This window comes from Watersipora subatra, chromosome 11 (assembly GCF_963576615.1).
Source record: "Watersipora subatra chromosome 11, tzWatSuba1.1, whole genome shotgun sequence".
In the NCBI taxonomy this organism is placed as follows: Eukaryota; Metazoa; Bryozoa; class Gymnolaemata; order Cheilostomatida; family Watersiporidae; genus Watersipora; species Watersipora subatra.
Window position 1 is genome coordinate 37,595,300 of NC_088718.1, and position 122,871 is coordinate 37,718,170.

At 35.7% G+C, this 122,871-nt stretch overlaps 5 protein-coding genes across 11 annotated transcripts; 2 read left to right on the forward strand and 3 right to left on the reverse strand.

Annotated features, from left to right (window-relative positions):
* Window positions 1-3,048: 3,048 nt before the first annotated feature.
* LOC137408502 (uncharacterized) lies at window positions 3,049-32,498 on the reverse strand. The gene is made up of 5 exons (XM_068095049.1): window positions 32,201-32,498; window positions 27,589-27,639; window positions 24,873-24,986; window positions 16,780-16,941; window positions 3,049-3,612 (listed from the first exon to the last, which is right to left on the reverse strand). The coding sequence occupies exons 1-5, from the start codon at window positions 32,390-32,392 to the stop codon at window positions 3,583-3,585; spliced, it is 549 nt and encodes a 182-aa protein (XP_067951150.1). The 5' UTR covers window positions 32,393-32,498; the 3' UTR covers window positions 3,049-3,582.
* On the forward strand, window positions 12,834-15,035 carry LOC137408642 (uncharacterized). The gene has a single exon (XM_068095230.1). The coding sequence runs from the start codon at window positions 12,834-12,836 to the stop codon at window positions 15,033-15,035; it is 2,202 nt and encodes a 733-aa protein (XP_067951331.1).
* A 5,270-nt stretch (window positions 32,499-37,768) lies between the features above and the next one.
* Window positions 37,769-79,100, reverse strand: LOC137408192 (protein O-mannosyl-transferase Tmtc3-like). The gene is made up of 15 exons (XM_068094596.1): window positions 79,073-79,100; window positions 78,100-78,236; window positions 77,103-77,290; window positions 72,247-72,362; window positions 69,976-70,133; window positions 68,477-68,729; window positions 67,010-67,176; window positions 65,532-65,642; window positions 64,155-64,256; window positions 62,809-62,933; window positions 55,846-55,991; window positions 54,516-54,716; window positions 48,675-48,869; window positions 42,939-43,127; window positions 37,769-38,587 (listed from the first exon to the last, which is right to left on the reverse strand). Exons 1-15 carry the CDS (start codon window positions 79,079-79,081, stop codon window positions 38,381-38,383), a joined length of 2,304 nt encoding a protein of 767 aa, XP_067950697.1. The 5' UTR covers window positions 79,082-79,100; the 3' UTR covers window positions 37,769-38,380.
* Window positions 79,101-81,820: 2,720 nt separating this feature from the next.
* Window positions 81,821-89,652, reverse strand: LOC137408591 (triple QxxK/R motif-containing protein-like). The gene is made up of 4 exons (XM_068095172.1): window positions 89,571-89,652; window positions 86,480-86,583; window positions 85,771-85,856; window positions 81,821-81,925 (listed from the first exon to the last, which is right to left on the reverse strand). Exons 2-4 carry the CDS (start codon window positions 86,541-86,543, stop codon window positions 81,848-81,850), a joined length of 228 nt encoding a protein of 75 aa, XP_067951273.1. The 5' UTR covers window positions 86,544-86,583; window positions 89,571-89,652; the 3' UTR covers window positions 81,821-81,847.
* Window positions 89,653-89,779: 127 nt separating this feature from the next.
* Window positions 89,780-118,045, forward strand: LOC137408225 (vesicle-associated membrane protein 3-like). 7 transcript variants are annotated; one of them, XM_068094647.1, is made up of 10 exons: window positions 89,780-89,900; window positions 99,118-99,150; window positions 100,730-100,823; window positions 103,116-103,194; window positions 103,844-103,923; window positions 106,100-106,151; window positions 107,299-107,314; window positions 110,850-110,928; window positions 114,246-114,260; window positions 117,468-118,045. In XM_068094647.1, coding segments are annotated over exons 1-10 (522 nt in total). In that variant the 5' UTR covers window positions 89,780-89,898; the 3' UTR covers window positions 117,540-118,045. The 7 variants fall into 7 exon arrangements, with proteins under 7 accessions (XP_067950748.1, XP_067950749.1, XP_067950752.1 ...); XM_068094648.1 differs by lacking the exon at window positions 114,246-114,260; XM_068094651.1 differs by lacking the exon at window positions 107,299-107,314.
* The last annotated feature ends 4,826 nt before the right edge of the window (window positions 118,046-122,871 follow it).

Here is a 122,871-nt window from a genome sequence, read left to right on the forward strand (position 1 = left end):
GTTTTCCATGTCCACCTTGAGAACCTAAAGCTTGCTCATCTGTAACACGAGAGAGTAGTTTCGTTCAAATAATTTTTTTAATTTGCATTTTTTGCATAGACACGCAGCCATGAATGCAACATTGAGCTTTTAAGTCGATCCAGAAAATACGAAACACTCCAAAATACGAAAGCTGATTATGCAAGTTTTCAGACATAACATGGTTTTCTTACAAAGGCAAGTCTTATTAGCATATTGTAATAAGAATTGGTCAGTTTTCGAATGACCAAACAAGACTGGCTGGCAATATATGTACGCCTCTGCATTGACCTAGATTTGGCGATTTCATGGAAAAGCCAATTCACTAAAAATGTAAATTGATGGAAACAAGTTTGAAAACTGTTAACAGAACGAGATCTCGTAATTTTGTAGCAAACCTCTGAAGGAAAAGTAATCTTTACTATAATTAGAGCCATTTGTCCCCGTCTGTCTGTCTGTCTGTCTGTCTGAAGACATGCTGAATGATGAAAAAAATATTAAACTACGATAATCAAACTTATATAATCAGATTCTCAGCTGAGCACCCTACCATCTGCATATACTCAACCACTTTTTCACATCTATGAATAAGTGTACACATAGTTATTACACATGACGATCTGTCACTAGGAACTAGTAAACAATAATAATATGTAAGCGCAATAACAATGTGTTTTCTACAAAAAAACAAACAACAAAAAACCATCTTTTAGAGCAAACGTGACCATTTTTAGTATAATGTAATCATATATGTCAACTTTTCCTGATAACAAGAATCACTTGCTGGGCATGTAACGCTTGTGTCATAACTCAACGTGGTGCAACTATGGCATTCTAATCCTGTTAGTGAAGTGCTACTTGGAATGAGCGCAGATCCTGTTTGCAAACAACTAATTGTCAAACTAAAACACAACAATGTCCGCTGTTTAAAATTAGCAAACACTGACAACAAATTTAACAAAAGTTCGATGAATCAGATAGAGTTAAACTAGGTGAAGACAGAGGTTTCTCCCCATCGGGAATGTTTTCCTTTTTGCTAGTTATACTAGTAATAGTAAAGGGGAACAGTTTTCTGTCTCTTAATTTTATTAGTACCCTGACATTTTGGTGCAACATGACATATTGTCACATGTAATTACAATATATATGTACAATTGGTGCAGGTGTCAGTGAGTTGAGCTACCAAAGTCAGTGTCATGAGTTCATGAGTTCAAATCCTATACGATGCAATATTTTTTCTCTGCCTCTAACCGCAGCTTCAGATAGATGGACACGAATCTTATTATAGTAAAGGCCAATTATTCAGCTTATTATATTATTTAACCGATTATATAACTTATATGGACCAACCAAAATTATTTAATCGCTTGACCGAAACTTTGTCGCTCTCATAGAGTGCGCAACTCCTGAGCAAGTCACATAGCTGAACTACCAGTGGACCTGCTTAAGTAGAACAGTTTTTAGTCAAATATTTTTATTTAAAACTGAGAGTACAGAAAAAATAAGGAAAGAGAGTGCTGCTGTTTTATTGAACTATACTGCAAGTGAAAGCCGCAGCAACCCACATTTCCCAACATTAGTAGTAACAATAACTGTCATCCTTTGATGAACCCTTAAAATTTACTTGTGGTACTTGCTGTAAAACTCCATCAATTAACTGTGTAACCTACTATTATAGTAAATATTGTTAGATCATTTTTTAAAAACCTCTTTCTGTTTTGCGTTACCAGACAAAGAGACAAAGCTATTTGTAATCAGGTTCCTAGGCTTATTTACTTACACTTGATGTTTCCTGTTTCAAGTACAGTCCTTCCTCATATGGCTATTCCTCAGTAGTGTAAGTTTCTTCATCTCACTGTTGCATCATCTAATCTGTTTCTTTTCTATTTCTAGATTTTATGAATGCCATAATGTAACACCTTGTTCCAATTTATAACTTCACGTATTGCAACATTTTGCAAGGCATTAGCTGCCTCAGAGCGTCACAAAAGACCGGACAGCTAAAAGGGCCAACAGTTTATTCCAATATTTCATGAAATTTCAATTTTCTCAACTGAAAATTGTCTCGACTATCCAGGTCTATTTCATATTATCAATAATGGGACATAAATAAAAAGAATTATGTTGTACTGTAAATCCTACTATTGAAGACTTCATATCTTTCATCAATTATCTTAATTAGGTTTGTATGCTACTAAATAACTCACCATTCTACTGCACATTTTTGTAATCAAACTTCATAATAGTATTTTTGTGCACAATCGCAATGACACGTTAAAAATTTTCAAGTTTAATCAATGCTAGGCAATTTTTTGGAGTATTCTGTGTGAATTCAGTGAGATTTTTAGTGAGATTTATCATCAAAATATGTGACCCTTTTTGGGTGTTTTGTGCTTTTCTCCTATCACTCACTTTATTTGATTCAACAAAGAACTTGGGCTAAGTTTATAAATACATTTTAAAATTTCAATCTGCTTTATGCTTTGTGTTTAAAAAAAGAATTATGGCAAATTATATGATGTAGCTGTGCTACTCTGCATATAGAGGCATAATTGGCTTTCAATAAAATTTTTCTGAAGATAAAAATGGCTAGAAAGTTGCGAGTAGAATTCAAAGCAACAATGGCTTTAAACAGAAATTAATGCTTGCACAGAAGGAGTGAAACTGTCTATTGAAGGCCGATGAGCTGAAAATCATCTTTTCTTCACTCTACTTCTGGGACTCTTTTACAAACTTCATGTTGGAAAGTATGTGACTAATGCTTAAAATGATATTGGAGTTATGATATCCTGGATCCACACTAAAAACTGTGCACAAATGGATAGAACATAAATCTATCTCCTATATTTACTAATGGCTCACAAAAATGAAGCATAGTTTTAAAAATGTAATTTTAGTGACATTCCATGATCATCTTAAAAGAGTTGTCAGCTCGCGATAATGTACACCTAAGGCTAGACAACTCTTAAATTAACATTACTAGACAAGTGAGTCAATGCATATAGTTCAGTAGTGAATCAGTGTGGCAAATATCAACAAATGACTTTTATATTAAAATAATACTCATATGCATATAATATAATTATAATAACATACATAAATTGAAACTAGACAGGTCTACGTGAAGGATGAAGACAACCCAAAATGTCACGAACATTTTATGTTGCCACATTTACATGTAAGACAATGATGTAATTTGTTTTAGCCATCTTTACAAAACCGAAACAATAAATTATTATCTCTGTATGTAGCTGATGGTGTTCAAATTTTATGAGTTCTGAAATATAATGTGATTGTATGCAGCATAGTGCTTGGTTGTAAAATAACCAGGCAGCGTAAAGTTGTTGAAGAAAAAAAAGAATTATAAATGCTAACAAGAAAAATTGACACTAACTTCGACACATTTTTAGACTTCAGCAGAATGCTGCGTGTCAAACCTTTCTGCTGCCAGGAGAAGACATCGCGTTGTTTACTGTCACAAAAGATTCTTAGAGCTGGAATGCTGCCGGCAGTGTTTGCTATCTAAGGAATTAGTGTCCAAATGTTGGAGCTCATCGTTCCTGATTATTTCATCTCGTATTGGTACTCATAGCCCTAAAAAATTGTGTACAAGCAATTTTAGTTTAGCCTGAGCTCTTCCAACAAAAAAGTGTCTATTTGTGCAAGCATGTTCAAAGCGCAAATAGCCTTAAACCAAATGTTTATGTAAACTACCTTGTAGTTAACAAAATATATTAAAAATACATGTAAGTATGAATATACAGTATATGTATATAATATAGCATAAGAATTACAAGAAAGTATAAAAATGTACGTATATATAAATACAGGTATACATTTGTAAATACATGTAAAAAGAATATATAAACATATATATACATAAACATACATATACATAAACATATATATGTTATATACATATATTATATGTAAATATATACATATATATACATAAATATATACAAACATGTATACGAATATATACAGACATATGCATATACACCGTATATATGAAAATACATGTATACAAATAGATATAGACGTTTACATACTGTATATATATAAACATTCACTACTAGATGAATGTCCAGCGTTGCACAGGTAATAAAAAGGTCTTTACGCAGTAAACTTATTTTTGTTTTACATATACAACAATGACCATTTCAACTTTTAAACTTCCTGTCATGAAAAACGAGTATTTTGTAGTTCAAATAAATTAAGAGAAAAAACAAACAATTAGTACATGGAAGTGTGTGTATAAAAAGTTTATTGTTGCAGCTGAAGCTCGTTGTAATCAAAGTTTTGATAAACAAGAGGTACTGGTACCTCTTGATACTGGCACAAATGTAAAAATGAGACATCAGACTGCCTTTGTCTGATACTTTGTCTGACCGAATGGGGAGAGAATGTACAGGCATTTCCTGCTCCAGATAATACAATTGTCCACGTGAAAAGTATTTAGCTTTTCACAGTTTCATCGAAGCCAGAAATAGGAGTGTATAACAGGTAATGGTGAAAAGAATAAGCTTTCGAAAAATTTCTAAAAAATAACAATAGTAAAGGGTAATATTAACTAATAATAAAAAGTGCATATTTAGCATGTCCAATCGCGATAAGGGTATACAAGTACCTACATGTATATGTAAGAGCATTGCAAATGGAAAGAATTACTTAGCCTAGTGATTAGGTGCATAAGTTTGTAGACTTGCGCTTTGAATATTTGAATATGATGAGTTGAAATGAGCTGCAAAGCAGATTTTTTATTGCTAGATTTTAATTGCTATAACTGGACACATGGATACAAACACTGAGATGTATATAGATCCATGTATATACGTCATGTATAAATAAATCAGGCATGTATAAATAAATCACTTTGAACCAGCTAGTAATACAAATATTAATTCAACTTTGATACAAGTGGAAGTTGAGCAGGAGGATAGCAAGACCAAGCATTAGCTCTTTAGACTCCAAATTAGCGTTTTATTGGATTGCATTATAAACCATTTTATTTGCATATCCTCAAATTTAGAGTTGTGTCTCCTTGACTGATGGGAATCTAAAAACACTGGTATGGTTGTATTACTGTATAGCTAGGTGAAGAAGCGAATATTTTACACTGATATGCTTTCAATGGTGTTGAAAATGGGTAGCGGGTGCTGGATTTCGGTATTTCTCCGAATGCTTATGCATTGCTCTGCATTTTTGAATAATTTTGTTAATGAAGGGTCTACATTGCATTTTGGGACACTAACAAGAAATGATAGGCTTATTATGACAATGCTTATTATGTCTAGTGTGCCATGAGGTGAGAGATTGTCAAGAGTGCTCATAAAGCGCAGAGAATAAATATATGTACTATTATTTTAAAATAGCGAAAGGCGGGCAATTAGCGCTGGTTGTAAATTGTCTGACCACGCTGAATGCCATGAGTTCGAATCTCGCACAATGCAATCTTTTTCCTTAACTTCCAACTGTGGCTTAAGACAGACGGTCACGGTTCTTATTACAGTAAAGAGTATTTTGTGACTAACAAAAATGAAAATAATTAGTCAAAATGGCCTCGACTTCGTAACACCATTAACTAAGTAGTCAGGGGATCTTATTAAAATCCTAGTGAGTATGAAACATCGTACAAAATTGGCAAGCCTACACTAATATTTGTTCCTTTTTGTAGCTTTGGTAATCCAACACCCACTACAGACCTCTTCTCAATCGAGAGCTAATTACAACTTGTGCGCTGTGAGTCAGCTCAACGACGCTGCTAGACATACAAAGAAACACAAAACAAAAGAATCATCTCAATACTGTAAACCAAACGAGTCTAGTTACAGATATTATATTTACACTTACTTATATGACGTATTGTTATCTTGCGGATATGACGCGCTAGCGTTGTAACGTTACATGACCATGATAGATTTGTATCAAAAAATAAGCTTCTCGAAATGCGACAAAGCATAATTAAATTCTTCTAAATATCTGAGCAGACGCTACGGGATACCTTGTCGATGCACAAATCTAAGAATGTCCGTTACGAGTTGATTGACTAGCTGAAATAGCCTGCACGGCGTTTTCTTGCGTGTCATTTGCAAAGCCGTTTTCGCCATTCGCAAGCATGAAACATTGGATAAAGGTTTGAGAATAACTAAACTCGCTTGGTTTGCATTTTTTGGTGTTTTCATTTTGCGAATTGATGTAAACACGCGCATCATAGAAACATAGTGAATGATGTCTTAAAACGCCAACACAGTCAGTTGGAGCTCCGTGGTCATACCTGACGAACTTAGAGCTTTGAGCACTTTAAAAATTCTTTTAAAGACTAAACCAAATGGATTAACTTCTAATTATTGAAGGCAATAAGTAAAAGGTTGTGATAGACAAACAACAAAAGCTGCAAAAACATTGTGAAATGTAAATTTTTATTAGGAAACCAGTGATTCTGTTGCTCTAATCTTATTAGTGTTAGGGTTTTTTATTTCCAACTGCTGACTAGTTTTCTTGAAGTTGTCTCATTTAGGCCATATGATCATTACTGCATTTGACAAGCGACTTTTCTCTTTTAAACAATGTTAACCATAAACCACAGCATAAGTAGCTCTGTGGATACGGGTGTGACCTACAAATTTATTAGCCTTGCTATTGGTTGCAGGCATGCGTAAGAGGAAATATAATATTTTGGTTCTACTGGCTTAGTACTTTTCAACTAAACTTCGCCTTCTAACAAAAAGTGCTGACTTCTTAAGGCCTAAAGCATTTTTAACTCTGTCAAGTTTACTGAAAAGCTAAAAAGACCTTTCTATTTTTTCCTTAAAATATTCCTTCCTTATTTAAGCTGCATCAAAAATGAGCGTTCAAGTTGTATTATTAAATACTTTGAAGCCTACGTGTCATATAGTTTGGGAGAATAACAACTCAATCATGAGTCCACTGGGAGTCTTATCAGCTGTGAAGAAAATTATATCTTTACAGTTTGTGCAATTGCATTTAGGTGAATTCAGGTGCATTTAGGTGCATTTAGGTGCAGCAAATCTACACTTAATGACGCAGTTTACTTTTTGCATGCTTATACTAGAGCAGAGAGTCGTCATTCCACTTCTACATTTCAAGCTTTGGTAATTGGACTTTCACGGCAGCCTGTGATTATGAATCAAACAAAAAACTTCATCTATGAAAATTTTTTTTCTGAAATATGGATTTATCAAAGAACCAGCCGTGGGAAAATTTGGTCAATAATTTTTAAAGATTTAAACTGTCAGCTCATTTAAATGTTAACTTTAACAGTTCATTTAAATTAACTGACAGCATCTTAAAATTACATCTATTTATACCAACATACTCATGATATTCCATCTTTTCAATGATGATTTAAATGTTGAAAGGATAATGAAGCCTTTTGAGAAAAAAAATTGTGATTTAAGCTCCAAACTGTAACATAAGGTCCTTTTTTCAGCAAACAGACTTAAAATGACAGCACTGATGATTACGTGCATGCAAAACAAAAGCTCTTTAATCTGTTGGCTGCCATTTTTAACCATTTTTCCCCAACCAGTCTCAACTCTACTTTGTTACGGTTACCTAACATGGCAGATAGTCCTAAAATAAGGACGAGGGATGTTTTTTAAAAATTGAAAAAGTCCATGCCATATTTATACACCCCGCAATATCTCTTGAACGTTGGTTATGGAATGATACAAATTGGTTTGTGCGTACATATTGTAGAGTGAGATAGAAAGAAGTTCTTCCTTCCCATGAAAGGAAATTTGAAAATAAAAATAATCTAATTTCAAAAGTCATCTGTTTAAAACCTATTAATGCTTTTATGAATAAGGATTTTTGAACAAACAACTTTTGTATCATCACGTTAAAAAACGTGTAATCTAATCTAATTATATAGCATCACAGCCATTTTCAGTCGACATTTTATTAGAGATCATAAATGCTTCTGTCAATTTTTGTGACTTGAAAATGTTAGCGAAACCTGTTATTTAATTGAGATTACACTAAAATATCATCGAAGCCTCAATCTGTAATGTTATCTGCTTTGATTATTGCTATAAAAATTGGTGCTGTCAGTTAACCGTTAACATTAAGCAGTATTTACTATGGGTCAAAGTGCATATTAAAATTGAAGGAATTTTTTGCTGCGTTAGGCTAACGCAACATGATTAGCATAATATCAATATATAGCTAACAGTATTAAGTGCTAAAAAGCAATAAAATAGATAAATGTGAAAAGCAAAAAAAGGTCGATTTTTTACCGCTACTAACTCATGACATTGTTATTTATGTTACGAGGTAGTTTCTGCAGACATAAGTGAAAATTATTTGTTTAAAAAACATGGTCTTCTGTTGGTAAAAAAAGGTATAAAAAAAACAAACGTTTCTTTATGTAATAGAAAACCGCGACTCAATGCTCAACTGTTATGTTAACCTCTGTCATCTAGCCAGCTTACTTTAAATTTAGGAGTTGCACTCTCTTACAAGAACTAATTGGTAGTTAGGGCAGAAATTTTTCAATTTGATGTATTCTGTTTAATGATGTTTATATAACAATAGTGTACTTAGCAGTTCGTGTAACTCATAAAAAACACGTAAGTGTGCCAAGCGCTAGGGGACTTAGTTTACAAAATGGAACCAGTATGTCCAATAGAATGTTAAACAAGCGAATCATGTTGGCCCAATGAGAACCAACTTTGCGATTATATTTGCTCACTGTCCTAAGAACTGGATCAATTAAAAGATATAAACTGCATCAGTAAATATGAGCATCCTCTAGGGATTTTCAAGCTGTTTGTAGAAAGATTTGGGTCGTTTACAATTTATCTAGGGACGTATTGTAGGTATTGTAAAGCAAGTACATTTGAAATATAAATACAGGTGCATATTCCCTTGGATTTCATGGTCAACTAAGGTAACTAACAATAAAACAGGTAAAACTTACATGAATAAAAAAATAAAACAATACTTGCTACAATAAAACTAATAATAAAAATACTTAAATAAAAAGTAGTTATTTAATAAATAAGTTTACGATAGCTTCCGATAGAATAGTAAAAAATTCATCAAAAAATGTTTGCATACACAAGCGTGTCTCCTTATTCGTGTTAGCAACTTTCCATTGACTGTACAAGCACTTAAAATATCACAGTTCTTTTTGAACTTAATTTCATATTGAAGCTTTAAGCTTGCAGAACTCAATAAAAAACCAAAATCAAATACAGTGAAAAGTTTTTTCAGACTCTTTCAAAAAGTGATGTTTGTATATATATAGTCAGACATTCCATCAGTTCATTGTGATTGTAATCATTGAACTCAAGGCGTAACCTTAAACAATCGAGTTTCTTGTCTGTATGCTGGGCTCTATTGTGTCAGATATGGAAATTTAATTAAAGATGTTTATCACGCTAATTGTAAAGTTCTGCTATCTGTTAAATTTCCTAATTTGATAGTGCACTGCAATGTCTAGTCACCCTGTGTGATTCACTGCTCCTGCCCAGAGTGAATGCCAGTTGACCTGTTGATCTTGGGTGGTCTAATGGTCTTGTGTGGTCTGTCTGACTTGCCACAGTGCCATATGTTTGATTAGGTGTCATTGTTTTGTCAGCCTTTGAGCCAACAACATGTAGTTTTTAAGCCTCATTTTTGATGCTGATACTTTCTTTTATCTGTATTAAGTTTCATCATTACACCAATATCTATCGCATACACATATAATCAAGAATTAAACAGAAGGAAAATCACATACTATTTAGCAATCTCCTGGATGTGTTATTAAGGTAAATATTATATCTTTCATTTTATGTGTTTTATTTTATATGTTTCTAAATGGCTTTGCAGATGACTCCCTGTATAATTAGCATACTTTCAATAACCTTTATCGACAATCGAGTTATTGTTTTATTGTAGTTTCACGGTGTTGACAAGCATACATAATAAACTTTTAATGGAATATACACTATGCCTCATCACCCGTATGTGACAATATAACTACGAACCAGGGGATTCGCTACAGTGAAACTTACACACACTAACGGAAGTGAAATCGGACTGCCAGACGTATATAGGATATACATATATATATATCAATGGACATTAATTTTGCCTCTAGCAGCCCAAGTGAAACTCCGTTGATTTACAAAGGTAAAGTGGAACCAAGGAGCCAGAGTCGAGCAGCTAGAGCCACGCAGCCAGAGACATCTTGACTTCCAACTTGATAAGTCGCATCACTTTTTCTTTTTTCTTTAAACAACAGCAGTTGACTTGTTTTGTGTTTTTTTTTAATGATTTATAAATCTTTTTACGCAGCTAGTCGAATTGTTCACTGAATAGTGTGCGTTAACAATTAAGCAATTCTACTAGTGCAAATTCTGGTCACTGGGCAGTGAGTCATACAAGGGTGATAGTCTCAATTGATTCCGCTCAGAGAAAATTTGTGGCATGAATTTCAAAACTAATCCTTTATTGATTGCCGTCAGTAAAAACTACTGTAATTAAACCTAAGGCATCGCCTTAAAAATTTTGGCATTTTTAGTAAAATAGCTATAAACAAGTGAAAAAATTGAACAATTTTAAGCTGAAAATTATTGTTAGGCTTGGCCATAGTGCAGATCAAGTCGCCACTTTTATGGAGTTGTGTTTTCGAATTCATTGGATTAAATCAATACAAGTAAAGTTCAAAGCTTTTTCTTTTAGGCTAAATCATGTCTGATAGCGAAGAACTCGCTTCTGTTCACAGTGAAAATTCTACCAGTAGGAGGTTTTCACCAAGACTAAAAATACAGTCAATTAAGTCTGAGTTACAAGCAACTATGGAAAATCTCTGTGTAAGTCACAAGGCTACATTAAATAACTTGCGAGATAACTCTATTGAATTTTCCTATCAACAGCTTAACAGCATGCATGGAGAAATCACACTAGGTGCAGTTAATATCACAAAACTGCATAGTGCATACAAAGAAGCTCATGAAAGCGACTTACAACCTGACAAGGAAGACATTGTAGAAATAGATCGCGTGCTTGCTGATAACAGGAAGGTTATCGACCAGTTAGAAATTCGTATGAATAAGTTGGTAACAAGAACCAAGTACACTGAGCCCGACACAGAAAGTGTAAAGTCCAAAAATTCATCCTTTCTTTCCTCTAGACAATCCAGGTCTAGCAAATCAGGCTCGAGCAGACTTTCTCAGTCACTTAAAATCATGCAAGCCGAAGCAAAAGCTGCTGCTGCAACTAAACAAGCCCAGCTTCAAGCCGAGATAGAATCTCAACAACTTGAAGAGGAAAGCCTCCAACTTCAGACACAAGTTCAAAGGAATAAAAGTTTGATAGCACAAGCTAAATTAAAAGCAGGGTTAGAAGCTGAGCGCCAACGTGAGCAGATTTACGCACAAGCAATAGCAGAAGAGTTGGAAGATAACAATGAGTCATTGTTGCGCCCTCCTGTCACCAATAAGTTATATTCAGGACAAACACAGCTAAGAGACTCAAATGAGTTATTCCGACAAGCATCACAACGGCCTGCTAATGAGATGATCACACCACTGCGCCTTCCAAGAACTTCCCCAGATAGTTCTCCTGTCACGATTTCTAGTACCCCTACTACAGTCTTTGATCCTGTTGCTCTTGCTGAAGCAATCAACACAGTTCGTCAGCGTCCTGATGAACCACCTATATTTAAGGGTGAGACACTTAAGTACCAGCAGTGGAAGGCCTCCTTTTTCGAAACCTTTGATTTCAGTTCATGCACACCAGGCAAAAAATGGCTCAAACTGCAGCAATATGTTACGGGCAAGGCCTGGCAAAAAATAGAGGGCCTCAGCTTTAGAAAAACAGAAAGTGCATGGATGCTTGCCTGGAAGAAACTGGACGCCAAATATGGCAAACCAGAAATAGTGGCGGAAGCCATGGAGGAAAAGTTACTCGGCTGGCAAAAAATTGAAGCAAATGATGGCGAACAGTTAGAAGACTTCATTGACTTTCTTGAAGTTTGTTCAGAATGTGATAGTGATCTGAACCTTGGTTCCAAATCTGTAAACAAGCGGCTGATACAAAAACTTCCATTACATATTGCTCACAGATGGACAGCAAAGGCCACAAAACTGGAGAAGAAATTGAGCAAGTTCCCACCACTCCAAGAATTCATTGACTTCCTAGTTCATGAATCTGATACATTAAACAACACATTGACTAAAGCGTATCAAGACTTTGGAAAAACAGATAAGTCAGTAAAAGGTAAAAGCGACAAAAGCAACAAAGTCATGTCTTTTTCGACAGCAACCACAGCTGATGGTAAGTCTCACAATAGTTACAATGCCAATGGTCTGAAACAAAACAAATACCCATGCTTGAACTGCAACATGAACAATCATACGACGGGTACTTGTTTCAAGCTTGGTAAGCAAATACATCCCGAGAACAAAAGGTTTTTCATGAGCCATAACTTATGTTTTGCATGTTCTAAGCCTGGACACAGAATGACTGATTGTCGGTCTCCAGAGAAATGCACAAAGAAAAATTGCGACCAACAGCACCTCACAGTATTTCATGAATACTACGTAAAAGATAAAGACAACAAAAGTAACACTTCTATGGAAGTAATACAAACAGACAGTGAGAAATCAGCAACAGCCCTAAACTGTTCTGACACTACACCAGCTAATATCATGTCATGGACAATACCAGTGTATATTTCAACCAAAGATAATCCCGAAAAAGAAGTTCTGGTGTTTGCCCTGCTAGACTCAGGTTCAAATCGAACCTTCATTACTCAAACTGCCCTTGACAAGCTCAATGTACAGACCTGTGATACAACTATGAAAATTAGTACACTTACTGATACTGAGGGCACTGATTCAATGCGCCAGACGGCCTCAGGACTGCTGGTTCGTGGCTTCCATCAGAGCAGAGCAAGTAGACTTCCACCGTGCATAAGCACAAGCAAAATACCTTTCAACTCAGAAGAGATACCCAATGCCACATCAGTGCAAAACTGGCCTCACTTACAACATCTTGCCTCTCAGTTCATCTCTGATCAAAAAGCAGCCAGCCTCGAGCTCGGATTGTTGATTGGAAACAATCTTCCACATGTGTTTATATCTAGACAGGAAATCAGTAGAGAAGACCATGAGCCCTTTGCTCGGCTCACTGACTTGGGTTGGATCTTGATGGGAAACGCCATAAACCCTGCACACAGCTACAACAGTTGCGCTCATACCATTCGATCTGAGACAATAGTAAACTTGTCAGTACAACAACCAACGACTAGAAGATGTATCTCTTTTAAAATCAAAACAGAAACTTTTGAATTCCCCAACACAGATAAATTCGAACAACAAATACTAAAAGAACCAAGTCCTGAAAATTGGCGCTATGTCCCTACAGATCAAAACCCTGCCGATCACGCTTCAAGAGGCCTGACTATCACTCAGCTGTTAAAATCTAACTGGCTTACAGGTCCGGATTTTCTCTGGAAGGAACCTATGCAATTTCCTGATCAGTTGACACCCGAAGTAAAACCTGATAACCCTGAAGTCAAATCCCTTTGTGTCCAAACGATTTCTAGTCCCAGTCAAACTCTCTATCAGCGACTACAGCGATTCTCTAGTTGGAATAAAGCTATCAAAGTCACTAAATTCTTTCTCAATAGAGTAGCCAAGTTAAAGGGCACTCAACTGCCAATTAACGCACCACTCCTGTACATAGTTAAATGCATACAAGCTGAGCATTTTCCAGAAGTGCAATCTCTGACAAAAGAGCAGCCTCTAAATCCAAAGAGTACAGTTTTCAACCTGAACCCTTTCCTGGATAAAAATGGAGTAATGAGAATAGGAGGCCGCCTCAATCGCAGCACAGCTCTCAGTTTTTCTGAGAAACATCCAATTCTGCTGCCCAAAAGTGGGCATTTTACTCGCCTTCTTCTTCAGCATCTTCATGAGCAAGTGGCCCATCAAGGAAGATGCTTCACATTAGCCAAGATGAGATCTTCTGGGTACTGGATAATAGGTGCCAGAAGTATAATAGCCTCTTTGATACACCAGTGTATTACTTGTCGATCCCACCGAGCTAAACCTCCAACACCCCAAATGGCCTCACTTCCTCATGAAAGATGTAGCCAATCGCCTCCCTTCAGCTATTGTGGGATCGATTGTTTTGGACCATCCATGGTCAAAGATAGAAGGACAGAGCTAAAACGATATGGACTCATGGTAACATGCCTCGCAAGCAGAGCAGTGCACCTTGAAGTTTTGGACGATTTGAGCACAACAGCCTTTGTGAACGAAATTCGAAACGTTATAGCCATTCGCGGGCCTATTAAAAAAATCTGGTGTGACCAGGGCACCAACTTTGTTGGAGCTGTTCAAGATTTAACAGAAAAAGGCGTGCTTGAGTTTAAACTCAAACCTCCCAGCACCAGTCATATGGGTGGCGTTTGGGAACGTATGATCCAAACTGCTAGAAATATCCTTCAGTCTCTTTTGAAGTCTCATAGTGATAGGCTTGACACAAGCCACCTTCGCACCTTGATGTACGAAGTCATGGCCATCATAAACTCCAGACCACTATCTGTGGTTACTGAAGAAGACATGCCTCTAAGTCCTAACATGCTTCTGACTATGAAATCTGATGTTACCCTACCGCCCCCTAGAAGCTTTGATGAGTCCGATATGTACAGTCGCAAGCGCTGGGATGCGGTTCAACACATTGCTAATGTATTCTGGAAAAGATGGAAGACAGAATACTTATCCCAACTGCAGTCTCGTCAAAAGTGGGTTCACAAGACAACAAATAATACAGCAGTAGGTGACATCGTATTAATCAAAGATGACCAAACAACAAGAAATGTCTGGTTGAAAGGCCGAGTTTCTGATTGTTACACATCTGAAGATGGACAAATACACTCAGCTAAAGTACTGTTAGGCAACCGTGTACAGGCAAAAAACTCTGGAAAATTTCTAATCAGACCAGTTGTGAAATTGATTAAACTTTTACCAGTCAAATCAAATGATATGTGCTAGCGCCAATCATGTTGAAAATTATGATAATTTAAGGTGGGAGTGTAAAGTTCTGCTATCTGTTAAATTTCCTAATTTGATAGTGCACTGCAATGTCTAGTCACCCTGTGTGATTCACTGCTCCTGCCCAGAGTGAATGCCAGTTGACCTGTTGATCTTGGGTGGTCTAATGGTCTTGTGTGGTCTGTCTGACTTGCCACAGTGCCATATGTTTGATTAGGTGTCATTGTTTTGTCAGCCTTTGAGCCAACAACATGTAGTTTTTAAGCCTCATTTTTGATGCTGATACTTTCTTTTATCTGTATTAAGTTTCATCATTACACCAATATCTATCGCATACACATATAATCAAGAATTAAACAGAAGGAAAATCACATACTATTTAGCAATCTCCTGGATGTGTTATTAAGGTAAATATTATATCTTTCATTTTATGTGTTTTATTTTATATGTTTCTAAATGGCTTTGCAGATGACTCCCTGTATAATTAGCATACTTTCAATAACCTTTATCGACAATCGAGTTATTGTTTTATTGTAGTTTCACGGTGTTGACAAGCATACATAATAAACTTTTAATGGAATATACACTATGCCTCATCACCCGTATGTGACAATATAACTACGAACCAGGGGATTCGCTACACTAATCATATTCTTAAATAGAACAAACTAATAGCAGCCAACTAGAAATTTTAGCACGCCGAGTCAAATCTGCTACCTTCGTAATGAAAACTAGCAGAGAGATTCAGTAACGATTGCTTTTGCATTTGTTAGCGATTTGAAAGAAGAAATATCAAAAGCTATCCCAAAAAACTTATTTGAAAATTTGCTAGATTTACGATATGAGAAAACGAGTCCGCAATAGAATACTACTAACGCCATTACTTAGCTAGTTTTTAAGTTTTTCAATCAGTCTTTTGGAAGAGACCAAGTAACACTATAAAAATTGACAAATAATTTTGCTTCATGATGGAGTTCTTGTTAGTGTTTAACTAAACAATTACGTCATCACCAAAGTTAATGTATTTCTATGAATATTATCTAAAAGCATGAATCCTGCTACCACAGCTACCATTACAAGAACTCCAAACAGCCAATCATATTCGCTTTATGTTAAACCAACCAACAGACTGAAAGTAAAGGAAGTTCTGCCACTGACAAGCCTTCAAAGTAGGAAATTATCAGCATCTATAGAGAATCAGTTTGTATTTATTTTAAAATAAACTTACACAGAATTTTCGTTGACTTTATCGAAAAGTATCAGTACTTTTCTACCATTTGTGATTGTTTTTGATGTGCAAGGTGTTTCGATTGTTAGGATGTTTCAAAATTAATGTTGATAAAACTTGATCCCGGTAAAAATGCCTACATCAAGCGAAAGTGCAATTATGGCATTTATAGTTGCAAAGAGACAGACAGAATAGAGACAGGTAATGCTGCAACTTCGACACAATAGCCGATCATAAATATCGCAATGACAACAACTAGTGACGTCATTTCACACAAATTTTTCTTGTGAACGTTTTGATCACGATAAAATTTTGTTGGTTTTAATCTTAAAACATCCTGGCAGTCAGATCACTTCAAAAATCAAAAACAATCACAAATGATAAAAAAACTGATACTTGTTGAACGAACTACTAAAATGTTGTGTAAGCTCATCTAAGTATGGCCAGATAATCAATCTGTAAGCTATTAATGGCACATCTCCTTACTCGCCGACTAGTAATTCCAAAAATACTCACCTCACGTAACTGGGCTGGTCGGCAGCAACAGACCATTGAGTAGCTGACTAAGGAGAGAAAAAACTCGACTACCCCAACCAAAACTCCAATCCCAGGGAAAGTCCACAGCCAAGTGTTGGCGAAGAATTCATTCTGAAGGTCTGACAAGTCCACATCTTGTGACTATAAAAAAGTTTTTGTAATAGTAAATGAACAATAGTAAATAATACATTTTGTGGCTCTGCAAATAGAGTTATCTGTACGCGGCGCGATACTCATAATTTTTATATGTTATATTAGTGCTCTGGCAGTCTAGTAAACTGTGAGAGATGGTCAGATGTATCATTGAAGCATAGGAGAATACGCATATGCAGAATAGTTCTCCATGGTTAGAATGTGAACGATTGGTGCAGGTGGTAGTGAACAGGGTCATGAGCCTAAACTTTGTGAGTTCAAATCCCATCTAATGCAATCTTTTTTCCAACCTCAAACCATGGCGTCAGAGAGACGTACATGACGCTTGTTATAGGGAAGAATACCTTGGAAATATTTAATAGGTTTAAGATGCATCCTGAAAGAGCCCATACAAACCTGGAAGAGCCCGTTTAATGCTTGTTAAAATTAAAATGAGTTAATCCCGACAAGTAGCAAGTAATTGACATCATGCAGACAGCCTGGTTGCCTAAAAGTCTATCAGATAGTCATTTTAGTAGGTTTTAAAATTGTTGAGAGTCGAGTTTCAATAACGAAGTGTTTTGAATTACTATGTTTCCATGAAGACGTTAACCGCAAGTTTAGGTCATCCGCGGAATCAAAACAAAAACCCCACAAGTCAGTCGAACTACATTACTCGCAAATTTTTACCGAAAATTTCAAGCTTGCAAAAGATGGAAATCGCATTTGCAAATGATGCTCAAGGGAATGCCGCGCAATCTATTCCATTAAAAACATTTTCCACACTTCCGCACGAAAGCAGGCTGTTAAGTAAGAAGGGAGTGCGCCGCTATGAACTCTGGCGTAAAACACCTCATCCATTTTACCAATGTCCCAGCGTTAACCCACAACATACGAATGTCGATTGAAACACTTATTGCGCCGTAACTCAATGTGTGCACAACTCCAACTCCGCTTCATACGCAAAATGGAAACAGTGAATGGCTAAATATACCTAGCCGCGTTTTCAATGACAGTTTTGTTTGCAAATGTTCGCTCTTGTATTGAAATTATTGTCAAGCTGAGCTTGACAATATTTCAAGCTCAGCTTGACATATATAGCAACTAATATTTCAAGTCAATATCGGTTGCTATAGCAGTCTATATAGCAGCTGCGGTCATTTGAGAAATCCGATGCGCATTGGTTGTGTATATCTATTTGATAGGTGTCATATATTTCTCAGTTTACAAACATTCACAAGTAAATTGAGAAGGCGAAACAGGTACCGTAAGTCCTTATGCTCAAGCCGCGCAGCTTGTCGTTGGGCACGGCTTCTGGTTCAAGGTCATAGGCCGCGGCTAAAGCCAAGTTTTTAAAACTTACGTGAGGCTTAGGGCAGCTTCTCGATAAATGCGGTCTCTGCTCAGTTCCGCGCTATAACCATAGAATCGCAGTCATGATACACTTTCATGTACGGGATTTTGGGGACCTACTCGTTTATTTTCAAGGTCATGTTTATGGAATACTTTAGACTAAAGAAGAATTTATCGCTGATGTTTAACTCACCACAATCATAGGTTATTAAAACCGTTTCATTCTTGACCAGCATCTTTCCATAAACATGAAGCCCCAAAACAGAGCAATAAAAATCTAGCTGAGATATGGCAAGTAAGTTCTTGATGCAATGGTTTAAGAATTTTAATTCGAACTTGGAAGTAAAAGAAAATTCTTTTGACATGTACTGATATAGCCTGTTTTCTTATTCAAGAGGACGGGGGTATAGCGAAACCCTTCTCAACACTCTCGCTCCTGAAGGGGTCAAGGACGACAAAACCTCAGTCATTAGCCACGGCCTGTGGGCATACGCGGCTTGTTGGAGGATTATTTTTTCTTTCATGAGTCATCTGGTTTTGAGCACAAGCCGTGCGGCTTGAGCATGAGGACTTACGGTAGAGGCCATTATACTAGTAGTAGTAGCAACGATCTTGTAGTCGGCCATTCTCCATGGGTGACTGGCATTAAAGATCGACAGGAATAATAAGTGCCATTTTCTGGGATTTCCTTCTCATTGTCTTGTGCTTTATCGTAGAAATGACTAGCAATATTTTTTCTTGAATATTCACTGCATCTTTTGTGTGAATTTATGAAAAATCCAGTTTTGGAATAACGTTTATTTCATGACAATTGGAACTTGTAAATCCGATTTTCGAAGGAGCGCTATCCAATGTAGTGGAAAGATGACTATGTTGCCATGGTTGTCCATATCAACAGTTCTACCATAGTTTTTTTACTGTAGTTCTGTAAAAATAAATTTAAAAATGCATCCGTAAAAACTTTTTGGAAATAAAGTCTCAACTAAAATTGATATGATAGAAGCTAAAAACTCGATATAATACACTCAACTTATTAGCCTTTGAACCCGTTTTAATTTCAACATGACTACTGTTCAAGGCTGGTTTACACGATATCGCCGTTGGTCAGCGTTTCCTTTTCGGCGTTCATCGTCAATTATGTGAACCTAAAACCGATGGCATCGATGAAGCGGTGCAGGCACGTCGGGAAAGTTTGCAGCTGTCAAACATTCTTGATATTTCGCCGAGCATCGACGACCGCCTTTCAAATGTGAACAATTTTGGCGATGGTAATTCACGGTGACGGATAGCGTGATTTATTTATATCCGTTTTTGATAGCCGCTGCGAGACTAGTTTTTTATTTTTCACGAAAATTTAAAAAGAGAAATGAGAACAGTACGTCACAGAGTATTTCCTGTTGCAAACGTGGATAGATTTGTGATAGTGTGAACATTGTTATCATAGTCGATCACCAAAGTATTGTGGCATCAATGCCCAGATACAGCGATATAGTGTGAACCAGTTTTAAGATTTATTAATTTTGGCTAGCTATGTTCCTCCGTCTGCATTTAATCTCGACGACAATATTTCTTTAAAGACGTAGTGTAGGTCAACCACAACTGAAATCTTTGAAAAATGCCCACTCTGCATGTTTAGTCAACAGAATATAGCAAAAATTCAAGTTGGAGCATAGCAACATGCAGCCCGTTTGTAATTTTACACGGTCAAACCATAGCAATGACTTGATTTAAACTGAATTCCTTAGTAAATAGACGCTGCTATGAAACTGGTAGTAATTTGTGTCAGTTAAAATTGATTTCCAATGCCTATCTTAGCGTGATACCGTGCTGGAGAATTAAGCCTCAAGTCCAAATCAATAACCAAGTATTAGAGACACGCATATACTGATGGCTTGGAGTAAAATTGTCTCGCTGCTCTTGGCTATTTTTGTAATTGCAAGCAACACTTTCAATTGTCTACAGCTAGGATGCCGACAATCCAACGATATTGACAAGTTGTGTCAATGCAGCCAAGCCTATTGCTTTTCAAAACTTCTAGTGCCAAAGTATAAAAACTGTTAGTGGCATCAATCACTGTTTTCAGGGCGCGATCAATCCACAAGTTTGCATCCTCTGCAAGATGAAAACGGCCAAAACCTGCGAGTTTTGTTACTCGTAAATTTTAGTCAAATGCCTCATTTTCGCGAAAGATGGAAACAGCACTCTGCAATGATGCACTAGAAAAAAACGTGCAAGCTATTCCATTTTAAACATTTTTATATTGTGTTGAGCATGCATGCTGCTAAATGTGACAGGAGTGCGACGCTGTGATCTCTGACATAGTATTCCTTTTTTAGCAAAGCACCTGTGTTAATCTACTACTTGAGCATGTTCATTAAAACACTTAGCGCAAGGTGACTCAATGTGTACACGACTCCAAATTCACATCATACACACATTGGAAACAGTGATTGCGCAGCTGAAAAGCTTCTCTCACTAATAGGCTAATTTATTCAGCTTTATTTGCAACATTTTAAAAAAATATTGGCAATGAAACAAACATATCTTCGGCAAAAAACTCTTAAATAGCGAATAAAATGGACATATGTATTCAATGTAGAGTAGGTCAAAAAACTGCCTAATTTCATGCAAACTCAAGCGTAAGTATAGAATAATATAAGTCATTTTGAAAACAATTAACTGTAAATTAAACATTAATTTTTGATTACAGTTAATAAGCATTTGAAAACTTTTTTACTGTTAAACTATGTACAAAACATTAAAAATCCTCATCGATCCGAGAGCTGAGTAAAAAAATTAGTGTTTGACACAGCAGAAAAAAATTAATTGGTATATAAATAAAATTTGAAACCTTTGCATAAATTTGTTCGTAGAATGATCAATAGATGTATATGTCTTTTTATAATACTTCAGTAATCCAGACGTAAATTTTGCTATTGAATTGAATACAATATATAATATAATATATAATACAATATATTAGCATTTTAAATCAATTTTAGAATCGAGTCTAAAGATTAACGGTTAGGTCTAAAAATTTAACAACTCGTCAAACTATAAATTTATGACTTCAGGTTGCGGCGTTATTATTTTTCACCAAGGAGCACTTGAAAAAAATGAAAAAATTCAACCTAATGTGTTAGAATCAATTATTAATCAATCAATTATTAGAATTTTATGATCCCAGGCTATCACAAGCGAGTTGTGCTTATATCTATATTTTATCTTATATCTATATATATAAACCTCAGTGTTTGTCTTTTGTTTTTTTTTGGGTCTGTTTATCCGTGTGTCCAGTTACAGTGACAAAGTTTTAAGGTCCCGTTTTAAGGTATGTATCAGGTCACATCGTGCTGATACTTTTATTGTGTGTCGTCATACGTGTCTTGGACTATACCAATTGTCAAGGCTGCTAGAATCGTGCTCACTAAAGAAAATTGGTTAGCCAATTAAAAGCGTTTCATTGACGAATTCGGTGTGCATGCACAGCTCAGACAATTCTGTGATATTCGGCCGAATAAATCTGTGAATTCTGTGAAATTCGTGAATGCGGTCAGATTGAACGAATAATTCGCTATTTGTGGCTGGACCTTTAGGAATGAAAAGTCTGCTGTGCGCTGGATTTTAACCTGGAACCTCCAGCTTTGCAGACAGGCATTCGTCCAATACACTACATCGTTCAACTAGCTATATTATGGAGTAAATTGTGCACATACTTATTACACAAGCTAATCTATCATGGCTTCATCCTAAACATTTGAGCTAGCTATATGCTAGCACTAGCTGTGCTACCCGGCGTTGCTCGGGTAATAAAAAATTCTTTGGACAGAAAATTGATTTGTATTTAACATATAACAACATTTGCCATTCTAACTTTCAAACTACATATCATGAGAGAAGTGTTTTGTGTAGTTGAAATAACTTAAAAGAGAAAATAAAAACAATTGTAAAGATTTTCCAACTTTGTCAAACAACTGTAACTTTCAAACTTCATATCATGAGAAAAAGTATTGTGAGGGACAACTAATTTAAAAATAAATAAAACAATTGTAAATGTTTTCAAACCACTGTAAATTTAAAATTTCATAACTTTTAGCGACGTATATCTTTGAATAACTTACAGTGGAACCTCAAGTTCAAAAACTGAGTTGTTCGAGATCCGAAACAATTTTTCCCATTAGAATGAATGTAAGTAAATTTTAATCCATTACAGGGCGAGAAACCAACTTTGGTTAAGTATTTTACATTTTATACCATAAACTGTACTGTATGCTGCATACTATAAATAAAAACGGGAAGATATAGATGTGTTTAATTTTAATAAAAGGTTTTCTATTTATGATGATGGAAAAAGAAAACAAAAGTAAACATTCCGTATGTTTTGCTCTTAAAACATCAAAAACATTAAAGGTTAAGATACAATGACAAAAATTGCAGAAATTAATAATGAAACAGCAAAAAAATTCAACAGATCAGTTATATCAAAAATCGTAGGGAAAGGAAAATGGCACGTGTACTTCACATCTTTGAAGGAGAATCCTCCTCCAAAACAATTTAGGGTAACTCGACTGGAGGGGTTATCTCTCTAGCAAATCTATTCGGTAAATCTCTTCCTCCCAGATGGTTTCTCCCTTTTTGTAAAGAATTTATGAAGCATAAATTGCTTCTCCATTTGTTAACGAAAGTTTGCATGCTGTTTCAGAAGCTGTTTCAATTTCAATGCGCATACTCTCGAATTTATGTTCGAGATCTGAAACGAAAGTCTCAAAATCTTTGGTTGATAACCGAGTTGGTCGAGAACCGAAGCGTCCAAGAGCCGAAGTTCCACTGTATATAATCAGTACACAAATCATCAAATTTTAAGTTCGAGATAAATTATTGTCGATACCGTGGGAATAAATTAGCCCTAACGAAAAAAGACGAATAAACATCGCCTTGCATATACTTACAATGTAGGTCCTAAAATATTTCTGAACAGAAACATTACTCGTGGACGCAAGGCTAAAATAATTAGCACACGCATGGTTTGTACGTTATATGAAAACGTATCTGATCACTATGGCGTTCTAGATCAGTGGTAGAGCGTCTGGATTAGAAACTTGTCGATGCATTCCATTATTATTTCCATTCCATTTGCAGTCTTTTTTCCGTCATCCACCAGAACAAGGGATTACAATATCAAGACTTTAAGATCTATAGCCAGAATGCAGACAGACGACAGAAGACAGACGACATACTTTGAGAAGTATATATATAGATTGCGCTGAAATTGTTAGCTAGATGAAAAATATTTAAACTGACATGGGCAGCATACTATTGCAATCAGTATAGAGCTGTAGTAGGCACTGCAGTCGGTACAGTATGAATTACAAAGAAATAAACACAGTGCACAGAAATATACGCAATACACAGAAATAAACAAACACCTTCATTTAAAAGTTAGAATAGTGAATGTTGCATATGTTTATTAAAAGTAAATTTTTTGTGCGAAAACCTTTTTGTTACCTGCGCAACGCTGGGCATTCGGTTAGTATTTTAATATAGTTGAAGCCAATCAACTCTTGGGTTGTCTACGAAATGATTCTGCACTTCCCACACTTACGGTTCAGATACCAGGAAGTAGCAAAGGTTGTTCACAGTATCCACAAGTACCAAGTCTACCATTGTGCCAGCAGATATTTGCTGATAGGCAATCAATCATCCAATAGCAAACCGAAAAGGTCAATTAGGCAGCTTTGATAAATGGCAGAATTATGTCCAGGGTAGCAGCTAGGAAATGTTGGTTTCACGCCCAGAGCGCTGGCAATGGGGCGGAACAAAACGGCTTTCCAAAGAGCATGTGATCACCCGATGCAATTCATGTTTGCAGTTGATTGGCTCACGATTTTGAATGAAAGAGCATTTTCAGAAAATAACCATTGATAAACAAAATGAAGTATCGAAGAATTAAAATTGATATTGAAGCAACATTCACCGATTATACTCGTAAACCTGGACCTTTCGTAAAAGATACCTGCCAAAAAATATGTTTGACAACGAAATATGCCCACCAGCAAAAAGTCAACACAAATGCTGTGATTGCACATCTCAATCTGTGAGTTGGCCGGTTGTTGAGTCATGCACATATGCTGTGATTATATAGTTTTTGTTTATGACACGCTGGACAGTTTAAATCAAGCCGTCATAGCAAATTTCTTTAACCAATCAAAATAAAGGACTACTTTTATTGGTGGTCACATTTTTAATGTGTGGATATTTTGCGCTAGTGGTGAGTCTCCGAAAATAAATCAGCGTAAATTTTTTAATCAAAGTCGTTGAAAACTTCAGAAAAATAATTATTGCTTGCGACTTGCCGCTTTAATATTTCCCGATTTGGGGTTCAGCAAATATATGGCAGAGGTAGGGTAATATCTAAACAAAGAAGTGTTGGCTAAGCCGTATGTAGCCAAATTTATGTTCAATAATCACTACTCGGTTTCAAACTATTTGACACCAGTTGCAACAATTCCTTTCTAGAGAGACCAGTAGTTCAGAAAGCATTCATATGCATTAGTATTGCAGTAGAGGGCTGCTTGAAATCTACTTACCGCCAAAAGTGACGCATTGAAGAGGATGAGGAAGCCGAGGCCAACCATCAACGCCAGTAGAACCGGCACCCAAATTATTACATTTAATACATTTAAAGCCACGAAGACTCCTTCCTGTAACATTGTGTAAAAATTTATCGACTCCGCATGCGTTGCTGTAGTGTATAAGAAATTATCATGGATAAATTAGCAGCCCCATAGTAGCTGTGAAAGTATGTTTCATAGAGTGAACCATAGACTTGTAACTGCACCAAATCAACTCTGGCATTACAATTGAACCCTTAAGGCTGGTTCACACTATACCACCGTATCTCAACATTGATGCCACAATTCTCTGTGATCACCGATGATGAACCGATGATAACAGTGTTCACACTATCATGAACCAATCGATAGTTGCTGCCGATAGGTTTGTGATAGAGGAACGGATTAATTTATATTTTTTTAATTTTATATAGGAAAAATGAATTTGAGATATGATAGAGTTGACATACGAGCTCGGCCCCGGAAGACGTTTAGCTCACATGTCAAGGTATGACTGTAGACATAGCCGCGGAACATAAACCAAGTTAACAGCACTATCAATAGAGTTACTAGAGTTAATAGAGTTATCATAACTAATATCAGTTTTAGAACCTCTCCGAAAATTGCTAAACTGCTAGAATAGGATTGCGCGTGTTAGCAACATCTAAACTAAGCTTTAGGTAGTTTAATCAGGGTAAGACATCAAAGGTATTTAGTGGAGATTGCTATGTCAGCCATTTTGTTATCCGCTTAGATGATTGAGCATGTTAAAGCATGTGGCATGTGAAATAATACAATTTAATCAGAAAAAATAGGCAGCAGATTTTTTAGGATTGAGAGCAAAACAGAAAAATTTTCTCACCCAAGCGCGTAGCTATAGCCATACATACGCTGTTGCCATGACACGCATCATGCGAATTTGGAGTTGTGCGCACGTTGCGTTATCGTGCGAATTAAGTGTTTCTATGGACATTTGCATGATGCGGATTGACTCCGGCGCCTTGTTGAAAAAAGGTTAAGGACTTGTACGCTATAAGTTAGCAATTAGTGACGCATGTGTTAACGATGCAAGCGCGTGAAAATCTATTGAGAAAAAACGACGAAAGTATTGAAAATGTTTAAAATTGAATAGCTGGCGCGGTATTTTAATGCGCATCATTTGCAAGTTCTGTTTCCATTATTTGCAAGCATGGTGGATTCGATAAGGATACGGACTTATGTCGGATTTATGTGTTTTCATGATGCGGTTAACTTGCGAATTGGCTCAAATTTGCAAATCATGCACGTCATGAAAACATACCCATTCACTGTTAATAGTTTACAGATTATCTGGCAATGATTATAATAATTGCAAACTAATTCCACCAAGATGTCAATAATTTGCTACTTAGAAAGTTACATGATTTGACTGATTCTTGTTGCATGAGTAACTTGGAGTTGTCATATGCTTTCACTGAAATCTTGCGAAGAAGCATGTTGCTTGGTGACAGCAGATCAGTCTCTCGTAAGTTTGGGTTTAAAAGAAAAAAAGAAGTGACAGTAACCATAGCTACTACAAATACTCTACGCTTTGCCAAAAATCTGCTCTCATAGCGCCGTACCAAATTCTTTTTAGCTTTTAACCAAATCTTAGAGTCAACCGTGAAGGCCAGAGAAGTATTTAGCTAATAGTTTTTCATTTAATGCTGAAATCACACAAAATGTCAGTAAAGTCTAGTCGAAAAGTATCAGTATTTTTTATCATTTGTGGTTGTTTTTGATGTTTAAGGTGATCTGACTGTCAGGATGTTTCAAGATAAAAATAGATATAACTTGATCGTGGTTATCACGCTCAGATCAATTGAAAGTGCGTTTATGACTTCTATGGTTGTAAAGAAACTGACAGAATAGAGGTGTGTATCGCTGCAATTTCAACGCAATAGCCCATATCAATAACGAGATAGACAAACAGCCGCCCAACTAGTGATGTCATTTCGGCGTGTACTGTTCTTCTGGGCATTTTAGTTGCGATCAAGTTAGTCGATTTTAATCTTGAAACAACCTGACTGTCAGATCATCTCAAACGTCAAACACAATCACAAACCATAGAACAAGACCGATATTTTCTGATAAAATCTTTTAAATATTTGTGGAAGTTTATTTTAAAGAAACACTAAGCTTGAACGGTTCTTGTTGTCAATTGTTTTTCGTGCATTTATGGATTCGATAATTTTGTTGTTGAAAATTAAGCTCCGACACTCGCAAACATTCTATTCAAGTATACTCAGGAGACTGCAACCTCAGCATGACGAGCATTATTCAGATTTTGCGTTGCGTTAACGTGCGAATTAAGTGTTTTTATGGATATTCGCATGATATGAAATGACTCCGGCGCTTTGTTAAAAAAGGATAAGGAATTGTACGCTATGAGTTATTAATTAGCGACGCAGTTAGCGACGCATGTGTTGAGAAAGAGCGACGAAAGTGTTAAAAATTTTTAAATTGAATAGCTGGCGTGGTATTTTAATGTGCATAATTCCCAAGTACTGTTTCCATTATTCGCAAGCGTGATGGATTCGATAAAGGTTTGCAAATCGCAAAGCTCGCTTAGTTTGCGAATTTATGCTGTTTCAATGATGCGGTTAACTTGCAGATTGACTCAAATTTTCGCAGCATGCGCGTCATGGAAAGGCGAATACCTTGAGATACCTACCAGGCAGCCTCTGCTTTTGATGCAGCAACCTATCGCTCCAGTGAGAAAGAACTACAAAGAAAGACAAAGAGCGGTGTTGTAGAAATCACTGGTGCATTTACTAGTTGTAGCTCCCATGCTGGCACACTCTACGTCAGCAAGCTATATAGTTACACATGTTGTGAGCAACCCCTCAAGGATGATGTCTACTTAGGAGAGGCTGTGTGTGTTTTTTAGAGCCGTGTTGCGCAAATAATGGCTCTAGCATTTTGGTTGGACGCGTCTCGGGTCCAGTGGTAAGGGAACCATGGCGACTGGAGACATGCAGTTGTATAGAGCAATTTAAGTTTGGATGTTATTCTTGTTACCACCAGTGGCTTTTTTGGGGATTGAACCCAAACCGGTTGTTTGTAAGTCACGAGTTCTAAACCACATGGCCACGGCTGCTCCCGATTATATCCCGCGAAACAACTGAAATGTGATAAAAAATCTTGACTAAAATCTTGGCCTTTAGGTTCTTGACTGGTAGTGATGGAATAGAAGCCTTATAACAAAGAGAGAAACCCTCGAAGATGTTTGGGAAGGAAAATGAGCCAAATATTCTTCAAAACTTCCTTGATGTACGTATCTAGCAGTGTTACAAATACTGCCAAAATTTTACACAGGACTCTTATCTCTCAACCTAGTAACTCAGCCAAAGGACGTTTGACCTCTTCACCTCTGAGCACTCGATGAATTGCTCAAACTCCAAACAACTCCACTTTACTAGGATTGCCACGAAGCCAAGGAACTGTATCGCTCCAACTAATGACAGCCAGCAAGTGTATTGATTATGTCAGAGGCTTTCAGCTAGAGATGTCTATAAGAGCGATGAACCTTTAAGATGTGTGCGGTACTCCCACGCAAGTGTCTGCATATTTCAAGAGGGAACTATTTTACTGCAATGAGCCTTGTTAGGATTACGCATTTTGGTATGACCGACTTGAGTGGTTTGCGTGATGGGGAGATAATCATGGCAGTTTATGAATTATTTTCTGTAGCAAAAGAACAAACAAATTAGCGCGGACTTCATACTTGTTTCTCTAATGCCTGCATACATATATTTTGGTTAGATTTTAAGCTTTATCAAAAACTATGTTATACACTATTTACTAAAGCTCCTCTCCCTTTAAAATGGTACGAAGTGTTGTGCGCGAATGTGGAGGAATTAATTTTCATCTCTTTTATATATAAAAAAGTAAATATCGTAATGCCATCAATCCTTAAAATGATCTGCCCATTTCACTCACCCACTTGGAATCACGTTTAAATCAGATAATAGCAGAGAAGAGGCAAAAAAAGTCAAAAATCATAAATTGAATTCTTTTTTTATGTTAATGCTTTGTAACATGTATTTTAAAAATCATAACATAATTTTTATATATTCTGACGTGTATTTCGTTATGTTTTGGGCCTTTTTTGTTTCATTCAACAGAAGAGGGTGGGAGGTTGCCCTCATCAGTCGTAGGAGGTTTGACATTGAGAATGAACAGGGAAGCGCTGTCATATCCTAAACACTTTGTCAAATATTATACTTGTTGCGACGGAAACATATTCGTTTTTTAATTTTTGTTAAGTAAAAAGCGTAGGTAAGCTGTAACAAAGTAAATTGATAATAAACCAGTATTAAGCTAAGACAAACATAATTTATGTCTTGAATTTTGTTTATGCTAGATAATTTGTGCGTATGCTTTTAAAATCGTTTCAGACAACAATCGCAATGTCATCTATAACTGGCAGAAAGTGTAATCTGCGATTATCATGAAAAACCGAACTCTGCAAATTACAATCCTTTCTTCATGCAAATAACCACCAAGAGTCAGCCATAGTGACTCCACTTTTTCTTATATTGAAGTGAAATTTGAGCGTTTTCTGCGTTATTAGTTTTGTCTCAATGGCAGCCTATTATTATCATGAAATAGATATGACATCTACTTGACTAACATTATAGCAAGCCAATTTTGCTTGCCTCGCTGGTTAGAACAGACCATCTATATATATATTTCTCAAAGTCCGTGTGTTCGTCGGAAATCCGGCTATAGATTTTAAAATCTTGAAAGAATTATTGCGTACCCGAAGAGGATTCGTTCTCAAGTCTTACGCCTAGCCCACTGGACTATGGAAATCGAATTGCTAAGCCACCAATATAAGGCATTATATCAGAGCAATACTGCTTTACGTTTGACCGGGTCATAGCATAACGTCACGAGAAGCTGTTTGCTCACATTATTAAACTGCCTAATAGCAAAACTCTCACTGCTTCTCATTATTTATAAGACAAAAAACTTTTCTCATGATATGTAGTTTGAAAGTTAGAATGGCAAATGTTGTTATATGTTAAATACAAATCAATTTTCTGTCCAAAGACTCTTCTATTACACGGGCAACGCCGGTTGGCACAGCTAGTAGATATATAAACCTTTATATATCTATGGAACAGACGAATAATGCTCCGACATACATAGTGATTTTCTCAAGAGATTCAACAGCTAGTGATGGGACGCATCCAACTTGTGTGAATTGCTTTAAATAAAAAGACAAACAATAGGACAATAGCTACGTCTTCACTCGTACAGCCTACATGTGCAGCGTTTGTAACCTCCGAGTTATAAAAGATTCTGTGATTCAAAGACTCTCCTTCCATTTTAGCAGTATAGTTATTTGTTCTTATAGTCAGGCGGATGTTCAATGATTGGCCTGTGTACAAGATAACAAAAGATTGATTGTCAATTAAACAAAACGTCCTGTTGGTCATCTGTGAATCAGTTTGATTCAGCTATCAAATGCACGCAAGATCGGTAGATCCTATGACCCACCCGAACTAGGAGCCCAGCTTCTTATGAATTGAAGCTATTTATTATTCATGCATAAATACGTTTGTTGAAGAGGGAGGGGCTCATTGAATAAAAATCACCAGTATTCCGTTGCGCTTTTTTTCTAACAAGACTGTTTCCAGCAGCAAGTTATTTGTTGATATGGGCTTGATAAAAGTCCAAAAAGCTACTGATCCAAATTATAAGTCTTCAAAGCTGGAGGAGCACCAGTTATTACAGCAGGCGTCCAATGCGTAGTAACCAATGGTTTAGTAGAAACATCTAAAGAATGCTGAATTGTGTACAGTATTTGACAGCAAGATATTTTGATGACTAAATGGTATATGATCGACAGCCACTGATGGTAGCTGAAAAAGATCACCCTGCTGCTGATAGCTTGCTTATAGTCAGCACTTCAATGAGGCTGCTAAAGTTTCTGGGTAAATTTGAGTCAATGGGGCATAACTTCTCATATAAGGAAATCTGAGCAGCCAACCGAATTCTAGAAGGAACAGGAGTATGCATGCAGAGGAGGAAGTATGTCGAACAACGGATAGTCGGATAGTCGGTAAGACCACGCCACATTGGTTGCAAGTCAGCATGAAAGAAGTGACCAAAATAAACCACAAGAAAGTGGTTTTTAACCATCGTGTAGTTAACCAACTGTTACTGGTTTGGAACAAAGCCTGCATAACCACAGCTGTCTGCTGGAGCCAATGACATTCTCTCTAACATGGTTGATGAATGGCTGGTCACGAGTCAAATTATCAGAGGAAACTTCAATTATTTCAACCATATTTTGAGCTGAAAATGAGTCATAAGGAAATTCTAAGAGTTGGTTTCATATCGACACTCTGAGTCAGATTTCTAGAGTAATCTCAATATCTCAAACCATTCGTTGTTTTCATATAGGTCAGGGCTACCAATTAAATGAAGATAACAGGAAGTCCATGTGTAATAATGGCAAACAGCATTCTTTTGACCAATAGTTGAAAACTTACTAGCATGTTGGGCCATTGAGATACTAACATTACTGGAGTTATGGAAAAAAATTATTTATAATTGTTACTTATTAATCTTATTTATTCGCATTAGTAGTTGTCAACAAAATGATGTTTTTCGTCACGTGCCAAAACAAAAATGAAAAATAGCAATAAGGAATTATTGTGTGAGTTGAACAACAGTGTTTTAAATGTTAATATAATAGTATTGCGGAGGAGCCAGGAATTGAACGTTGTAGCAGCAAAAAGTTCATGAACTGAAACAACAGATGGTCGATGTAGTATATTGGTGGCACAGAATAGAAAACGATGTTATGAATGATTATATTGCAATATTATATTATATTGCGCAATTTCATATGTTGGAAAGCACCAGAAAACTGGGATCAAATTATAATACAAATTAAAATGAACAATTGTTAGTGAATTTTTAAGCAATTCAACAACATTTAATGGCCATTATGCAATGTTAAATTTTGAAGTTTAAAAAAGGCTGTTATACCTATATATGAACATTTATTTACATAACCAAAGTTCATATTTGCCTTCTTTAGTGCTTTTAACTGGCAGTTGTCATTCAGTCCAATGCTCTGCATGTTCAACACAACTTATTTCTGCAATTCGTGGCTACAAGTATTTTTGTCAAATAATAAGATTGTTCAAAGGCTGGTTGGCTTATAGAAACACATTCGAAGAGTACGTCTTTTAAGAAACACTCGTCCAGACAAATAGCGGAAACTTTTATATAGGAAGCTATCGGTACAGCATAGTGATACTTACCCAGAATCCACAGTATATTTTGGCTGATGCCAGAACTACTACCCAGCTTGGGACTTTATTGAGGATCGAGGAACCATCGACGAAGAGTGGCTCATAGAAGTACATAAGGCATATCCACGCCACTCCTGCAGCAATACAGAGAGTTCCAAAGAAGAGATGGGTGCCGGCAGCACCAGCGTACGCTCTCGCCATTCTTAGCTGTTACAAGTACGTTGGTAAAATCTATTTACAGCCTTCTCAATTTGTAGCTATTATACAGTAAGCCTACCAGAGCGCCAGCACGATTCAACCAGCTAACAACTTATAATCAACTGAAAGCTATTGTTCGCCTACACTGGCTACAGTTACAGCCAATCAGATTGAGCCCTCGTCTTATTGGCTTAGTTCAAATGGATTGAGTTTATAGCTTGATCTGTTAGTTATTACTAAGCTGGGCTTTCTAAACTGATAATTCAGAAGATGGAAAAAGCCTCAAGCAATAAATGAGATGATTATGAGATGCACTCCCTTACAGCTGGCGATTGACCAACAATTTTTGTGTCAGCGCTGTGTTATGTTCCCTCAATTGGTAAACACATGATGTCTGAGAGAATATCTTCTGAAACTGAACATAGAACTGATATATGGTTTAAGATGCAAAAGAAAACCTGTAACACCTTTGCTTTCTTTTATTTGTGATAACAAACAGTGATTGTATGATAGTTCAACACATATTTCAAAAAAACCTCAGCTCCATTCGTATTTGAATTAATCACTAGCGAAATGGTTGTACTTAAATAGTGTATCAAGCTGAAAATACCAAATCGTATAAAAGCAGTTAGTCTGGTGGGGTTATGCATTTGCCTTGTAGTCCAGTCTTTTTGACAAACAGAACCCAAAATGGTCGACAACAAACAGGCGGATGAACTGCACTTCATTTCAAAATTTGAAATTTGTTTCAAAGCTATGTCTGCTGATGCAATTGTTGGCAAGACATTATTGATCTGCAAACAGAGAACTGTTTATACTGTTTGGGTGCTTATACGAAAGTTACCAAATTAGCACGCCGGTTATGCGTTACTCTACCCCAGGGCTTCCCCGATTAAGGGTGCCGGCAAACCTAAGCTGTTGTTCACAGTGGTGCAATAATCAATCGTGACAACGAAGAAGGTGTATTTGTCGCCGTAACATGTTGCTTGTGTGATATAGAATTTTCATTTCTACTATACATCAAAAATATATCATGTAACTCTATCAATTCTAAAAACCATCTGAGCATTTCACTAACTCATAAGGAACCACGTTTCGATCAGCTATTCTTAGAGAAGAGGCAGGAAATAGTCAAAGACCATAAAGTGCATTGCTTGTTATACGTTGCTCCTGAGTAAAATCGCTCAACTCTTTTTAGAATGTCCTTCTAATAACATACTGTTTTCATATATTCTGAGTATGTTTGTTTTTCATTATGTTTTGAGCCTTTTGTGTTTCATTCAAAACAAGGTGTGAGATTGCCCTTGTTAGCCGTAGGGGGTTTGGCGATAAAACGAATAGGGAATCACAGCTTTACTGGCAATTGCCTTTTAGAAACTAGCTACCTCTCAAACAGCACCATAACCCGTTATGAAAACCATACTATTACAAGCAGACAGAGCGGTATGTTCGTTAGGCTATTTAGCTGAAGTGTAACTTCTATCAAAAACACGCTAGAGAAGGCATTTGTGAAAGATATTCGCCAAGTAAGCCCAGATGTTATTGGTTAGTCGAGTACAGATTACTGCCTTGAAACACAGTAGCAAAGACTTCCTAAGCTGATGCCCAAGCATGGCTCAGTTTTGTTCAATTACTGGCAAATATCGATTTAGCAAACCGCTTTACATAGTTAAAACCAAACCACAAGAGATCATAAGGTTAAACCATTTACCAGTCCTCGGGCAAGCAATTCTACAATCAGCACTGTTTACTGAACCTTTGACCCGCCACCCGGTGTGACTACGAAGTTACTGTACTGGAATGCAAAAATGAAACAAAACAATGAAATTTAAAATTGTACTAGCTTTTACAAAAGAATGACTAGTGTTCATACAAAACGGTGAAGGTCACTCGTGCCAGATTTTTTTTTTGCTTTCCTTTGCAAACGGTTTACGCTGTTGGCTGCCTACAAAAGCATGTGCTACTAACCTCATCTGCTAGTAGTCTACTAGTCGCAAAATGATACATAGTGGACTGGTCAAGGCAGGCATACTAGTAAACAGTCTAGCGGATGAGGCTGTTGACCACACACACAGAGCAATTTTAACTTCATAACCGCTTATTGATTGTATACAGCATTGTTCATTCTAGTGAGATTTAAAGAGACATTATAAAATATGGCCACTCAGACAGTAATGAGTTGTGTATTGGATACGCCGTAAACAAGCGCTTGGGAACTGAGACTCTGTTTTTACTGTTGGTTAAGTTTGGTGAGACTGGTTGCAATGATGTATTGTAACTGATCACTCACTGTAGGTAGACCTACCGGTAACTCAACTTTCTTAAACCAACCTTTTTGAAACTTTGATCCCTAGTTTTGTATATACAAGCAAATCCCATGATCCTAAACCACATTTCCATCGATTGTGAATGCACTTAGAATAGCACAAATCCTTCTAAGCTGTGTATCATATTGAAGCTTTAAAGTTTAAACCATAACTGTCACATACAACTTTTATCGTAATTTCCAGGTAAATCAGACACGCTGATTCCGATTTTGTACTCAAAATAAAAATTGGTTCACTAACCTTCAAAGTCATGAAGGCTTTTTTAAAGCATGTCAATATCCGTCTTGAAAACAACACAATCGGCACAACAAGCTCCGCCCATAAATATGTGACGTAGCCTAACGTTTTAGGAGCGAAAGTTGGGGATGTTTAGCCCGATTTAAAATAATACAAATGGGTGTCTGAAAATCCATTATTATTTAAATTCAGCCTGTAAAATAATCTCAGTCTTTTATGAAAGGTAGATAAACTATTTAAAATTGCTCGTAGCTTGTTACATGATGTTTAATAGGCTGAACACCGAGAAAAATGAGCTCAAAAAAGCGCGATTTTATCACAAGCTAGCGTTGTTATCAAACTTTTTTGAGCTCATTTTTAAATATGCTATGTTAAATAGCTTATCTACCTTTCAAATAATGGTTTTTAAAACACCCATCTCTATCATTCTAAATCGGACTAAACATCCCCAACTTCCGTTCCTAAAAAGCTAGGTTACGCCACATATTTATGGGCGGAGTTTGTTGTGCCGATCGTGTTGTTTCCGAGACCGATATTAAAACGCTGTAAAAAAGCCTTCATTACTCTGAAAGTTAGTGGACCAATCTTTGTTTGGAGTACAAAATCGGAATCAGCGTGTCTGATTTACCTAGAAAATATGATATAAGTTGTACGTGACAGTTATCGTTTAAGCTTGTGGAAATCAATGAAAAAAACAGAAATCAAGTAGAGTAAATTGTTTTTTATACCCGTTCAACCCTTTTACACCTTTTTCATGTTTTAGATGTAATTGAAGAAACACCTGATAAAGTGTGTATATTTGTTTATGAATACAAAAAACAAACAGTTGTAGGGAAAAGCTCTTGTTTCGGAGGAGACGAGGTTTTTCACCTTTGTCGATTTTAGATCCTTCATTACTAAGAACTTTGTCATTAGATACAAATGTCTTGTCAACAGCCATTTTACATTTCGAAGTTAGAAGGTTAGCCGTGCTCTCAGTATTTTGAGGACACCTCAAGAAATAATTGTTTAATCAACTTAAAACTTACCAATTACACTAGAAACCTATTCTGCACAAAGTGACCATAGTTTTATAATCTAAATAAATCTCAGTTTGTCATCTGCCCAGTTATATCGATAAAGTTTTTGTAATGAAAAGACCAGTTCGCAAAGGATTTGAGCTTGCAACGAATGCAAGCACAAGTCCACAAACACGCATACCCAAACCAAGGCAAAACCGTTATTATAATTCCACCCATCTTGTTTACGATATCATAATCACGATAGCAGGTTACAAACCAAAATGAGTATCTACTTTTTATTATTAATTAATATTGCCTTTGCATCTGTTGTTTTCAATTTTTTTAAGTTTTTTTCAAAATCTACTACCTATTTTTTGAATTCGTAATTTTCGAATGTGGCATTTCAATTTTAAATGTCCTGTTACACTCCTATTTTCAGTTTCTCCTAAGGCAATCGCTAAACCTACAACGTACTCTCATGCGCTTCACTGCTATGTTTGCACCAATATCAAGAGGTACCAGTAACGATAGGTATCAGTATCAAGAGATACCAGTAACGAGAGGTATCCGTAACGATAGGTATCAGTATCGAGAAGTACCAGTATCAAGAGGTATCAGTAGGGAGAGGTATCAGTAGCGAGAGGTATCATTATCGAGAGGTATCAGTATCAAGAGGTACCAGTATTGAGAGGTATCAGTAGCGAGAGGTATCAGTATCGAGAGGTATCAGTATCGAGAGGTATCAGTAGCGAGAGGTTCCAGTATCAAGAGGTACCAGTAGCGGGAGGTATCAGTAGCGAAAGGTACCAGTAGCGAGAAGCATCAGTATTGAGAGGTACCAGTATCGAGAGGTATCAGTAGCGAGAAGTATCAGTATCGAGATTGAGTATCAGTATTGAGAGGTATTAGTATTGAGAGGTATCAGTAGCGAGAAGTATCAGTATCGAGATTGAGTATCAGTATTGAGAGGTGCTGGTAACGTCGTATTCAAAGTTTTGATAGATAGCTTCTGTTGCAATAGTACCTTTTTATATGCACGCTTCTATTCATTGATTGTTATTGTTAATTCAACATATTCACAATTTTTGTTTTGTTTTCTCACTTTGTAGTAATTGTATCAGTATCAAATCATTTTTCATTGTAATCATTGTAGCAAAACAGACTATCTAGCCTTTACTTGCTAATTGTGTCACTTATAAACCTCTTTACAGTTGTTTCATTTTCTCATATCTATTTGAACTGTATTTGAGCTGCACAAAACACTTTTCCCATGATACGAAGTTTAAAAGTTAGAATGGTAAATGTTGTATATGTTAAATAAAAATCAATTTTCTGTCTAACGACTCTTTTATCGCCTGGGCAACGCCGGGTATTCAGCGAGTCCTACATAAACCGAAAGTGCAGGAAAACAAAGTGAAACTATGAAAGATTTGGTGGGAAAACATTTCCTCGAATTATCTTGGCCCCAGGCTTTAAAGTGCTACATTGTAACAAACCAATTCAATGTTGGAAATGGTCTGCCCAAGCTCCATAACTCTGAGGCTAATTGCGATAGAATTGTTTCTCGTATGAAACGTGAGCAACCATTTTCTTCAAAAATGATGCAATCATTGGCTAAACATGTACCAGGGCTAAAACAGTGATTCAGTAATTTAGATTTTTAGACTTGATCATATTCATAACACTTCGTTATTAGCGCGCAACATCTCTTGTACTATTTTTCTTAAAATCGTGTAAAGTTGATAACTATGCGAACAAGTTAACAAAATGGAGTTGTCTGACCATACTCATGCAAAATGTGAAACTATGAACTATGTCTTGATTCAAACTCTTTTATTCGCTATAAAAAATAACTGAAGACCAGTTAGTCATACATTCAGTCATACATTCATATCGCGTGTATACATCTATGAGATCATGGCTCCTTTTCCTTCTTGCTTCGGAGATGGCCGCAATGAGGAAGGTTGTAGCACTGTCATCACGTGTCATTGGCTTTTAGACACGATCTGTCATATTGATTTATCGATGAGCTATGGAGCGCAATTTTGGCAATGAAATCAATACGTAAGCAAATAAGCATCTATTTCTTCAGGCAAACCTTCCCTTATGCTTAGATCTGGCACTGTGCCAATAACCTCTGCCAACTTGGAAAGGGTGCCCATATTCAGACCAATTCAGATAGGCACATTGATAATGGTGCATGAAAAGTTACACTGGTGAGATTACACTAACATGTCTTGACTTTGAACTATCTTCTTCGGAAATATAAAAACCTTTTAGAAAAACTCCATCTCAGTCTCTCTGTCTAGGACTTTGTACAATTATATATCGGCCACATTTGGCCTGCTCTCCGCTGATATTCTCTAAGGAAATCAAACTGTCACAGTTGCTCCTGTTAACCGCAGCGATCCCTGGCAACTCTCCTCTCATGCCTGTCCTTTTCTCGTAGTCGCTAACTTTTTCTGAACAATTCGCAGATGTTCAGTGACATAGGTTTCATCTGGCGCGAGGTTTTGGACAGCGAGGAGGCAGCGTTCAGCCTGCAACAGGTCTCCCCTTTCCACATGCACTACACAAAGGTTGTGTCGACCTTGAACGTTGTCTGGCTCTAAGCTAACAATCCTCTTGAAGCACTACAACAGGTAGGAGGATGACATGAGCCATCTAGGTGATGATGGAAACTGAACCAGATGGACTCGTTGCGATGGAAAGCCACAGTTTTGTAATATTAATAAGCAGGAATTCCCACCATCTAATGAGACAGACAACTCCTTACGATTTCAAGGACTGACCAATAACAAGATGTACGAGAGGATTGTAGCGCAATGTTTCTGTTGTTTTTCAGAGTTGAGCACGCAAAACGGATAAAAACCTATTTTTAGTACCAGTATAAAAATCTGAGCAGAGATCGACTGTATTCTTTGGCGTCTGTCCAGCAGCTGACTGATGTAACAACAAGGTTGTGGTTAGTAGGCAGCGGAAAATACAAGGTCATAAGGTCAAATACTCCATAATCATTGACAAGATTATTCTAAGCTAGCGTAGTACACTAACGCGAGCAACATGGACTAAAATGAGTGAGCAATGTACTGTAAGCAATTCTCCAACTACTGTGTCAAGATATTGCAGTTTGGAGGTTTCTTAACAGTAGATATAAAAACATGGTAAAAACCTATATGAAAATCCTTTTTTAGGGGGGAGCAAAAGGCGAAAAACCATTTACACTCGTGACCAACGAAACTGGGCTTAACAGAAGTGTAGTAAAAAAGCATGCCTATGATTTTGAGACTAACAGATTCAGGCCGGGTCTTAGGGCTAGTCAGCAGTTTTCAAACAGACTATAATAGTGCAAGGGTGCTTTTAAATTCCAATCGTGCACCCCTCACAATTGTAGGGAAATTACAGTAGTTTTGGGCTTGCTAGATCCGCTTATGGATGACAGATGATAGCATACACTTATCAATGTATCATTATAAAAACCATAGCCTGAATCTCTATAAGTATTTTAATGTTTGTAGGCTATGATAGCTGAACACTTGCTTTATAACAAATGTTTGTATTTGACTCGTTCATGATCCATAGAGTATTAACAGTATTGGCAATGCTGTCTGAAAGCGACAGGTCAAGGACAACTATAGGTATTATAAAAACACATGTGACTAGTTGAATACTCATCACACACCCAATTAAAGATAGATCTTTTTCGACAATTTGTCTTGCAAACCTCTCTGAGATTATATAACTTTTTTGTGTTTCAATATTTTTTAAATTTTCAAGTCCAAAATGGCAGACAAAAGAGGCGGCTGAACTGCAAAGGATACTTTCATTCAAATGCTAGAAATGATATACCTCTTTTTGTTTCAAAGCTCTGGCTGCATAGGCCTTCGTAAGCAAAACACTTTTGAGCTGAAAACAAAAATCTTATTGAACTGTTTTGGGTACTTCTATGAAAGTCACCAAAAATCGGCGCGTCATAATGTAGTAACTTTAGTACAACATAAAAATATGTCAGCTGCTTATGTGTCATCCCACCATCAATCACCTCCTCAAACAACATCACAATGAAGAATCTAGTACCATAGAGAGTAGAATCACAAAAGTACCACAAGTTCAACCAACATGTATTGATGACCCCATGATGTATAGTCTAATATAATGTCATCGAATAGCCAAATCCAAACAATAGCCAAACCCAAACAATACCGCTGTTAGATGATTGTTATGACATAGGAGCTGCGAAGGCATACCTTATCAACTACCAGTATTAATAGGTAGTAATAATCAACACCAAATACGAACGGGCAATGAATAAGGTCAGCAAAGACTTAGTATCTCCAGCGGTAGGTCTGATGCCAATGTTTAAAGGTTTCAGATTTTTTATTCCTAAAACTTAATCGGTAGAACTGGACAGGCGAATGACAAACACTGAGATTCATAAATCAAGCAAGATCGGTAAGAGAGGTAAGAGAGGGGACCCTCTCTTTAGACATGAAGACTGTCTTAAATCAGTAAATTCCCCAGCTTTATCGGTCATTCCATATTTGAACAATATATATATATACTATATATATAATATATAATTATATATATTATATATAATATTATATAATATATATATATTGTATAATATATATTATATATAATATCTAATTATATATATAATATTATATACAATATTACATAATATATATATTATATAATATATATATACTATATATAATATATATAATTATATATAATATTATATAATATATACTATATAATATATACTATATATATAATATCTAATTATATATAATATTATATACAATATTATATAATATATATTATATAATATATATATATATTCTAGCAATATTGATGAGTCATAGAGGGGTGTTTTATATAGTGGATGAAACAGCATTACGATATTCCAAGTCAACAGAGAAGATTAGGGATGGACTTCTCTCTGTTGAACTCACTACTTCTTCCCAAACATAGCTAATGAACCCATCAGAAAATAATAAATAAAATAAATAATCAATAAAATAATAGAACGGCTCTTTTAATACAATATCTTTTGTGAGTAAAGCGTATCACAAGAGAGTAGAAATGGACAAGTTTTGCTGTGAAGAGGAAATAGCTCCTCATTTGCTGCTTGGCCAACCTACAGAGGAATCTTTCAACGAATGAAAATTTTAAGCTTTGAATAATTCAACTGCTGCCGATATCAGGATTATTATTAATTGCTATAGGTTTGCATAAATAAACAACTAATTTGGAATAGTTTTATTGAAGATAAAAACTATAAAAAATTCATTGGTAGACAATTTTTCAACACAAATTGGCTCAAAAGACCCTTAGCAATAAATATCTATAACATGTTAACAACCATAATATGTTAACAGCCATAATATGTTAGCAACCATGGTATGTTTACAGCCATAAGTTAACAACCATAATATGTTAACAATCATAATATGTTAACAATCATAATATGTTAACAACCATAATATGTTAGCAATCGTGTTATGTTAACAACCATAATATGATAACAACTATAATATATTAACAAACATAACATGTTAGCATCCATAATATGTTAGCAATCATGATATGTTAACAACCATAACATGTTAACAATCACGAAAAACCTACTCAGCTTGTTATTAGCTTATGTTCCTACTACGATTTCAACAAGTCAATCAGCTAGAAATAATAAATTTGGCTATCTATAATCTCCTCTGACTCGGTAAATAACTACACTCATTTGTTACATGGGCTACTAGCATACATAGACATGCTTCTATACATCGTGTTTTCTCCCAGATGCGGCAAGAGAGAAAGTAATACATTTATGGAACCTTTAGTGAAACCTCTATGAAACTCTAGTTATTTAAATTGAATTGGAGAACTTGCAGACTTTATGTTTTACGTAATATAGAATTTATTACATAATACAAAACAAAAACTTTACATTAAATTCCCTATGCTAAGTGAAATTTACATAAAAGGAGGCTTATGTTATATTAGCATCTAGTGTATACTACGGTAATTACTTCTTTGCAGCAAATGACAGTTTTCTAGAATATTTTTATGTATTGATAAAATTTTTAGATATTGTTAAAAAACGCATTGATTTTTTTAACAATACCAGAAACATTTACTTTACTTTTGTTTTCAGAAAACGGCTGGCTTTTGAGCCAATTATCTTTGTTCTCAAATAGGTTGACCGCTCACTTGTTCCTTATGTTTCAATAGCAAGTCTGACCTGCCCTTCATTCACCCCTTCCTTTTCTTGTTAAATCTAACGGGACTCAAGTTAGGGCTTCCCGATTAGGGGGTGGGAGCTGTTGTTGGCGGAAGTGTAAGAGTCACTCATAAAGATGAAGATTGTCTAACTGTCGTCGCAAAAAACCTGGATTAAGATTTTTTTCAAAGCTGCTCACAACCAATCAGCAAGTCGGAATAATGAAAAATCCTGACGTTCTGTATATAGTTACTCACCTACAAGGAACTACGTTTATATCAGATAATCGCAGAGAAAAGACAGGAAAAAAGTCTAAGACCATAAAATGAGTTGTTTTTATATGTTGCTGCTGTGTGAAAACATTAGACTCTTTTTAGAATGACCTTTCCAATAACATATTATTTTCAAATATTCTGAGTATGTCTGTTTTTCATTATGTTTTAAGCTTTCGGTTTCATTCAAAACGAGGAGGCTTAGATTGCTCTCATCAGTTGTATGGAATTTGGCGATGACAGAAATTGGGATTTGCTGAGTTGGAAGATATTTAGTAATACACATGAAGAAATTCAGTTACAACGAATATACACAAAGCAACCCATTCACACCTCAAAGACGTTAGTTCCGTACACAAGCTGTTTATTATGTTTTGTTTATGACTCATTTTATAAATGGTCAAAGTGAACATTTCTGCTAAGTTATAAAAGCAGAACTTTTAGCAAAAAATAAAAAGTGATCTGGGGTGGAAACCTGTATACCTGCTCAGCGAGATCAATATTCTTCAAGTGATTCAAGGCAACATCACCAAGGAGGAGGTAGCTCTTTACGTGGCTAGGGTTCAACTGGAGAACTTTTTGCAAGTAGGGAACACTCTCCTTGGGCCTCTGTAGCTCGTTGGCCAGCAGTAAGGCTAGGTTGAAAAGGGCGCCTCTGAAGCTTGGATCAATCTACAACCAAAGCCGTAACTGCAGATGCAATCGTAAAGCATGAAATAGCAAACCTCTAAAGACACCTTCGATCAGGGATCGCTAAACATATTATGGAAATGTTTACTTTTCCATATCCATTTCCATAAACATAAATATTTCCATAATTTTATGGAAATGGATATGGAAATTTTATTTTAGAAATATGGAAATGTTATGGAAATGGAAATAATATGGAAATGAATTATGGAAATGTTATGGAAATGGAAAAAATATGGAAATGAATTATGGAAATGTTATGGAAATGGAAATAATATGGAAATAAATTATGGAAATGTTATGGAAATGGAAAAAAATATGGAAATGAATTATGGAAATGGAAATAATATGGAAATGAATTATGGAAATATTATGGAAATGGAAATAATATGGAAATAAATTATGGAAAGGGTATGGAAATGGAAATAATATGGAAATTATGGAAATGAATTATGGAAATTTTATGGAAATGGAAATAACATAGAATTGAATTATGGAAATTGTAACATACACGTAATCCAAGATATAAACAGAGGGGAGTTATATTGTATAGACTAGGCTACATGAATAGACAATGGTAATACACAAACAGCTAACATCAGTGGTATTACAGAAACTATTAAAAGGGTCTGGAAGAAACTAACTCAAATTGTCTCTTGCTCGGCTACATGTATAGACAATGGTAACACACAAACCCAGCTAACATCCGTGGTATTACAGAAACTATTAAGGGAGTCTGAAAGAAACTCTCAAAACATCTCAAATCGTCTCTGGCTTAGTTATAGGCAATGGTAGCATACAGTTTTGATGTTGCCTGGACCCTAAATAAAGTATATTAGCAAGCAAATATCATATTCATATTATGTATAAATTAATCACATATTCGGGAAGAGTTGACGATTGCACACACACACACACGCTCATTTGACACGCAAGCGCGCACACATACGTACACACCAGGGATCGCTAAACATATTATGGAAATGTTTACTTTTCCATTTCCATAAACATAAATATTTCCATAATTTTTATGGAAATCGATATGGAAATTTTATTTTAGAAATATGGAAATGTTATGGAAATGGAAAAAATATGGAAATGAATTATGGAAATGTTATGGAAATGGAAAAAATATGGAAATGATTTATGGAAATGTTATGGAAATAGAAATAATATGGAAAGGAATTATGGAAATATTATGGAAATAGAAATAATATGGAAATGAATTATGGAAATGTTATGGAAATGGAAATAATATGGAAATGAATTATGGAAATGTTATGGAAATGGAAATAATATGGAAATGAATTATGGAAATGTTATGGAAATGGAAATAATATGGAAATAAATTATGGAAATGTTATGGAAATGGAAATAATATGGAAATAAATTATGGAAATGTTATGGAAATGGAAATCATATGGAAATGAATTATGGAAATGTTATGGAAATGGAAATAATATGGAAATAGATTATGGAAATGTTATGGAAATGGAAATAATATGAAAATGAATTATGGAAATGTTATGGAAATGGAAATTGTGACAAACACGTAATCCCTGCCTTCGATATTACGTATGAGATGATAATCTAAAACACGAGAAAAAATAGCAAATCATCCAATTCAAGGGAAAACAAATTTGATCAAATTAAATTGGCTGACAGCTCTTGTTAAATTTATATATAAATATAATCTCAGTGTTTGTCCGTTTGTCTGTTGGTCGTTTGTCATTCGTTTCTACAGTTTTAGCGATAAATATTTTGGAAAAAAATTCGATTCGCGCTGAATTTGAACTTGAAACCTCCAGGTTGGCAGACAGGCGAGCTAATCCAGTAATCCAAGCAGCTACATTGCTATACAAAAATGCTATACTGAAATAACTGTATACTATTACTATACAATTTCATATGGTCATACTCATTAAACCAGTTGAAATTCCAGTGCTTCAAACACAAAGACTAATGGTTACTACTAACACACCTGAAGATTATAATTGATTGCAAGAAAGATCATGACGCGTGACGATTACAAACTGGCTTCACAGCTCTTATTATAGTAGAGAATTAGAAAAGCTTAAGTTACTAGCTTAAGTTACTTATATTATCCAATTTGCTAATTTTGTCATAGGCTAATTAATCAACTTCGACAATGGCAGCTACATTACCTGCCACTGTTTATAAGGTGATTTTTTATTACCCGTGCAACACCAGGCATTTAGCTAGTCTTTACTATAATGAAAGCCGGGTCTGTGGGTAGCCACGCTGAGAGAGTTTGGAAAAAGATTGCCCTGTACGGGAATTAAAATCAAGTATTCAAGTTTTGCAGCCAAACGCTCGACCCACCGCATCACAGAACCACGTAACAGCTTCACAAAATGAGTGTGTGCATAATGATTACGCATGATGATCTCTCATGGTGTACCGGTCTGCCAGCTTTATAATTATAAATATACTGCAAAAGAACAAACAGAGGCAAGAAAAAGGGAACAAAGCAACAAATTCATCTCTTCTTCAACAACGCACTGATCGTCCCAACATGTTGTGTTACCTGATCCACTAGTTGTACATTATTCGCAATAGAACAAACAGGTAAGATAGTAAGATTTTACCCAGAATACACTGAGCATGCTAATGGGAAGAAAAGGGTAGAATGTGTGAAGATTATGGCCTGAGAAACACATTTGCGATGAGTCACTCATGACTATGTCTATGATAGAAGGAATGTACTAACCAGCTGTCAGCCACAAAAATCACAACACAAATTACAAAAACAGACAATGATGCTATTGGACCGGTGGCACAGAGAAATGTTGTTAGACAGGCAGCTCAGAACATGCTATTGGACTGGCAGCCAAGAGAAATGCTTTTGGACTGACAGGCAAGAGAAATGCTACTGGACAGACCGGCTAGGGAGATATTCACTATGTTTCCATGATGCGCAGTGATTCGGAGTTGCGCTATCTCCGAATCATGGAAACGGCGTCTTCGCACTGAAATCACTGCGCACTGATCAGTGCGAAGCCAGTGCAAATTCGCAGCAAGGAAATAGCGACTGCGCAGTGGCTGCGCATAGCTCTGATGCCGTGGAGACGGATTCTTCGAGGGCCATAAACTAGTACAAAGGTTGTCCTGCTAATCTTGTTTTTTACTATTCTTCCGATCTTCTTTCACCTAAATTTAATTATGGTCTGGATTCACGAGGATGATGAGGTGATTACTTTCCTGGACTTTGTTATCGATGCCAACATTTTTCGAAAAATAGGTGGCAAGTCCTAAATAAACGTTTAAATAATATATTACTTAAAAATACTTATTAAAAATACATTACTATGTAAAAAGTGTGTTAAGGTTTGTAAAACCTTGTGAATGTGTATTGTAAATAAAAGTATAATGACGACAGAATCATAAAAAGACTGTTTATGACGTTCGGTATCCGTGATCGACTCTATTTCTCCATCAGGCGATTCGATATATACAATTTCTCTTCTCTGGCTAATTTGCGTTATTTGCTGAAAACCACTGCGCAGCATGGAAACGTACGATCCCCTCGACTTCGGAGGTGGCTGCTTCGCAGTACTGCGCACCATGGAAACATAGTGATTAATAGGCAGGCAGTTTAAGATGGTTCGAAGACAGAGAAAAATAAAAAGATTTGATTAAGACAACAAATAATGATTATAAACTAAACTATTAATTAAAAGAGTAAAGGAAAGATCTCAACTTTCCAGTCAGCATACTGTTAAAGATAAACTCATAAACAAAAGAGCACCAGGACATGATACTGCAGGTCTAGATATACCGCAGGCTTATAGTATAGGGCCTACTAGCTAAAGTTTGACTCCTTGTTCAGAGGCTAGGATTTTAATGATTAGACATCTTGTGTAGTCAAGAACTAATTCACCAGCTTCTGAGGCTTGGCAGAATTTTAGCATTAAATAATTTTTATTACCATAATACCTTGAGATACAAGTGTATTGGCATATGAGAACCTTTGAGATATGAGGAAAATTCTGAGCCAATATTCGCTTTGAGATACGAGACAAATTTAGATGTGGTTACCGATGCAGCCGCTAGGTGGCCAAGTATGGGAATGGCTGCTTACGAGAACAGCGTCGCTCGGTTTTTCTTGTCGGATCAAAAAGGGTTTAAAAAGGTCGGCTAGAAGTCAGGGTGAAAGTGAGGCAGAAAGAGCCAAGCCGGAAGAAGAAAAACAAAAGAAAAATTAGAATTAAGCTTAGTGTAAGATTAAAACACACTGTTAAGTGTGTGCATAATAAGCTAAATTCATGTAAATTAAATTTAAAGTTTATCTGTTTATGTCATTTTACTTAGCATCACAAAAGTTTAGCGTAACGAACATTTTCCTATTAAGTCTCTCACACTGCTGTTAGTTTCTACTGTACACAATAATGTTACATTTGATTAAAAATTATAACCACTACATACTGTAGATATTTGTCACTTTTTAAGTGTAGGCGGCAAATTAAAACATTTAAAAACATGTTGTTCCATATAGTAATAACCTGTTTTATGTGCATTTTCAGAGGGTGGGACTGGATTAATTTGTATTTAGTTATTTTATACATGAAACTTTGATTTGAGATACAGGTGAATTGACATACGTGCTCCAATCCAGGAACGTATTAAACTGATATTTCAAAGTATTAGCGTGTACAAATTTAAAGAAGTCGTGTGAACAATCCACCAAAAGGCCAAATAAATTAAGAAAATTAATTGATTAGTTGTAAAACAACCAATGACAGATTTGGTATCTATCTATATATATATCTTTTTCAATGTTGGTCGTCTGTCCTTCGGTATGTCCAGCTATATCTATTAATTAAAATCTTGGAATAACGAACCCGTATCGTAGAAGATCCGATCTCGGACCCTCCGATTCACCAGTCCGATGCCTAACCAATTCAGCCACACAAGCTTGACGCATTCATTAGGCGATATATGTCACTATATGGGAGCAAATATGCTACCGCTGTCTGTCATGACGCAAAGTGATGGCGTAACGTCAGTCATGATAAGCGGTAACTCTTATTAGTAAGCTTACTCAAATTATCCATTGGCAATGTACCAGGCTAATAGCGAGTGGCAGGCAACTCTCATTGCACAGCTAGTATTAATAAAATAGGAGACATTTTGTGTGGCTGAACCCACAGTTGGAATAAAAGATAGCTTTGCACAGGATTCAAATTCACGATGTGCAAATTGCAGCCACTGAACCACCTTTCAATCACCTGAGTCAACAGTAACTGGGCAGATTATTACTCTAAATGCTTTATTAGCGTACCTGATGCTGTCTCCAAGCACTAGTAAAAACTACACATTCAAATTCGTATCATTCAGCCTGGTAGAATGAAACTCTAACATCTGTGCATATCGACCACATTCCCAGTTTTTGAAATAATTGTGCACATAAATATTACGGTTAACAAGCTCTCAAGTCGCACTAGACTGCCAGTGTACTATTCTTACTGGTATACCATCAAATCAAATAAAGATACTCGCAAATCCCACCTGTAGGGTCTTGATAAACCAATGTTCAGCCTGATTATAGTCTTGGAGATCGGTGGCGAGGAGCGCTGCTGTAAAATAGACCTTACTGTTGCCAGGGTCAAGGTCCATAAGCTTTTTGAGACGTTTCTGGGCTTCCTCATAAAGTTCAGGATGTCCGGACTCATGCATTAACACAGCTGAGTTGTAGAGAGATTGCTAGAGAAATGTAAAACAACCAAAATCACATGATACAAACACCCTGTCGCATGACACAAACATGCTGTCGCATGACACAAACATGCTGTCGCATGACACAAACATGCTATCACATGACACAAACATGCTGTCACATGACACAAACATTATCACGTGACACAAACATCCTGCCACATGACTCAAACACACTGTCGCATGACACAAACACGCCGTCGCATGACAAAAACTTTGTCATATGACACAAACGTACCGTCACACGAAACAACACACCGTCACATGACACAAGCCCACTGTCACATGACACAAGCCCACTGTCACATGACACAGACTCGCGGCCCAGCAACAAATTGTGAACTCTATACCAAAACTTTCACTTTTAGGAGTTAATGGATCGCTATAAGGAATGCTTGAGGCAACCACTTCGCGCTGCCTCCAAAAGGCTGAAGCAGACTGGAAAATGAGGAGAAAGGTCGTGAGTGAATTAGTGAGCGTAGACCCGTTGCTAGCAGGGAGCACTCGCGTATTGTGCGTAAGGAGCGCTTGATATTTTTGACTGAGTTTTGTTAAGATTGGCTGGCTGATCGTTAGAGAATTTATTTTAAAACAAAACTCAAAACACCTCAGAGATAAGTATTTAGAGTTGTAATAGAAACTCTCACGTTCTAAAATAATGCAACACCATTCCAATTAAAATACTGTTTTATGAATAAAATTATTAGAAATTAATGCTAAAAATTATAACATACATGTATATATTGAAAAGCCTCATTTTGTCATTGTCTGTCTGCGTAAGCACTGCGTTTCCACATTTTATGGCCGATCTCATTTTCGACATGTGATTCAAACTTCACATGCATATGTGACAGGTTGTATCATTTTCAATACAAATGAGGCATTTCATATAGTGCACATTGGACTCCCAAAGTGAAAATTGTCAATATGGCTTAGAATTTTGTGAAGTCAAGTCATCTCCAACATTCCTGAAAATTCCTCAGTTTTTGTGATCATCACCTTCGATAAAAAGCTCTATCTTGGGTTAAATTGCTTCGATTTTAATTCGGAAAACAGTTGTGAAAAGCTGAGGAATTGCTCTATTACATAAAGCTAAAAACCATTTTGTAATCCAACCTCATTTGTATTGAAAATGATATGACCTGTCACATATGTTCCATGTCTTTCGCCAGATTGCTAAAATATTCGATTTTAAAACTCCATTCGGTTCGAGAGAGGACCAGCCACTTGAACACTCACCTGCTGACTATCTGATTGAAAATGAAGGACATCCCGGGTATCATTAGGCTTACTGCTAGTGTATAATGCTAATAAAAATATGTTATTTTAACAATTTTAATTAATAATAAAAGTATTATTTCATAATAATGTATTAATTATTTATTTTAAATTATAATAAAGATTAATTTCTATAAACATCAAAGACAAATGGTTCTTCTCGAGTCTGACCAGAACACAACGGACACGTGTCACACATGTCTGACACGTGTCACACATGTCTGACACGTGTCACACATGTCTGACGCGTGTCACACATGTCTGACGCGTGTCACACATGTCTGACGCGTGTCACACATGTCTGACACGTGTCACACATGTCTGACACTGTCACACATGTCTGACACGTGTCACACATGTCTGACACGTGTCACACATGTCTGACACGTGTCACACATGTCTGACACGTGTCACACATGTCTGACACGTGTTACACATGTCTGACACGTGTCACACATGTCTGACACGTGTCACACATGTCTGACACGTGTCACACATGTCTGACAGATCTCTAAACTCGCTGCTTCAGACACAGCCTGTAGCAAGGCTGAGGCTAGTACTACAGTTTCGCAACGCCTCTTCTTCCTACTCTACCCTAGGACACTTATATTTCGCTAGTATTTAGTTTCGTGAGTAGCACACAGAGTAAAATTTCGCTGCAACTTAATTTCGCAGCTCTGATGAGTGCGAAAATATAGTGATGTGAAAATAAATACAGTGGAACAAACAAATTAGATTCCTCAGGTCCGGTCCTCTAGTAAAAAAAGTTTTTATATTTGCGACTAGTTTGTATTTGTAACCCGCAGGTATAAATGTATGGCAGAAATCGATAATTCAACGTGATCGCTTGCTGCCATTTGTTTCTTGGACTATCAATGACGTCTCGGTCCTTTCCGTCGTGACCGATATGTACCAATATTAGATCTCAAGTATTTATAGCAAGCGATGGCCATGGCACGTTTTGAGTTCACAATATTTCAAATTTAAAAAAAATCAAATACAGTACATGTCTCATAAAAAAGAAAATAGATAACAACCAACATCACAACCAGAACTGTATAACATGGTTGGACCTGGTGAGGGTTGTTATCGTTTTTGGTTGGCAGTAAAATTCATCACTACAATAAGTATTATTTAATTGTATGACTTCACCTACCAGACTTTCATCCTCATCAGTTACAAATTCGGTGACTAAACTGATATCATCATCTTCTTCGTTTGTCTTGGCTTTTCCAAAAAAACTTGTTATCTTAATTTGCTTTGCCATGCTGCTCATTCGGGGTATTAACGAATTTACTAGAAATTTCCCAATGAGCTCAATCACACACAAAATTATCTGCATTTCTAATATCACGATTTTGTTGTGGATATCAATGAACTACAGGGCCGTATTCCCTTGGACAGCTGGCCGGCTAAGACGCCCCAACTTTTTAGGAATTTCATAGTCCAACGGCTATAGAAAGGTTTTTATCGCTGTAGAATATCACTTTATTCGAAGCCATAGATACAAACATCAACTTTTAGTAGTTCTTAGGCGTCATTATTATCTTCATCAGCGGCAAAATATTCTTGTTAACGACTTTTATAAAGGTTTGCAAAATATCAAGTTTTAGCAAACATCTGCTTGCCCATATCCTACTTAATGAACTTGAAATAAAATCAGCAAAAATGATCTTTGTTAAAACGCTTAAAAGAAAAAGATGTCTTCTTTCTGAGCTTTTTAACTGCATACAAGTTTTGCCTGTTTTAATTTTAAAACGTTTTGTCAGTCACATCAGCTAAAACAAAGCAAATCTCAAAAAATAGAAAAATGTTGATACTTGCCAAAAAATTTTTTTAAAACTTCACGTGAGAGGCCCGGCTGAGGCCCTACATAAGAGAAACCTGTTGGGAGCTTACAGCACCCCCCCCTCCTTCTCCACACCCCAGATGTTCATAACTAGTCGTCTAACATTAGCCCCCCAACTTGCAACCAGTGAATACAGGCCTGTGTAGAACATAGCTATTTAATTTCGAATTTTCGCTAGTTCGTTATGATAGTTTAGTTTCGCGCATGAATTTTTCGCGTGATGATGACTCCGCGAAAACGCGAAAGTTAGATGCCGCGAATACTTAAGTGTCCTAGGGTAGTCTGCTTCTGCCCTAAGGTTAGCATCTCCTATAAATAGCTGTGAAATACCAGACTGCAGTATTCTATTAAATCAAGAAGCGGCAAGCCTAATGATTGGAGGAATTATTATTATTCTCAGATGCGAAACAGTTAACCCCTTATTATTACATCATGAACCCCGTTAACACTAATAATTATATGAGCACATATACTAAGTTTCCATATAGCGCAATGTCTATTATAATAGTAGCAAAGAGATTGACAGAATAGAGACGAGCAACGTTGTAACTTTAACACAATAGCTGATGTCAACTACTGTAAATTCTGGCATGTAAGTTGAAAATTTGACACCAAAATTTTAAACTTAAAAATCAATCCTCGACTTATGCAGCGGTCACATTTTTCATGACACAAATTCTAGTGAGATTCAATTTCAAAAGTCATCGCAAATCAAAATAACATGATATGACACACAGTAGGCGCTCATGCAACGTAAATAATCCATTCCAGGAAGATTTACGTTATGGGGATTTTATGTTATACGAACAGTAAAATACATGTAAATTGACTAATCCGTTTTAATATTTTTCCAAACTAATGCAAAAAAGGAAAAACTAGACAACTTATTAATTTGCAGGCTGTACCGTAACTGCAGTATTATTGGTTTGCATCGATGACTTTTCTCCTTTTTCTGATCAATTTTACTGGTTTTATAAACTATGATAAACTATTTCTACAATAAGTTGATGGGAACAGCACATCTTTGATGTCCATTTTTCCATAAATTTTTTCTAGAAAGCAAAGTATATTATGCAAAGTAAAGCTAATTACAAATATTTTATACGTCTACAATGAAGCAAAATAAAAATATATTTTATTATAAAAGGAGCGGGGTCTACCTGATTGTCGTCATCTGTATCCAGAAGTCAAGGTTGGGATAAAAGATCACTTTCAACGATACTCCAACTCGTGACATTCAGATTGGTGGAACTACGCTATAACGCCTGCGCCGATCGATCGCCTTTAAGTATTCATGAACAACTGTGCTGCTATTCATTCTCTGTTTCGTCAACACATTTGATGATCTATCACAGCAAGCTAATATGTCATGGAAGTTGTATGTATACATACGCCGTTTTTTCTCCCACCAGCGCGGTGAAATATGTAACCATTCAAATCGAATTTGAAAACTTGCTTTAACTTGACACTACGTTATATAGGATTTTTATGTAGTACGAAACAGAAACTTTGAAAATTTTTTCACGTTATCTAGAATTCACGTTATAGGAGCATCCTCTGTACTAAGTTTCCATATGAAAGCACACCCTCCATATGACGCTGTAATACTTTCATGAAAACAGCTGCGCCAGTCTCATTCTGTCATAACTCAGTGTCGCTATTTGGCAGCGACACACCCATGTGATGCGTCATCTTTGGCTATGGAAACAACATTAGTGACCAATGACCAATGATGTCACACTTGTGTTTGCACATGAAGTCTTGCCTTTCCCGTTGCTTCATATGCAGAAATGTTTGTTGTTGAACTGTTCCAATCTATGTTTTTACTCTACTATAGCATCTTACGGAAACACAACTCGCTTGTTGGATCAGCGTAGCACTTCTATACTGGCGCGCCCAGGTTTGACTACACTATCACTGTATGGAAACTTGGTGATTGTACAAGTATAGAATATGATAATACGATGAGATATTGGTAGTAATAGTAGTAATAGATAAATAATAACAACAGTAACATTTGGTACTAATAGCTGTGATAGGACAAACTATAGCACTCTACAATAATTGTTTTTATGTGAGCTGGTTATTGAATCACTACGCTTCCATTGAACAGATGAAGCGGATTTGGAGTTGTGCGCACATTGAGTTACCGTGTGATAAGTATTTCAATGGACATTCGAATATTGCGGATTAAGGTGAGGCGCTTTGTTAGAAAAGATAATAAATTCTGCGCCAGAGTTCGGTGTATGTTCGCAACTGCTCAAATTGAAATAAGAACGACTCAAGTGTGGAAAATGTATAAAATGGAATAGTTTACGTGACATTTTCTTGCGCATCATCTGCAAGAGCTGTTTCCATCTTTCGCAAGCATGAAACATTCAGTAAAAATTTGCAAGTAATAAAACTCGTTAGACTTGCGGACTTTTGCTGATTCCAACTTGCGTATGACAAACTTGCGGACTCACCGCATCATGGAAACATTGAATGAGAATATTTTCACAAGATACCTCATGCGTGGGGTTGATACTCAAAGCCTTCGCAAACTGCTCCATTGCCTCCTCATGCTTCTTCGATTCAAGGAACACAACTCCGAGATTATAATAGATGTCTGGGTTGAAGTTGTCATACCGAAGAGCTGATATATATAGCCTCTTCGCTTCATCCTTACGGCCCGTCCTCATCAATATATCCCCATAGTTCATATATGCCTGTTCATTAAGGGCGTATAGGGTTACGAATGTTGGCTAGTATTAAAAAAACCAAAACTACATCTGGTTCGTGAGAACCAGCCACTTAAGAAGACGTCTGATCAGATACTCAAGAATCAAGGACAAGGGTTAATCACGCGACAAGATTATTCAAAATTAATCTTAATCTTGATTAATCTTTATCAAGATTAATCCTAAATTAAAATTAAGGACAAGATTAATCACGTGCATTAAGGACAATTCTCTCAGTGAACTCATTCATTGATCGTCGTCATGAAAGCGGTGTCAGTTTGCATGACAATCTACACGAGTATTACAGGCTATCTGATTGATGAGGAAAGGAACCCTGGGCAATCCAAGGATTAATGCTAGCCAATTAGTGGAGATGAACGTTATCTCTTACGATCCAGTTCTCTAAACTGGAGCTCTAGCTGACAAAAGATCAAATTGATTAGCGCATTGACTGTTTTTGTTGTTTTGGAATCAAATCCGAAATACAGCATAAAAAGAAATTAATTTGAATTTCAAAAGTATTTGAAAACAAAATAGCCTATAGAAACTTAATGCTATGCACTAAAACATTGCTACTACGCCGGTTTCTTTGCTTCAAGAACTGCGGAAAGTTGTTTGAAGAAGGTTAACAGCATTACAGGTTAACTTATTCTAACAGTATATAATAGCCTATGACGTGACAGTGCCTATGAACATGAGCAAAATTATATCATTTATACGTATTTGATTAATACTATAATATTAATAGTATAATTTAATACTAGTTGGTTTTTTGGTGTGCTTTAATCTCAAATGTTTAAATATTTCAAAAACGACAATGTTTTAAAGTTAACTGCATGAGAAATATGAAAATTTTAATTCGATTTTTAACATTTTCACTATAAACATTATGTGAGATAATGCGAAGGCAGCAGTAAAAATGGGTAATAGGCAGTATCTGATTGCATTCTCCATTTAAGACGAGTTAAGGAAAGCAAATCCAGAACCAGTTTTAATATAAATCAAATTATGTAAAAGTTTCCAGAATTTTGCATATCGGGCCGATGCAATGTATACATTTTGTACGACTCCAATTTTTTGTATAAAAGCCCTCAAGAGAAGCTCCTGAAAATCTCACCTGTACAAATTCGGGTCGCATGCTTATTGCCTTTTTATACAAATTCTCCGCTTCAAGCAGCCGAGACTCATTCTGAGAAATAAGACTGCCGAGGGTTATGAAGACATTGAGATGTGTTGGAGCAATCCTCGCCATGTATGACTCACCTGCCAATATAACTATAGACTGTATCTATAAATCTCAGTGTTTGTCAGTCAGTCTGTCTGTCATCCATCTGTCCAGTCATAGCAATAAAGTTTTAGCAACAAAAAATCGCCTCTGTAGTGGATTTTAACTTGCGACATTCAAATCGTAAGTCTACTAACAAGGCTAGCCTCGAGGTTAAGCCGTTCTTACCACACCCATCACTCTTACCATATAACATTTGCATAAACTTGTTGCAATGGCACGCGCCAAATTAATAATTAATTATTTGTTAATTAATACAGAGCGGCCTCAGGTTACGATGCCCTCAGGTTAAGAATTTTCACCTTTCTATATGGAAAACAATGTTTTTTGTCGTCACGAAAAGACAAAATTTTTTCCGACTTTTTTCCGCTATAAAATAACAAAAAAAATTCTTTCAAAATTAGAATTTGGCAGTCGGTGTACAGATTACTAGAAAATAACAAAAAATGCTGATATGTTATTTGCCAAAATCCCTCCCACAATGCCTGAAAAAAATATGATGCTCGCTTGTTGCTCAGTTCAGCGTTATTGGTTATGGCAAAAACGAAACCGGGAAGTGATAAAATTTTAGTGTATGACAAAGTTGAAATTTAGCTTAGTGAAATACATACTAAAACTTAGCTTTGAGTATGTTTTTAGTCAGCTGAAATCATTTAAGTTAAATTCCACGTTTACGTTACACACCTGTCTCCAAAGTTAGAGCTCTTCATGGTACAGACTGCACACAGTACATTGTAACGCTACGTTTTCTTGAAGATCATAACCACTTAATACACTAAAGTTATTGTAGGTAACTATAGTTAACAAAGTTATCATATTATTATTATGTTACTAATCTTTAATATGTACAGCAGGCCTACATACATAAAATTTTGATGATTTTTACCAGGGATGTTTGCATTATATAATTACTATGGTTTCTATACGACTCTATACGACATTTTCGCCTTACGATGCCAACGCTAAAACAAATTAAAATCATATAATTGTATACCAAATAACTCTTCATTGTAATCGTACCAAAATAGACTTTATTTAGCCACTACTTGCTAATCATTTCACTGTTACATTTAAACACCTTTACAGTTGTTTTATTTTTTCTCTAAATTTATTTAAGCTGCAGAAAACACTTTTCTCATGATATTAAGTTTGAAAGTTAGAATAGTAACTGTTGTTATATGTTAAATGAAAAAGGTTTTCCGCGCGAAGACTTTTTGTTAGTACTCGGGCAATGTCAGGTACTCAACTAGTATACATATAGAGGAAGTTGAGAGGGGAGGAGGTAGAGAGGTGGGAGTGGTAGAGGGGTGGAAGTGGTAGAGGGGTGGAAGTGGTAGAGGGGTGGGAGTGGTAGAGGGGTGGGAGTGGTAGAGGGGTGGGAGTGGTAGAGGGGTGGGAGTGGTAGAGGGGTGGGAGTGGTAGAGGGGTGGGAGTGGTAGAGGGGTGGAAGTGGTAGAGGGGTGGGAGTGGTAGAGGGGTGGAAGTGGTAGAGGGGTGGGAGTGGTAGAGGGGTGGAGGGAGAGAAAAGAGGAGAAAAGTGAAGGGAAGTGAAAAAAAGGGAGTGGAGAGACAGTAGAGAGAAGGTGGAGGGGGAACGGTAGATTGGAATAGGTGTAAATAAGGGAGAGTATGGTAATGTGAGTTTGCATCTTCCCAGAGAGTGTGAGTAAAAATTAGACCCTGCAAATGCTTTAAAAAAACTCCAAGGGCAAATTTATTTGTATGAAAACCACTCAACGTTGTGAAACATACACGCTCATGCAAATACTGCTATGAAAAAAAGATTATTTTAGAACATGACTGCCATGTGTAAACTTCGGAATTTGCTAAACTGTACGCTTGCAGATGAGAAGAGATTTCGCTGCTTGTTTGTGCAGGTAAAAGGCAGCACAGATGATGAGCAAATGTCAAGATGATTTTCTTCACATTTATGCATGCGAGAATTCAATTTTCAATAATATCTGTACTGATTATATATTACTGTTCAAAGCCATATTCAATTATTCTATTATTTTAGTAGTAAAAGTATCACAATAGAAGGCTAGTCATTTCAGATGATACTATAACATGCAACTGCGAATTAGCGAATGAGCTACGAGCAATAAAAAAACGTTATTTCTAACAATCACCAGCATACTAGACTTGGTGCCAAAACCGTTGAAAAAACATCAGCCCTAAAGGTAGAAGGTATCTCAAGCTGTATTTCAACACAAGGAAATGTTTCATCTGAGCTAGAAATTTGGACAAAAGTTCAACTCCTAAAAAACAAACAGACATGTGCTGTTAGGGATTGCCTAATCAAGTGTGAAGAGGAGCAAGTAACTGCTTTGCTTGAAACAAAAAATCATAAAAAAATTATGTAAATGTTTACTGTAGGAATGTGGGTCAACGATCCCTGTTATAAAACAGTGTTTAAGAACCTTTAAGGCGAACTTAGACGAATGTCTAGTAGATTTTATCAGTATTTTTCCATTATTTGCAATGGTTTTTGATGTGTTTGACTCTGTCGTTCTCTTTGCCAAAGTGCAACTATAGATGTCATAATCACACTTTCGCTTGAATTGAGTGTTTTAACTGAGATCAAGTTTTTGTCAACTTTAGTCTCGAAACAACCTGGGAGTCAGATCACTTCAAACATTAACAACAATCGCAAACGATAAAAACATGTTATACTTACTGTCAAAATCTACTGAAATTTTGTGTAAGTTCGTCTTCAAGTGAGGAGGACTGTTCATCCGTAAATTATTTTTTTTGTGATGATTTATGATTTATGCACTATGATCGAGGATTAAAATGCTGAAATTCAATCCTCTTCAAGCTTGGCTACTTGCTACGCGAATCTTTACTTTCCCCAAGAATAGTTACTATAATAAGAGTCATGTCCAACTGTTCGAAGCCATGCTAATAGCATTAAGAAAAAAATTGCCTATCACAGGATTTGAACTCAAACATTCCATTTAGCATACCGGCGCTTTAACCACTACAGCACTTGGCTACATTGCCACTTCACGATATAATTATGGACATACTCATGATGATCTCTCACGTTGCATGGGCTGCCAAGTGTACTAGTAACTATAGCCCTGACTAATGCCGCAGTGTGAAGAGAACGAGTTTGAGTCTTCGAGCGAGTCATAAGCTTTGATGATAACGATTATCAGGTTTTGATTATGCCCAGAGGTTTGACAAACTGTCTCTCTTAAAATTTAGGCGACTATAAAAGAAACCAAACACTATTTACATACATCTGAGCTGCTTAAGTACAGAGGAGAGCTAAGCGCTGACATTAGAACCCAGTGCAGAATCAATGACAGCATGTGTAATGTGCATCACTCCGGCGATGATGATTGGCCGACGCGGATTGCTTGGTCTATATTTTCCTTTTTTGACCGCATGAAGCATTTCATCGTTTTCGTGATAGTATTTCATCGTTCTCATTATTGTATAATATGAAAACGTTGCCGGGGACGGTGGTTGTTGAAGGGGTCGCTGTTCGCTGATGTAAAACACGGATGTGTTTGTAATAGTGTGAACTATGATGCAAACACAAATGGGTTTGTGATAGTGTAAACATTGTTATTACAGATGATCACTGAAGTATTGTGTTATTAACCCAAGCATACAGCAATATAGTGTGTACCGTTTTATAGAAAAACAGTGTATTTCGTAGCCTTATAATGTGATATTTAAACACACACACGAGTCAAGGTATGTTCACTGTGTGCGACCATGGATTTATAGTATTCTGTATTTATCACCTCCTGTCCCTCCTGATGACCAACTGTATACATATAATACAGTCGTACCGCGGTGTTCGATCATAATTCATTAGGATATGGTGGTTGAGCGCCGATTGTTCAAAAATTGAAACCCGCATTCCCATAATAAACAATGGTAATTATTTTAATTTGTTTTTATTAGTTTTTGTAGCCATTATTAAGGGATGAAACAACACACGCAAAATTAAAAAATTGGCAAAAAAACTCAAACGAACTAAAAAACTTACTCCACTAACAATGCGAGTCAAAGAAACGTAGTCAATACGTTTACTGAATGATCGAGAAATGGCCAAGGAGAGCTTTTGGTTCTACTCGCGTTTGCCAGCACGACTTGGATAGTTCGCATCAGAAACAATTAGTTTAAAATCAGATACATTTTTGATTGAATTATTTGGTTGAGCTCTGAATTGTTTGAATAAGGCGGTCAAGCGCAGAGGTGCCACTGTAATACCAAGACTAGCAGTAATCTAGCTGGCTTTCTCATAGCCCACAAAATGGGTAGTTGCTTCAAAGACTATTATTTGTTGGCATAGCAACACATGGAAAACAAACTTTAAAGAGTTGTAGTCAAGTCCACCCTTCAATAATCTGAATATTAGAGTGGGCACCAAGTGGCTGCAATGCAAGCACTAGTCCCTAGGTGCCAATCTGTCAATGTTGGCAGAATATCAAATATTTCAACAATTTTATTACGGGGAAAATTGTGAGATCTTTTTGACATGCGCCATGTAAATCAATGCTTCCCTGTTCCTCTTCATGCCTGAAGTCCCTACGACTGACGAGGGCAATCTTGAACCCCCTGTTTTGAATGAAACAAAAAAGGCTCATAACATAATAAAAAACAAATATATATATAATCGGAATGTATAAAAATAATATGTTACTGGGAGGCCATTCTAAGACGAGCCTTATGCTTTTACACAGCGGCAACATATAAATACAACTCACTTTATGATCTTCTACTTTTTCCTGCCCTTTCTCTGCTAAATACTGATGAAAACCTGGTTCCTTGTGGCTAAGTAACTTACGCAAATTATTTTCAGGATCGATGGCATCATAATATTCAGTTTTAATATATAAAAGAGATGAAAATAGGCAAATTTTTGTGACGCCAAATATACTTTCTTCGTTATCACGATCGATTCTTGCCCCCCTCCCGCTGCGAACAGTAGCACACCCCTTAGGGGTGTGAGCACCCCTAACCGAAAAGCCCTGATGTAACTAAATTTTATGTTTATCAGAATTTTAGAAAAAACAATTTCTAAAGTTATGAATCAGTGGTAAAAGATACAGAACAGTCTAAGAAAATTATTTTAAAAAATTCAACAAAATTTTTTTATAATATTATAAATTTCAACCCAATTGTTCATTGCAAAAATAATTTACACAGCAGAGCTGAATTGTTTTAGATAGATAATTCAATGCTGAGGAAAACATTGAAACTTGCAGTGACATTTATACGATAGATGATATGATACGATGATATATACCTACTTATACAGATTCACTTATATGATATATTAGAACCCAGTCACATTTTGCGCGAGACGGTGAACCAGAATGATGCAACAACTTTCACCACCTCCAGAGAAGGAGACAAGTTTTACCTCTACCCGATGTATAGCATCAGATTGCATAAGAAATTCTGGTTGCCTAGCGATGTAATATGTGCCATAAAACACTCAATCTCCATAGCAATGGAAGTTATGGTCGGCATGGTTTTAAATGAGTCAAATGCAAATATGCTAACTACTCCGAAGTACATACCGCGCTGCATGCAGCCACTCTCCAAGTATATTACTACTCCAACCATACTGATCAGGTAGACTGATGAAATGACAAAAATTGCTTGCTTAATATTTATTTATATTATGTTTAATAATTTGTTTGCTTAGTTTCCACCTGAGCTTATTTTTTTATAGCTAGAGGTTTCAAACCTTCACCTAATTGTCACCCAGCAAATAGACAGTGTTTAAGTCACTCATTTAGTTTTAATAGTAACCCGGTATAAACGTGAATATGCATGTTTTTCTATGTTCAAAGACTGTAGTTGTCTTCCCTTTTTTAACACTTGAGTTAACAAATTCCTCTTTTTATCGTACAAATATCGTTTGCTGCCAATGATCAATCAATGCCACTCTTAATTCTCAGAGCTGTATTTCTCTTATTGAATAGTGTATAAATTTCATAGAAACAATTTCTAACGGATTTGATCTATTAGAAAAGATGTGTTTAGTGAAAGAAATCTTAGTACTCTACTGGCATTTCATGTTTCATCTCTAATGACTATACGCCAACTGAAGACAAAATACTTTAACATTTATTATGCACAGCGGATAATCTCTCATAATATATTTATTATAAGCACACTGAGATAAAATAAGAAATATCTATGTCACGGATGGCTATGATGCCAACTGGGAGCATTTCAGTTGGAACGACTCGCATAGAACAATCTGATGATTGCGAAGAAAATCTGCTCTGACAAACTAATAATTATATCTCTTATTTCTTAATATCAATTGTATCAGTGTATTAGGAAACAATATAATACTAACGAGTGACCAATAGCCAGTGATCCAATCTATTTTATGGTTGACACCTGCAAATATTTCCAAATTGGTCGATAACATAGTAAAATCTGCATTCTTTACTATAACAAGAGCCGTGTCAGTCCGTGTGTACGACGCCACTATAGGAGCATTATAAAAAAAATTGCCTCACACTGGAATTGAACTCAGATGTTGCATTTTGCAGCCAGACAAACCATCAACTGCGCCACTCAACTAGCTGGCTGAGCAGAAGAATAATTGTGCACACAGTTGTTACACATGATGATCTCTCACTAGACTGCCAGCATCCTAGTTTGAAGAAAAACTTCCAACACCTAAATTTGCTGCTTTTTAAGCTATTAACATACTTGTCATTTAACTAGTTATTGTTGACACTTCTGCCAACTTTGTTAATGGGACAAAAACAAAAATAGAGCATTTTAGGTTAATAGCCATTTACTTGCCTTTCTTGGTTGGTGGGAGGAGACTCAAAGCTTTGTTGAGAGCAAGCTCCGCCCTTGAGTTGTCTCCCAACTGTTTTAAGGTTCGTCCCACATTAATATGTGATCCGATGTCATCTGGCTGTACCCTACCAGCATATGATCTCCGAGACTTTGACACCTTATGTCACGCTTTGTGCTATTATGAGTCATACCTTACATCACACTACGGCATGAAATACGTTATGCTGCAACGTGCGTAACACTCTATGTCGCCCTCAATGTCTCACTGGATGCTTTGCACTCGCATCAGCAAATCAAAGAGAAAAAACTATGGAAAAATTTGGTTAATTTTTTGTAAAATTATAGCATTGGTGATCATGAACTTTTGAAAAAAAATGCTGAAAAAGATTTATGTTATTATAAGAATAAGTAACACAGAAGATTGAGAATAAAAAATATTTAAAAATTTATCCTGATCAATACACAGACTACAACCATATCTAAAAAATGTGCATAAATTAATAACTATGCCAGATGGCAGCCCCACTGACCATTTGGGACAGTCGCTGACAGACGGGGATCAACTTTAACCATCGTCAGACAATCCGCATTTCATCAACTACATGTCTGGCAGAGGCAGTGAATCCAGATTAAAACATAAAATGCTAACAACCTTTCATGTTGACCACTACCTTGTTAACGATGGACTTACGCAAAATGTTAGTAGGCTTTCTCAGAGAGGATCGGTATTTATCTGTCATTTACGATTGTTTTTTATGTTTGAGGTGATCTGATTGCCAGGATGTTTCAAGATTAAAATCAATAAAACTTATTCGCAGTTAAAACACTGAGATCTAGCAAAAGCGCTATTATAATGTCTATAGTTGCAAAGGGGCCAACATAATAGAGACGCATAACACTTCAACTTGAACATAATAGCTGATATCAACTATAGCAATGATAACAACTAGTGACGTCATTTCTCATGTATTTTGCTTTCAGCACTTTAATCGAATAAGCTTTATTGATTTTAATCTTGAAATATCTTGGCAGTCAAATAACCTCAAACATCAAAAACAATATCGGGTGATAGAAAAAATATTGATACTTTCCGATAAAATCTGCTACAATTTTGTGTACGTTCATCTTTGAGCTTAGGTTGGAGGTTAAATAACAATTTCTCAGAAGGTGTCTGTGGTTAAAAATCATAGATGATGGTATCACAAATTTTGGAGTCATCAAAACTTTGTCTGCCATGTCACACTAGACACAGAATTCCTATGGCTGACCTTGTCAGCTCTTTTCAAGTTAATCAATGGGTAGACTTTTTAGTCTAAATCAAGTAAATCAAGACTAAATCAACTCACCTGGCAGCATTGCTGAAATAGCTAAGCGCTGCCGTGTAGTTACCCTCCGCTTCCAAGGCATGCCCTACATTGTTCCATACCTTTGCATTCTCCTGCGTAAACCTACAACAAAGAATCTAACCAAAACTAACAGAATTCCATGAAATCTTTTACAAAAAGATTTGACAGGGCTCCTTCAAATAGATGATTGTAGTCTGAGACCAGATAAAATGGCTATTGCTGACAATTTAGGAAGAATAAGAAAACTCCACCTCTAAGTCTACCATCAAAACATTTGGTGCAGTTACGTTTAACGAATTAATACAAATAGTCCTGCAGGCTAAGTGAAATTAAAAAAGTGCCAAAGTAGGTAATTTCAAATTGCGCTGACCGAAACTGGGTGATCACATCATACATGCTTCTAGGATCCAAATGGGAGCTCAGCAAAAAGAATCATAAAGCTGAACACTGATTGATTTAATGAGCACTCTATGATTCGAGAACTTTATGGATAGAGCCCTCTATGGTTACAACACGCTATGGTTAGAGAACTTTATGATCAGGGCATTCTAGGATTAAAAGACTATTTAATCAACGTGATGTATGATCAAATCACTCTATGATTGAGCACTATATGACTATAGCACTCTATGATTAAATCACTCTATGATCTGAGCACTATATGACTATAGCACTCTATGATTAAAGCGCTCGATGGATAAAAAGCTCTGAAATAATTATATCTAAAACGCAGCGGCTGTTCAAATAAATAGATTTAGAATGATTTGATGCCACACCCAGCTAATATCACCTAATATCTTTTACAGCAATTACACAATTAGTAATGTGCAGTAAACCAACCACCAGACAAGCTACACTCAAAAATAATGAGAATTGAATGGTTTTGGATAGTTTTAATGATAAGCGAAAGTTACTATTTAGTTTATGTGTGAAAAAAAACCATGTGTATCCAGCTGCTATCAGATATCTTAATATTAAATGTATGTAGGTGAGCATAATGAAGTTTTCTCTTTTCATTTGAGAGTTTCATAGATTTTATCAAAAATTTGATGACAGCACAAGGAAATAAGATAGTTTGTCTGATGTATCCATGAGATAAAATAATGGAATATTTCACTAAAAGTAAGTATGCTATCAAGTGAAGAATAATACACTGTAACCATGGAGCCTAAGCAAAAGATATGACATATCACTAAAACCCTCATATTTGAGTTTCTCATTATGATATTGAGGAGGCAAGCTGCTTCTGAAGACATAATTAAATGAAGCTCTAGCAATTGGTGACCTTTCATTAGTTTCTCATTTAATTATGAAAAATTAGTGGGGGAGTGGTGCCCCCCTCCCTTGGTACAGTTGAACTAGGGCTGCCTACCTTACCTGAGAGCTGAACTAAATAAAGAGTATTCACTCCTCCAGTCTTGATTTCTAACCAGAGTTCTGCCGGCTCCAGCGAGGATGAGTAGTAGCGTGCTTCCAACCAGCAAGTACCTCCAACCAAAAACACAACCATAGAGGTTACGGTACATACGCAATATTACATCAATATTCCTCTAACAGACACCTGAATCGGATAAGGAATGGTTCTAAAGATAATAAGTAAGAGATAGGTGTAAATGGTGGATAAGTGCTGCCCGGCTTATTGGACAAAATGGCAGCACTATATATAGCATATAAAGGCAGCACTTGTCAGAATGACAGCACTATCTCGTCATATTATACACCTTATAATATTACTTGCTCTAACATTTGGTATTTTTTAAATTTAAACAAAATCTCTGAACAGGTTAACTTCTCAACTGTATATAGAAAAAATGAAATGACAGCGTAAACTGAATAACAGCATTTATTATACATGTACTTTAATCCTAATTTATAGCATAACCTTGACAAATGAATATACTGCTAAGGTTAACCTTACTTATATAAAAAATGTCATACCTTACTGAGCAAGATTAGCTTGCATCTATGAAAAGCAATGAACACAGTGGTGTGCGGAATTATGGCAAAACCCTAAACAATACGACTTATGTTATGTTTTATTTAAGATTACTGTGCTAAAAATCATCAGGACTAAATAAGATAATTGATAAAATTGATAAATATATCAATTTTATCCAGAATTTGTGAGCAGTTCAAATCAAAACATGACAGGTTGACAAGTTCATACAGATTAACAGGTTCATACAGGTTGACAGGTTTATACAGGTTGAGAGGTTCATACAGGTTGACAGGTTCATACAGGTTGACGGGTTCTGACAAGATTGACAGGTTCATACAGGTTGACAGGTTCATACAGGTTGACGGGTTCTGACAAGATTGACAGGTTCATACAGGTTGAGAGGTTCATACAGGTTGACAGGTTTATACAGGGGGACAGGTTCTGACAAGATTGAGATGTCTCATGCTGCAAAAAACCTTTAAAATGACTTCACAGAAGTTTGGGCACAAATTTATAGCCAGCTCTTTGTTTTGAGATATTTGTGATTTTTTTGGTAAATTCCTCATGTCCGCATCCCTCATAGCACAACAAGACTTTCCAAGAAATGCAATGGTTGACGAGTTTACTCTGAATTTTGAGATTAGAGTTCAGTTTAGTTTGTAACTCCTTGTAGTCAAAGAACAAAAGATTTTTATTTAATTTAATGAAAAAATTAAACTTTAAGCTTTAAAACAATGCATAGACGTATGCATCTAGAGCTAAGCTGAGATATGATAAAATATCTCAATCAACAATGAACATGGGTTTGTGATAATTTTGTATACCTCACTAAAACATTGGACTTGAAAGAAAATGCTGCATTAACATCACTCACAAGATGCACTTACACGTATGTCACTGCAACTGTTGAGCTTACCTGGTAGACCTTGTTTGTACTCGATCATAAAGGTATGTGAACACGGCAGTGATGATGATGCAATAACCAATACTAGGAATGTAGAGCACCCGCTCGGCGATGACAAACCCGACAGGGAAGAACAGGTTGCTTGCAGGTAGGAAAGGTATGATTATAAAGACGATGCCCTGCAATTTGTAAATGCATGGAAGAACTGCTGCCAAGACTACAAGAACTTTCGCACTAATCCAACCACTGTAAGCATAAAGTAAGTGAACACAGAGCATGTGCCAGCAACAATCAGAATAACATCATTGAAATTGTCTCCCCTATGCACATATATTACTCATTGTAGGAGAACTAAAATCTTGTGTTTCAAAATTCTAGGGGTAGCTTCTAGATAATTCTTGAAAAAAATACTGTATAAGAATAACAGCCTTTATAAGATGGCTGATACTAATTTGCTAGAAGAAAATTTACAAATTGTTGGAAGAAATAATCAGAATCTTAGTGAGTAGACAACCAAACAATGTGTCACGTAACCTAAAAATGATGTATGACTTTTAATGGATTCCACAGTATATTTTCAAATACCTGAACTGAAATAAGCTTTTATTGATAATTTTGAAATCTAATAACATTGTAGTTGTCTGCTCTTGGCCCGAACATTTTTGTATATGATTTAATAACATTTTAAGAAAGAAATGCTAATGGTTCAGAGCAAACGTTAATATCAAACAAAACAGTCTTCACGGGTTTACATTATTTATGTACTTTTTTTACAAGAGAAATGAAATTTCGTTGCAGATTAAAGCTTATTCTCGTTCTTGCCAGAAAAGATAGACAGAAAACAGAATAATCACGTGAAGCATTCATGATTTGGTTTGCTAATTTGTTTCACAACATTGCCAAAAGAATAGCGGTTGAATATTTACCAAGGTAACCATGAATTTAGTAGCAATAAATCTTGCGATAGTATGAAGTGTTGTTGATATTTATTGATTTATGACTTGTCACAATTGTGACAGTAATGCTGGAACTTTTTATGGACATCTTTCTGTTTTTGCAAAACTATACTACGGATGTTGAACCCCACATGTGAACTTTATCTACATTACTCAAGTCAACTGTGTAATGTCTGTCTGTTTGTCGACGTAAACTCTATGCCCTTTCACAAACTAACTATGCCACAAAATGTGAAAAAGCAATGCATTTTCACATTTTGGGCCGGTTTCATTCATACTTCACACGCATATACTCCAGCCTTCCGCTAGGTAGTTAAAATATTCGGTTTCAAAACTTCATCTAGTTCCTGAGAACCAACCTCTAACCAGCCTGCTGGATATTTGAATGATGATGAAAGAAATTCTAGGCATCGCCGAGCTCACTGCTAGTATGCACTTAACTACGGGTAATAACAGATGACACAAAAGAGAACACGGTAACTATAGCAACCGAATGCTGTAAGTAATACTACCAATGACATACCGTAAGAATCTGGTCACTGAATACAGATCGGGTGTTGAAGGAGTAGTAGAGACCTTTGCAGACAAGACAGTATAGCAAGAGAGTGTAGAGATTCCTATTGTCAAGAAAGGAGTTTATAACGGGCAATGTGCCCATTGTCCAATCGCAACAGAGATAAGCTGGACAGACTAGCAGGAAGGAATTCCACACCGTGAGGTAGTTATACGTTAGCTGTCTGTAGGGGGATGATTGGTTGCTAGCTGGATTATCAAACCTGCAGAAGGGATTATCAAAAGGGATTATCAAACAATCAAAAATGGATTATTAAACCATCAAAAAGGGATTATCAAACCATCAAAAGTGCTTAACAGCGAAATAAGATTATTCCATGAGATATTTGCCCTAATTCCAGAGTTATTGAAAACTTGACACAAGATTTTCTTAGAAATTAATTGGAGCCAGTCTTTAAACATTCTGCCATTAAGAGTTGCCTCCCTTGACCTGACCAAATTCTGGTTGCCAGCTGGAAATGTTCATAACTGGATAACCGCAGTACGTATTTGTGTCCAGAATATAAAGCTTAAAAATCAGACTTTTTCATGTCACAAATATTCACATTTCCAATAGCTATATCTTTGTCACTGACAGGCAGAGTGCTGAATGACTCTATATTGAAATACAGTTGCCTGTTTATAATAAAGCTTCACAATATAGTGTTTTATATGTTTGGTGGCGATTTTTAAAGTATCATAGATGATTTGAAAATGGCCATCATTTAAAAAGATATCGTCAATCGTATAAATGACATAATTAAGTAACGGCGATTCATCTCACACCTGACAATTTTCAAACTAAAACACATGGGCCTTCTAGCCTTATGATAAGCTTATTCCATGACCTTCTACGTACACAGTGTTCATGAAATAAATGTTTCTGATTATCACAAACAGAAAATGGATTCTCTTAAAGTTGAAATATACAAAAAATATTAACAAAAACTTATACCGGTAAGTTATTTTATATAGCAATATCGTGAATCATCTGGATATTTTTGGAAATCATGAAACTCAAGTTTCCAACTGTTTGGGCGAAACTGATGTTTGTCGTTATTACACACTCAAATGATCAATTTGCGATGTTGAAAAGCATGAACAGAAACTAAATAGTGTTATATTATTATTGTTATTATTGACCAGACTGTACAACATGTGAGAGATACTCTGATTGATGAATGTAACTAACGAAATATGTGAAAAATGTGAAAAATGCAGAAAAATTTCTACAGGAGAAGTTTACAAGTTACAAGATAAACAACTGAATCGCATTAGCAATCAAGCAGTTTGACAATTTTTCATGCAAATACAACCAAGTTTTATGAATTCTATATAGATAAATAAAAAAATAGAATGACAAGATAAAAAAGCTGCAGAAACCATCTGAATAAACTGTAAATATGATACAAAAGCACCCCTTTAACCTTCCCATAAACAAGGAAACTCGCTACTGAAAACATGACTCACGTTGTGAAAGCAGGTAGTTGTGCCCCCATAATATATAGCCTGAGACCCAATGTAATGATGCACATAAGTACGAGGGCCATGCACCTGTACATCAATGCAGTAATCTGTGTTGATAAAGAGCGGTTTTGTATCAGATTGTATAAGGTTCTCATCTTCAGCTACAAGAAGGACCATGAAAATGCAGATTTGAACCAACTGATGAGTACCTGCCAAAAATGTCAAAATATTCCAACACCTTCCAATATTTAAATGGTGATGTTTCCAAATTACTACTATTAGGTACTACACAATGCTTCTTGTAGTACTTTCCAATGCCACATTATTGCACCAGACCGATTCAATGGATATTGTAAACCGAGATAAAAAAAACAGTTTAAGAGGCATTTAGAGGTAAGTATACACATGCGTGTAGTTTTTTGGTATACTTTTTCTTATAATCAGAGTTCTTGTAGGTGTATTTGCCATTTTTAGAAAAATAAAGTAGCCAAAAAGTATACAAAAGGGCGAAAAAGTATCTTGTATGCGACTATAAAATTGCCTACATTCAATAGGTTCATCATGTTACAGGAGAGAATAACTACTAATCTTATTCATTTATTGTTCAATTTAAGGATTTTATGTAAAATTCTCTGCTATCGCTGAGAAAGCATCCTGAAGGGCATCATAGCAACAAATTTGTATTATACACCAGTAAAAACTACAAAAACATGAAAACAAAAGATTTTAAAACATCTGACTGGTTATTCTGGAACTGTGAAAATAACATAAAAACAAAACTCTGAAACATAGTATATTTTTCGGTAAACACTTAAGCAAATCTATTACACCTGAAATCAATTTCAAATATCAGTGAAAAAGTGACTTCATAAATGTGAGCCGAAATGCTATGAACTATGAAACGCATGAACAAGCATTCACAGTATGGCTATATACTTGCGATGACAAGGCATGTCTGTGTTTACATGTACATGTACATTACTTAGGTTAGCATGAGAATACAGGATTCTGTCACTAATACTAGAAACAGAAAAAGTAAGATACTAGTAGTGGAGTAGGGTAAGTAAGTTAGAAAGTAAGTAAGGGATAGAGCAGAACTCTGATTAAAATGGAAGGGTATTCAAAACAAAAAAAGTTATCACTAACTAAACTGAGAGAATAAGTGTAATCGGTTCAGTGTATTCAGATACTCTAATATTCAACTGACTGGTGCAATAAACTTGTTTTTCTCCAGGAGAACCTATAGCAGTGCCGAGTAAGACAGAGACAGGTTATGTAAAATCCAGGCATCAAGTTTCTCTTTAACTTAATTATCAATATAACTTAATTAGGTATAAATATACAATAAACAAGAGCAGGTTGAACTACTGTCACGTGCAATATTATGTTAACCGGCGAAAATCACACCTTAAGAAGTATAATTAAATTGCTACAAATATGTTGCAGTGCATATCTAAAACAACATAAGAAGTTTTCAATGTGAAAGCTGATAGGCGACAGTTTTGCCACGACAATAACTAGTAGATGTATCCAGACAGAGATTCACAGAAGGTTTTATATATACAAGTACCCTGACAGTCCCGAGTTCCATGAGAATGTCAGGTGTGCCAATAAAGCACAGAGAATAACTGTATGCGCAATCTTTACTATAATAAGAGCTGTGTCTGTTTGTCCATCCAAAGCTACACTTAGAGGTTGGGAAGAAACGCCTCGCACAGAAATCGAACTCGCGGATACTCAGCATGGCAGCCATGCACACTACCAACTGCCCTATTCCTCAGCCATACTATATTGAGGAATACGTATATGTATAGCTGTTACACATGATGATCTATCACAGTGTACCAAACTGCCACGGTATTAGTAATTATAAAACCATGAAAAGCGAATGTTTGAAGCAGATGGTAGTGTTGGTCTACTAAGCCTAAAGTCATGAGCTCAAATTCCATTAGAAAAAATCCTTTTTAACATGCATATTGGGCTTCAAACAGACGAACGACAGACAGCTCCCATTATAGTAAAGATTTGTGTAGAAAAGCAATTATCATAGAGATATTGAAACAACTTCTACCTCCTAACAACACAAGCATTATTATTATTATTAACAGGGTTATTGAAAGGATCTCTGATCATTAATATTTGAAGATTTATTCTAGACAGCGACTGTGAGAGTTTTTTCATATGATTTCAAATCCCTTGTTAATGTGAAGCCCATGCATTTGATTTAAGCTGTTTCTCTAAGAATCTCACCACAGAATGAGTGTGACAACTTACCTGCTGCATTACAAAGCAGTCATAGAGTAAGACAACTCCAGCTATAGTAATGCCCTGTTCCTTGCTAAGCGTTGCACATACGAGCAGAGCCAACAGAAACACTGCGCAAGGCAAACCTGCAGCATGTGAATATGTTGTGGTCTGGCAGCAAGTGGATATGACAACAATGAAAGGTTCGTCTACTCATTGCTACCAGAAATTGTAATGTTAAATAGCTGTTAGCATTTCTATGGTGACATTTCTATGGAATATTCCATAGTGACCTGCAAACAACAGGTTGGGGTTCAATTCCCAAAAAAAGGTCACCGGAGGCGATAAAAAAGGTGGCGATAAAAATGAAATCAAACCTTAAATGGCTCTCAACTAGTGCTGCACGATATCTTTGCATGTACATTCGATTATTTGGTCTCAAAATCTATCGAATATCGAAAAATGTCGAACATTGGAGTTGTCTTCTTTCGACATATAGTGTTAGACTTTAACATTAACGATATGAGAGGATTTTGGCTAATATCGGTTGAAAAGCAGGAGTTGTCACCTCGTTAAAATAAAGAGAATAGACAACTCCATACTTGCAAAATAAAAAAGCCGATATTTCGATAAAATATCGGCTTCGATATTCATATCGACATGAAAACTGACCAAATATAAAATCATCCACTGAAACATATCGTCATATCGAATTATATCGTGTTATCGTGCAGCACTACTCTCAACAAACAACTGGGCATGTGTCCAGACATCAAGGTTCCCTTACCACTGGACTCAGACATGTCCAACTAAGAACAAAGAGCTATTACAGTACTCTTATAAACAGACACAGTTTCCGCCTACAGCGCTGACAAGACAACGTACTCAATGTTCACGGGATTATTCATACAGGGGAAATTCATTATCTGACCTCTTCAGACAAATGAGTTGTCTATCTTACCATAAAAAGTATATATATACAGCACATAAGCATGCCCTGGCTAAACAAATGTTACATTGCAAATCTGCTAATGTGAACTGAAGCCTGTGATCCATAAATATAAATGTAACTGAAATAGAGTTATCTACAAACATATATTTACTATAATATGTGCAGCTGTCTCAGAAGGTTATGCAATGTCACAATGTGATTCTACCAAATTATATATCAACTCAATCTAGAGATTTATGAACATATAGCGTGTTATTTGTCCCTAGTTGACATGTAATTACCATATAACACTTGAATGACTGTTTGTAGAAAAAAATTGTAGGAAACTTGACTATTCCATAACTATATAATTTGGTTATCACCAGCAGATAAAAGCTAAGGCTAATAGCTCGGGGTCACAGAAAGCAATGTTCAACACGGACACCAAAATAATAATTAGACAAGCTTTTTATTAATGCTGCAAAGTAGTCAAGCTAAATAAAAAATTTTCGAGCTCTTCAAATTCCTTCCGAACACTTGAAGTGAACCCAACAATTTCATGTTTGCCTTATCTGAACATCAGAGACCAACTGAGTATGACTGATAATTCTTTATGATTGGTCCCTATTTATAACCGATATTTTGTATGCTAACACCGTTAATACTGTTAACATACAGAATACCTTTTAAATAATAGAGCTAATCGAGATAGAACATCTGAAGTGAAAACTACATTTTAACAGATGTTTTTAAAAAGAAAACCTGGCCGTTTCATGACATATTTTTATATATTTTCAATATTTAAAAAACACAGCCTAACAGATACTCAGGGTAATGCTGCCTCTATAACTACAACAAGATTTTTAGTAAACAAAAACAGCTAGTAAAATTGTATTCAACAAATATCAGCTTTGCAAAGAGCTTTTAGTCGTAGCAAAAGCATGCATATGCACATTTGGGATGCACTAAAATATATTATCTTCCTTGAAGCATCAAACGGAATTTAATCTAATTGTGGCAGAATGGTCAACTTCTAAAAATATAATTATACTTGTGTCACTCATAGATGGGTTTATGTAGAGAGCGCATCCAGTACATCTATCAGATGCAGGTTTAGAATTTGATTAAACATAAGTTTTTGAACATCTAAAATTAGCTAAATCATGTACAAGCATAAAAAAGAGATGAATAAAGGAAAAGCAAGCGGACTCATACCATTGGATAAAAGCTACAATAACAACCAATAGATTAACACATAACATTCCATGCAACAGCAATTTAACGAAAACTGAAAAGCTAACTTCAAAAATTGTAAATAGCCATTAACAACTTCTTAATCAATAAATTCTAAGTATATTTTCTTACTAATTTATTAAATTAATTACTTGAATTAATCCTTATTATTAGTCTGGTGCGCTGTGAGATCATGAGGTGTGTTGATAAAGTACAGACTATAATTACCTGCAGACTGCAGATCTGCACAGTTATTCTAGACTGCCGGAGAGTGGTCAATTGGTGCAGGTGTTATTGTGTCAGTCTACCAAGCTAAATGTCACGAGTGCTAATCTCGCATGATGTAAATATTTTTCCTAACCTCTAATTGTGGCTATAGAGAGATGGATGAACACAGCTCGTACTCTAGTGAAGACTATGGTGCTGTTGGTCTATCAGTAACACAGTTTTGAGCTTGTGTTTGCTCAGGAAAGCCCCTGTTAAATTATCTCCACATGGCTGAATTAAGAGTCAATGAATTATTTTGCTGTCACAAAAACACCAAATGAGTCTCATTTAAACATGTTCATGATCACTTGACTAAAATTTTAGCAGCGAAAGTGAAAAGTTGGAAAACATTTCTGTGAAGCGAATGAGGTTGTCCACTTCATATTCCGACCAAAAAGATTTGATGTCGATCTATGGGTGAAATTATAAAATCTGAACGTGCAAACAACTCCAAAACCTTGTCTTTTATTTTGAGTGAATAAAAAACCAGTACAGTAAACGCTTCTACAACGTAAATAATCTGATCCAAGAATGTTTATAATATAGAGATTTTATGTTATACGAACAGCAAAATACACGTGAATTGCTGAATTCATCCCAAGATTTTTCCAAAGATACCCTTTGGCCCTTCAACAAGGCAAAACTTAAACATAACTTTTAATTTAATGACTGGACAGTGACTGGAGTATTATTGGCTTAAGTTAACAACTTTTCTCATCTTTCTTATCCCTTTCACTTTGTTTAGGGTACCAGATTACGGTAATTTAACGTTAAGTTAAGGAAGGTGCACACTTCTCGTGTCAATTTAAATCAATTCACATTCAATCAGTCCATGCCTCAACGAAAAAATTGTATGTCTAAAATAAAGTCAAGCAAAGATAAATATTTACTATAATAAGAGCGGTGTCTGTTTGCCAATTCGTCTGAAGCCAGGATTAAATGTTATCTCTGTCAGCGAGACTCGTGACATTCAGCTTTGTAGACCGACACTCTAATTGATCGTCTAATTGACCCGCGCTAATTGATTGTCTAATTGACCCGCACTAATTGATCGTCTTTAGGTATTCATGAATAATTGTACAGATAGTTATTCTCTGTGCTGTATTGGCACACATGACGATCTCTCATGGCACACTAGACGATTTGGGTACTAGTATATGTAATAGAGATACCTCTATTACATATACTAGTGTATATATAATAGAGAATAAATACTCTTATACAATGCTTTCTCTCTTGCCTCACTTGGGAGAGAATTGGCTATTTTAAGGCTGACTGCGGTACTCTCGTTATTCAAATCCAATTTGAGAACTTGCTCTGACTCGTTGCTTTACATTAAACTTAATTTCTTATGTAATACGATGCAAAAACTTTACATAAACTTTTTGCATTAAGTGGAATTTACGTAAAAGAAGGTTATGCTAAAGGTTGACTTGCAACAACATTCACATTACAGTTATTTGATATGAAAGAGAGTAAGACAACAGAGTAAGACATGGTGAAAAGATTCACCATGTCTTACTCTGTTGTGTTGTAGGTGCAAAATATGTGGAAAGGCGATTACAAGCTCTTAAAAGCTTAAAAACGAACAGTTAATCGCAGAGACACGAGACCGCCGTAGTTTGGATCCCCGTTCCAAAACGGCTCAAATGTGATGTAGTTGTGAGAGATGGTTTCTGTTTACACTTTCTTGCAACCTTATTCGTCGAAATATTTTCACAAATATACTTCATGCATTCAATAAAACTATGTCTATTGTTCTTACGCGTCTGTTTTATCGTCATTGTAATGCTGTCACTTTTAGCACTGATATCTTATAAGTTACCGTAATAAATCATTAAACTTTTTAACCTTAGCTCGAAAGAGTACATATCATTGTCTGATAATCATGACGAGCCTGTTGGTCACCTGTGATAATCGAAAAGTGCTGCAAAAATTATTTGCGAAGTATTGGGTCACATGATCAGATTACGACATGACGATTGAATAATGCCGAAACAAAACTGTAAAGTAGCGAGCATCTATATTTGATACGGGGTCTTCGGTAAAACCCAAAGTGTTTGTCATAAACTAGTACTACGATAAGTTTTATATTGAGCTTTTTATTGACCTTTCAATTCACGTGAGAACATACGTGACAAGACGATAACCAAATTTCGTGGTTACGTCATCGAAATAAAGAGATTCCAATCTACGGCGGCTTTTCGTTTTTGAGCTGTTAAGAGCTTGTAATCACATTTCCACAGATTTGGCACTTACAATACAACAGAGTAAGACATAGTGAATCTTTTGATACCAAATAACTGTAATGTGAATTTTGTTGCAAGTCAACCTTTAAAGGGACATCTACTGCATTCAAATTCTATTTATAAGCGGCCGACAGACTTTTTAGATCATAGCCTGAAGATAAGTGTCAGTTACTTCATGAATCAGAAAACATAAACACAACACATACCTAGGTGTGGTTTATGTCTCACGCGGTTCACGTATATCCAAAAGAACAGCAAGGAAAGTGAAGCAGACAGCAGCTCAGCTCTACCAACCACTCCACTCACTGCTTCAGTGTGAACTGGATGCACCGCAAACAGAAGTGAAGATCCAAGGCTAACCCAACCAGTAAACTGTATAGTATGTCTGCAAAGCCTACAAGTAGTTAAGCTGGTGTGATTCATAAATAAATGGGCTTCATAAATAAGTAACTCTTACTGCTACAACACACAATACACCTGCACCTGTTCTGTACAGTGCATGAATAGTTCTTATCTTAACAACTGACTAGTGTACAGAACTTGTACGCCTAACTACTGAGTAGTGTACAGAGCTTGTACTCCTAACTACTGACTAGTGTACAGAGCTTGTAATCCTAACTACTGACTAGTGTACAGAGCTTGTACTCCTAACTACTGACTAGTATACAGAGCTTGTACTCCTAACTACTGACTAGTATACAGAGCTTGTATTCCTAACTACTGACTAGTGTACAGAGTTTGCACTCCTAACTACTGACTAGCGTACAGAGTTTGTACTCCTAAACACTGACTAGTGTACAGAAGAGTTTGTACTCCTAACCAGTGTACAGAGCTTATACTCCTAACTACTGACTAGCGCACAGAGCTTGTACTCCTTACTATTGACTAGTGTACAGAGCTTATACTCCTAACTACTGACTAGTGTACAGAGCTTGTAATCCTAACTACTGACTAGTGTACAGAGCTTGTACTCCTAACTACTGACTAGTATACAGAGCTTGTACTCCTAACTACTGACTAGTATACAGAGCTTGTATTCCTAACTACTGACTAGTGTACAGAGTTTGTACTCCTAACTACTGACTAGCGTACAGAGTTTGTACTCCTAACTACTGACTAGTGTACAAAGCTTGTACTGACTATTGCAGAGAGCCATATTATTGTGACTCTGCTTAAATCCAAAATTCCATGTAATCTACTCACAAGTAAAACTGAACTGTGACTAAAGAGTGTAAGATGACGTTGAAGAGGTGGTATCCTTGAGGCTCAAGTCCGGCCAACCAATAGTTAAACCTAAAGGTTAGCACAGTCAGAGGTCGGTATGACTTGTGGCTGTTCTCCTGCTCAAATATTCAGAGCAAATCTCTTTGATTATCAGAAACTGTTTCGGATGAAGATAATAATTAATAGTTATTATAAAAGTTTATATAACCGTATGTCATAATATTTATACCCAATATTTATAACCAATCCAATAAATACATCAAATGTTTACAAATGCCTCATGGCATAGCCAACTAATCCATTCCAAATAAGTTTTAAATAACATTGGCAACTTTTAATTACTATGTCATACCTACCATGCTAAACCTTTTATGTTAATGCAACCTTCATCTAGTTGTGTTTAGTGCATTGGGAGCATTACAAAAGGAAGATGGTTCTATAATTTATGTTATTACGACTGTTGAGCAATATATTTACATTTGCACTATGCAAATGGCAGATCAAAGGTATATAGTCAAAGGTCAATAGTATCAGATCAATGGCAGTCTATTATCTCATCAGGCAGTAGTTCAAAAGTACAGCATGCTGAGAGAAAAATCGCATCCTTGAAACTGACATTAGCCGAAAGTACTAATCTAAGTACTAACTAACCGAAAGTACTAATCTTTAAACTAATTTTATACTTATATTTGATTGAAGATTTTCTGGCTGAATTTTCCATACTAATTGTTATTGTTTCTAACTTTCTGTATCTCAATATATCTCAAGGTCTTACTCAAGAATAAAGCGATAAAAGTAAAAATTTCTAGTAGTAACTAGTAAAAGATTGTAGAGCCTCAAATTGAATTTTTTCTAGATTGCTTAACTATGGAGTACAAATATTCCCACAGAACTATCATATGTGATTCATCATTTAGTCGTCAGACCAAATGATAGCAATTACCACACAAACCTCACTCATCGGTGTACCCCAGAAATCATGGTAGAACAGATCCAGCAAGGGCACTTCTGGCCTTAGATCTTTGTTGTCTGTTATTGCTGACACATCGTCAAAAACAAATCCACAGTCTATTGCGTTGTGGTAAACCACAAGGCATACAGCTAGTAGAATAAATATACTATAGAGAATTGTCATGATTGTACCTGTAAAATACAACAATGCGTCTACAGTGCAACTATGGTACAGTCACACAATTTGAAGACAAAAATTATGCGTAAAATTTAATGTTCAAGAACATAATAATTGATTGGCTATGCAGCAATTCATATGTATGATAATGATTAATATGGCAAACAACTTGCAAACCGTCGATTTTCCCTTCGCCATTTAGTACTTTGTAAAGTAATAAGAGCACTGTCAATATTAGCAGAAAAGCTTGAACTAATAAAATATATTTTTAAATCATAAACTTTAAGACTTAAGTCTTCATCACGGCAAAGCAAACATTACCTAATAAATATTGAATAGATAAGATCTATGGATACAGCCTATAATTTTTGAAATCATGTGAAACATTATAAACACCCTCGCTAAAATTTATTTGCACAAATTCCTGCATAGCTTTGCGGGCTTTTTTACACGTCACGTCAACGTAACGCAAAGGCGAATTGTGATGTTGTGTTTAAAGGAGAAAACAACTCCGGCTCCAAACGTGGCTAACTGTTAGGACATTACAATGACACAAACAACTACATAAACATGTAAATTTTCTACATTCTGCTATAGAGCTTTTTAACATGCTTTTATGAAGTTAGTGAAAGTTATGAAAAAGTTTATGAAATTCATGCTCTTTTGCTATTAAAGCCAAATTGCTATCAAGTCTCAGATTATATACGTGAGATATCTTTTTATCATTACAGTGTGCACTCAGTTCAGTATACTAACAAATACAAGTATCTGAGAGAATACAATACCAGTCATATGCTATGTATTTTATTAAAATTGTGCCATATGGTGAACCAGTGTTTGATCTAGAGTTGTAGCCAAATCACTTCCTTTTGTTTGAAATCAAATAAACTAGAAACTAATTTGATTGAAACCAAATTGCCTTTTTGTCAACTGATACCTAGCAAATCAAATCATTCACCTGATGTGCGCAAATCAAATTTATACCAAACCACTTTATAAATGATTTGGAAATATTTGACAAATTTTGAATACAGAAACATTTAAAAAGCGAATCAGCTTTTCTATAGATCGGATAATATTACTGAATACATTAGCATAGAGAAAATATTTCAAACTTTCATTTTATTACTTCCTGGCTGCCATTACCTTTCAGAACTAACGATTTAAAAAAAAATCAATTTAATAGAGAACTTTGCCTAACACACATGAATTCGCAATCAAACATTTTTTTCTATTATTACAGATGTTGCAGGGATAGGAAACTTTAAGAAATTAATGAAAAACCAAAATGTACAAATTATCGAAACATCCAACGGTTAAATTCAGATACCTAACTTTTCTACCATTACTATTTGCCATCTTCCAATGTGCTTGTCACCTAGAAGTATCATTGCCAGAGCCCACTACTTAACATTAAAGCGGGTGTTTTAAAACTAGCATGACATTAATAAGTGCTTTTGATGTTAATTTCCCAAGAGATCAGCAGGGATAACATTTACTTCCTTTTAACGACTTATAAATTATCCACCATAAAAATGCAAATTGTAAATGTAAATTATTCTATGTAATTTAATTACATAGAATAATTTACATAATAATAACAATAAAAACTGTTAATAATTTGATTTGTTCATCAAATCCAAATCCTAAATCACTATATTTCTTAAATGGAATCCCATATCACTAGGTATTCGTCCAAATCAAATAAAAGCTGTGTCAAAACCCTACAAAGGAGAATGTTTCAAATATTTAAATCACCACCAATTTAGACACAGCTCTGGTTCGGTAGGTCTATCTGCCCAATATGAACTATTTGCGCAGTTAGAAATGTATGAACTTAACTTACTTAATGACAAAAATATGAAAATTTTCATAAACTCATTTTATTTGCGTGAACAAGTACCACTCTAGCATCAACTGATCTAGTTCATTATATTAGAGCATGTATTTTCCTGATAAAAACCAACTAGATATGTAAATTGTTGCTAATTCAGAAACAATTTGCACTAATCTTATAAAACAGCAACAAACAGTGCTCAATAGTCAATTCTTGCATAATTATATTCAACAGTCAATTCCTGCATAATTGTATTCTTTGCATTGATCATTTGGTCGGAATATGATGATGACATAAAGAGATACATGCTAAGTGCGAAAAAGGCATGATGTGATCAAGTCATACAGGATGGTTTGAAGAAAATGATTAATACAATAAAAATACTATAATCTAGCAGAATATCACTTTGATTGCTATGTCTACGTCTAGAACTAAACATAGAAATAGAGATATGTTGAACCACTCTAGCCAAAGAAGTGTGTGCCATTTCCTTCTCATTCATTGCTTCATTATTACAGTTCAAACAATAGCTATGCAGTAGTTATTTGTTCTATGAGCAGAAAGATTCACCCGTTGTCATAACATAAGACAAAAAAAATATCAAAGAAATGAAAAACTAAAAATTAATACTTAAATTAAAAAAAATGACAAAAGAACAATGACATCTATTCATAGTTGACAAGCAAGACTTCCACTGCAACTCTTCAAGGGAAAGACGATTCCAGGTCTGTGAGTTGTTTATAATGGTGATAGAATTGAACTTATTTACTCATTGAATAAAACAAAGCGTAGATAGCTGCCACTACAGCTGCCACTGTTCCAATCACCAACATCATTTCCTGCAATGGTATGACATTGTCCATTGACAAATCCATATCACATTCGTTTTGTTGTTGGCATCATAAGGCAAAAATGTCATATAGAGGTGTAGAGAAACCCATAGTCATTATCTAATGCAAACACCCCTAGTAAAAAACATCAAATTTTTATATACATACAATACATATTGAAAATTAGTAACAAAATAGTATATTAACCTTAGTAACTATAGTTACCTACAGTAACCTTTAGTGTATTTAGTGGTTTTGATCTGCTTATAGTTATGATTCTTACTTCTTCCTTTAACGTCGTTATCAACCTTAATACCCATGGCTAACAAATTAAAGTTATATATGTAGTTATATAATTATATACATATAATGAATTTAAGTTTTGAAGGAATCTAAAATGCAAATTAAATTTTCATTTCCGCTTACTTTTAACTAATTTTCGTTTTACTTAGCATTCACGAGACTCGAAGAATGCTGAGCTGACAGAGAGCGAGCATCACATAATTATGTTTCAGGCGTTGTGGGAGGGATTTCAGCGAATAGCATATCGGCGTCTTTATTACTCCGACGCCGACGTATTCAGCACACTGACCGCTACATTTGAATTTCGAGAGACATTTTGATGTCGTATGGCGAAAAAAATGCCGTAACGAGGAGACGAAAAGACGTCGTGTTCCACATCATAAAGCGAAAAAAAAACCGAAAAACACGTACGTCGTAACCCAGTGTCCACTGTATTGTTAAATAAAGTGACTGTTTACAAAGAATAGTATATAGAACATTGTGATAAACTTGGTAGTTCACTATTATCCTACATACATATATAGCAACTGCAACTTCAACAGGAAACAAAGTATTTATTCAATCCATGATTGTTCAAGTATTACATAGATTGCTAAATACATGCTTCTATGATTTGTACTGTGTGTTTTGGAGGTAGTGTACATATCATGTACAGATAACACATATATCATGTACAGGTAAGACACATATAATCTAAAGGTAACACATATATCATGTAAAGGTAACAAATATATCATGTACTGGTAGCACATACAGTCAAACATGGATAACTCGTCCACGGATAGCTCGAACACATGGTTAATTCGAACATTTCCTTTGGTCCGTTCCCACGTAATGATAAATTGCTATAGATAACTCGAACTCAACACTGTTAATTCGAACTGTTTTTTTGCCCAACGGCTACCGAAACGGTTGTTATCGCTTTAGAAAATCACTTTATTCAAAGCCATAAAGGTAAACTTCATCTTTTCGTAATTCATAAGCGTCGTTATTACCACCATCGGCAAAATATTTTTGTCAACGACTTTTCTAAAAGTTTGGTGAAAATTGATTTATACTGCGATACGGTGAATAGCACGGGCTAGCCGGGTCACGCGCGCAAGGATTTTCGCCACGCACATACAAAACAAAAATCGCATGGTGTTTTGTATGTGCGTGGCGAAAATCCTTGAGTGCGTGACCCGGCTAGCCCGTGATGAATAGTTTTCCGACGTTGATTCCGTGTTGAATCAACGTCGGAATGTTGAATGTTTAAAACTTCTTAAAATTGGTGTAATTAAACGTATACGTTGTCTGAGCTACAAAAAACTATTCATCGTTTGACCTAAACACAAAATACGTGTGTACATTCAATAAGTATCTATTAAAAAAGCGTGAGTGATATAGAATGTACCGTAGAACCTCGTAAAATTCTAATTAAACTGCCTCGGAGTGTTGCTCTTAACGAATCCCAGGTAAAGTAAGGTAATCTGCATAAACTTCAAGAAAAAACGGCAAAATTGATCGTGGGTAAAACCCCAAAAGAAAAAAATGTCTTTTCTTTTGAGCAATTTTGCCGATCAAGTTTTGCCAATGTCAATCTGAAAAACGTCCTGGCAATAACATCACCTCAAACAACAAACCAATCTCAAGTGATAGAAAAATCTCTATACTTTTTCATGAAAACGTTTTAAACTTTACATTAGCATTTAATTTGAAACAAGCCATTTGTGATTTTGATTTATATTATAGTTTGTATATGTACATGTATCTACTAATAAATAAGTAAATATATGGACTTGTGACAGTGCTCTGATAACTTGAACGCTCTGATAATTCGAACACTTTTGCTCGGTCCCTTGAAGTTCGGGTTATCCATGTTTGACTGTATATTATGTACAGGTAACACACATTATCTACAGGTAACACACATGCTATGTACAGGTAACACACATATCAACTACAGGTAACACACATATCATCTACAGGTAACACATATAGCATAAACAGGAGTAGGTGAGTGAACTACCATATATACATATGGATATAGATAAAATAATTGTCATACATGTTATAACGGGTAGGAAGCCAACTATCACCTGATGTTTATATCAGTCAACCATCTTATCTAGCCGTGGAACCAGTCAACTGCTGTAACCGAAATTTTTCATTCCTTAACTCATTAATCTCTCGATGCTTATTCCTACCGATAAATTATTCAGTCAGAAACAAAACAGTCTCAAGACTCTAGCTGAGATTTTTAAGATTTGACAGAAATTACAAAATCCTTCAAGTTTTGGGAGAAGTCAGAAGTCAATCTTTCGTTTTTTCGTAATGTCATTTTATCGTTGACGGCCATCTTTATAGACAATTTTATTAATAGAAACACAAAGCTTTTGCAATGAATTTTCGAAAACGATGCTTTTGTTTGCAATTTTTTATTATAGTATTAAAACAACATAAAAAAGTACTATTAAATGAAAAAAAAACGATCGTTTTCTACAAATATGACGGCTTTTTCATGAACGAGCACATGTGCAAACGGCTTGATGACGTAAAAAACAAGTGACGGATTCTGTGAATTCAGTGCCCACATTACATATATAAATCACAGGGTTTGTCGTTGGTCGTCCATATGCCTAGCTATTGCGATAAAAATTTAAGAGCGAATAATCCGCACTGGAATTAAACTTGGAACCTCCGTGTCTGCATTCAGATGTTCATCTACTAGAGAAAGCGGCTACATTGCCATACAATAGAATAATTGTGGTCATACTAGTTACATCGGTTAAAATATGCCCGCTTAAAGCGCTTGCTTGAATCATGATTGCATGAGGGATTATGATGTGAGAGATTATGACACGTAACTTAACGATTAGCCAAGCTGGCTTTACGGCTCTTATTATAATAAACTCTTAGTAAGCTCTTATTATATTATGTATATTATGATAACAAAACTAGCTTGTGATAAAATCGCACTTTTTTGAGCTCATTTCTCTCGGCGTTCAGCCTATTAAACATCCTGTAATAAGCTACAAGCAACGTTGAATAGCTTTCAGAAAAAACTGAGATTATTTTGAATGCTGAATTTAGAGAATAATGGGTTTTAAGACACCCATCTCTATAAGTCTAATTCGGTCTAAACATCTCCAACTTCCGTCCCTAAAAAACTAGGCTATGTCACATATTTATGGGCAAAGCTTGTTGTGTCGATTGTGTCGTTTGCAACACCAGTATTGAATCGCTGTAAAAAAGCCTTCGAAAACAAAAATGACTTTGAAAGTTAGTGGACCAATCTTTATTTTGAGTACAAAATCGGAATCAGCGTGTCTGATTTACCTATTGAACAAACAATAAAAGCTGTTCGTGGCAGTTAAGCTCTAAGTCACTAGCTTAAGTTACTCAAATTAGCCAATTTGCTAATTTTGCCATTGGCTAATTAGTCAATATAACCAGTGGCAACTACATTACCTGCCACTGTATATAAGCTGTTTTTTAATACCTGTGCCACGCTGTCATTCTTGTAGTTTCAATACATAGAAAGGGATAATGACATAGGCCAGGCACATTACCTTGTACTGGTGGCCGGAGCGTTTTAGCTCTGCTTCCTGTTTAGTCTTTTTCCAATGTGACTTAGACTTGAGATAATCTTGCTTGCCTAGAAAAAAATCAAGATTGACATGATCACAAGGCATTTTAGGATCCATAAATCATTGAACCAAGCTACAGTTTCAAGATTTTAGATCCAAGCTCATAAAACTAGCATGCAAGAATACCTAAATTTACTAATGCTAGTTATGAAAAGTTTATAGGGTATGTTCAACTTTGTCATTGACGTAAAAACGAACTTTTTCAAACGCTAAACCAGCCATACTTTTTACTATGTAACAAAATCTACACTCTTGAAAAGGAGAGAAGATTCTGCTTAAAAAGTGATACATTATTGTAAATTTCTACCTTGTGCATCTTTCCAAACTTATGAATAAACTGGCATTTAATGTTCTTACAGACACTTGGATATTTCACTCTGCGGCACCGTTCGCCACCGAAAATGGACTGTGAATATTACTATAACCGTATGCATCAAAAGGTATATTATATTCATAATAGAAGGCTGTTAGCTGCAAAATCGTACCAGATTCGACATTAGCCGGTTGTGCTAGTGCCATGTTCTAAATGCCAGTTCAGAACTCAACCAAAAACGATGACATTACATGAGCAAAGGTATGGTAAGATTACATAGTAAAATTTTAGCATTGTACTCCTTGAAGAAGGACCCACCTATCTTTCTCCTATATTCATCTCTTACATCACAATGTCTTCCTCCTGCATCTTTCCTCGCCATCCCTTCTATTTACACCGGCGCCACTTTACTGCCCCATGATCTACAACAAAATTCGTTAAATGCAACCAAAGCATATAAATGCAAATATATTCAGTTGCTTCGATGGGTTATTGATAGCTAGAAAAAAGCCAAGGATTTTGTAGAATATTGTTTCTTTTACAAAATTGTCAAAGAAACAAAAGATTTATAAACAACACTATCGGCAGTTACTCAAGCTGATTTAACTGGATTTCATTTTTACTGTCTTGTGTTCTATTTATAGGTAGCAGCTGTAGTTCAGTGGTTAGGGCGCTGACTTATGATCAGTAGGTCGGTGGTTCGAGTCCACCATTGATGGTGTTAGAAAAGGCATCCAACCACATTTGATCCCGTCCCAATCTGGTCATGTCATCAGTGACTAAACCGACTCCCCCACCTGCACCCCAGCGTTGATGAGCAAGGTGGCTAGAAACCCTGCAGGACCAAAAAAACCTGACAAAGGGTGAATAAGTTCCTCTGTGAGTCAATGACCAGTTAGCTAGAGATGGTGTCTCAATAAGAACAACCAACAGAACTCAATGGTAAACCACTGTTGATACCTACCAAGAAAAGTCCTGATCATAGGAACCAAGAAGAACCATCATCGCCTACGTGCTCACAAGACATGGTACATAAAAAGAGAGAGAGAGATTCTATTTATATTGAGCCCGTGAGACTGGGTGAGAAAGAACTACATACGTTAGGTCTGATCACTGACACATACAAACTGTCATATATAACTGCTTCTTTCTTCTTATTTCGACCCTCCATCACAGGGTTATTCGATCAGTCAACTTGCTCTTACCATTTAGAAAGGAAATTCAGAACTTTTTGTGTGGAATGTTTTACAATTCTTGTCAAAAGATTTACAACAGTTGTTATATTGAATAGTTATAGTATAATATACATATAATATTTATTATATATACTACATAATATCTCGACAAAGAAATGACATCACGCTGTAACATTATCCTCTAAAAGAACCAACAAATTGCTGGTATATCATGCTTTCCTTGGTTTCTCTGTTAATTGTTTTAGTGAGTTATGTATATATATTTGACGTAACTTTTTGCTATACGTCTACAGAAAAGTGAGCTGCATATTTTATATCAAAGCATTAGTTTTCAGCAACATTAATGTGAATTTCAGCCACAATCATTCTCTTCTAAAATACAAGAGTATTTGGAGACAAAACTTCCAGAGTGGAATTGGAAGGCTACCGAACATTCCTCTGCTTGATGGTCTGTTATTTACATATACATTAGAAAGGAAGCAGAAAGCTGCTTCTAGTCTTTTGATGCTGTCGTAATTTCATTAAAGTTAAACACCTTTAAAAATCAGAAAATGTAAAAAAGGTAAGACAATTACTTTTCATGACAGAGAAGATGACACAGCTAAGTTAACTTCAATAAGAGTTGTTCAACCGAAACTAGAAAAAGGTAGCCAACTTGTCCTGAACATAAAAACAAAGAACTGCTAAACAAAATAAAAATGAAGAGTGCTTCTACAATTTTATTTAAGATTCTATTGCTTCATATTAATTAGATTGAGAATATGATAAATCGATTGATAATAGGTAAACATTCATTATCGCTAGACTACCGAGTTGCTGCTAAACGACATTGTCCCAAGTGTGTCTATTTAGAGATTCGTATGTATGTGAACTTATCACCACTTCGGTGTAGATCTTAAATATAATCTAAACAGCAAATAACAACAAACACCGCATTGCAGGAAGCCAGCAATCAACTCATAATCTCTACAGTTGTGCAACCTCATGACCTCAATGACCTCCTCTCATCTTTTCAACGTAATTCTAAAATCTGACGTTTTGCAAATGACGCCCTACTTTACCGTTCTATTGCTGATTCTTACGACATAGCATAACTTCAAGATGATTTAGATAAACTGATCCAATGGGCCAATGACTGGCAGATAAAATTTAATACTTCTAAATGCAAAGTTATGAGAATATACAAACAAAATTCTTCCTCCTTGACCTATTCCAACACTGGTACAAATCTGTCTACTGTCCTAAGCTTCACATACCTAGGTGTTCTAATAGATTCAAAACTGAGTTTTGACCAACACATCACTAAAACTGTCTCAAAAGCAAACTCTATCTTATACCTCTTAATGAGTTCTCTTAAATCTACTTCTTCAGAAACCAAATCGTTAGCCTACAAAACAATATGTCTACCAATTCTACAATACCGCTGTGTAATCTGGTCACCATATCTTTCTAAACATACAAACTCACTCAAATCAACTAATCATAAAGCATTTCAATGAGCACATAGCATTCATAAATTTCATCACATCACTGACCTAATGCAAGCATCAAACTGGGACACTCTCAAGGACATAAGGAAGTATACTGCCTTAAAACTAAAGAGCAAATCTTATTTCATGACATAGCAGCATCTAACAAATTTTCATTACAATCCTCCAATCACTACTCAACTCGCACAGGCTCCATTACTTTCCATATTAACACTAACTCTAAAGCGAACTTTTCTTACAATCGTGTATGTAAACACTGATTGTCTTGGACCTGCATCAATACCATTAGTCTCATACCATTTCACAGTGTTGTTATTATTGAGCACATGACTTAATACCTCCATCACAAACCCTACCATCGTGTCTGTAACTTTGTCTTTACAAATTATTTTATCACCTCCCAAACCTTATAACGGAAAGGACAATCAAACCACAGACACAAGCCTCAGTAGACACATCACTCTAAAGCCCACCCGGGGCGGCTGCAATTAACACGAAGAAAAACCAATTATAAAACAAAGCAAAATTATCAAAACTTTTCAGTTCAAATTATAGAATTTAATAGGATTAGTTAATAACAGCATTAACATGTAAGTACAAGGCGTACTCAGTGTTGAAGAACTTTATGGCTATTTTCGCCATTTCTGCCAACCATAAAATACTGGTCATCAACAGTTTTTTTATTACAGTAAAATCTTTAAGCCATCAAAATAATGCACATACTAGATTGAACTGTATGTAAGCAATAGAAGCGGTGCGTAATTGTGCAAAGCAACGATAATTTGACGTGCAAAGAAAACTGATCCCCAACCGGAAATGGGCGTGTGTCAAGGCTATGAACCAAATTTCATAGATCTACAAAATAATTGACATCGAAACACCATTAAAGTTAATAAGATGGGTATATAAGTGTTGGCATTTTAATATTTACCTGCATCTCTGCTTTTGGTACTACAAAATTATTGATATCCTTGTTCAGATTTCTGTGAATGGCTTGTTTGCCATCTGGTGTCCAAACTAACGACAAATAGCAGAAATAAGTTAGCACAGAATGTAAGTATGTTTTAATAAATGACAATGAGTAATTTTCATATGATATACTATATTTACAGTGTTTACTAGCATGTAAGAACTCTCATCACTTTAGAATTCCATATAGAATCTGCAAAACTCGCTATGTATTAAATGCACCTAGTAAATATTGTTTATCATCTAGAAGCTTTATTAGCGCAATTATGTTTCTACTTTAAACTGTTGCATTTAATAAACTTTGACATTTTTAACACAGATAACTTTCTAAACACACGCAAGGGCCAAGTCATCAACGACGTTAGTATTAGACAACTGTTGTCAAACCTCAGCTTGTTGACTGCAAACCACATATGGTTTTGGAATATGAGATTGAACATCATTTTTACTTACTATGCTTGCTAATTAAACTAAATTGCGATATATAAATGATGATATATTTTTAAAAAACTTAAGCTAATGTAATGTAAATTACATTGCACTAATCATTGTATCATGTAGGCCTACATGTATGTATATACATGTATATACATGAGACAATGATTAATGCTTCATGATTATTGGTATAGGGTCTACACATAAAAATTACAAAACAATTTAAATATCAACCATATTGGTTTTTTGCATAGTGGATGGATAAGTTGATTGGCAGACCATGTAATTTTGTTTATTTAATGCAGCATTGTTCTGCAAAAGCCTCGCTTTGTCAGCCTCGATTTGAAAGTGAAGCTTTGGAATAACTAGATAAGCCTCTACAGTATTCAAGGCTGCGTTATTTTTAGAAGCTTGAATGAAAGTTTAGTTACTAGAATTAATATTAGCCTTCCTAAATACTTTCTCAATATATTAATAAAAATCCATCAGCATAGATATTACTAAGTTTCTTTTTAACATGGTGTTTTTGCTGTCTTGAAAAGTAATACGCTATTTAGTAAAACAATATGCTTGATGACTTATTGGATCAGTAGATGATCTATTTGTGTCATTCATAGAAGACATACAAAGTGTGTATCGCTAGAATATATGTATGGAAATATATTATAACATGTTTAGTTTTGTTTTGATTCCCTTTTTTTAATGTAATTGGAAATAAAATTGATCTTACCAGTCATTTTTAAGACATGTACAAATTAAGTGTTTATTGTTTAAACAAATGTATGGAATGTGTTTTATCTATGAGGGACGAATAATTCAGCAGTAGATTTCTTGCTAAAGTACTAACGAAAGGTAGATCTCACGCTATAGTTGCTTCGTTTCTTCTTAGCATGGTGTTTTCACCGTCTTCTGAAAGTAATACTTTATTTAATTAAAAAATATGCTTCCTGATTATTACAAGTTTTTTGGGATTCAGAAAGTTTTGTGACTGGTTTTTGTCTTTTTAAATGATTTTTGAGTTACTCAGTTTTTTAAAGCTTTCTTGTAAAGACTGAACTAAAATAATAAGATTCTCAAATATCAAACTTTGCGAACAAACTTGTTCTTTAAAACAGATAGGACCAATTGAAAATATTTTTGGTATGTTTACTTCTACATGGTGAGCAGTAAGGCTGCTCGATTCAATGTTGAGTGATTATACGTTAGGTTAAACTGAGATTTGAAGCCCGCACAAAGCAAATTCTTTTGTGGAAGTTTGTAAGAACGTCCGTTGAAGAGAGTGAGTGGTGCATGTAAAAGCCTGACTCATGTCATGATGATGTAATATATCAGATAATGTCAATATTGTGTTCATTATGAATCAGCAGCACCTTTGTACTTGATAACAACTAGCGTAGAGATAGTGTATAAGGGTTGGCATTGTGGCACGTCGTAGCTCTATTGCTGCATGGAACAGAATAGTAAAAGTTGGAAAGCTCAACTATCAGCATCTTTCAATCAGTAATTAGTCTAAATAATAAAAAGGTTTGATCATTTAGAAAAAATTCTGGAATGTTAATCGCTACTATAGTTTGGCTATCCTAGTCCTCTTTGTTGGCATAGTTTACGTAGCCGTAGTTGCTAACCAAAACTGTAGATTGAAACTGGTCCGTAGTTGGTATTGCATTGTTTTTTGACATTTTCATCATTCTTTTCTCACTTAAAGGGATAGAGTTCCATTTTTTCAATGATACCACACCATTGCAGATATTAAAAAAATCTTATTTGAAAAAAATTTAATGCAAATGTTAGTTGAAATTTCACAGATCCAGACTTGATTTTTTGGAATTTGTTCCTTACCTGTAAGTGCAATTTAACATCTAATAAAAGTTATTTTCCTACGAACAAACAAGCGGAAGCGAAGTATGAGAGTTTTTATGATAAATGCATGTGCACACAACTTACGAAAATTAATCATCAACAATGAGACGAACCCTTGTCTAGAAATTTCATCAACAAATTTCACCATCGTTTTGTAGAGTCGTTAAAGTATAATAACGATACAAAACACATTTAAGCCTATTTAAATATGTTACCAAGTCTTTGTAAACCATCGGCATTATCTTAAAACTTACCCATCTGATCGGATTATAGACAAATAGACAGATTAATTTGGACGAAAATCGCCACAAAACGCTTGAAAAGCTTGGTTTAATGAAAGTCAAGACCGGAAATTGAAACGCCGAGGGACAGAGAATAGAACGACAGAGAATAGAACGATAAAGTCGTGCACATTTCATGAAAAAATAACGTGCACATTTCACCAGTCTATAGCATTGTCGAAGGTTTCTGTAATTAACGTAGGAGTACTGAAATCGTTTCATTTTTGCCGATTTCAAAGTAACTGACATTTTAGACTCTTGAGTACTTTGGTATTCTAACTGATGTACAACACAGTGTAAGTAAAGGAAATGACGATGATATTTTTTTCTAATGATTCTTATGAGATTTTAAGATTATGAGATTATGCTTATGAGATTATAAAAACTATGACGTTTTTAAATGTAAACAAAATTGTGTATTGGTTTTATATTATTACTATATTAATAATATTGGTTATTCTAATAATATTAGTGCATTTTACTTCTAATTTTGGCCAATATTGCATTTCTCTTACTGCAGGGGGAGAGATATAAACATATAATCTTTTCCTTTCATTATTGCTATTTGTTGTATATAATAACACCCACACCCAGTACATTACAGCTACCATTGCAGTTATCCTATTGCACTGCGTGCCATTTGACTGCTAATATTGCATTTCTCAACCATCAGTACCCTTTCTTTTTTTCCAATATCTCTTTGGTCGTGGGCTGTATGACAGTGGAATTTCTAGTATTAGTATATTTTTTTGCACCTATTAATTCTATTAATAAAGTTTGTAACTAGCTATCCAGCATGCCTTGAGATGACCCACATACGGGTTGTATTGATTTTACCAATTGCGATGTACAATTGCCGCATTGTTTGCTAAATTAGATGGCAAATGTTTGTTAAGACAGTCAGAGAAGAGTTGTTTGTTTGAGCTGTCAACCTGAATGCACTCACGCTTTCAATGACATGCATGAGTGGGGACTTAAAATCAATAAAGCCAAATGCAGAAACTAATGAGCTGATAATTTTAGCCAATGGTCTGCTCTCATCAATTGATCCCAGGAGCTTTACTTTTAGTTCATATCATTAAGAGGCTTATTATAGTTTATGTACATTTGCTCTGCTATTTACTGAGTTGCTACTGCCCTAAATCTCCAGTTATTGGTCAAGAAGATCTAACAGAACCAATGCTCTGCTATTTACTGATTTGCTACTGGCCTAAATCCCCAATTGTTATTGGTCAAGAAGATCTAACAGAACCAATGCTCTGCTATTTACTGATTTGCTACTGGCCTAAATCTCCAGTTGTTATTGGTCAAAAAGATCTAACACAACCAATGCTCTGCTATTTACTGATTTGCTAATGGCCTAAATCTCCAGTTGTTATTGGTCAAGAAGATCTAACAGAACCAATGCTCTGCTATTTACTGATTTGCTAATGGCCTAAATCTCCAGTTGTTATTGGTCAAGAAGATTCGACCGAACCAATGCTCTGCTATTTACTGATTTGCTACTGACCTAAATCTCCAGTTGTTATTGGTCAAGAAGATCTAACAGAACCAATCATCAAATTTATTAGGTCTTGAAGCTTTTATTTAGAATAAAGACCTAACTTGATAACTAGGGGCTTATAGTTGTACATTTGCACCGCTATTTTTTGATTAGCTAGTGAACTGAATCCTCAATTGTTATTTGGTCAAGAAGACCAATTATCATATTCATGTGGTCTTGACACTCTTATTTAAAATAGAAATCTAATTTGATAACAAGCTTAAACATAACTTTATAGATGATAGCGGATCCCAATGTCTGTATCAGAGAAATGTTGTTTGCAGTGATTACACATGTTTCTTTATGATTTGAAACTAATGGGCATTGATTTTACAAAGCTTTTCGCTTACTTTCAAAGTTAATTAACGGTTATAGAAATCACAATTAGAATTTTGCTAGCTAGATCACGCCGAAACTTAACACTTTGTGTAGATGTTAATAGTTTGCACTTTCTAAGATAATAATTGGCAAGTTTTCATTTCACTAAGTGTTTTTTACTGACAATAGTATTTAGGTTTTCAGGGGTAGACTCCTTGTTTAGTTAGCCTTTTCCAAAGTAGTAGTAGCTGTTTTATCATTTCATGGGTTGTGCCCTAAACAGTGTCAATTTTTCAATTTAGGCCTGCGTATACTTTTTTTTTACTCTGTCATACAAGAATCACAGAGTTGTTCACGTTCCTATGCCTTTTTTACCTTACATAATGCTTGTTTTTTTTGTGTTGTTCAAAACATTTGTGCAATATGGTATTTATTAGTAGTAGGGTTATGTGTAGCAAATTTGGTATTCACCATTCAGACAAGATTTACCTGTGAAATTGTGATGTTAGATAGTCAACTAACAGTCTAGCCTGTCTTGACAAATTGTTGTTTTTGCGGAGTTGTCCCCTGTTGAGCGGGGCGAGCAAAATGACAGCTTGTCACGAAACGCACTGCACCTGATGCATCAGCTGCACTGAAAGGGAGTTGTTCTCTTCCGTCTATGCGGCTTGGCTGCGATGTTATGTCAGTCGCTCCAATAATAATCATAGCGGATTTAGCCCAAACATTTATGTTTGGGAAAAAAGTAAGATGAAAACGTTTAACCAGAGACCAGTCTCTGCGGTAAACTTTAGTAGAACTTAAGAACTTAGGCAACAACAGTAACGAAACATGTTGTTATTTGTGCGCTCAGACAGTTTTATTTCTATTTTTGTACCAGTCAGTTTTATTTGCTCTTATTGATTTTATTTTCAATTTATTTTCATCTTGAGTTTTATTAAAGTTCACCGCAGAATCTGGTCTCTGGTTAAACGTCTTTCTCTTATTTTTTTCTACATAAAGTTTTGCGCAAAATCCGTCATGCCTACCATTGGAGCGACCGAAGTAACATCGCAGCCAAGCCGCATAGACGGGAGAGAACAACTCCCTTTCAGTGCAGCTGATGCATCAGGTGCAGTGCGTCGTGTAACAAGCTGTTGTTTTGCTCGCCGGGGGCAACTCCGCAAAAACAACAGTTTGTCAAGACAGGCCACTAACAGTTATGCGGGTTCTATATATCCTAATGCTTTTCGTGAACATTGCATATATTTATGCAGACGATAGTCGAGTAACCAACTATCGTGTTGTGATTGTCGAACAAGATGCTAAAACAGAGTATTTTATTCATATCTTATTATTCTTTTTGTTGCTTCTGTTGCAAACCGTAGCTGGCAATATTTTGAAATTTTGCAAATTAGATCGCTGGTCACTGTTATCATTTTGTTTTTCATTGCTTCATTCAAACTTGATATTCTTATTCGAGTTGCATATATGGCATCGTCTCCACTTTTACAGACATATCCAATGCATGTCGGAATTAGTGGTGTTTGCGTATGCCATTTAGTAAACTAGAGGTCAAGTTAAGTAGAGAACAAAACTTATATGTTGTCCTAAATCATTGGAGACAAAAGTTGTTTCATATAGATGTTAAAATCCTCTTCTTTTTTCTTTCAAAAGCAGACAATTTCTTTGAAATGATTTTAATGTTGCACTTTGCTGTTATCATTCATCGAAATTATAAAGATGTATTTGGTGTAGAAACTCTTTAACGATCGTAGTTGATGCAGACATAGTTGAAATAAAGAGTCTGTAATAACTATTATAGTTTGTAAAAACTCTAGTTTGTAGAGAGAGGTAGTTGATATAGTGCTTGTATGTCCTCTGTTTGTAGAGAGAGATAGTTGATATAGTGCTTGTATGTCCTCTGTTTGTAGAGAGAGATAGTTGATATAGTGCTTGTATGTCCTCTAGTTTATAGAGAGAGATAGTTGATATAGTGCTTGTATGTCCTCTGTTTGTAGAGAGAGATAGTTGATATAGTGCTTGTATGTCCTCTGTTTGTAGAGAGAGATAGTTGATATAGTGCTTGTATGTCCTCTAGTTTATAGAGAGAGATAGTTGATATAGTGCTTGTATGTCCTCTGTTTGTAGAGAGAGATAGTTGATATAGTGCTTGTATGTCCTCTAGTTTATAGAGAGAGATAGTTGATATAGTGCTTGTATGTCCTCTAGTTTATAGAGAGAGATAGTTGATATAGTGCTTGTATGTCCTCTAGTTTAGAGAGAGAGATAGTTGATATAGTGCTTGTATGTCCTCTGTTTGTAGAGAGAGATAGTTGATATAGTGCTTGTATGTCCTCTGTTTGTAGAGAGAGATAGTTGATATAGTGCTTGTATGTCCTCTAGTTTATAGAGAGAGATAGTTGATATAGTGCTTGTATGTCCTCTGTTTGTAGAGAGAGATAGTTGATATAGTGCTTGTATGTCCTCTGTTTGTAGAGAGAGATAGTTGATATAGTGCTTGTATGTCCTCTAGTTTGTAGAGAGAGATAGTTGATATAGTGCTTGTATGTCCACTAGTTTATAGAGAGAGATAGTTGATATAGTGCTTGTATGTCCTCTGTTTGTAGAGAGAGATAGTTGATATAGTGCTTGTATGTCCTCTGTTTGTAGAGAGAGATAGTTGATATAGTGCTTGTATGTCCTCTAGTTTGTAGAGAGAGATAGTTGATATAGTGCTTGTATGTCCTCTGTTTGTAGAGAGAGATAGTTGATATAGTGCTTGTATGTCCTCTGTTTGTAGAGAGAGATAGTTGATATAGTGCTTGTATGTCCTCTAGTTTATAGAGAGAGATAGTTGATATAGTGCTTGTATGTCCTCTGTTTGTAGAGAGAGATAGTTGATATAGTGCTTGTATGTCCTCTAGTTTGTAGAGAGAGATAGTTGATATAGTGCTTGTATGTCCTCTAGTTTATAGAGAGAGATAGTTGATATAGTGCTTGTATGTCCTCTAGTTTAGAGAGAGAGATAGTTGATATAGTGCTTGTATGTCCTCTAGTTTATAGAGAGAGATAGTTGATATAGTGCTTGTATGTCCTCTGTTTGTAGAGAGAGATAGTTGATATAGTGCTTGTATGTCCTCTAGTTTGTAGAGAGAGATAGTTGATATAGTGCTTGTATGTCCTCTAGTTTATAGAGAGAGATAGTTGATATAGTGCTTGTATGTCCTCTAGTTTATAGAGAGAGATAGTTGATATAGTGCTTGTATGTCCTCTAGTTTGTAGAGAGAGATAGTTGATATAGTGCTTGTATGTCCTCTAGTTTGTAGAGAGAGATAGTTGATATAGTGCTTGTATGTCCTCTAGTTTATAGAGAGAGATAGTTGATATAGTGCTTGTGTGTCCACTAGTTTATAGAGAGAGATAGTTGATATAGTGCTTGTATGTCCTCTGTTTGTAGAGAGAGATAGTTGATATAGTGCTTGTATGTCCTCTGTTTGTAGAGAGAGATAGTTGATATAGTGCTTGTATGTCCTCTGTTTGTAGAGAGAGATAGTTGATATAGTGCTTGTATGTCCTCTAGTTTATAGAGAGAGATAGTTGATATAGTGCTTGTATGTCCTCTGTTTGTAGAGAGAGATAGTTGATATAGTGCTTGTATGTCCTCTAGTTTGTAGAGAGAGATAGTTGATATAGTGCTTGTATGTCCTCTAGTTTATAGAGAGAGATAGTTGATATAGTGCTTGTATGTCCTCTAGTTTAGAGAGAGAGATAGTTGATATAGTGCTTGTATGTCCTCTAGTTTATAGAGAGAGATAGTTGATATAGTGCTTGTATGTCCTCTGTTTGTAGAGAGAGATAGTTGATATAGTGCTTGTATGTCCTCTAGTTTGTAGAGAGAGATAGTTGATATAGTGCTTGTATGTCCTCTAGTTTATAGAGAGATAGTTGATATAGTGCTTGTATGTCCTCTAGTTTATAGAGAGAGATAGTTGATATAGTGCTTGTATGTCCTCTAGTTTGTAGAGAGAGATAGTTGATATAGTGCTTGTATGTCCTCTAGTTTGTAGAGAGAGATAGTTGATATAGTGCTTGTATGTCCTCTAGTTTATAGAGAGAGATAGTTGATATAGTGCTTGTGTGTCCACTAGTTTATAGAGAGAGATAGTTGATATAGTGCTTGTATGTCCTCTGTTTGTAGAGAGAGATAGTTGATATAGTGCTTGTATGTCCTCTAGTTTATAGAGAGAGATAGTTGATATAGTGCTTGTGTGTCCACTAGTTTATAGAGAGAGATAGTTGATATAGTGCTTGTATGTCCACTAGTTTATAGAGAGAGATAGTTGCTGTAGTGCTTGCATGTCCTCTAGTTTAGAGAGAGAGATAGTTGCTGTAGTGCTTGTATGTCTTCTAGTTTATAGAGAGAGATAGTTGATATAGGGTCTTTAAGTCATCTAGTTTATAGAGAGCTATAGTTGATATAGAGAATCTGTAAGTACTCTAGTTTATAGAGAGATACATATGGTTGATATAGAGAGTCTGTAAGTACTCTAGTTTATAGAGAGATACATATAGTTGATATGGAGAGTCTGTAGATATTCCAGTTTATTGACAGATCTATATAGTTGAAATAGAGAATCCGTATGTCCTCTAGTTTATAGAGCGATTTAGTTGATACGGAGAGTCTGTAAGTACTATAGTGTAAAGAGAAATTTAGTTGATAAAGAGAGTCTTTTGTACTCTAGTCTGTGTAAATATGAACCTTCATTTAGTATTTGGGGAAAAGTATTTCACTTTTTTTGCTATATTCCTTGTACTAATATTGATATCACTAGGAAGAAATCGTTTTCTGTTTTTGTGCACGCATATCACCTGGTAATTTTAGGGCAGATGCAGAGCAAGGACACGGAGCTGATGGGTTAGCTTGTGTGTTGTATTTAGCCTGGGGTGCCTAGTTTCAGTAGCCCTTCCTTTACCTGACCTTCACTTGCCATTTATTTTTCTAATGCTTGGTGTTATTAGGGTTATATTATTTGCTTTTTAATTTGCAATCACCTTTACTGCCTCCTATCCTTTTGCTTATTTACTTTTGGTAGGGGTTACAGTGTACAAAATGTCTTACGTAAAGGTATGATCACACATCCCAAAAATTTTGCATGTTATGGCCGAAACCACAAAAAACACGAAAATATTTGGCTGAAACTCACATAATTATCAAAGCTGTGCATGCACACTGAAATCGTCGACGAAACGCTTTTAATTGGCTAAACAAATTGTTAGTGAGCGCAGTTTTCGCAATTGGTATAGTTCGAGACGCATATAATTCAACATAGGGGATATGGTGCAACTGATTAGATTGCGCTAGATATAGCACCTCTTTTTAATCAGTAGCATTGTATTTACTATGTTGAATTGCTTTGGTTTTTTTCTCGTGTGTAAAAGTATGTGTCTTGGACTCTACCATATGCGAAATCTGCTAAAATCTGCGCTCAGCCAATTAAAAGCGTTTCGTCGACATTTTTAGTGCGCGTGCACAGCTTTGATGATTCCGTAAGTTGCGGCCGAATAATTTTGTGTTTTTCATGTATATTTTGTAATTTTGACCGAAACTTCTGAAGATTTCGGCACTTCCAGCAGTACCTTTAGACATTTGTCAATGTTCAGACATCATGCTTTACCTTTAGTCACGAAACTGTAAAATAGAATGTTTCTTTTGGAATTCACTAAGCGTTGGTACAAAGGTTGATTGGTTTCTAAATACATATTTTGGGGTCAAAGGTCATACCAGCAGTTGTCTTCTTTTGCTAGCTCTTACTAGACACTTCTAGCTCCTCCGCACTCTATTCTAGCAGCTTATTTGCTTGTTTTTTTCATTTCATCAGTGTCAGTCAAATTTTATTTGACTTTAAAGTCTCAATTATAGTAAAACTGGTTTGTGAAATAAACTGGACCCTTTTGTTGGAAAACTAAGATTCTCATTTACAACATTGCTTCTCGTGAATTTAGTCAATAACCATAAATTATATATCACACCCCATATATTTTTCTTTTTTCAGGTCATGTACAATAAATGACTTGGCATAAGCAAAAAATGTATGAGATGTGATCATATCTGTACAGATTGTTATCTTCACCCATTAAAAAAATTAGATATTCAGAATTTAGCCTACGTAATCATTCAAAATCATAATTTTACAGCTGGTTGTTTGTATATTTAAATTCAGTACAATATATAGATTAATTTAATATATAATTTATGGCTATTTTCCAAATTCACGATGAGTAACAATGTTATAATTGAGAATTTTAATTTTTCAGCAAACGAGTCCAATTTATTCGTACACCACGGTATGTTACTTAGCAACTCGTAGTGGTCTATTTTCTGTTTTTTTTTATACTTTTTTGCTATAGCTTCTAATTTGAAGGGTTTGTGTCAGCCATTTATGTTTTCTGCCAAGGTTGAATTCATAGCGATTAGTCGTAAATGTTTTAAACAGGTCCGGAGTGCCCCCTCCTCAGCCAGACCCAAAGGCGATGCAGCAGCAGGCAGCCGGGAAGAGGCTGCAGCAGACGCAGGCTCAAGTCAATGAGGTATGCGATCAATAGAGCATCATAAAACCTAAGTTCAAGCATTCTATTGGTCGTTGGACATCTTTAGTTGACATCTTCTATTGGCTGCTGACATTTTTGTTTTTATTAGCGTGCATTTTCATGCAGCTGGTCTTTTGTACAGAAGAACTTTTCATTAAATTAGTTTTCTTTGCACCTGCTTCACAGAGTTTTTGACATATTCAAGATTTGCCTTGCATACAGGTGCACATGTAAACAGCATGGCTACACCAGGTTGTATACACACACCATGACATTATCAAAGTTCACAAACATTAGCAATGTTTAAGAAATTTACATGAAACAAAGGAGACCTAAAAGTTCACTATGATTCAGAGATTCCTGCCTCCATTTTAAATTTCTAACTTTCTATAAAAAAGATTGCGCGTCGGCAAAACCGTGGGGTGATGGTGCATCTACCAAGATAATGATTATTGGTCAACAGATGGTCACAGTATGACCACCAAGCTATAATAGTTCATAGATCAAATATGCGTTGTAGATTTTATCATATTTTAGTTAGGAAACCAAGAATAACATCTGTGATAATTCAATTAGTAAGAGTTATTGTGAGCACTAGATTGACTGCATATATTGATCAAAGCAACTCTTTGACGAACCTAGAGGTACGGCCGCACGTGTTAATTTTTTCGTTGGTTTTGACCGAAATCACGAAATGAGCGAAAAACACAAAATTATTTTGTCAAAATTCACAGAATTGTCAGAGCTGTGCATGCACACCAAAATCGTCGACGAAACGTTTTTAATTGGCTAAACAAATTATTAGCGATCACGATTCTAGCAGCTTTCGCAATTTATAATGTCTGAAGCACATAACGCGACATGCAAGAAAAATACTAACGCAATTCGCCATTGTAAATACGATGCAATTGACTTGATTGCGCTAAATATGACAGCTATCTACAACGGAACTTTTGCTGTTTAATAAAATATGTTTTTATTAAAAAAGAAACGATTCGTAGCCATAGTGCCCGGACGATAAAAAACCAACAATAGCGCAATCTAAGCAGTACATCGTATGTACTATGTTGATTTGCACTGGTACTTTTAATGTGTGTCGTAATGCGTGTCCTGTACTATACCAATTGCAAAAGCTGCTTAAGTCGCGCTCGTTAATAATTTGTTTAGCCATTTAAAAACGTTTTGTTGACGATTTCAGTGTGCATGTGCAGCTCCGACAGTTCTGTAAATTTTGGCCGAATAATTCGGTGTTTTTCGTTCATTTCGTGATTTCGGTCGGAACCAACGAAAAAAATCGGCACGTGTGGCCGTACCTTTATTCAAAGTGCATTGAAGGGTTTATTTTCACTTGCTGAGTCACCACTGAGTGAATTAGTATTTATATAATATGTAAGAGCAAAGATCTCAAATTGACATGATATTTTGCAAACAAAAGTAGATAGCTATGATGTACGTATTTGCCGACAATTAGATGGTATAGCCAAGAATTGTGGGAAAAGCTAACTTTACTGCTTAAAGTTTCATTGTGGAATACAGACACGTTGAATTATATATTCTCATCGAGTAAAGCAATAAAACAAAACCATCAATAAAACATTGACAGTTTAAAGGTAAAACCTATTGAATTGAACTTTATATTCTCATCTAGTAAAACAATTACTAAAAAAGCACACCGTTAAAAACCATTGAAGGCTCCATATGCATAATAACTTGGCTAATTGAGGTGCAGAGTCCAGTTGGTAGGCAGTGATCAGGGTATGACTTACATGGATGAATAATCACTGTAATTTAAAGGAAAAAGAAAAAAAAATCATAAAAAGGTCCTTGGTAAAGCTACTTTTTGTTTTTCCAAAAGAATGGTTGTAATTCTGGCAGAACTTATTCAAAGTCAGTTTAAATGCTTGTTATATTCTCACTCTGCGGTCATATTGTGCACTTCACTAGTCAATCTGAGCTATAGATTGCATGCGCACCGCGCCATATCATTGTCCGTATACTGCTTACTGCATTATTTGATTGGCTGTACACTTCGCACCGTGCCATCTGATTGGCTGTACTTTGTGCACTGCGAAATATGATTAGTCGTTCACTGCGCTTAGCGCCATACGATTGGCTTTACACTGCCCACCATGCCATATCATTAGCTGTACACCTGCTACCAGGCCATCTGATTGGCTGTGTACTGCCTACTAAGTACCAGGCCATCTGATTGGCTGTATGCTGTGCACTGCACTATCTGATTGGCTCTACATTGCACATTGCGTCCTCTGATTGGCTGTACACCGCCTACAGGTTGTGGACATAATGAGGGTCAATGTGGACAAGGTTCTTGAGAGAGACCAAAAGTTGTCTGAGCTTGACCAAAGGGCAGGTAAGTAAATTGAGCTACCCTCTTTTTTCTGTTTGTTTCAGAATGTGCTGATACTGCAATGGCTTACAGTTTCAAAGAATGTGACATACACGTCTATCTAATGTTACCCTTAGAGTTCATTTTACATGCGCAAGTGTGGATTACACTTTTGCTGAGTTGGCTTGGTAATGCAGTGTGCGCATGAGTGTGTTCTATGTCATCAATTAGTAAAAATAGATAACATTAAGCAAAAAATAAATACAGTTACAATATTACTTAAATGACAAAAAGTTAAAGCTTTATTTTTTACGTAAGCAAGATTGATGAGGCTGACACGCACTGTAGCTAGTCAAGGCCTTGGACACACAGAAGTTGGCATAACTTGGCAATAAAGACAACATCCACCATCTCATTAAAATTAGAAAAGCGGGCTGGTCTTGGTAAATTTAGGTTTAGCAAGTGACTTTTGACATCGCTTTTAAAGTTGGAAAGTATTGAAAATCTACGTAAGTTCCTAATGCCTCAGTTACATACTTTAGCAATCTGTTTATTTGAGCATTTATCTTTGCCAAAATTTTATACATACATGTATACACAAAATGTATATGGTATTTCCTTTAGATCTATTTATAATAAATAGAAATTTAATAAATAAATTCTGCCTTTCTAGATCACCTTCAGGCAGGTGCTTCTCAGTTTGAAGCCAGCGCTGGCAAACTGAAGCGTAAGTTCTGGTGGAAGAATTGCAAGGTACGTCTCCAGATGCCTCTATTTTAGTTACTCTTTCAAATTTTTAGATAAAATTTGAGTTGCGTCCATATAGTCTATGCTTGCTATGTAGGTATTATAGATTATATTGTATGCCATTACAATCTTAAACTATCACTATGTTTCTATGATACGGGTGCTGCGCATTTGGAGTTGTGCACACGTTGAGTTACTGTGTGATAAGTTTTTCAACGGACATTCGCAGGTTGTGGAATAATGCAGACGTTTTGTTAAAAAAATGCGGAATTCTACGCTAGAGGTCATAGAGTCGCATTTCAAACTGTTCAAATCAAAATAAGAACGACTGAACTGTGGAAAATGTTTAAAATGGAATAGCTTGCATGGCATTTTACTGCATGAAACATTTGGTAAAAATTTGCCAGTAACAAAACTAGCTTTACTTCCGCATTTTCTCCGTTTCCATCTTGCGGCTGAGACAAAGGTGATGATTAGCCACGTCATGTAAACATAGTGACTGAACATGTCAGTCAGCAAACTTTGAACGGAATTGTGAGCTATGCAATATTATAATTATTATAATGCAATATAATTAATTATATGCAATATTATAATTAATTTATCATAATTAGAACTAATAAAACGGAGGTGTAGATGTTATCATATTATGTTGTGTATTATTGCTGTCTTCATTTTATGAAATGTGTAGTAAACATGCCAGCATTTTTTCTGGAATCACGCAATTTTAAAATGTGTCGGAGGATTTCCATTTCAGAAAGTCGATGGTTGCTATTAATACTGTGTGATTCAGACATTAAGCTAGAGAACGGTATTTGAGTATAGTATCGACCATCCTAGCCTTTAGTCACTCGTTATGAGTAGGTAACTTCAGTGATGTTGCCGCACTACTCATGTGTTTTTCAAACTCACTGGCTAAAGGATAGTTTGTGACATATGCAATACCTTTGAATATGTGACAAACTTATCCATCCCTTTGCATGCTTGAGGCTGGTCGGCATGGCAACAGCTGGCATTAACAAGCCGCCAGTTGTTCTAGGGATGGCCGTTAGCTATATGAGCAAAAGGAGAAGAGCTCAAGTTATTTATATTGTTTAAAACTGATGCATTCGTCAATGATTTCTAGGCTGTAGGTCTTTTTTCATCTGTTTATAAATAATCAGAAATACTGTCATTAAAAAGCAGATTTTTCTTGCTGTGTATGTGAAGTTGCAGCGTAAACGAATGATCACAGGCTAACTAATTTGATAAAACAACACTTTGTAGAACAAATGATCACAGGCTAACTAATTTGATAAAACAACACCTTGTAGAACGAATGATCACAGGCTAACTAATTTGATAAAACAACACCTTGTAGAACAAATGATCACAGGCTAACTAATTTAATGAAACAACACTTTGTAGGAACTATTGAGAAAAGCTACTCTATTTTTAACTAGTCCTAAATAATTGTTATGCAATCAAGGAGCAAAGAGTAGATTAGCTCGAGTTCTTTACATTTCACATGACAACTGAAATATCGGATCGTTTGCTAGCTGTTGAGTAAGCAATTATTTATAGTTGTAGTTTCTTGTTCTTGTTATTGCAAGAGGCGGGCATTACGGCTTTGGTTATGGTATTTTACTAGTTTGTGACACCGTAATGCTTGTGGCCCATATACCAACCTATTCAAAAGTAAAGTAATTCATTAAGTAGCTATTTACTAATAATTATTATAACTGTTTCTGTAACTGCCTGGTGTCTCCTAGTCAGTAGTGTGTGACACGATGCTTTAGTCAGTAAAGGAGGACGTCCAAGTACTGTAGCTGTACTCTGCGTTCTTCCATGACATAATGTGGGATGGGTTAAAAATATACACTTAGTTGTATTTCTCAAAGTTTCTGTAGTTTCTCAAAAGACATATATCTGGTTTTGTGTTTTTTTGATCGACTTAGCCTGTGATCATTCGTTTGAGCTGAAACTTTACAACCATAGCGAGTAGGATCTTCTCTAACAATGCTATTTAATATATAAACAGATCAACTATGGCATAAAACCTTTAATTGCTTGCAGAGCGCACCATTCACTATGTAACTCTGACAAGGTTGTAACTTGCAGAGCTATTTATCTAATGCCTGTAATTGCTATAGTTGTCGCTATATTTTATGTCACAACTTTAGCTATCTTATCCCTTATGCAGATGATGATAATACTAGGGGTGGTTATAGCCCTAGTTCTTGTAGTTCTCGGAGGTGAGTCACTGCCTCGTAAGCTTGTCCACGACTCATATTGGTACTCAGGCTAGTACTGCGCATAGACTGAGTCACCAAATGAGTTGCGGGCTCACAGTGTCGTCCTATGCATCAGAATAGTGGCGTTGTTTCACATATTGAACAGACAACTCCAAAATCACATTTGATGCTCAGGATTGCTCTATCAGTGTTGTTTCTTCAGCACATTATAAGTTGCCTGTAGTGTTTTACACCATTCTAGGACCATATTATTTGCCTACGTAGTTGGTAAACCCCCTTTCTAGCTCGTCCTATTCGTTGTAGTAAACCGTTGGTAGTTTCATGTCACCGCTCTATGTTGTTGCTTGTATCTATGATTTTACTATCTCTTCTGCTTTAGATGTGGCTCATCATTATAGCCATCATACTCGCCATCATTATTATTATTGTCGGTAAGTGAATCCCTCTTGGCCAGGATACACCGTACGCTGCTTTAAACATGTCAAAGCGTGTCTTCTCTGTCTTCAGTTCTCGCATTGAGTCAGGCATATCGATATTCTAAAGGAAGATTGATAGAAATTGTAAAATGTGTTTAAAGCAGCATATGCGGATCATTGTACTCCTCATCACTTCCTGTGTGTCAGCGCAGTCCATTATTGGTTACTGCTAGCGGCATATCCTTCCTCTCGTTTGATTTCACGGAATTTCTCATTTTTGTCAAGTTGGTACCAAGTGCATTTCATCAGTGGAATAAATTGAAAGGTTTGTCGAGGAAAATACAGAGACATGTTTTGGCATGGGCGCACATAATAAACTTGGTTAAGTCAATTTTTATTGCATCTTATCGAAAACTTAAATTCTTAGCTTGTTAGGTGTGCAGTTTTCCAATTTGTAGCGCGTCTAACAATGTCCTACGCTACACACAAACTGTTGGTGTTTGAGGGGTGCGAGACGAATTGATTGATATTTTGCCTTAAAGGACCGCTTCCTCCTTATGATCTGGTTGAATGAATCGCTTAAGCCAATAGCTAACAGGTTAAAAGCTCCAGTGATTCATTCGATCATATGATAATGATTCATATCAGAGTTGTCTCCTTTTTGGCAGTTTCATGGGGCGACAACTCTAACTAAAATTGTTCATTTATTTCTCATTGACTTTCTTTTGCAGTTTGGATAGCCCAGAAGTACGTGGTGATGTTATCATTGTGTAGTCTTAGTTCCATAACACGTTTTTAAGTTGGCTCAATTATCAGTTTGTTTCAACTCATACTCCATAGACATAGACATAGATTGCTCTAACTTGCAAGAATATTTTTGGCACAATTATTTGTTTAAAGCTTCCTGTCTTTAGCAAAGCTTTAATTAGCATTGAGTTTTATCAAACTGACTTTCATCACGTTGTCTGAAATTTCATCAAAACCCTCTAATGAGCGAATGTTGTTGATTGCTAATCTTTACAACAGAAATTGTAGTTTCGTTTATCCTGAGTAAATTTTTAGCTGTAAAAAGTCAATATTGCATGGTCAATTGTAAGAAACCCACATGCTTTTTTGCAAACAAAAGCACATGTTCACTTTAAGCAACTGCATATGGCCAATTGTAACCCACTACGCGCTTTCACTTGCAAACAAATGCACATGATATCATGTAAACAAAGGCGCATGGTTTAAGTAAACAATTGCACATGGTCACTTTTAGTCTGATACTTTGTCATTTGTAAACAAATGCTCACTGTCACTTATAAACAATTGCACATGGTCACTTTTAGTCCGATACTTTGTCATTTGTAAATAAATGCGCACTGTCACTTATAAACAATTGCACATGGTCACCTGTAAGCAATTGCGCATGGTCACTTTTCGTGTGACAATTTGTCACCTGTAAACAATGCACATGGTTACCTGTAAACAAACGCGCATGGTCACTTTTAGCTCGTTATTTTGTCATTTGTAAACAAATGCTCCGTGATCACTTGTAAACAAATACACACACTCACTTATGAGTGAATGGACATAGCTACATGTGTATATATCCGTAAACTAACTCCTTGAGTGTTATTGTCACCTTAATATAATTACTTTTTCTCTTACAGGACTGGCTAGTAAGTCGACACGTTATATCAGTATAGCTGTTGTTTCTCACAGTTACATTTTATCATTTGCATCACATTTATATCTAACCGTAAATGGTTTTATGTGTGTTTTGCCCACTTTGATAAACGGTACTCCGAGAAGAGATAAGCAGTACATTGTTAGCTAGTGTATTCATACTAGTCCAACATCTAACACTGGTTTACTCACCTGCAGTCATAAAATGAATCAGATTCGGACCAGCTCTACGATCTCTTTGTTTTGACGAGAATCCTGTTTTATTAAATATGACCGACTGATCATTTGAGAGCAAAAATTATCTTTTATCTTTCTTTTTTTCGTGACGCCATTCTATCATTGTCGGCCATCTTTGTAGACAACTTTTATCGTTAAAAACACAAAGCTTCTGCCATGAATTTTTTAAAACGATGCTTTTGTTTGCAGTTTTTTATTATAGTATCAAAACAACATCAAAATATACTATTAAATAAGAGAATGACGATCGTTTTCTACAAATATGGCGGCTTTTTCATGACGAGCGCGTGTGCAAACGGCTTGATGACGTAAAAAAATGACGGATTGTTATGGCTACACAAGCTTCAAGTAGATTTTATGCTCGCCATAGAGCTAATCTACAGTCTGTATTCGCGCATTGCTTTCGTTTTATTTGGCGTATATTTTAAGGTTTTAACACTGGCGCACGATGATCATGTAGTTGACCATGTAGATCTTAACTGTAATACGAATGGAGTCTGTCTGTTTGTTCTCAACTAGGGTTAGAAGTTAGGATAAAATGTTGAATTGTATGGGACTCAAATTCGTGACATTCAGCATAGGAGACCAACAATCTATAATCTCCGCTAATCGACTGCCTCACAATACTTCCGAATAATTGTGCAAATACTTATTTCTTGCGCCTTTATCACAGTAAAAGCGAGCAGAAATGACTTTTCAATTGCTTTTTATAAAAAACACCAGGAATGTGCAATTGCAAGACTTGTTCATGGTATTTTGACGCATCCGATGATACAAATCAGTGGCTTTTTGTTGGACTAGTATGATCAATGATTTGCAGTATCTCTTGATGTCAAGTGCTCCATAAGTCTGTGAAGTTTTAATTAGAAGTAACGTAGTAGAAGCCAGGGCAAGTTGCATTCATGCTCTGTGAGAATCGTCTTAATTTGATTTTGTGAAAATTCTCAAAATTTAAGTTATGGTTGCCGAGCTTTTTAATTTTAATGGAACAAGCGGCATATTTGATATCAGTGTTCACATCACTTCTAATTTGACAGTAGTAGGCATGTGGTTTGAAATAAGATGAGTCAGCTCATTGTGAATGCAAGAAGTAGCATGGAAATATATGTTTCGAATAAAGTAATTTGAACCTCTTTTCAAAAAGATTGTTTATTTCCACTTATAATGCTGTTCAAGGGCTACACTTATATAGGTCTTACAGTCTAAAGCTGTAGTCATTGAAACCGTAAGTAAATACACCATTTATAAAAAGTTTAGATTGATTGAAACTTTGAAAAAAATTGGTAATTTGAACATCATTAACATGTATCTACATCTATAAATACATGAAAACATCGGAATAAATCATATTCATATCATATTCATTGCAAGTGTAACACCGAACACCTGTGACATGTAGTGTTAAACTAATAGCTCATGTAGTGTGAATGCAACTATGGAGCAGCCCGTATTTTTGCACTATGTTAGATTTTAGTCTAAATGCTTGGTGTCTCATGATTACGCTGTTAACTAGGCTGTCCGATTATTTTGTAGTTTCTTTTCATAATAAGATGAAGTATCTCTCGTTGTTACAAACATTTTCAGTGGATGTTTTCATCAACGTACCTTGTAATCAGCGCTGGCAGTTTCTTCTTGTGTTGTTGAATTATTTTAATGTTTTGACTTGATTCATTGCACGACTCGGTTCAACTTACTTTGCTTATAAAATACTAAAACATCTTGTGCCCTAAATGTGAGGCTTAGTTGCGTCTGCATACGCGCTGTCGTTCTATCTCAGCCTTGCTGTCAGTTATAAATCTCATTGTGTTTTAATCAGTCTCAATATAGATTAAATTTTTTTCTGGAAGAAAGAAAATTCAAAAAATTTTTATGGTTAACATTTTAAATGCTTATAGATGAACATCATGGTCACCAAAAAATATGAGCTCATTTGTGTATTGCAGCTTTTTGCAAAGAGAGAACGGACTCCTTGGATTTAGTCCAAAAATTTTGCGAATACTATTTTAAAAATAAAATTACCAGATTTGTGATAGTCGTTTCTGTTGTGAAAACATCCGTTGAGAGATTTTAGCAGTCAGATAACGCCTGATGCTGCCTTTATAGAGGCTGCATTGGCCATCTTAGTGGGTTTGGGAGCCAAAAATGTTGTATGATGTCACATCATGTATTTAAAATATTAACTCAAGCATGTGATATTGCTAAAGTATTCTGCTGATGTTAGACATAAATTCTGTCTAAGATTGATGATTTTCCATCAACATATCTATTGGCTGCCATACCTTTTAACCCGGTGTAGCCTTTTATATACAGTCTGTCGCACCGTCTTTTACCAACTAGCGCTAAACAGACTAGCAATATGCTGCTTCTTTTTCAGTTTGGGTGGTGGTCAAAACGAAGCAACAACAGTCGGACCTAACTACTACCCTCAGCCCAACAACCCCTATTACCCCCCGGTAAGTCTTCGAGCCATTCAGCCAACCCTAGAAACAAAAGAATTTAGGGTTGCGCCCCTCCATCCAATGATTCATTAGTCATGAATGGTGGTGCCATACATGTCTGCATGTACACTGCAGCAATCTTTCGCTACTTTACGACTCACCTTTCCTGGTTCTAGTACTTCGCGGTTGAAAATGCTCATGAAAAAAATAAGAAACAAAAAAATTAATAAAAAAAATGGAAATACATAAATATACATACATAAAACACATTTACAAACATGTGACTTGCTTCTCACAACGAACCCAGTTAATCACAAGTATGAATATTCAGACCAGATGAAGTTAAAACTATGCCTGTACTACATAAGTGCATTCTCTGGCTTAAAATACTAGGACTGAAGTTGAAATATAAATTGAAATTCAATCAAGATAACTTCAATTTATCTATTTATTATATAGGAAATAAATAGAATGTGTTTAAAAAGCAGTTCAAATGTTCTGGTGTTAATATCTGGCTCATATATATAGTTTAAAAAGTTACATCATTTCCATTTCGAAGATTTTCACTTATCGCTGGGGATGCCGGTCCTTGTTAACCTTCAAAAGCGAGTGAAAATTGTATTAGTATTTACTAAATACCATATCAGTCAATCATGAGAAAGTTTAATTACTCTCAGGAATGTGCTGGAAATGTGTACTCTGCAGAAATGAGGAGAGGATTTAAGAGGTTTTGTTGTATTATGCAAAAACAATTACTCTGATTTTAGTTTGAATAAAGCTCACACCTAGTTAACGTTTCTTGGAGTCAGTTTTGTACACAGTAGACACTCAATTTATATGTATATATATTTATATATATATATATATATACAATAGGCGCTCCTACAATGTAAATAATCCATTCCAGGAATGATTACATTATGGGGATTTTATGTTACACGAACAGTGATTACATGTAAATTGCCTAATCCATTCCAAGACATTTCCAAACTCACCCTTTTGGCCATACAAAAATAAACTAGACGCGACTTTTTAATTTGCTGCCTGTACCATAACTGCAGCATTATTGGTTTGCATCGACAACCTTGTTTTATGGTTCATGGTTGCGGTAATTTTACATGTACAATAAGTTAAGTACATTTTAGACATCATTTACAATGATCTGTTTATTTTTTCTAGACAGCAAAGTTTATTCTGCAAATGAAAACTAATATCAACTGTTTTATACGTCTACAATAAAGCAAAACAATATAATATTTTTACCTTAAAAACGCGGTACTAGTTGTTCGTCGTCTATTTGTATCAAGGGTCAAGGTTAAGATAAAATATATCTTTCGATGATACTCTACCTCGTGACATTTAGATTGGTAGACCGATGCTGTAACACTTGCACCAATCGATCGTCTTTAAGTATTTCTGAACAATTGCATGGTTACTTATTCTCTCTCTTTTGTCAACCCGTCGGACTATCTATTACACTAATGGGATGGCTGTAATAACACAAAAAAATCAAATGAAAAAGCAATCATTACAACATATTAGCTCAGCTACTAATAGAATTACAATCAAATTTAAAAACCTCTGCGCAGTATGAACCCTTGTTATAGTTTTATATGAGTCAAGCACACACTAAAGACGAATTTTTAGGTGCTTGATTTGATTGGTTCATTTGATATTTGAATAATAAATAGCAAATGTTTCTTCATTTTGCTAGACAATGATTTTGCAATCTTCACTATAGTACAAGCTTTGTCTGTCTGTCTGTCCGTAGCTACAGTTAAAGGTTGTTAAAAAAAAAGATTGCATCGTGCACGGTTCGAACTCGCTATGTTCATCTTGGTAGACAGACACTATCATCTGTACCAATCCACCGCCTTCTCTAATTTCCAAATAACTGTGCAGATAGATGTTACACCTGACGATCTCTCACGGTGCACAGGACCGCCTGTATGCTAGTCTTCAATAAAACGCATCATCTATATATAATTGCACTGATCAAAAAATACTGTCAGTATATATATATAGTATAAATATCTCAGTATAAATATTCTACTAGTCATATTAGAATAACGGAACTTTTTAAATAGCAAACAGCTGAATCATTAGAAGTTGATCAATTGTACGAATAACCAAAAGATTGTTGAAGACTTCACAAACCTTCTGTAGCAGTCACTTTTGTGAAATTGTGCAACTACTTGGTTAAAATAGCATTATTTCAACGACAACATGTCAGCTGCTCATATTGAGATAACCTTGACCTTTTAATTAAACTAATATTACTCTCTATTAAAGTACGTTAGACCTTTGGAATGGAGGCTACGATCAGTCCATCAGTTGGCAGCTAAAAAGTCACTCATATTGCGAATTCAAATTTCATTTTTATTCAGGGTTTATTTAGTAAATGGTGTGAAGAAAAGCGTTTTATTTTGGTGTCGCAACTACAGAAACTTCATATAGCAAATGTTGACAGTTTCCTGTAATTGCGTACATAGAATATACTTCCCATGCTCTTATGTTTGACTATAGTAATCCTTCGCTACTTCATGGTTCAACTTTTGCGGCTTCAGTAGATCGAGAGGTAATAATTATTCATTAGAAGTTGAAGAAAATAAATCAAAACAGGATAAAAAAACTAAAATACATGAAACTATAAATCTTTCTTTTTTTCTGGCCCAGTGAGATCCCTCAGTGGGAGAGATCATTTCTCTTAAACACCTCAACCCTAAAATTCATCTATTGAACCTAATAAAAGGCCTAGGTTTATATTTCTTCAGAGGTCTTCATTTTCAACAAAGCTTTTACTTGACAATTTAGTGACAATCATATGAAGACGTCATTGCATATATATTTGTATTGAGTAATTTGTCCAGAGTGCAAAAAAAACAAGATGGCTGCCATGCTTCCATGGCGACATAGCAATATGGTGGCGCGCTATCACTCTAGGGGAAGATAACTCTATGATCGAACCTACGAAAACAAACAACACGCTTACAATTTTGTGAGCTTAGATTCTATTTTACAGATTTTTACTTTTCGCTGGTTTGTCGGACCTGTTAAACTGGGAAATGAAATATTACTGTATTACATTATCACGTTTCTTGTTTAAACATTTTCTAGTAAAACTAGTGAAAAAATAGCATCAATATTGTTGCTCAAAGTCATCAAAGCTTACAGTATTTGATATTACATTCATCGTAATTAAATTTTCTTGGTCTGTTTTCGTTCCCATATAACTTCATCTGATGGTAGCATGTCTTGTCAAAGCATTTCATCCGTTTGTTTTGTGAATTCATTCGTGTAGCATCTTAAAATGTCTGATGTTTGTATGGCAGCACCGTAGCTACCACGTACGTTTGACCTTCGATGTGCTCAGTCGGTTCAGGGTGTCTGTCTCTAACGAGTAGCAGTATCTACTAATCCATGTGGCTTGTTGGTTGCTTGTCTCGCAGTGGTTGGGTTATCTAAGTGTTTGTGTCTGGTGTGAAGGCCTGGTTACATGTATCAATGAAATGCATAGCCAACGTGTAATGTAGATATTTGCTGTGGCTGCAAACTCCGACACTACTAAATGATGCGTCGTCGTGTTGACAAGTAGATTGAGGAGTGGAGAATCGGCCTCCGTCGAGCAAAGGTCGTGATGTTCATGTTGAATCTTTTTATTGTTGGTTATTTTAATAACCATTATTGAAGTAGGCCTATCGTCAGTATTTTCATTATCTGATATTAGTCATCGACAAATTGTGATATAAGTAATATTTTTGTTGCTGTATTGTTGCTCAAATAAAAAACTTGTACAAAAATTAGATTTTAACTCGTTTAATCATTATAATAAGATTCGTTGTGTCCGTCCTTCTGTCCATCCATCTGTCCGTCCAAAGCCAAGCCTAGAGGTTTGGAAAAAACAACGCTTCACATGGTTATCAAACTCGTATATTTTGCTTAGCAGCCAGGCACACAACTACCTGCACCCCTCGACCACCTTGCTGCCCGGTAGAATAATTTTATTGGTTTTATATACAGTTCCAAATTACCTTCACGGCTTTCAAACATCTGTTACAGTAGAATATATTCGTTCATTAATAAATAATTGTTTCTGTGAATTGTAAAGAAAGTCAGCTTGAGTTGGAAATCTTTACCATAGCAAGAACTGTGTCTGTCCGAACCAGCGCTTGAAGGTTAGAAAAAGAAGATGCCTTTTAAGGGATTCAAACTCACTGCTTGAACCTTGGTAAACCTGAACTTTACCAACTGCACCACTTGACATGATTGAAAAATGCTGTAACTGTGCACAGTTATTGCCACGGGTATTGGTGAATATACATGTAATAGGACTAGCGGAATGTCCGGCATTGCACGGGTATTATAAAACAATGGCAGGTAATGTAGCGGCCTGCCATTTGCCATTTACCTGGCACATTACCAATGGCTAATTTGAGTAAGCTAGTTTTCTTCATCTCTTACTAATGATAGCCCTAAGAGCAAGCATAAAAGTACGTAGAGAGCAGTAACGGAGAGCAGTAGCGTAATTTCAAACAGATGGCGACATATATCGCCCAATGAATCCATCAATCTCGCGTAGCGTAATTGGTAAGAGAGTTGCCCTGCGAACGAGAGGTTTCGAGCTAAATCTTCTGGAATACGGATTCTTTATTTCAATATTTTAATAGCTATAGCTGGACAAACCAAAGTACAAAATAACGAACACATTTTTAGATTTATATATATATAGATTAAAATTATATTCGTTATGTTTCAAGCATCACATATACATCAGTTTTATCTCTACTAAAATTGACCTGTGTTCATTTTGATACACGGCCGAGATAGATACGTGAAGGGTGCATTTCTTTGGTATGTGGAGTCAGCTTTCAATTTGGGGTCCAGTTCAGGCTTGTTCCTACATGTGCTGACTCGACCTGGTGTCTCAGACAGTCACTCTTGCAGTCCCAAGCGGTTGCTAGAGATTCCATGTCCGCAACAATTGTAGTGGTTACCTTCGCATGCTTGTTTAATATACTGATTAACGTTTGTTAGGTTCGGAGATACTTTATGATCAGATTGTCTCACAATTAATCAGGTTGTTTGCTAATCCGGATATTGTACTAACTAAAAAATAGTCTGAGTTATATCGCACTGGTAAAACATTACGATTTATAGCATGGAAGACAACAACCAATATTTAAGCGTTGGAAGGTAATGAATACTATAGGTGAACATAACAATCAGACGCTGCACCCTTTTAGAATTCATGAAACTCTTTTGACTGTCAAGTACACCGAGGATAACTGATGGTAAGGCCATGGAGCTTATTAGTTCGCTGCATTCTCGGTTTGATCGATTTGCGAGGCGGGTTCTTAATGCTTGCACTCTTGCTGCTTATGTATGAATCGCTTCAATTTTACCGCTGCAACTGAACGTTTCAATCGCGGTCAAGTTTTATCAATTTTAATCATAAAACATCCTTCCAGTCAGATCACCTCAAACATCAAAAACAATTGCAAAGTGATAGAAAAATGCTGATACTTTTTGATAAAATCTACACAAAAAACTCGTCCAAGTTCATCTTTAATTCATAAACGACCAATGTATGTACCGTGGAAGATGGCATTAAATTTTATGCGCTTAATTCGTCCAATTAAATGATCTTTTAAACTAGAGCATTCTCTAGTGCGTTGACTCTCCTTGAGAATGTTCCTACTCGCAAATTTTCATCTAGCTTTCGGTCTATTTTGCGCTTGTGTGTCTGGGTCATGGATAGCAACGAGCAGTGTGTATCTGACTTTGTTTCCTTCGCATATTGCTATCAGGTATGGTCGAAAATACCAGGCTTGAGTGTAATAAAAATTAGAATACCAGAAAACTTCCAAATGAGATGTTGTTTGATTTGTTGAGTTGTTTGCTCTTTCAAATAGTCAATTTTAACTAGCTTACTAACAATTGTCTCAAGTTTTGATTGTAATTAATGGCACATCAAATATCAAGATATTTGTCTATAAATTCATTTGTAATCAACTTTTCCGATGATCGTTATCCTTCAAGTTAACCTATTTCCATAAAAACATCACCTTTGAATCATGCATCCCTTTGGTTAGCAATTCTGTTTAAAAAACTAGTTCATGGACTTTTATGTTATTCTAAGAGATGTGTAGAATGTTTTTTATAATGGTTATCTTTCAAGTGACCATATTTTCATAAAAAACTATTTTCAAATCATGCAACCCTTTGAGTAAAAATTCTGTTAAAAGAATTTTAATTTAATCTGTAATTTTTGGATCTTTGCAATATTGTAAGAGATTTTTGGAATGTTATTGTTATAATGGTTTATTTTTCAAGTGACCTATTTTCATTAAAAAGTGCTTTTGAATTATGCATCTCATTGGGTAGAAATTCCGTTTTGAAAAACTAATTTATAGATTTTTGTAATGTTGTAAGAAGCTTGTGAATCACCATACCACCAGCTAAACACTTGTGTTGTATATTACATTGCTGTATATTGTTATATATTATGTTATATATAACATATTACATATAAAATATTACATTGAATGTTACAGCAGCCCAACGGTGGGTCGATAGCTCCTGACGACGGAGGTGCTGCAATACCACCAGGTTCCGCTGCGAGTTAACAGCTAGCTAAAGTATAATGCACCTCGACACATCTTTACTGGCTACCTAAACCCACTCATCTCTCTCCTCACTTTCAAACTTAAATCTTTCCATTTTGAAAAAATACAGCCGTACATGTCTCGACATAAAATAACACTTACCGTGAATTGACTTTTGGTTTAGTGGATGTATTTTAGATTTCTTCATGCATATTGTTATGTCTATATATCTATATATATATTCCCTGTATATCTGCAATAGGGTTGAGCAGGTGTTCGTCTGCATGACTAAAACACAGACATCTTTAGCACTAATAGTTTCATGGCATTTTATATATATGTTGGTATTTTTATGTTTATGTGTTGTCAAATTATCTATTCTAAAAAGTCTTCAATTGCATTCTCACTCTTGGTTCCAGCAAGTCTTGGCTGCATAAGGTACGATTGTATGATAAGTGTCAATATCACTATAGTCTTTGATTTAGCATATATGTTTACTAGAATAAATATTTATGTTACAATTGTCACTAAGGCTAACAGGTATTCTACAAAGGAATGCGCATTAGATGTGTCATGGTTTTCTTATTCTTATGCGCAAGACAAAATCTAGGAGTCGCTTAGATGCTTTTGGCCACTTGCTAAATTTTGTCGCGGGTAGCGTAATTTCACATAATTTTATTTAACCTTACTGAAAACTTATAAAAACTATTAAAGCGGAGAAACAAATACCATCATTCATGAAGGGGACAATATCAGGGCCTTTGATTAGTTCTATGAAACATTAATCGGTCAGTTTAATTATTTGGAGATACGCTTCGGCACAGTTCTATTGTGAAAGAAGATTATTCAGATGAACTGCATATTTGGTTCTTTTCAATGAGCTAATCAAACACATTGCAGAAAGTGGGACATGATATCAGAAATAATTAAGTATAATTTACCTCTATTGGACACAACTATACGACATGCCTAACTTAGATGTCTATGGTGCTCAAGACTGATCATGAAGCGAACTCAATCACACTTAGCAACTATCGCTAGGGCATTTGCTGCACTTCACTATGAATCAAACATACCAGAGCCAATCGCGTCGATCTGCCGAGCAGCAGCTGTCAAAACTAAATCTTTTCAAAATGGCAAATAGCAAAATAAAACTGCCTGCCAAGTAAGTGCAACTTAGTTATGCAGATCATCATTACAATATATTGCTCATATTATCTTCTGTCTAGACACTACTGCTTAGCACCTGGTGACCCTGTTAATGGAATGTTGACAAAAGGACAATATTAGAACTAAAATACTTTTGCTGTTGGCAATTAGACAATAATACTTTGATTAGTGATTGTAGGAAGCACTTCCCAACCTTTCCAATGTCACTTGATGGTCCAAATCAGGTATATTGATAGAGATTGTTATTTGTTCAGAGAAGTATTCTTTAGGAATGAGGGACTAGCTTCTCACAAAAATTTAAAGTTTGATCATTTTATGGGTATGCAGACGAATATCAACATATAAAGTTACTTTGTTCCAATATTTACATTGTACATTAAAACAGTCTTATTAAAAAGGAATATTCTTATAAAGTTACAATGTGATTCATTTATTCCGTTTTTTAGTTCATAAAGATATCATGAGCTTGAACTACTATATTAGACAAATTTATGTAAAAATGTTAAATAACTGAGGTCAAAAAAACTACAGTGATAATAATAAAAAATGGTTTCTGTTATGATTCTACATAAGCAACACACCAACGGAAGTGTAGGCTGTGTGATGAATACTTTCATATTGATAGATGTGTACAACTATCATCACTACGAAAACTATACATTATGATCATAATTATGAAACCACCCGATAATTTTCATATTCTTTGTCATGTATGGTGAATGGTAGTTCCAAATCTGTCGTTGTTTGTTCTACAAGTACGAGTTGACGCTTGTAAAAAGAAATAAAACCTAAATAAAGATTTTATATTCTGAATCCGATGTCGTCAACAAGCGTCAGAGCAAGATTAGCATGGGCTAAGGAGCACCTGGATTGGACACCTCAGCAGTGGTGAGAAGTAGGGTTCAGTGATAATTTTGATTTTTATGTGAGACAGATGCCTGGTGAGAGGCCTCATCTTAAATGCATACTTCCCACCATTAAGCGCCCAACAACTTTTCTGGTTTGGCGGGTGCTTTCTGGCAAGTGGCCGGCCAGACTTCGTATTGTTGAAAGCATGATGAAAGTGAGAGCGCTAGTATGACGTCTGTAATTGCAAAGAAGACGACGGTATAAAGACGAGTAATGCTTTAACTTGAACGCAATAGCTGATTTCAACTATATATTGCGATGTATCGGAAAAGTTAATGCTTCCATTGTTACTACACAAATATATTTATGTATACATTTATTTATATATATTAATACTGTATATATTATGCACTAATAAAATATACGCAGTGAATGAGGTCATATGAAAAAGAGTGCGTCGAGCAACACAGAACCGCACTCATGTTTCCACTTCAGTGTGCATCGATTAACAGATTGGTTTAATATGGATGTCAGTGTCCAAGATGGCTTTCGTACGCAGTAAAAATCATAGAGCTACTGGGATAGTAATAATAGAGGGAACACCAGTCTTTTTACTTATTGAAAAAAGAAAACCGATTCAATTCATCTATGAGAGCAGTGAAGAACTGATTCAATTCAATTTTACTAGGATGGCTGAGCCAATTCAACTCCACAGTAAGTGAAAGATACCAGAGAATCAATTCAAGTGGGAATCAAGCCAGCGTGTTGACTCGAGTGCCCATCTCTGACTCCGCCTGCAAGAGAACTGATCCCGGACCATGGTTGCGTCAGCACAACAATGCACCTTGCACTACGGCTACAAAACTCAAAACATGAATAGAAGATTACCAAGTAAGATTAGTCCGCCCATTCAGTCTCCAGATTTTAACCCATTGGAGAATCATTTGGTGTAAAACAGGTCAACTGATTACCAAAGACAAAACAAGAACAAACAGAAGGTTGATAAACTTCATCATACAATCCTGGTGTTTCTTGGCACCTTTGGAGTTGCTTTTCAGCATGGTAAAAAATTTGGTAGTCAGCATGGTAGGAAGCTGTGAAGCTGTGATTGACAATAAGGTCTGGCTAAATATATGTGAAGATGACACTAATACTCCAAGGACTGTCAACTTGTTTGCATATACATATAGTTACACTAGCATAGAATGTTAACTAGTTGTTAACACTGTTATCTTGGCATTGTCCGGGTAATAGAATACTTACCTAATGAATTTTATAGTGATTTACTTGAAAAGCTAGATATTTACTAAAACAATACTCACGTTTTGAGCCAGTTTAACAATTATTACGTGTAACAGTCAACAGTGCTACTTAATAACCCAAAGAGTACTCAACAACCCCAACTCTTCAAGGATGAGTATCTCAACCAATGTAGTGACTATTTACTCAATGTATTTGTTTTATTCCATGTAGTGTAATGATTAAGATCACCGTACCTAGATCTAGAGGTCTTGAGATCAAACCCAGTGTTGGGTTGATTTTTTATTACTACCCTAGGACACTTATGTATTCGCGGCATCTAACTTTCGCGTTTTCGCGGTGTTATCCTCTCGCGAAAATTTAATGAGCGAAACTAAACTATCATAACGAACGAGCGAAAACGCGAAGTTAAATAGCTTTGTTCATTGATATCCACAATAAAATCGTAATATTAGAAATGCAGGCAACTTTCGTCTGTGGTTAGGATAAATGGGAAATTTCTGGTGAACTCATTATAGCTAATACACCAACTGAGCAGCATGGCAAAGTAATATCAGTTTAGTCACCGAATTTGTAACTGATGAGGATGAAAGTCTGGTAGGTGAAGTCGTAAAATTGAAGAATAATTATTGCAGTGATGAATTTTATTACCTTCCAAAAACAATATCAACCCTCATCAGGTCCAACCACATTATCTCTTTCACTGCCAATCATGTACAAATTCGTTACCGGCCTAGTGTCAGCCATTTTACCGAAATTGCCGATATTGCTTCATGATATGTATACAGTATTTTTCAAGTTCTACTTTAATTATCTGTATAATCACGAAAATCTAAACTGGCTATTATGTCATCAACAACTAATTACCTGTTTTATGACTCGCGCGGGGTAGTTAATGAACTCGCAGAAAAATGTTCGTTTTTAGATTAGAAATTATCAAACAAAAGTTTAAAATTGCTTCGTTGTTTTAGGCTGATTTTATAGAGAAATCTTCGGACAACACAGTCAATTTCATAAAACACTTAAAGACCGTGGGTTATGTGGCCAACAAATAATAAAATCAGGTTACCAGACAATTGCTGAGAAAGTCAGAAAATGCGTTTATGTCAGTAGCCCCTAGAAAACGCATAAATGCGTTTATGGCAGCGTAAGGGTTATACAGTTTTGGTTGTGAAGTTGGTTGTTACCTATCTATTTTCTTCTTCTTGGGATTCGAGTGTGAAAGTCACGGCGGGAGGGACCTACACGTCATTGATAGTCTAAGAAACAAATGGCAGCAAGTGATCAAATTGAATTGTCGATCTCACCCACACATTTCAACCTGTGGTTTACAAATACGAACTATTCCCAAATTGAATTTTTTTCTTATTAGTGAACTGGACCTGAGGAATGTAATGTTTTTTCCACTGCATTTATTTTCACACCACTATATTTTCGCACTCATCAGAGCCACGAAATTAAGTTGCAGCGAAATTTTACTCTGTGTGCTACTCACGAAACTAAATACTAGCGAAATATAAGTGTCCTAGGGTAGATTTTAATTGCTGTAACTGGACACAATTTGTAACACCCAACGGCTTTGCATCAGGGTGATTGCTAAGTGATTGTCCTTAGTTAACTTATTAATATTTTCCATTGGCAATCTGCCAGGCTAATAGCAAGTGGCAGACAACTCTCATTACTTCTCAGTGTTTATAAGCTGATTTTTAATATTCGGGCAACCCCGGGAAGGACAGCTAGAATACACATGTATATATGTTCAAACACCAATTTTGTTGATGAATATAAAGTTACACTAGTTTTTATTGGGTTTTTGGCCCTAATATGAAAATACCACAATGTCACACCAAAACCATGCTGAAAAAGCAAATGTCAGTTGGTATTTAATTATTAATATTTTAGTGCGGAACGCTCTTAGCTTTTCACTGATGTACATACTTCCATAATTCATCTCATAAATAAGCCTACTTGAAAAACTATAAATTAATAACGAATTTAACTTGTCAGCAGTGGCCGGTGAAATAAAATTAAGACCAAAACAAATAGCGTGTTTATTTTAAATAGTTACACTCAC

Bases quoted from the DNA above. Each gene is read 5' to 3' on its own strand.
- LOC137408642 (XM_068095230.1), top strand. From the start codon at position 12,834: ATGAAAATTAGTACACTTACTGATACTGAGGGCACTGATTCAATGCGC.
- LOC137408502 (XM_068095049.1), bottom strand. From the start codon at position 32,392: ATGGCGAGAGCGTACGCTGGTGCTGCCGGCACCCATCTCTTCTTTGGA. The intron at 24,987-27,588 runs GTAGGTATCTCA...ACAATGTTACAG, and splicing joins TCAAAAGCAGAGGCTGCCTG to GAAGGAGTCTTCGTGGCTTT. The intron at 3,613-16,779 runs GTGAGTATTTTT...ACAATTTTTTAG, and splicing joins GACCAGCCCAGTTACGTGAG to GGCTATGAGTACCAATACGA.
- LOC137408225 (XM_068094647.1), top strand. The intron at 99,151-100,729 runs GTTAGCTTGTGT...TGTTTTAAACAG, and splicing joins CAAGGACACGGAGCTGATGG to GTCCGGAGTGCCCCCTCCTC. The intron at 100,824-103,115 runs GTATGCGATCAA...CACCGCCTACAG, and splicing joins CGCAGGCTCAAGTCAATGAG to GTTGTGGACATAATGAGGGT.
- LOC137408591 (XM_068095172.1), bottom strand. From the start codon at position 86,543: ATGGCGAGGAAAGATGCAGGAGGAAGACATTGTGATGTAAGAGATGAA. The intron at 85,857-86,479 runs GTGGGTCCTTCT...ATTTTTTTCTAG, and splicing joins TGAATATAGGAGAAAGATAG to GCAAGCAAGATTATCTCAAG. The intron at 81,926-85,770 runs GTAATGTGCCTG...ATACCATTGCAG, and splicing joins GCTCCGGCCACCAGTACAAG to GAAATGATGTTGGTGATTGG.
- LOC137408192 (XM_068094596.1), bottom strand. The intron at 77,291-78,099 runs GTGAGTAGATTA...AACTACTTGTAG, and splicing joins GTCACAGTTCAGTTTTACTT to GCTTTGCAGACATACTATAC. The intron at 55,992-62,808 runs GCAAGTAAATGG...TTATATTGGCAG, and splicing joins CCTCCCACCAACCAAGAAAG to GTGAGTCATACATGGCGAGG.